This window comes from Salmo trutta, chromosome 21 (genome assembly GCF_901001165.1).
Source record: "Salmo trutta chromosome 21, fSalTru1.1, whole genome shotgun sequence".
Classification (NCBI taxonomy): Eukaryota; Metazoa; Chordata; class Actinopteri; order Salmoniformes; family Salmonidae; genus Salmo; species Salmo trutta.
Genome location: NC_042977.1, coordinates 33,230,174 through 33,374,352, shown reverse-complemented (window position 1 = coordinate 33,374,352; position 144,179 = coordinate 33,230,174). Strand labels below are relative to the sequence as shown.

The 144,179-nt window shown below is 41.1% G+C and overlaps 2 protein-coding genes and 2 long non-coding RNA genes across 8 annotated transcripts; 3 read left to right on the top strand and 1 right to left on the bottom strand.

The window, feature by feature from the left end:
• The first annotated feature begins 52,820 nt into the window (after positions 1–52,820).
• Positions 52,821–132,945, top strand: LOC115157209 (corticotropin-releasing factor receptor 2). Of its 5 annotated transcripts, none has more exons than XM_029705270.1 (13): positions 52,821–53,098; positions 56,307–56,391; positions 62,427–62,546; positions 111,146–111,231; positions 112,165–112,271; positions 112,610–112,727; positions 112,826–112,979; positions 118,503–118,563; positions 121,562–121,634; positions 121,888–121,973; positions 128,082–128,217; positions 129,066–129,107; positions 129,744–132,945. In XM_029705270.1, exons 1-13 carry the CDS (start codon positions 53,057–53,059, stop codon positions 129,882–129,884), a joined length of 1,251 nt encoding a protein of 416 aa, XP_029561130.1. In that variant the 5' UTR covers positions 52,821–53,056; the 3' UTR covers positions 129,885–132,945. The 5 variants fall into 5 exon arrangements, with proteins under 5 accessions (XP_029561130.1, XP_029561132.1, XP_029561131.1 ...); XM_029705272.1 differs by lacking the exon at positions 52,821–53,098 and adding an exon at positions 56,054–56,101; XM_029705271.1 differs by lacking the exons at positions 52,821–53,098; positions 56,307–56,391 and adding an exon at positions 61,610–62,320.
• On the top strand, positions 63,808–66,673 carry LOC115157210 (uncharacterized). The gene is made up of 2 exons (XR_003868400.1): positions 63,808–65,739; positions 65,975–66,673. It is a non-coding gene; the product is annotated as an uncharacterized LOC115157210 (long non-coding RNA).
• On the top strand, positions 69,696–72,968 carry LOC115157211 (uncharacterized). Its single transcript, XR_003868401.1, has 2 exons — positions 69,696–70,352; positions 72,789–72,968. It is a non-coding gene; the product is annotated as an uncharacterized LOC115157211 (long non-coding RNA).
• A 4,545-nt stretch (positions 132,946–137,490) lies between the features above and the next one.
• Positions 137,491–141,704, bottom strand: LOC115157208 (myosin light chain 1, cardiac muscle). The gene is made up of 6 exons (XM_029705269.1): positions 141,512–141,704; positions 139,655–139,682; positions 138,688–138,837; positions 138,232–138,405; positions 137,897–137,974; positions 137,491–137,787 (listed from the first exon to the last, which is right to left on the bottom strand). The coding sequence occupies exons 1-6, from the start codon at positions 141,611–141,613 to the stop codon at positions 137,759–137,761; spliced, it is 561 nt and encodes a 186-aa protein (XP_029561129.1). The 5' UTR covers positions 141,614–141,704; the 3' UTR covers positions 137,491–137,758.
• Between the last annotated feature and the right edge of the window lie 2,475 nt (positions 141,705–144,179).

Here is a 144,179-nt window from a genome sequence, read left to right as displayed (position 1 = left end):
CTGGTCAATGTAAAATGCACATATTTTGAAAATTGTTCATCATGGTTTGTGTGCTCCTTAATTCCTAAACTGTTTTTACTGTAGCTGGGCCTCATTGAATTCAGTGCGTTCTGGGGGAGTTTCATCCGACCAACAAATTAACCATATTCTCAGTGCAGGTTTTTCTTTACCCCTGCAGTTTCATGGACATGGTCAGACACCAGTCACTTTGGCAAGCCAGTATTGACATAAGAACCTTTCCCAGCACAAAACAAGGTTGGTTAATGGTAACAGACCCCATTCCTTTCCTGTAGTTTGTGAAAACCCCTGCCACGAATTGATCAACTTGACGCGTATTATTATTTTAACAACACAGCTTTTACAGGACTAACCTCATAACCATCCTCTGCTAGAGTCATCGGAGAGATGATAAGGATGGGACAAATTCAATGAAAAATTCAAGTATATGTGTTGTTTTAATCAAAAATCTTCCTAACAGAAACAGCATCCAGTGCCCAACGTTCCAAGTCTTTGCCAAGAACACAGCAGAAAGAGGGGGGATCACTTGTCAATTAAAGAGCCAGAGAGACTAGGAGTGTCCGATAGTTATCTGACTGACGGGATGGGAATAGCTGTGTTGTATTTCACCAACTCCAAACTACCAACTCCCAGACTCCCTCACTCCTCCCTCCTCACAAATGTGGAGCATACATAACAAACAGGAGCAATGCACGGAATGCTTCCACCTTTTTTCTTTCTCTGCTTCCCTCCTCAAGGAAACGCATAGAGCCTTGACCTTCTGAAATGGCACATTTGGGAATAAGCAGAGGGGACTTCCTTTCCAACTAGGTTACAATAGATGGTTCATCCATTTGGGTCCTGATGGACATTTATAGCATCATGGGTGGGTCGTCTAATGTGTGACCGAGGTGGGAGACGTTGGGTTAAAAAACAATGTTTAGTACCGTAAGGGATGGAGTCACATGTTTTCTCCACACAACACAGGTCATTCTGACCTTATCACACTCGTTATTAACATGCCGTTAAATCTCTTTATTCTGATGTTCTTTCACTCAGATCTGGTCAGTCATGTTACTTTTGCTCTTTGTACACTAGTATGTTGTCGTTGCATCAGTGAATTCTGATTTTGTCTGTTTAATGGTTTCTTGGATAAGAGATTGATGTAGAAACAATGATTGATCATTTTTGGTGATTGTAGAATTTTGAGAGAAACACATTTCAGGTATTTAATTAATTACATGTTACTTTCTTTGTAAATTCTACAAACAATCACCAGAAATGACCAATCATCACAATTTGATTTCTACAGGAAACAACTCATTATGTTCTTCAAAACTTACAAGAAGGCAGGGGTGCAACTTTCACTGGGGACAGGGGGGGACATGTCCCACCCACATTCTGAAATTGCACCCCCCCACACACAGTTTTATCATTGGAATGTGATACAAACCGAGACAACGGTGTGCTTTAGGACCATGCGGACGCCTCCGAGTGGTTGGGTGGGCTGTTTGGAGTGTTTATCCGACTGGATAACATTTTTAAAAATAAATAATAATAATTATGTCCCCCCCACTTCTAAAACCAAAGTTGCACCCCTGCCAGAAGTTTACCAGAAATAACAGTTACCAGAAATCACTAATTATCAGTGAATACGCCCACATATGAATACGCCCCAGTATTTTTCTCTGCTCATACAGGAGTAATAAAGACCTAGTGCACTAATTTGGTGGGGGACATTCTTTGTTGACATGGGGGGGGGGGGGGGGGGTTCTCCGCTCATAGAGGAGTAATAAAGGCCTAGTGTATCACAGGCTGCATCAGAACCGGCTGTGATTGGGAGTCCCATAGGGCGGCGCACGGCCCAGCGTCGTCCGGGTTTGGCCGGTGTAGGCCGTTATTGTAAATAAGAATTTGTTCTTAACTGACCTTCCTAGTTAAATAAATGTTAAATAAAAATGTAAAAAATTATAAATAGTGCACTAATTTGGTGGGGGGGAATTATACAAATTTTGATTCATCAGGCAACACCAAGGCAGCACCCTCAGCACCCCTATTTCCCCATGCTATGGCTTCAAAGGATACCCTTCTGCACTTGATCTATGAGTCGCTCAGCTTCCCAAACTTTACACATGTCGCTCATGCCCCCTAGTGAATGCAATGTGTAAAAAGTTATACTCAAAAATATGCTCTTCTTTGTACTGTTGTAGCATGAAGTAAGCTGTTTTATGCTTTATGAAGGAGCAGTCGATTGGAAATCAGCACCATCATTGTGAACCTCTTCTCGCCTCTTGTCCACTGGACAAAATAAGATGTTTAATTCTTATTTCCTGCTGAGATGGGACTCCTGTATAGTTTCCTTTTATTCTCAATCTAGCATGAAGTGTTAGAGATGGCCTGACAGGCTGAGTAACAGTAATTTGAATTGGAAGTGAAGTGTTCTGCATTTCTCTTACTAGTTATTCTCGACAGTGCCAGATCCAGCTGAGCTTTGAAAGGTGCTTAAAGAGAGATGATTTACCAGCACAGGAGAGACCTTGTATAATCTCGCCATGTATTATTTTTTTCTCCATGCATGCTCTGCAATTTGAGCACTTCTCTTCCCAAACTAAAAGATTCATCAAATCATTCAAACTATCTTTTGTAGTGCACCACTGCTGAATTTAATTCATTACCCTTTCCCTTCCCTTCCTTTCTGGATACACTTGGAATAATTATTGAGACTTGACATCAATGAGGATTATAATAGAGTTAACATGTATTGCTGAGTGGAAATCACTTTCTCACATTTGTTTAATCCCTTTCTGACTGCAAACCGAGAAAAACATGAGAAAAACATAGATAACTAAGACAACTACAAAGATGACCAAATTTGAGGAACAATACGGTTTGATACAGACTAAGGACTACTGATTTCCTTGAACGTTCAGACCATGGGATTATGCCCCACCCTCCTGCATTCTCTGTCTGAAAAGCTTTTAATAAAATGCCATCACACAGTCTTTTCTGTTTGCTACTTCACTTTGCAGATGAGTTGACAGAGGGGCCGGGTTCTTGGAACACAACAGCATCCCAAATCAAAAGAATTCAGAGCGTTGCAGCGACAACAAAGACTGGATCCCCAGCACATCACCAGATGCAATATGCTTAGGCTTGTATACAGTCAATGTGTTTGTTTATGTATACCTCTCTGTATTGTATTGATTTTACTTTACCATAGGATATCATACAAACTAGTTTGTAACTGTGACTGGTAGTTTCACCTGTCACTGACTTTGAAGCCCAGTCTTCAATCCATTTTATGTAACAGATTATTATTATGCTTCCACTTGCCATAGTTGACTGCATTCCAATTGTCTGTCTTATCTCCTGAAGTATGCACTTGTTTACTTCTAGAGGAAACTTTCTAGTCCAGGCTTACATCAATCTAATGCCTTTACTTGGGGAGTCAGCCCTGTTAAAATCTTCCCACCATACCGATTCTGCCCCAGCAATAGGTCATGTTATGAACAGGGCCGGATTAATTAAGGGGCTTACAAGGGCTGAAGCCCAAGAGGCAAAATAAACAAATAAAAAAGGAAATATATACAGTGTTCAGTGTTTCCCAAACTTGGTCCTCAGACTGAGTTTGGGAAACCCTGGATATTATATATACACAGAGCCCATCAGCCAGCAGAGGGCGATGATGGACTGAACGTGGCCTGGCTAATGAAAGGCCTGAGCCATCCATGACAATTTGTTATTGATAGGTTCACAGTATTAGTACACTGCCATTTAGAACATGTTACTGAGTCATTCGTGTTAATGACATACATCTTATTCTCTGGATTTAAAAACAGTAAATTACTTGGCTACATATAATTTGCTGGGAAGTCTAAAGGAAATGTAAATACAACCACAAGTCACTGTAGCATCGCAACAATAATCCATTTGCACATAAATAAGGGGATTTGTCTATGTAGAGGAAGTCTCAAGGATGTCCTTAAACCATCTCAAGTGGTGTTGATGTTGATGCGTTGGTGAACTATATTCAAAACGTTGACCTCTGTGTGAGTTCATAATGCTGTGTTGTTGCTAATACCTCTTCTACCTCCACCCTCTCCACAACCATCCAAGCTGCTTGCCTGCTTGTCTGTAGATATCAGACACCAGTCAACCCACCAGAAGTACTGCAGGATGGAGATGAAAATGATTCCAGTCTGACTAGCTGCTCAGGTGTCAGGTTTCAGCAGCTCATCAAAGCGTTAGCAGATCATAAGAAAGGAAGCAGCCGACAGACTGCCTACATTTCCCTACTTTCAAAATGCAGAAGCAGCAGCTTCCCCCAACGGGTCCGGGGATGGGAGGGAGAGAGAAAGAGAGAGAAAGAAGAAGAGAGAGAACATTGTTTAAATGCAGTTTTTCTTCAACCTCTTGAAATGCAGATGACAAAAAAATTTCACAGGTTGTGATGCTTTTTTCTGTTACATTTAATGTGGATCCGACCTCTCAATGTTGGTGTTAATGTGGGGTATTGGTGAGGCAAGGTTCTCTAATAGGGTAACCACCACAATAAGGGTGTAAAATACAAAATGCTAGAATATTATTAACATTGATTCAGCTTACTTAGAAGGAACCCCCAAGAGTCTTAAATGCTATTAGAACCATGATTAGAATATTAAATATCCTTTGGAAGGAATCTTTTTTTCTTATTTTAGCCTTGCAGCACATAAAATCTGTACTGTAACGTGTGGGGATAATAATAATGAGAGAGGAAGTTCTCTAATCGAATACTTCCTCTCGATTAGACCCAGAAACACAGAACATTTCATAAGAGAAGGCTGTTTTGTCTCCGTTCAGGAGCCACCTGACATCTTTGTTTACTCTCTAGAATCTCACCAGGGGAGACCGATAGCTCCTTGACATGCCTCTGTTCCTCTGAGGTGACAGTCCTAGCTGTCACCATACAGTATCTCATCTTCTACCCCGCATTTACAGTACATCGCCTGCCAATATGGTTGATAGTGATTTAACTTTGAATAGGTTATTCCTGATACTGAGTGAATGCCTTGGAACAGTAATTAAGGTTGTGAATAACAGGGGCCGTCAGGTTAATAATATTTGAACTTGCTTTGAAGGGGCATGGATGTTCTGACAGGCTTTATAGTGGGGTGATTCTTTTGCAAGGAGGGGTCATGATCACCAAAGCCTTTTAATTGCAGTGGTTGAATATGTTTCAGTCGAAACATTGGATAATACTTAGACCTGCATGTGTGACTCTAGGACAGTCAGAGACTGAAAAAGGTTAGCCTTGAGGCTACTGCTCAATCTCAGAGAAATATTTGTTTATCAATCTGGAAAAACAGTGGGTTAATCTAGGCTAATCAGTTAAAAATAGGATTCAGTCCCTCCAGCACTCGTAGCCCACAGCTGTGTTCCATACAGTCCCTTTAACACGCGGTTGACATGCTCACTGCTCACTGTATTGTATTGGTTACCCACGTTCATTCCTACTCATTACATTTAATGTGATTCACTAGATTGGGAACTCCTGACCTGGAACAGGCCGGACAAAGCCACAAATGGACCGTTGGTCATCCGAGGCATGTGCTTAGTTTCACAGAGGTAGCATTGACAATGCAGTATTTGCAGCTTCGATCATTTTATTTGCAGAGCTTCAAGGTTCTAGTGGGGGGACAATTCCACGCTAACAGAGTGACGCTGAGACTCACTTTTTCACTTTAAAATGTATGCCAACCAAAAACCATTGATTGCAGAGTTTGACAGTCCATACACCTATATGCAGCAGTCTACTTTTAACAATTGCCACAGAAAAAAAACACATTTACTTGAGGGACAGTGCAGATGCAAAGTTTGGTAACAGAATGACAGTGAAATCTCCCTCAGTTTTTTATGTGACTGTGGTCACATTTTGGTTATTGAACTACAGTAAGTGAATAAAGTGGATCAATACCCGGTAACAGCTGGTTAACGTGGTCTCAGAGCATTTCGTATTATTCTGTACGTAAATCCAAGACACTCCATTTTGAATGATATATTACGTTTCGTATGGTATATATTAACTTGTGGATGTCCATCATTCATTTCGTATGAATTACAATTAGGAATTTACTAGGTGGCTAGGTGGCTAACGCTAACGTTAGCTGGCTCTAGGGGTTAGGGGTTAAGGTTAGGGTTAATGTTAGGGTTAAGGTTAGGAATTAGGTTAAAGGGTTAAGGTTAGGGTTAGGGGAAGGGTTCGCTAAAATGGTTAAGGTTAGGGTTAGCAAAGTAGATAAAAAGTAGTAGTTGTTGCAAAGTTGCAAATGAGATAAAATACTAAGTTGTCCGTGATGAAATTCAAACAGTCAACCTTTGGATTGTTAGATGTTCACATTATATGACAACTCACCCACCCACACCAACCAACCAACCACCCTCCTTAAGGAACCTTATATCTTATGCAAACATACCAAATGTAACAAATCATACTAATTTGAGTGTCCTGGACTAATGTTTACTATGTTACATCTAGTCTATGAGACCAGTCTGGGTAACATGAAGGTAACAGAAAGACATCATTGGTCCTTGATCTGATCTGCTAACTCTTCCCCTAATCCTAACCCTATGTCATTCTCTTCATGGTGATGTATCCTGAATAGGTTCACAAACGTATGAAAATGTAATATCCTCCTTTGCATGTTTAGTATTATTCTACACACTGTTTTTATTCTAATGAGCTTCGCCCCCAAACAAGACCAAATTTGGTTGGTCCGAACCGGACCAAATCTGTATCAATCCTAGATGTCTATGTTTCACGTTTGAACATCACAGTACAGCACAGTAGAGCACAGTACAGTACAGTAAAGTAGAGGAGAGTTCAGTATAGTACAGTAGCGTACAATACAGTAGAGTACAGTACAGTAAAGTAAAGAAGAGCAGAGCAGAGTAGAGTACAAGTAGTGTATATTACATTATACTGTACTCTACTCATGTGTACTCTAATGTGTTTTAATGTACTGTACTGTGCTGTACTGTGTTCTACTATACTGTACTGTGCTCTACTGTGTTCTACTGTACTGTACTGTGCTCTTCTGCAACTGTGGTTTGTGACTACTGTGATTTCCCATTTCCCATTGTCATTCTGTTACTGATTGTTTGGTCACTCTGTTATCAATTTGGTAACAGAGTGACACGTTTTAATTACTTAATAATTCATAAACAAATCAGTAAAAACACTATAACTAATTGGTAGGTCTACCTTTACTTGTTACTTCTGTGAACTTCCATAATCCTCTCTCCTCATGAGGGAAAGAAATGATAAAATATCTAAAGATATGCTGGTTTTGGTAACAACAAGACACAATGCAATATTTCTTAAATGTACAGAAGGCAAATAATTTATGCAAAACTAAATATAAATGTTAATATTAGTTGGCAGGGGCCATTACTTCAACAGTATTGTGCTTCGATGGATTTTTTTTATACCTTTTAAGACTTTTTCTAGTAGGTGTTTTTTAACTTCTGTGTGACCAGAAATTCCACATTTTAAAATATCTGTTCCTTAATTTCCTAAAAATATAGACTGTAGGCTTTCATTTGACACCAATTTTGAAATGCTCCTATACACTTCACATGTTAGTGCTCATGGGTCCTTTAACATGGAAATTACCTGGGAGAACACTTACGTCGGCTAATAAGTTTCTGATATGTTTACAGCTTGAAGGCGCTTTAACATTTGTCTGGGTATGTAAATAGCCCCTCAAATACAGATACATTCATGCAACAACCTAAAGGCATCATTGAGGACAACCACAGCAGGTAGCCTAGTATTTAGAATGTTTGGCCAGTAACCAAAAGGTCACTAGTTCAAATCTCTGAGCTGACAAGGTGAAAAATCTGCCGATGTGCCCTTGAGCAAAGCACTTAACCCTAATTTCTCAAGGTTTGCCGTTAATAATGGCTGGGCGTGACAGCACTCTCCAGGGGTGTCTCAGGGGGAATTGGGATATGCAAAAACCCTATTTCCATTTCACACATGTATGAAACAGGACAGATATAAGCACCCACCTTATTATTACATGAATCATACTATGATGTACTGAGTAACTGTTCAGACTCAGATTTGTTTTATAAAAATAACAGAAAGTGGTTTGTTTCAACCATATATCAGAGTTTGACCCAAATGGGATTTATTAAGCATGTTTTCATGATGAGCTTTGATGATTAAAGAGCCACTCCGCTGTCCAGAGGAGGTAGCAGAGGCACTGTAATGATGTAGAGGTGATGATAGGCCGATTGAATGGTGCTTCAGCTTCACAGAGTGTATGGGTAGAAAAATATCCATCTGATTCATCGGATGTTGATGGCACAAGTGGTTGCTGCAGTATGGTGATGATGGGTCGTGCTATTGTAAGTAGGTGGAATATGTTTTGAAATGAGAAGGTGCTACAGTATCTGAACTTTTCTGTTGCAAAACGTTGTGCCCACTAAACATGTCTGCAGCAACCCACATGCCTCACCCAGCTGAGAATATGTATTTTTCAGCCATATATTTCCCGTGTTTTCGAGGGTGCAAAATTCACTTGTCACTTAAATCTCGCTGGACTGATTGCCTTAATTTTACTCCTCTGACTCTTTCATACTCTTGCTTGTTGTGTCTGCCGTTTTATCCGTTAACGTTACCACTGCAGACATTTTTGTAATAACCTGTCAAACACACTCTGGTAATGGCTGAAATGGGCTCAATGGGATACATGGGCTTTCCATTGAATCCATAAGAACTCTAACGCCATATGTCTACCAGATGCACATGCGCTTTGCCATATGTTGTTTTTGCCGGATGTCTAGCCTGCATTTAATTTTCGTACTTGATGCACATGTGCTTAGCAAGGCAGCAGAACGGTTTGCAGCCCGGAGAAGATCATTTTCACCCTGTTTCACCAAAGCTAATATTTAGAACAGATGAAAGTTATTCTCCTATCCACATACTGGTTTCATAGGCTGGCAGAGCTACCAACAGACTGGCGTGCACAAGGGTGCATTACAAAAATCCATCCAATTTGTTACCATTCTTCTGTCACCCATCTCTAGCTACATCAATAAATTGAACTGGCTGTTCCCAACTGGCTGTTCCCATAAATAATTTAGCATGCCATTATGCAGGGCAAGCTAATGATTTGAAGATTTGAAATCAGTACTCTTTTGGGTACTGATTTCAAATCACTAGCTTGTCTGCATGTTGGCAGTTCTGTGCGTATGAATTTTGCACGGCATACTAGCCAACAGAGCCCACTACCCAAGACTAGTAATGATGCATTGTCCCAGTGTCATTCTTACCTGAGACAAATTTCCAGTCGTTCAGCTGGTATCTTCTCATCTCTAACGACACAATAGTCATCGTAGTTTGGCCTCTGTATGGTGCCATCCTCCGCCATGGAAACTTTTATGAACTTTCGTTTGTACCACCGCATGGTAGTGCAATGCAGCTAGTTCGGCATCCAAAACATAACGTTGCGGACTGCAGTAATGCAAAGAGTTTGACGCATCTGGTGGACATGAAGATGACGCCTCGATCTTTGAAGGGATGGTCATGGCTCACAACACGATTATCCCAGAAACCCTAGACCTACTCAAATTTGCATACTGCCCCAACAGATCCCCAGATGATGCAATCTTCATTACACTCCACAGTGCCCTTTCCCACCTTTACAAAAGGAACACCTATGTGAGAATGCTATTCATTGACTACAGCTCAGCATTCAACACCATAGCGCCCTCAAAGCTCATCACTAAGCTAAGGACCCTGGGACTAAACACCTCCCTCTGCAACTGGATCCTGGACTTCCTGACGGGCCATCCCCAGGTGTTAAGGGTAGGTAACAACACATCTGCCACGCTGATCCTCAACACCGGGGCCCCTCAGGGGTGCGTGCTCAGTCCCCTCCTGTACACCCTATTCACCCATGTCTGCATGGCCAGGCACGACTCCAACACCATCATTAAGTTTGCACATAACACAACAGGGGTATGCCTGATCACCGAAAACAATTAGACAGCCTATTGGAGGAGGTCAGAGACCTGAGGTAGGATGAAGAAAATATCTTGACATCTCAGACAATCACTGAAACAGGCCTAGTACTTCTCTTAAGGCCATTAAGATTCTCCCTCCCTCGTGAATTTTATGAGGATAAACAGTTTGAGAATTTTAGCTTCCCTCTGTGGGTTCTACAACTGAAAATGACCACGATGCAAGTTAAATTGATTTGCGTGCAGCTTTATAGATCATCAAACAATTAATTGTCTATGGTATAATCACACAGTTTTTATAGAGATAATGGCAATAGAGCACCATTAAAAACATACACTAGTGGAGTTCCACTGTTAAATGTCAGGTATTGTCATCCAGTCCTTGGCCTGGTTAGTTGTATTTATTATTATTCGTAATTGTTAGTATATTTTTCATGTCATTGATCGGGAAACGTTGTTTGGGCAGGACAAACTCCACCATTCTATAATGAAAAAGCAGCTCCTACGCATCAACAGCATCCACCAATCCATACAGGGAACACCAATGAGCACAACATGACATTAATCTGGATGCACACAAATAACAACCATTGGCTTTTTGAAGCAGACTTGTGCTGATCTTTACCCTTCCTCACAAAATAACAACAACAGTATTCAAATTCCTGTAATGAATACATGATGAATCTGGATATACAAAACATCTTCTTAAAAAATGTGTAGTAGGCTGGAAATGTCCCACTGCGATAAAAATCTAGGCCTATTGGCTATGAATTTAACTTCTGTGACTTCACACCCCAGGGGCTCTTTCGTGACGATTATAAAAATACCTTATTCATACAATTTGCAGAAAGAAGAGTGCTGTGACAACAGAGTACACTCTGCTAGTGAATAATTCAACCCACTTACTCTGACTTGTTCCCCTTTGGAAGTGGGACGGCAAAGCTACACTACTAAGCTAATTATCTCAGTGTTGGAGTCAACTGAAGCTGTCTCTGTGTCTCCCTCTAGCTATGCCACTGATCGTTCTCATCAAAGGAAGAGATGTTTCAGAGTGGAAGGTAAAAAATGCATTATCTGACTGACATGGCAGCCTGGCCTCAGATCCATACAAAATATGCTTTACGCATTTCAAGCACCTCCAAGAAATACCTACTAATGGTCTAGTTACTTGAGACAGAAACGAGAGTAGGGAGGTTAGTCGGGCATAATCCGCTACAGTCTAGCAATGCAAAGGTTGCATGTTTGAGTTGCATAAGGGACAATTGTAGCATTTTAGTTAACCCTTCCCCTAATCCTTATTCTAAACTTAACCCAGTTCGACTAACCTACGTAAATTCACCTAAACTTTTGTTGTTTTAGTTTTCCTAACTTTTGTCATGAGCTCCCCTAACCATCAGTGAAAATTCTCCCTGTCATTTTATTTTGTTCTGACTGTGCAACAAGCAACCTGGTATCAGATAAAGACGTGCGATACTATACGTGCTCCAAGTAGTATGATAAGTTTGAAATTCCAATTCGTATGCTATTGTACGACCGGGTAAGATGTATGATACTATACGTCCTCTAATTTGTATGATATTGTACTACCTCTATTCCATTCATATTGTCACCAAACGTAATGTAACTTAACATACTAAATGGAGTGTCACAAATGTACATGCAGAATAATAGGAATTGCCCTGAGACCACATTGGACATGGGGAGGGTGGAGGGTGAGTTCTTTCAGAGGAGTGCATGGTGAACTGCAGGCAGTGCATCTGCCTTTGAAGAGAGTTAGAGTCACTGTACAGCAAACCACTATCTATTAGGCCTACATGACAGACAAAAGACAATTAATAGTGATAGTGAATAATTCAAGAATTCTAATAATGGAATGCATAATAATGTAGAATGTGGTTAAATCAGTGCCTTCGGAAAGTATTCAGGTCTTTTGACCAAGCTTGTAGCGCCATACCCAAAAAGACTTGAGGTGGGAATCGCTGCCAAAGGTGCTTCAACAAAGTATGGAGTAAAGGGTCTTAATACTTATGTAAATATGATATTTCAATTTGAGATTTTTTATAAATTAGCAAACATTTCCCCCAAAAAATGTTTGTTCTGTCATTATGGGGTATTGTGAGCTAAATTGATAAGGAAAGAATTCAAGGGGTCTGAATTATTTTCAAAGGCACAGTAGATGCGGTAGAGGTCAATTGAACTGGACCAAAACAATGAAATTGCCATGGAAACGTGTGGGGGAAAGGGCAGTAGGAAAAGATCCTGAATCTCCTCATTGCCCCCCATACAAAATTAGCCTACATTTACATTTTACATTTACGTTATTTAGCAGACGCTCTTATCCAGAGCGACTTACAGATTGGTGCATTCACCTTATGATATCCAGTGGAACAACCACTTTACAATAGTACATCTGTATCTTTTTTTTTTTGGGGGGGGGGGGTTGGAAGGATTACTTTATCCTGTCCCAGGTATTCCTTAAAGAGGTGGGGTTTCAGGTGTCTCCGGAAGGTGGTGATTGACTCCGCTGTCCTGGCGTCGTGAGGGAGCTTGTTCCACCATTGGGGTGCCAGAGCAGCGAACAGTTTTGACTGGGCTGAGCGGGAACTGTGCTTCCGCAGAGGTAGGGGGGCCAGTAGGCCAGAGGTGGATGAACGCAGTGCCCTTGTTTGGGTGTAGGGACTGATCAAAGGCTGAAGGTACGGAGGTGCCGTTCCCCTCACAGCTCCATAGGCAAGCACCATGGTCTTGTAGCAGATGCGAGATTCAACTGGAAGCCAGTGGAGTGTGCAGAGGAGCGGGGTGACGTGAGAGAACTTGGGAAGGTTGATCACCAGACGGGCTGCGGCATTCTGGATGAGTTGTAGGGGTTTAATGGCACAGGTAGGGAGCCCCACCAACAGCGAGTTGCAGTAATCCAGACGGGAGATGACAAGTGCCTGGATTAGGACCTGCACCGCTTCCTGTGTAAGGCAGGGTCGTACTCTGTGAATGTTGTAGAGGATGAACCTACAGGATCGGGTCACCGCCTTGATGTTAGTGGAGAATGACAGGGTGTTGTCCAGGGTCATGCCAAGGCTCTTAGCACTCTGGGAGGAGGACACGATGGAGTTGTCAACCGTGATGGCGAGATCATGGAACGGGCAGTCCTTCCCCGGGAGGAAGAGCAGCTCCATCTTGCCGAGGTTCAGCTTAAGGTGGTGATCCGTCATCCACACTGATATGTCTGCCAGACATGCAGAGATGCGATTCGCCACCTGGTTATTGGAAGGGGGAAAGGAGAAGATTACTTGTGTGTCATCTGCGTAGCAATGATAGGAGAGACCATGTGAGGATATGACAGAGCCAAGTGACTTGGTGTATAGCTAGAATAGGAGAGGGCCTAGAACTGAGCCCTGGGGGACACCAGTGGTGAGAGCACGTGGTGCGGAGATGGATTCTCGCTACGCCACCTGGTAGGAGCGACCTGTCAGTTAGGACGCAATCCAATAGTGAGCCACGCCGGAGATGCACCACTCGGAGAGGGTGGAGAGGAGGATCTGATGATTCACAGTATCAAAGGCAGCAGATAGGTCTAGAAGGATGAGAGCAGAGGAGAGAGAGTTAGCTTTAGCAGTGCGGAGAGCCTCCGTGACACAGAGAAGAGCAGTCTCAGTCGAATGACCAGTCTTGAAACCTGACTGATTTGGATCAAGAAGGTCGTTCTGAGAGAGATAGCAAGAGAGCTGGCCAAGGACGGCACGCTCAAGAGTTTTGGAGAGAAAAGAAAGAAGGGATACTGGTCTGTAGTTGTTGACATCGGAGGGATTGAGTGTAAGTTTTTTGAGAAGGGGTGCAACTCTCGCTCTCTTGAAGACGGAAGGGACATAGCCAGCGGGTCAAGGATGAGTTGATGAGCGAGGTGAGGTAAGGGAGAAGGTCTCCGGAAATGGTCTGGAGAAGAGAGGAGGGGATAAGGTCAAGCGGGCAGGTTGTTGGGCAGCCGGCCATCTCAAGTCGCAAGATTTCATCTGGAGAGAGAGGGGAGAAATTGGTCAAAGCATAGGGTAGGGCAATGTGAGCAGGACCAGCGGTGTCGTTTGACTTAACAAACGAGGATCGGATGTCATCGACCTTCTTTTCAAAATGGTTGACGAAGTCATCCGCAGAGAGGGAGGAGGGGGGGAGGGGGAGGAGGATTCAGGAGGGAGGAGAAGGTGGCAAAGAGCTTCCTAGGGTTAGAGGCAGATGCTTGGAATTTAGAGTGGTAGAAAGTGGCTTTAGCAGCAGAAACAGAGGAAGAAAATGTAGAGACAAGGGAGTGAAAAGATGCCAGGTCCGCAGGGAGGCTAGTTTTCCTCCATTTCCGCCCGGCATTTCCTCTCGGCTGCCCGGAGCCCTGAGCCTACATTTAGGCTATTGTTTATATCTGTTTTTCACACTATGTTGCGGTACAAATCTGAGTATAATGCTTTTACTGTATGGATGTCAACCCCTACACATGTCATCTTAACCAATGTCATCTTAACCAAGCAATTGCATTATGGTTAAAAGCAACTTTGACTACCACCACCGATTTCTATATGCTAGCTATGCTAACCATCTTATAAAAACAGGAGTTAACATTTAGTAGTCACTTCTTCTAAACATGAAAAGGGACAACTTTTAATTGTTATGCAGTGAAAACAGCCAAATATATAAAAATCGGACCTAAGTAACCACATTGGAGTCCTGTTACAATACGTAAATAATGACACATTTGACTAATATCTACTTTGTTAGGTCAGATTTGTTGAATGTGCACCAGTTTGGTCAATGGAACAGTCTGTACTCCATTTACCCCTTTACCGCATCTATGTTTGGGATAGTTTCAATGATGGATAGGTCTAGGGATACATGTAGTTTAAATGATATATTGGACCTAACATGGCTGAGAGGAAAGGAGCTTAGAGAGTGATGATAGCAGGTCACGGTTGGTTGATGGCCTACGGTGGCCCGTTTGGCAGGAGAGATAATTGGATCGTAAAACAGACACTTAAGGCCAAACATCTTCCTACCAGAGATGCTAATAACACTAGACAAATACAAAGAGGCGCAAATGACTCTCGACCAACCAATCTGTGACCCTTGATAAATCAACAGCTAGTGCTCGTTTCCATAGACAAAGGAATTACAAATTCAGACGATAGTTACAAATTATAAAAGTAATTACATATTTTCATTGTAGACACTATTTTATTAATATCACACCACTACACAGCAAAATATGAATACATAAATTAATATATTTATAATCTGTCATGAACCTTTCACAACTTTGCACCCCTGCCCAGTGCCCACACAGATCCGGACAATTCTATTTCCAATATCCATTAACGCACCTGGTTTGCAGTTATTGGCATCTCACTTAGGTATGTATACAGGATTGAGCATTGATATGAACAATCACTGAGAGTAAACTATAGTTGAAGTTTCTAAGATTTTGAATAGGATGTTAATTAAAACATTTTAAAATCATGTTGATATGGTTAAACTCAGCTCGTATAAAAGAGATAAGTATGACAAATGCATCCTCATACCTTGGATGTGACTTAATGCAGTTCCTTCACAGCCACCTAGGCTAGGCGGGTCTGGTGTTACCAAATCATTTGGTAAGGGTGAGAGTTTCGTTAAGATTATCGAAAAATAAATCATTAGCACGTCATTATCTAGTCTCCAGAGATAGAGGAGAGAAGGAAGATCACTAGAAAATAAAGCATAAAAGAAAGTGAGGCACAAGAGAGAACCTGGAAAGAATATTTGTACAGCAACATGGCCCACAATTCAAATGCCTCATTTACATCTGAGAAACATTCTATGTGCAAAAATGACATTTTGTAATGAGCAAACTACTGAGGATTAGAAGCACAGTATGCCTACATGTTGTTAGAAGGGAAATCCAACCGTTGTGTGCAAAAGACCTACTTATGTTTTTCAATGTGTTTTTTTCTCTCGATCATTTAAGACAGTTTGATGAAAGTTTTGTCCAAATGTCTAACCTTTCGTTTTCTATTCAACTTACAAAAATAACCCAATTGACACATGATCCCCTGGGGGCAGGAAAGCTGTTTAGTGAGTCACTAGCCATTGCTGGATGCCTCAATTATGGATTTAGCATATTTGAGGATAAGCTTTTAATTTAATTGCCTATCTGGAGCCATCGCTATGCATACCAGATGTTGTCTTGAGATTTCAAGGGCATCGATCATAAAATAATCAGTTGATGACAAAGGATCTGCGATACTATTGATTTGGTAATGCACTGCATTATTTACAGACATCAAGATTTCCTTCATCGAAATGTTCAAAGCATGGAACTCTGAACATTAACTGCTGACATAATTCAATATTATTTTATACATGTGTATTGGCACTAATTTGCCGTTATATAGTATTTACCTTTCCTCCACTCCAGATGTAAGACTACTCTGGCTTCATCAGGATTGCAGGCATCCTCTCCTCCTTCCTCCATCAGACCACTCTCTCCATCCCTCTTTACTATGCACTGTTGCTTCTATGATCTGCTGCTGACACATGGCACCGCAGGGGGAATACTATTAAGTGTGTCCAATGAGTTCATACAGGTTGGAACACTTAAAATTCTCCACACACAGTTGCTAATGCAACAGAAGCACACGTGGATATCCAACGTTTTACAAAAAAAAGACTACTAGGAAATTAAGTGCTGAGTGAATGACATCCCATCTAAGTTCGCATGAATTGGTAATGATGACCAAATCATCACATTTTTTTGATGATTTTGTAATGACAATAAAAATGTTTTTTCAACATTTATTGTCACGTACAGTGAGGGGAAAAAAGTATTTGATCCCCTGCTGTCTCGCCCTGACCTGAGAGAGCCTTTTTTATGTCTCTATTTAGGTTTGGTCAGGGTGTGATTTGGGTGGGCATTCTATGTCCTTTTTTCTATGCTTTGTATTTCTTTGTTTTGGCCTGGTATGGCTCTCAATCAGGGACAGCTGTACATTGTTGTCGCTGACTGGGAGTCATACTTAGGCAGCCTGTTTTCCTTTGGGGTTTGTGGGTAGTTATTTTCTGTTTTGTACATTTTGTGACCTGACAAAACTGTTGGCTGTCGTTCATTTTCTTGTTTGTTTTGAAGTGTTTCTTATTATTAAATCATTAATATGAACACTCACCACGCTGCGCTTTGGTCCCCTTCTTCTAGAGACGACAGCCGTTACACCTGCTGATTTTGTACGTTTGCCCACTGACAAACAAATGATCAGTCTATAATTTTAATGGTAGGTTTATTTGAACAGTGAGAGACAGAATAACAACAAATCCAGAAAAACGCATGTCAAACATGTTATAAAATGATTTGCATTTTAATGAGGGAAATAAGTATTTGACCCCCTCTCAATCAGAAAGATTTCTGGCTCCCAGGTGTCTTTTATACAGGTAACGAGCTGAGATTAGGAGCACACTCTTAAAGGGAGTGCTCCTAATCTCAGTTTGTTACCTGTATAAAAGACACCTGTCCACAGAAGCAATCAATCAATCAGATTCCAAACTCTCCACCATGGCCAAGACCAAAGAGCTCTCCAAGGATGTCAGGGACAAGATTGTAGACCTACACAAGGCTGGAATGGGCTACAAGACCATCACCATCAGCTTGGGGTGAAGGTGACAACAGTTGGTGTGATTATTCGCAAATGGAAGAAACACAAAAGAACTGTCAATCTCCCTCGGCCTGGGGCTCCATGCAAGATCTCACCTCGCGGAGTTGCAATGATCATGAGAACGGTGAGGAATCAGCCCAGAACTACACGGGAGGATCTTGTCAATGATCTCAAGGCAGCTGGGACCATAGTCACCAAGAAAACAATTGGTAACACACTACACCGTGAAAGACTGAAATCCTTCATCGCCCGCAAGGTCCCCCTGCTCAAGAAAGCACATATACATGCCCGTCTGAAGTTTGCCAATGAACATTGAATGATTCAGAGGACAACTGGGTGAAAGTGTTGTGGTCAGATGAGACCAAAATGGAGCTCTTTGGCATCAACTCAACTCGCCGTGTTTGGAGGAGGAGGAATGCTGCCAATGACCCTAAGAACACCATCCCCACCGTCAAACATGGAGGTGGAAACATTATGCTTTGGAGGTGTTTTTATGCTAAGGGGACAGGATAACTTCACCGCATCAAAGGGACGATGGACAGGGCCATGTACCGTCAAATCTTGGGTGAGAACCTCCTTCCCTCAGCCAGGGCATTGAAAATGGGTCGTGGATGGGTATTCCAGCATGACAATGACCCAAATCACACAGCCAAGGCAACAAAGGAGTGGCTCAAGAAGAAGCACATTAAGGTCCTGGAGTGGCCTAGCCAGTCTCCAGACCTTAATCCCATAGAAAATCTGTGGAGGGAGCTGAAGGTTTGAGTTGCCAAATGCCAGCCTCGAAAACTTAATGACTTGGAGAAGATCTGCAAAGAGGAGTGGGATAAAATCCCTCCTGAGATGTGTGCAAACCTGGTGGCCAACTACAAGAAACGTCTGACCTCTGTGATTGCCAACAAGGGTTTTGCCACCAAGTACTAAGTCATGTTTTGCAGAGGGGTCAAATACTTATTTCCCTCATTGAAATGCAAATCAATTTATAACATTTTTGACATGCGTTTTTCTGGATTTCTTTGTTGTTATTCTGTCTCTGACTGTTCAAATAAACCTACCATTAAAATTATAGACTGATCCTTTCTTTGTCAGTGGGCAAATGTACAAAATCAGCAGGGGATCAAATACTTTTTCCCTCACTGTAATTGGATTAATGCTATTAGCTACAGCATCTGCTATTCTATTTCTTTTCAGATCACATTTGAGGGTTGTTTTTCTTGGGGGGGGGGGGGCTGTAAACTATGGTTATTCAAGATACAGTATATCAGCAATCTCCCTGAGATACAGTAAAGTGAATGAATGTTGACAATGCTGTCTGAGTTTGGATGCAGACTGTATTTCTACTTGTATACGTGGTGTCTCAGGGAGATTTACCCTTTAATTTCCTGTCCCTCTGCTTCCTTATTCTCAGGATACAGCACAGAGCTGTTTTCCAAATCAACCCCACAGATGAACATTCCTCTTGCTTCTCCTTTGGTGGACCCAGTCACTAAGACACTTCCCATCATAGAATAAAACATATCCGACATTGTAATTGATAAACTTTTACGGAATCAGAATAGCTTTTGTCATAGTAAAGGAATGTCAATAAATAGTAATTTATGGGGACATTAGTGAACTACTGTGAATTTTTTGTTGTTGAAAAATGTCACCACTGTGTCATTATATTGTGGCTGTCACGATGACAAAACAGTTTTATGAAGGTACACTTAAAATTGGAGATACAGCAGTGTACATCTAGCACTTGGTGACAACTGCTGATGTAATAAGGGCTTTCAAAAATACATTTGATTGTAAAAAAAAAAAAAGTTTTGATATCCAAATGATACATGGTTTTGTAATATATTTCAGCTTCTATGTATATACTGTAATGTTTTTGAGATGGCTTGTTTTTTGCTGTTTCATGATGGATGCATTTTAAATCAAACCAGCAGTTTCCTGGAGCATGGAGTAAGAGGAATTAGCTCTGAAACTGTCCTACTCCTAGTGACTGTATTCGTTGTATTATGAGTATGAAAACAAATCAAATTTAAAAGCATTTTCTAATATTTCCCTTTCAAATATAATATGCATTATGTTATTTTTTCATGTCTGGACACATTGTCATTAGGTCATGTTAAAACCAGAGACAGATTACACTATTTCTAGAAAATAACAAAGGTCCAATTTGTAGATGCTTTCAAATCTGTTCCAGGGTTATGGTGAAATATTGAGATTACAGGTGGCAAGGTCAGAAAGAGTTTAACCACTGTACCATGTTAACACAGTTTATTCCCAGATAATAACCATTCCTCCTCTCTGTCAATCTTAGTTCCCTGCATCCTTGTGTTAGAGCCTGCATGGCCTTCGCTCCCTCTCTTGGCTGTATTTGCTCTGTCATTTATGGCTTTTCTCTATTCCTGCCATGCAGCATCAATGACCTGTCACTTTCATCTTCACCCACCCCTGTGTCCTTTTCATCTCCAGTGACCTAGCACTTTGCTCTGGCTCCTCTCCTACATTAACTCTATGACTTTCAACAGTCCCGGCCTGGGTCACAGGCCTGAACAGTTACTCAGTGCTGTCCCCTCTAGTACCTTTAGGCAGGCAGGCACTGGATGGGTAGAACCTTGGAATCATGGTGACTAATGCCCAACCCCAGGTGAGGCCCTGTCCCCTATAGGCAATATGATAAGCTAGATGGAACGCTTTCCCATTTTGTTTGTACTGGTCCTATCCTTTCAGATCGTCAGTGCTGAGGAGGTAGTGTAAAACGGTTGATTTGGAATTGGGAAAGTGACACATAACAGTTGGCGATGTCCCACACACCTGTATAGCTCTGAGATACAGTGTCTTCAGAAAAGTATTCATACCCCTTCACTTATTCCACATTTTGTTGTGTTACAGCCCGAATCTAAAATATTTGTTTGTCTCTCACCCATCTACACACAATGCCCCATAATGACAAAGTGAAAACATGTTTTTATAAATGTTTGCTAATTTACTGAAAATGAAATACAGAAATATCTATTTTACATAAGTTTTTACACCCCTGAGTCAGCACATTTTAGAATCACCTTTGGCAGCAATTACAGCTGTGAGTCTTTCTGGGTAAGTCTCTAAGAGCTTTGCACACCTGGATTGTACAATATTTGCACATTATTCGTAAAAAAATTCTTCAAGCTCTGTCAAGTTGGTTATTGATCATTGCTAGACAGCTATTTTCAAGTCTTGCCATGGATTTCAAGCAGATTTAAGTTAAAACTGTAACTAGACCACTCAAGAACATTCAATGTCATCTTGGTAAGCAACTCCAGTGCATATTTGACCTTGTGTTTTAGGTTATTGTCCTGCTGAAAAGTGACTTTGTCTCCCAGTGTCTGTTGGAAAGGAGACTGAACCAGGTTTTCCTCTATGATTTTGCCTGTGCTTAGCTCTATTCCGTTTATTTTTATCCTAAAAAAAACTCCCTGGTCCTTGCCGATGGCAAGCATACCCATAACATGATGCAGTCATCACCATGCTTGAAATATGAAGAGTGGTACTCAACGATGTGTTGTGTTGGATCTGACCCAAACTCTTTTTTCATCCTTGGTTTTCTCCTATCATAGCCATTCAACTCTGTAATTTTTTGAAAGTCACCATTGGAAACTGAGATAAGAAGGATGCCTGTATCTTTGTAGTGACTGGGTGTATTGATACACCATCCAAAGTGTAGTTAATATCATGCTCAAAGGGAGATTCAATGTCTGCTTTATTATTTTTTTTACCCCTCTATCAATAGGCCAGTGACACAAAATCTCAATTTAATCAATTACATTAAGGCTGTAACACAACAAAATGTGGAACAAGTCAAGATGTGTGAATACTTTCTAACGGCACGGTATAAGCAATAATTATTATAGTAGTGTTTCAACAGTTGTCCTCAAGTTGGAGAGAGAGAAAAAGGCCTGGGGGAGCAACAAACATAAATCACCTCCATTTGCACCTGCTGTTCCAGTTTGCCCAACAGTCATTTTAAATTAGATGACAATTCTTTATTTTTGCATATAAATAACACCCCTCGGGATATTAAATTCGTCATCTCCTCTTTAAAGATGAATATACTGAAACATAAGTCTGCAGTATGCGTCCATCTGGTGCATCCTGATCCTGTCTCTGCTACTCTAACATACTGTATGACCAAGCCTTTTTCTGTCCTTACCCTACGTACGTTGTTCCCATTGTTGCCAATTCAATTGCAGTCATTCTGTTAAAGATTTTTTGCTCAGTTTGGCCGTGGGACAGCTCTATGAAGAGTGTTGATGGTTCCAAGCTTCTTCCATTTAAGAATGATGAAGGCCACTGTGTTCTTGGGGACCTGCTGCATAATTCTTTGGTACCATTTCCCAGATCTGTGCCTCGACACAATCCTGTCTTCGAGCTCCACAGACAATTCCTTCGACCTCATGGCTTGGATTTTGCTCTGACATGCACTATCAACTGTGGGACCTTATATAGACAGGTGCATGCCTTTCCAAATCATGTCCTATCAATTGAATTTACTACAGGTGGACTCCAGGCAAGTATAGAAACATCTCAAGGATTATCCATGGAAACAGGACACACATGGAAATTACATCATTGAGGACAACCACAGCAGGTAACCTAACGTTTTGAGCGTTTGTCCAGTACCCAAAAGGTCACTAGCTAGAATCCCCGCGCCCACAAGGTGACAAATCTGTTGAAGTGCCTTGTGCAAGGCACTTAACCTTAATTGCTCCAGGAATGCTATTGATAATGGCTGGCTGTGACACTCTCCAACGGTGTCTCAAAGGGAATTTGGATATGCAAAAAGCACATTTCCATTTCACACATGCATATAATACATACTTGTGCATGTACTGCACATGTGTGAAACAGGACAAATATAAGCACCAGACTGATTATTATTACTGGGTTTATTATTACTGGTATATTGTTCTTATTATTGGGGTGGCAGTGTAGCCTAGTGGTTATCGTGTTGGACTAGTAACCGAAAGGTTGCAAGATCGAATCCCCGAGCTGACAAGGTACAAATCTGTTGTTCTGCCACTGTTCCTAGGTCGTCATTGAAAATAAGAATTTGTTCTTAACTGACTTGCCTAGTTAAATAAAGGTAAAATGACATGAAGTATAGTATGATGTACAGAGCATCAGTTTAACCCCCCCCTGGTTGGTTCACAAGTCAGAGCTCTCGCTCTCTCTTTTTTTCCCCTCTCGCTCCCCCCTCTCTCTTTCTCCCTCTCTCCAGTCCGGCCACCACTTGTCCTAATACCCAGTATTTATCCCCTCCCTGTAGCCATGGCAACAGATGCCTCCAAGGTGGTGACATTAATCTGGATATTCCTCTGTCTCGCCATGACATTCTACCCCCCCTTACTCCATCATCAACCCACTCCTCTCCCAAACCCTGTTTAGACGGACAATTTGTAATTCTAATTCTCTCTTGTCCTCTTTGCCAGATTGTACCGTTTCTTTCTAAATTGTTGTCTCAATTTAGTTATTTTGCAAAGCCATTTGGTGTTCCTCCCTCTGATGCACTTTGGGTTTGGCCAAGGACAGTATAAGTAATGCAGAGGATAATGACTTCTGAGTCCTGTCATTGGCTTTTTCCAGCGCCAGGGGAACTGACTGCCAAGAATCAGGCAGTTGATGTAGGAAAATCACTCTCAGAGGGTAGTGCCAGTTCAACTAATCGACTTTAAGGATTACTGAGCAACATTGAACTTGTTTACAACACCTCAATAGCAGAATGAATTTGCTTGCAACACAACAGCAAAGCACATAAGCAGAATAAAAGTGCTGTGCAGCCATAGATGTAATAACATGTATTAACAACCAAACAAAACCAGCCTCACGAGGATTCAAAACTGCAACCTGGAGTTAGGAACATTTTGCTTACGCAGAGCAAGTCTTCATGACTGAAGTGACATCTAATACGAGCTGTGTGAGACTCTGAGAAGGTTTTACGTCATTATAGTGACACATAACCAGGAGTGACATACCATATATAATATCAATAGCAACATAGTGTATAACTAATATTGACATATTCTAATGAGACCATGTTTGCAGTATTACAGAACACTTCATGTACATACCACAACAAAGGAATGAAAGAGAAGAACACTTAAAGGTTAGCTTTGTACTCTTTACAGAGGCCTCAGGCTCTCTCAGGCATCAGTGTCTGGCCTTTGACCTATATCGCATCCTCATAAGGTTAAATACGGGAATGGAAAGAGTGGAAATGTAGAAAAGAAAATAACCACTTTGTCATTTTCTTTCTCCCTTGATGGTAAAGGTGGAGTGTGGTTTATTTTAAGAGCTGCTGTTTGATGAGTCATCACCTTCTTTGACAGATGGTATTTTTATTTACAGAGTACTCAGGCCAATGCTGCTTATTTGCAGAAGTCATCTATCCTCCATTCCCCAAGTCAGTCAACCCTTCAATTCTATATAGAGGTTTTGGATTGGAGGCAATTTTCAGAGATTTTATCTTGTTCAGTTCTGATGCCACCCAGACAGACAGCACACACAAATACAGCAGCAGGTGAGTCTAGGTGAAATGATGCAGACAGAGGCATCACAGTTTCAAGTCAAGAAACGTGTGGGTGGGAATACATATTCAATCTTTTAACCTCTTAAGGATCAGCCCCTTTTGTTCAATTTCCGCCTAAAATGACATACCCAAAGCTAACTGCCTGTAGCTCAGGCATTGAAGCAAGGATATGCATATTCTTGATACCATTTGAAAAGAAACACTTTGAAGTTTGTGGAAATATGAAATGAATGTAGGAGAGTATAACACATTAGATCTGGTAAAAGAATATACAAAGAAAAAAACAACAGTTTCTTTGAAATGCAAGAGAAAAGCCACACATTCAGCTAGGAAGCTGGAGGTAATTTAGATGGTGTCCACAAGAGGGCAAAGGTGTATGTGCAAAGTTTCAGACTGATAACTTTAAGAATGAGCAAGCTACATAACATTTAGTATGAAGTCACCCAGGTGTCCTTCACGATTTGCCCAAATGTACCCAAGTGGCCGAATTGGTAAATTGATACATTTTCAAGAACATAACTATAGAAAACATACAAAAATGCTATGTTAATAAAAAAATACAAGTTTAAACACTCCCAGAAATGTCATGCATTATGGATTATTATCTTCCCTACATAACATGTACTAACAGGAGACGCGACAAGAATGCTGATCCAATGTCTCCAAACACAGAAGTGAAATATTTAAGATAAGGGCCAAGTTAGCAGCCAATACTGATCTAATGTCATAAGTGAACACACCACAAAAATGTACAGTATTTAGAACACCATCTACACAAGATTGTGCTGCTGGTCCCAAGTCCCAAGTCTCTTTCTCCTGTAAAGCACTTACCATCCTATACTTGTCGGCTGGCTGGGTATTCACACCTCTAGATGGCTGGGCGGGGGTTTGTTGTGGAGCCAGAGAGAGCAGCTGTCAGACTAAGTGGGGGATGGAAGACTTGAATGTGGTCTCTTTGAAGTCAGTCTTTACCACTATTGAAGATTTTTTTTTAAATCTTTAAGAACTCAAGTTTATTATTGTTGAATTGGAATTGAATTGAATTGGAATGCCGACTGCCGACTGCGAGCCAGGCCTAATCACTCAACATCAGTGCCCGACCTCACTAATGTGCTTGTGGCTGAATGGATGCAAGTCACCACAGCAATGTTCTTGTGGAAAGCCTTCCCATAACAAGGTGGAGACTGACACAATGAGCAACAACACAGTTTTAAATGGTAACTAAATGTGCTGCAGAGAAATGACAAATGTAGAAATTAAACATGAAAAGTTTAAAGGCCGAATGTAGCTAATTTGTTTTCTCACTATCAAATAATTTCTGGTAAACAATTAAGTACCTTACTATGATTGCTTCAATTAAAATGGTCAAGAAGAAGCAAAAATAGCTTCTGAGCAAAGAGCAATTTCTCAAGCAACAATTTAGCTAGGACTGTCTGGGAGTGGTCTGAGTGGAAGAGGGGAAAACTGAAAACTAGCTCACTAGTTATTGGCAGAGAGGTTTGGAGCTTTCTTATTGGTCTATTAACTAATTTACCGCCTGGCGATATCACTAGGCAGGCCAAAACTCCATCCCACAAAAACAGGCTGAAATTTCAGTCAGTCTTTTCAAACAGCCTTTACACTAAAAATACATTATCATAATTTTCACTATTTCACAGTATTATTCTAACCTCATGGTGTGGAAATACATTATATATACACAAAAGTATGTGGACACCCCTTCAGTGGATTCGGCTATTTCAGCCACACCCGTTGCTGACAGGTGTATAAAATCGAGCACACAGCCATGTAATCTCCATAGATAAACATTGGCAGGAGAATGGCCTTACTGAAGAGACTTTCAACGTTGCATCATCATAGGATTCCACCTTGCCAAGCAGTCAGTTCGTCAAATTTCTGCCCTGCTAGAGCTGTCCAGGTCAACTGTAAGTTCTGTTATTGTGAAGTGGAAACGTCTAGGAGCAACAACGACTTAGCCGCAAAGTGGTAGGCCACACAAGCTCACAGAACGGGACCGACGAGTGCTGACATGCGTAACACTCACTATCAAGTTCCAATCTGCCTCTGGAAGCAACGTCAGCACAATAAATCTTTGTCGGGAGCATTATGAAATGGGTTTCCATGGCTGAGCAGCCGCACACAAGCCTAAGATCACCATGTGCAATGCCAAGCGTCGGCTGGAGTGGTGAAAAGCTCGTCACCATTGGACTCTGGAGCAGTGAAAACAAGTTCTCTGGAGTGAAGCTTCACAATCTGGCAGTCCGACAGACAAATCTGGGGTTGGAGGATGCCAGGAGAACGCTACCTGCCCGAATGCATAGTGCCAACTTTAAAGTTTGGTGGAGGAGGAATAATGGTCTGGGGCTGTTTTTCATGGTTCGGGATTGTTCCAGGAAAGGGAAATCCTACCGCTACAGCATACAATTATATTCTAGAAGATTCCGTGCTTCCAACTTTGTGGCAACAGTTTAGGGAAGGTCCTTTCCTGTTCTAGCATGACAATGCCCCGGTGTACAAAGCGAGGTCCATACAGAAATGGTTAGTAGAGATCGGTATGGAAGAACTTGACTGGCCTGCACAGAGCCCTGACCTCAACCCCATCGAACACCTTTGGGATGAATTGGAATGCCGACTGCGAGCCAGGCCTAATCACTCAACATCAGTGCCCGACCTCACTAATGTGCTTGTGGCTGAATGGATGCAAGTCACCACAGCAATGTTCTTGTGGAAAGCCTTCCCAGAAGAGTGGAGGCTGTTATAGCAGCAATGGGGGACCAACTTCAAAAATGATGCAGAAAAAGGTATCCATGCTTTTGTCACTTTTGTCACTTCTGCCAGACATGCATCTCTGCATGTCTGGCAGACATATCAGTGTGGATGACGGATCACCACCTCAAGCTGAACCTCGGCAAGATGGAGCTGCTCTTCCTCCCGGGGAAGGACTGCCCGCTCCATGATCTCGCCATCACGGTTGACAACTCCCTTGTGTCCTCCTCCCAGAGTGCTAAGAACCTTGGCGTGACCCTGGACAACACCCTGTCGTTCTCCACTAACATCAAGGCGGTGACCCAATCCTGTAGGTTCATGCTCTACAACATTCGCAGAGTACGACCCTGCCTCACACAGGAAGCGGCGCAGGTCCTAGTCCAGGCACTTGTCATCTCCCGTCTGGATTACTGCAACTCGCTGTTGGCTGGGCTCCCTGCCTGTACCATTAAACCCCTACAACTCATCCAGAACGCCGCAGCCCGTCTGGTGTTCAACCTTCCCAAGTTCTCTCACGTCACCCCGCTCCTCCGCTCTCTCCACTGGCTTCCAGTTGAAGCTCGCATCCGCTACAAGTCCATGGTGCTTGCCTACGGAGCTGTGAGGGGAACGGCACCTCCGTACCTTCAGGCTCTGATCAGGCCCTACACCCAAACAAGGGCACTGCGTTCATCCACCTCTGGCCTGCTCGCCTCCCTACCTCTGCGGAAGCACAGTTCCCGCTCAGCCCAGTCAAAACTGTTCGCTGCTCTGGCACCCCAATGGTGGAACAAGCTCCCTCATGACGCCAGGACAGCGGAGTCAATCACCACCTTCCGGAGACACCTGAAACCCCACCTCTTTAAGGAATACCTGGGATAGGATAAAGTAATCCTTCTAACCCCCCCCCCCCCTAAAAGATTTAGATGCACTATTGTAAAGTGGTTGTTCCACTGGAAATCATAAGGTGAATGCACCAATTTGTAAGTCGCTCTGGATAAGAGCGTCTGCTAAATAACTTAAATGTAAATGTAAATGTAGATTAGACTACTGCAATGCTCTACTTTCCGGCTACCCGGATAAAGCAATAAATAAACTTCAGTTAGTGCTAAACACGGCTGCTAGAATCTAGAACTAGAACCAAAGAATTGTTTCATATTACTCCAGTGCTAGCCTCTCTACACTGGCTTCCTGTTAAGGCTAGGGCTGATTTCAAGGTTTTATTAATAACCTACAAAGCATTACACGGGCTTGCTCCTACCTATCTTTCCGATTTGGTCCTGCCGTACATACCTACACGTACACTACGGTCAACAGACGCAGGCCTCCTTACTCTCCCTAGAATTTCTAAGCAAACAGCTGGAGGCAGGGCTTTGTCCTATAGAGCTCCATTTTTATGGAATGGTCTGCCTATCCATGTGAGAGACACAGACTCTGTCTCGACCTTTAAGTCTTTACTGAAGACTCATCTCTTCAGTAGGTCCTATGATTGAGTGTAGTCTGGCCCAGGGGTGTGAAGGTGAGCGGAAAGGCACTGGAGCAACGAACCGCCCTTGCTGTCTCTGCCTGGCTGGTTCCCCTCCCTCCACTGGGATTCTTTGCCTCTAACCCTATTACGGGGGCTGAGTCACTGGCTTACTGATGCTCTTCCATGCCGTCCCTAGGAGGGGTGCGTCACTTGAGTGGGTTGAGTCATTGACGTGATCTTGCTGTCCAGGTTGGCGCCCCCCTCGGGTTCGTTTCGTGGGGGAGGTCTTCATTGGGCTATACTCAGCCTTGTCTCAGGGTAGTAGCTTGATGGTTGAAGATATCCCTGTAGTGGTGTGGGGGCTGTGCTTTGGCAAAGTGGGGGGGGGTTATATCCTGCCTGTTTGGCCCTGTCCGAGGGTATCGTCAGACAGGGCCGCAGTGTCTCCCGACCCTCCTGTCTCAGCCTCCAGTATTTATGCTGCAATAGTTTTTGTATCGGGGGCTAGGGTCAGTCTGTTATATCTGGAGTATTTCTCCTGTCTCATCCGGTGTCCTGTGTAAATTAAAGTATGCTCCCTCTAATGCTCTCTCTCTCTCTTTTTCTCTTTTTCTCTCTCTCTCTCTCTCCCGTTCTCTCTCTCCTTCTCTCTTTCCTTCTCTCTCTCTTCTCTTGGAGGACCTGAGCCCTAGGACCATGCCTCAGGACTACCTGGCCTGATGACTCCTTGCTGTCCCCAGTCCACCTGGTCATGCTGCTGCTCCAGTTTCAACTGTTCTGCCTGCGGCTATGGAACCCTGACCTGTTCACTGGACGTGCTACCTTGTCCCGGACCTGCTGTTTTGGACTTTCTTTCTACTGCATCTGCTGTCTCTAACGCTGAATGATCGGCTATGAAAGCCAACTGACATTTACTCCTGAGGTGCTGACCTGTTGCACCCTCTACAACCACTGTGATTATTATTATCTGACCCTGCTGGTCATCTATGAACATTTGAACATCTTGGGCATGTTCTGTTATAATTTCCACCCGGCACAGCCAGAAGAGGACTGGCCACCCCTAAGAGCCTGGTTCCTCTCTAGGTTTCTTCCTAGGTTCTGGCCTTTCTAGGGAGTTTTTCCTAGCTATCGTGCTTCTACATCTGCATTGCTTGCTGTTTGAGGTTTTAGGCTGGGTTTCTGTACAGCTCTTTGTGACATCGGCTGATGTAAAAAAGGGCTTTATAAATACATTTGATTGACTGATTGACTTGCAGGTGCATGAAATTCCACCCAAGGTGTTTTCAAGTGAAAGCAACTTTTAAGTTCATAATCACAAACTGACAGGAAAACTACAAAACCATTTAGCTTTTAAGACATGGCATCTGTTCAATTGCCAAAGTCATTGGCTTAGTTAGAAGAAAGTTGTCAAAACGGGGGGAAATCATTTGCATCTGGAAAATATTTTTTTTTAAGATTCAAATCTGAGTGGGGATATGATTCACTAAAGTCATACTACGCCACACAGCATGGTGAACTCACTCACACAGCAAAGGTACAGTTGAGTATATGCATGCGATAAACAAGTAGCAGTACTTCCATTCAATTTAAGTGTTTGCCCCACTGAAATAAGTCCAAAGAAAGCACTGAATGGCTATACTAGCTCGGAATGTTCCATCTGTATATATATTAAAAAAATACCTACAAAGGAAATGGATTACAGTGAGAATCCAATCGTGATGCAAGGACAAAAACATTCAATTGAAGGAAGTTGCAAATACAATTCATCAGGGTCTTGGAGATAGTGGGAAAGTAATTTGCTGAACTGAAAGCTGTTTGTTGTTGTTGTTATTGTTGTTGTTATTTTCAATCAAAAGACCCTCTGTTCCACTGTGTTTTTCACCAATACAGCACTTGAGTGCACATGACCAGACAAAGGTGATAAAACAATCATGTTCCTACTATGTGTCCAATTTCATCCATCTGTCTTTGCTTAAGAAAAATGGCCAAATGGGTTCAGTCGCCTTCCACTGTGACTTACAGAAGTGTTCTTCCACTGTGACTTACAGAAGTGTTCTTCCACTGTGACTTACAGAAGTGTTCTCCACTGTGACTTACAGAAGTGTTCTTCGAGCGAATCAGACGTCTTCCTTCTGATGAAGAAAGTGTCAGGGTTTTTCTTGGTAGCGGAGCCAGTGCCTGAGTTCTCCCATTCCGGGAAACACAGGGAGACAAGACACCTCATGAATAATGATGCATGGGCATGCAGGGGAAGAAAGGTGACATTTAATTGCGTCACTCAGCCCAATGGCCAATGCATCACCTTCATTACACATGACAAAGGAGAGTTCACTGAGGTCACAGACATTATTATGAGTGAAAAAGATAGATAGACCACTTGTTGCATACAGGTTTCATTAAACATTTGATGTGGTGTACTGTATTAATGATATAGGCAATATTAATTGATATATTAATATTAACTGGCTTCTGAGCTTACAGGTACGTGGACTGAAATGTAATTTAGTGATAATCAACAAAAAACTATTATCATCCATCCTCAAGAGGAAGGAAAGGAAGGATGTCCATTTCAGGATTCCTAGCAGCAAGTCAGACATTTCTGTACATCATCCATCACTGCACAAAAAAGCAATTAAATGAGTGCATCATCAGGTCTTTCTCATAGATGGCCATCATAAGTGCATTCAGCTGCATTAGTTCACTCAGCCATGTCAAGTAGATGTTTTTTCCACCAGAGACACCCCATTATAGAGTGTGACAGTCATTGCAGTCAATCACTATATACTGTACAAGTCAATCATAATGCAATAATGTACACCGCTACCACTACATATAGAATCACTGCTGAAAGAGACAGTGACACACATGATACAATGTATAGCCGAGTGCACAAGCACGACTTTCTGGTTCATTTGGACTATTCACATAATTGTAGCTCTGTCTCCCTATTGTTTTCATGTGTCTTTCAGTTTTCCAGTTATCCAAGAAAGTTGCTTTCCCACTTGTAGGTTACTTTGTTTGTCTACCTTCTGATTAAACTGTTGTCATGCATATGCAGATTGGTGTTGTTTTTCTCAATATAATTTTCAGAGGCTACGGATCTGACTTTCCCTTCCTTCCTGACAATTAAAGGTCTGAGAGGGCCTGCACATGTGCAGGATTCTATGTAGATTTTGTACGTAGCTGCTGCTCACTCTGCTGCCGCTTCCCCCTCCTTCCTTTCCGCGGCGATGATCGGACGTCTTTGCTTGGTGTAGTCTACAAACTTCGACATGTTGTACAATAGACATGATCGACATGTTGTACAACAAATTTCTTTGTCTGTTGTTGTAACAGTAGGCGATTGTCAGTACTGCATGTATTCTTGGCTATCGCGCCATGGCTGTGTCAGAGTCAATTTCTACGTTAAACTTGGGGATTCCTTTATGGGTAGTGTGATGCTGAAGACACATTTTTACTTGCAGTCATTAGCGGCCGTTAGAATCTATGTTCCTTTTTCCTTTTTCTCTTTTCTGTCGGAATAAAACAGGCTATAATGAGGACTACATTAAATGTGTCTTGCATGCAATGGACATAAACAACTGGTCTTGCGATATATATAAATTGTTTTCTCTTCATTTTTTCAAAAATGTTTGAACAATTGAATCCAATGAACTGAGCAGGTTGGGTTGACATGCTTATAGCCTTGCTAGGACTTTCTAAATATGCATTTATAAAATTGTGCTGTTATTATTTCTATTAATATGATCTATTATTGTTACTATACATTTTTTTGACTGTTTTCCATTATCTGGTTATCATGGGACTGCTCATATTTCCCTCTGGCCTTCGCCAATTGGCGCCCAAGGGTTTGTCTTAGGATGCAAAGGTGCGTCATGAGTCAGGGAGATGGTCTGATGGTCTTAGTGACAACAGACCTAGATATGGGGGAGGTTTTAAGGGGTGGAATATTATAAAATATTATAATATTTACAAATTTGCAGCTACAGTATGCTTAACAGTGCAAATATTATGGTACAGCTATATGGACACTTAATCATCATGGTGCTTTTTAATGGTAAGTTTACAAACATTGATTGGTTGTGGTAAGTATAATTGAAACTTGGGTATTATTATGGTATGTGGGGAAATAAGTATAGCCAGTTATAATTGTAATGGCTTAGCTGAACATAAAAAAGAAGATTAATTTTTACCTGGCTAAAAGAGAATGAATATAATATATATTGTTTACAGGAAACTCATTCTACAAATATAGATGAGGTTGGCTGGAAAAAGGATAGAGCGGGAGAAATATATTTTTGTCATGGGCAAAGAAACTCAAAAGGGGTGATTTAACTAATTAATACACATTTTTTATCTGATTGTGCAAACTGAGGAAACAGATCCGCAAGGAAGATGGATTATATTAAATATGCTATTGGATCAAAAACAGATCTGGCTAAATAATCTATATGGGCAAAATAATGATGATCCACTCTTCTTTGAAAATATATATAATAATCTATTGAGTTCACAAGCAACGAATGAATCTATTATTATGGTGGGAGATTATAATACGATTTTAAGTACCGCAATGGATCGTAAAATAAATCACCCTCAAGGACTTAAGGAGATCACAAAGATGATGGATACATTAGAACTATGACCTAGTGAGATATACGTGGAGGAGGCTTAATCAAGCTAGCCATCTTGATTACTTCCTAGTCTCATTCTTGATGACATCAAAAGTTTAAAAAAGTATTAATAAGGGAAAGGAAAGGGGGATACCGAGTCAGTTGTACAACTGAATGCATCTTCCACATTTAACCCAACCCCTTTGAATCAGAGAGGTGCGGGGGGCTGCCATAATCAACATCCACATCTTCAGTGCCCGGGGAATAGTGGGTTAACTGCCTTGCTCAGGGGCAGAACAACAGATTTAAACCTTGTCAGCTCAGGGATTCAATCCAGCAACCTTTCAGTTACTGGCCCAACGCTCTAACCATTAGGCTACCTGCATAGGAGACTGAATGTGATCGGACCACCATCTACTTGGCCGCCATTTAACTCTTACAGAATTTCCACATGGACGAGGATATTCAAAATTTTATCAAAGCCTATTGGATGAAAATGTGTTGTAAACTAATACAAAATAATTCATAATTTACTTTATTTTGCACAACATACAGTAGGTATAGCAGATCCCCTTATTGTATGGGACACTTTTAAATGAACTTTTAAAGGCTATTCAATAAAATACTCATCATTAAAACACAAGCAGTTTAGGTCAAAATAGTATAGACTAATAAAGGAAATAGAGGAAACTATACTATAGAGGCACAAAATAGGTTAGAGGGAAAAAAACGTAGGTACTTATTCAAGAACGATCAAATGTAATGTATTACAAAAATAAAGCGAATTGGATGGAAAACAGTGAAAAATGCACAAACATTTTCTTACATTTTCAACATAGAAATGCTACCAAAAATAATTTACAGCAACTCATTACAAATGATGGAGTCATCCTTGATTCACCAAATTATATTTTGAAAGAGGAAGCAAAATATTTTAAGCATATGTTTTCTTTTCAGTCTCCTCAATTTCCACTGAATGATGTGAACTGTAAGGATTTCTTTCCTAATAATAATAATAATAATGTAAAATTAACAAATTTACACAAATACCTGTGTGAAGGCCAACTTACAGAAGAGGAACTTTTCGAGGCAATAAAATATTTTCAGTCTGGAAAAACACCAGGTGTCACGTTCACTGTCTTCAAACTTCCTATCATAAATAAGCCAAGGCACAGCGTGCATGTAATTCCACATCCTTTAATAGACGTGAAACCTTACACAAACAAACAGGTAAACAGAATCAGAACGTGATGCAACCGTTGCGCACACAAACACTCACAGAAATAAATAATTGCCCACAAACACAGGTGGGGAAAAGGCTGCCTAAGTATGATCCCCAATCAGAGACAACGATAGACAGCTGCCTCTGATTGGGGACCATACCCGGCCAAACAAAGAAATAAGAAAACTACATTGCCCACCCAAATCACACCCTGACCTGACCAAATAGAGAAATAGAAAGGCTCTCTAAGGTCAGGGCGTGACACCAGGGCTTGATGGCATACAGTAGAGTTATATCTGACCTTTTCTGATGTACTCAAAGATTCATTATTAGCATGTTTTAATTTCTCCTATAAAAATGGTAGACTTTCAGGTACTCAACAAGAAGATCTGGTTTCATTACTACTAAAACAGGACCCAGGTGATAAGTATAAAAATCCAGTAAATTGAAAAGACTGGAAGCCTCTTACACTTCATTGTTGTGATATGTAAATTCTGGTGAAATTTAGAATAAAAAAGGTTTTACCAGATATTGTTCATCCTGATCTGACAGGTTTTTTACATGGATGATATATTGGAGATAATATATGAAAATTACTTGAAAGAATTGAACATGATGAAACATCAAAGATACCAGGCCAGGTCTTCATAGCAGATTTTGAAAAGGCCTGGATTACCTTAATTTTGGTGAATCTCTTATACTATGGGTTAAAGTTGTGTACAGCAACCCCAGATGTAAAATAGTAAATAAAGTATTGAGCTTTTAAGAGGAGTAAAACAAGGCTCTCCGTTGTCTCCATATCTATTTATTAAGGCCATTGAGTCCGCAATCTGGATCCCTGCACAGTCTTATTGAAGATATTGATCACTTTTCTAGCCTGTCTGGACTAAAACCTAATTATGAAAAGTGTACCATATTACGTATTGAATCGTTAAAAAACACAGTGTTTACACTACCTTGTAGTTTATCAATTAAAATGGGTGGATGGTGAAGTAGACATACTTGGTATTCACATCTCAAAAAATATAACTGAACTTAACTCAATCAATTTCTATAGAAAGTTAAAAATAGATAAGATTCTAAAACCATGGAGAGGTAAATACTTGTCTATTAATGGAAGAATCTCATTGGTTAACTCTTTGGTCCAATCACAGTTTACTTACGTAATAATAGCACTGCCTACACCAGATGACACGTTTTTTAAATCATATGAGCAAAACATATTTCATTTTATTTGGAATGCTAAGTCAGACAAAATTAAACGTGCCTATTTGTATAATGAATATGAGTTTGAGGGGACTAAAATGATTAAATATTAAAGCTTTAAATCTCTCACTAAAAGCTTCACTCATACATAAATTATACTCAAACCCAAAATGGTTCTCCAGTAGATTATTAAGAATGGCTCATCCTTTGTTAAAAAATTGCCTTTTTGCCTTCATACAGATTAAATCAAAACAAATTATATTAGTCACATGCACCAAATACAACAGTGAAATGCTAACTTATGAGTCTCTAACCAAAAATGCAGTTAAAAAATATTAAAATAAAATACGGATAACAATAAGAAATAAAATAAACAAGTAATTAAAGAGCAGCAATAAAATAACAATAGCGAGACTATATACAGGGTACCGGTAAAGAGTCAATGTGAGGGGGTACCAGTTAGTTGAGGTAATATGCAATTTACTTATTAAAGAAAATATATATTTCACCATTATTTAACCAGGTAGGCCAGTTGAGAACAAGTTCTCATTTACAACTGTGACCTGGCCAAGATAAAGCAAAGCAGTGCGACAAAAACAACAATACAGAGTTACACATGGGATAAACAAACGTACAGTCAATAATACAATAGAAAAATCTGTATACAGTGTGTGCAAATGAAGTAAGAAGGTAAGTCAATACATCGGCCATAGTGGAGAAATAATTACAATTTAGCAATTAACACTGGGGTGATAGATGTGCAGATGAGGATGTGCAAGTAGAAATACTGGTGTGCAAAAGAGCAGAAAAACTAAAACAAATAAGGGATGAGGTAGGTAGTTGATTGGATGGATGGGCTATTTACAGATGGGCTGTGTACAGCTGCAGCAATCGGTAAGCTGCTCTGGCAGCTGATGCTTAAAGTTAGTGAGGGAGATATAAGTCTCCAACTTCAGTGAATTTGCAATTCGTTCCAGTCATTGGCAGCAGAGAACTGGAAGGAAAGGTGGCCAAAGGGGGTGTTGGCTTTGGGGATGACCAGTGAAATATAACTGCTGGAGCGCGTGCTACGGGTGGGTGTTGCTATGGTGACCAGTGAGCTGAGATAAGGCGAATATTTACCTAGCAAAGACTTATACATGTGGGTAGAGTTATTAAAGTGACTATGCATAGATGATAAAAACAGAGAGTAGCAGCGGTGTAAAAGAGGGGGGGGGCAATGCAAATAGTCTCGGTAGCCATTTGATTAGGTGTTCAGCAGTCTTATGGCTTGGGGTAGAAGCTGTTAAGAAGCCTCTTGGACCTAGACTTGGCGCTCCGGTACCGGCTTGCCGAGCGATAGCAGAGAGAACAGTCTATGACTAGGGTGGCTGGAGACATTGAACATTTTTAGGGCCTTCCTCTGACACCTTCTGGTATAGAGGTCCTGGATGGCAGGCAGCTTAGCCCCAGTGATGTACTGGGCCGTTCGCACTACCCTCTGTAGTGCCTTGCGGTTGGAGGCCGAGATTTGCCGTACCAGGCAGTGATACAACCAGTCAGGATGCTCTAGGTGGTGCAGCTGTTCAACCTTTTGAGGATCTGAGTACCCATGCCAAATCTTTTCAGTCCCCTGAGGGGGAATAGGTTTTGTAGTGCCCTCTTCAAGACTGTCTTGGTGTGCTTGGATCATGTTAGTTTGTTGGTGATGTGGACACCAAGGAACTTGAAGCTTTCAACCTGCTCCACTGCAGTCCCGTCGAAGAGAATGGGGGCGTGCTCGGTCCTCTTTTTCATGTAGTCCACAATCATCTCCTTTGTCTTGATCACATTGAGGAAGAGGTTGTTGTCCTGGCACTACACGGCCTGGTCTCTGATCTCCTCTCTACAGGCTGTCTCGTCATTGTTGGTGATCAGGCCTGTTGTGTTTTGTCATCGGCAAACTTAATCATGGTCATGGAGTCGTCCCTGGCCGTGCAGTCATGAGTGAACAGGGAGTACAGGAGGGGACTGAGCACACACCCCTGAGGGGCCCCTGTGTTGAGGATCACCGTGGCGGATGTGTTGTTACCTACCCTTACCACATGGGGGCGGCCCGTCAGGAAGTCCAGGATCCAGTTGCAAAGGGAGGTTTTTAGTCTCAGGGCCCTTAGCTTATTGATGAGCTTTAAGGGTACTATGGTGTTGAACACTGCACTGTAGTCAATGAATAGCATTCTCACATAAGTGTTCCTTTTGTCCAGGTGGGAATGGGCAGTGTGGAGTAAAATAGAGATTGCATCATCTGTGGATCTGTTGGGGCGGTATGCACATTGGAGTGGGTCTAGGGTTTCTGGGATAATGGTGTTGATGTGAGCCATGACCAGCCTTTCAAACACTTGATGGCTACAGACGTGAGTGCTACGGGTCGGTAGTCATTTCGGCAGGTTACCTTAGTGTTCTTGGGCCCAGGCACTATGGTGGTCTGCTTAAAACATGTTGGTATTACAGACTCGGACAGGGAGAGGTTGAAAATGACAGTGAAGACACTTTCCAGTTGGTCAGCGCATGCTCACAGTACACGTTTTGGTAATCCGTCTGGCCCTGCGGCCTTGTGAATGTTGACCTGTTTAAAGGTCTTACTCACATCGGCTGCGGAGAGCGTGATCACACAGTTTTCTGGAACAGCTGGTGCTCTCATGCATGTTTCAGTGCCATTTGCCTCAAAGCGAGCATAGAAATACTTTAGCTCGTCTGGTAGGCTCGTGTCACTGGGCAGCTCTCGGCTGTGCTTCCCTTTGTAGTCTGTAATGGTTTGCAAGCCCTGCCACATCCGAAGAGCGTCAGAGCCAGTGTAGTATGATTCAATCTCAGTCCTGTATTGACGATTTGCCTGTTTGATGGTTTGTCGAAGGGCATAGTGGGATTTCTTATAAGCTTCCGGGTTAGAGTCCTGCTCCTTGAAAGCGGCAGCTCTAGCCTTTAGCTCAGTGCGGATGTTGCCTGTAATCCATGGCTTTCTGGTCAGCATCTGCTTCATCTGACCACTTTTTTATTGATCTAGTCACTGGTGTTTCCTGTTTAAATTTTTGCTTGTAAACAGGAATGAGGAGGATAGAATTATGGTCATATTTGCCAAATGGAGGGCGAGGGAGAGCTTTGTATGCATCTCGTTTTCTTGTTTGCTTATGGTGGGAATACAGCTCATTCAATGCTGTCTTCGTGCCAGCCTCTGATTGTGCTAGTATGTCAACAGCTATGAAAAATACAGATGAAAACTCTCTAGGAAGATAGTGTGGTCTATAGCTTATCATGAGGTACTCTACCGCAGGCGAGCAATAGATCGAGGCTTCCTTAGATATCATGCACCAGCTGTTATTTACAAAAATACATAGCCCACCGCCCCTTGTCTTACCAGACTCCACTGTTCTATCCTGCCAGTACAGCGTATAACCAGCCAGCTGTATGTTGATAATGTCGTTGTTCAGCCACGACTCCGTGAAACATAAGATACTACAGTTTTGAACATCCTGTGGGTAGTTTAATCTTGCGCGTAGGTCATCTATTTTATTCTCCAAAGATTGCACGTTTGCTAGCAGAATGGAAGGAAGTGGGGGTTAATTCGATCCCCTACGAATTCTCAGAAGGCAGCCCGCCCTTTGGCCCCTTTTTCTCCGCCTCCTCTTCATGCAAATCACGGGGATCTGGGCCTGTTCCCGAGAAAACAGTATATCGTTCGCTTTGGGCTCATCAGACTCGTTAAAGGAGAACAAGGATTCTGCTAGTCCATGGTGAATAATCGCAGTCCTGATGTCCAGAAGTTATTTCCGGTCATAAGAGACGGTAGCGGCAACATGATGTACAAAATAAGTAAAAAAAATAAGTTACAAAAAACCTCAATAAAGGAACAAAAAAACACAATAGTTTGGGGACACATAAAACATCTGCCTTCTCCTCCGGCTCCATTATTGCTGCTTTACAACTTCTCATTTCCGACTAATTGAAAATGAAATTTTGTTTAAAGTATCGCACTTTCTTAAACAAGCCATACAAAGCTGGTTACAATTTCGGTTTTACTCTCCGGGAGGGATACAACAAATATGATGGTTATACTATACTGATTAATAAAATAACATTCTCTATGGATTTTTTGATTTTTTTATTATTATATTTATTAATAATTTTGGGAATAGAAACGGATGAGTTTGTCACATATGCAGCTATTGAAAATATATGGGATTATCTGCTCAATCCAAATTTACAACCAACTGATTGAGGCATTACCACATAAATGGAGGAGGCAAGTTGAAAAGGGAAAAACTAGGGAACTTGTTTACCTGCCATATATTAAAGATACAAATTGGCATAAATAGAATAATATACCAGATCATTTGAGAACAAAAATGTTGAGAGCTGCACCATACAGGTTGCAAAATAAATGGGAAGAGATTTTCGATGTACCGATTCCATGGCACATGGTTTATGAACTGGTACAAAAAACAACACTTGATTCATCACTTTGAGTTTCACTTCTTGCCACCAACAGAATGTAATATACTGTGCCTTGCAAAAGTATTCACCCCCTTGGCTTTTTTCCTATTTTGTTTCATTACAACCTGTAATTTAAATGGATTTTTATTTGGATTTCATGCAATGGACATACACAAAATTGTCCAAATTGGTGAAGTGAAATGAAAAAAAATAACAAAATAAAAAAACGGAAAAGTGGTGCGTGCTTATGTATTCACCCCCTTTGCTATGAAGCCCCTAAATAAGATCTGGTGCAACTAATTTCCTTCAGAAGTCACATAATTAGTTAAATAAAATCCACCTGTGTGCAATCTAAGTGTCACATGATCTGTCACATGATCTCAGTATATATACACCTGTTTGGAAGGCACAAGAGTCTGCAACACCACTAAGCAAGAGGCATCACCAAGCAAGTGACACCATGAAGACCAAGGAACTCTCCAAACAGGTCAGGGACAAAGTTGTGGAGAAGTACAAATCAGGGTTGGGTTATAAAAAAATATCCAAAACTTTGAACATCCCATTAAATCCAATGGAAAGAATATGGCACCACAACAAACCTGCCAAGAGAGGGCCGCCCACCAAAACTCATGGACCAGGCAAGGAGGACATTAATCAGAGGAAACAAAGAGACCAAAGATAACCCTGAAGGAGCTGTAAAGCTCCACAGCAGAGATTGGAGTATCTGTCCATAGGACCACTTTAAGCCGTACACTCCACAGAGCTGGGCTTTACGGAAGAGTGGCCATTAGTTAAATAAGAAAATAAGCAAACACGTTTGGTGTTCACCAAAAGGCATGTGGGAGACTCCCCAAAAATTTGGAAAAAGGTACTCTGGTCAGATGAGGCTAAAATTGAGCGTTTTGGCCATCAAGGAAAATGCTATGTCTGGCGCAAACCCAACACCTCTCTAAATACAAGGAAATTCTTGATGGAAACCTGTTTCAGACTTCCAGAGATTTGAGACTGGGATGGAGGTTCACCTTCCAGCAGGACAATGACCCTAAGCATACTGCTAAAGCAACACTTGAGTGGTTTAAGGGGAAATATTTAAATGTCTTGGAATGACCTATTCAAAGCACAGACCTCATTACAATTGAGAATCTGTGGTATGACTTAAAGATTGCTGTACACCAGCGGAATCCATCCAACTTGAACAGTTTTGCCTTGAAGAATGGGAACAAAATCCCAGTGGCTAGATGTGCCAGGCTTATAGAGACATACCCCAAGAGACTTGCAGCTGTAATTGCTGCAAAAGGTGGCTCTACAAAGTATTGACTTTGAGGGAGTGAATAGTTATGCACGTTCAAATTTTCTGTTTTGTTGTCTTATTTCTTGTTTGTTTCACAATAAAAATATTTTGCATTTTCAAGGTGGTAGGCATGTTGTTTAAATCAAATGATACAAACACCTCAAAATATAAAACAAAAAATATATTTGTCCTTCGAAGAGGGTGGTGGATGGGCTCATAAAAATCGAATGGAAAATCAAATGAGGCTATTGCAAACATTAGCATGACACAATCAGGGAGTCTAAGTAGCTATTTAATTATTGACTAAGCACGAGGTAGACAGCCGTTCAAAGTGGAACGTGGGCATACAGCTACTCTGGCAAATTTCAATCATCTGCTGTATATCAAATTGCATGATCATTAAGAAGCTAAATAACTTAAGGTTACTTGCGTAACCCAGGTCCTCTGATATTATGAGTGAAACATCTCACTTGTGAATTCACCAGAATCTCCTAAGTAGCTCGAAGAACCAATCATACACGTCTATCGGAGTGTCTTGCTAATGTTGTCATGTGGTGTTCAGTTTTCCAATTATTCAATAAAGTTGCTTGAATGCTTGCAGGTCATTTTGCTTGTCTACCTTCTGATTAAACTGTTGTCATGCATATGCAGATAGGTGTTTCTTATACATATCATTTTTAATTACAACACCTTTCGTTTCCTTCTTCTGTAGTAAATGGTGTTATGAAGTCATGTGACCATGCCAGTGAGTCAACAGGAACGGCAAGTCTTGTGTACACTATGTTCAAACATAAATAGAATGGCACAATGCCTATCCTTCTTCAGCCTTCAGTATCTTGTGCATGACTAAACAGTATCAATGTCACAACAGTGGGCATGTGTTTGTTGCCAAAATACCAGGGATGAACTCTCATAAACCTCTTATTTATCTGCCAAAAAGAGGTTGCATGCTCACTGAAACGTTTTAGAAGATCCACATGATTAATGCAAAGATACGGAATTTGGCCATCAGTGCCCAATTTAAAAAATGTCTTGGTGCTTGACCCCACTGCCTCCAAAACAGGCTCAAATGGGCTGTGGTTGGCAGGATTTCAAAACACAAGTACCGCTATAGTTCTGGTCAACCACAGTTAAACCCTAACATGATACACAGTAACTGTCTTCCCGAGGAGATACAGTTAGGACAAGGTTGTTCAAACCGGACAGAGCCACCGTACTCAGAGGTTAACCTCAGTCCCAGAGGTGGAACTCTTATTGTGATTTGATAAGGAAAACTAGAAGTAAAATACCTCCTTGGCTAGCCCTGCAGTTGCCTCACGCTAACTAGCTCCTTCAACCATGAACTCCAGGTGTCAGATGTCTTGGGAGCAGCTGAGTTAGAGGGCTGTTGTGGTCTGGATGAATATGTTAGACGTTGGGGAATGGACTTACTCAGATAGGAGACTGAGAGCAGCAGCTGACGCCTGTCCTACTCGAAAGACTTGATGAATAACCTGCCAACTTCATGTTCCAACATAATCTTCTGTTTCATGGTCCAGCTAGCACACTGGTCCTTAACAGTATTTCTGTTTACATCTGAATGAAATTATGTGACTTATGTGTGATATGCTTCAACTGGGCGACACATTTGGAATCTTACATTGATTTTGTTGTTGTTGTAAAGCTGACTTCACATAAAGCCTTGTTCCTGGAGCTGTCATGAAGCATGTTGACAACACCAAACAGCCTAATGGATTACTTCTAAATAAATTAGCTACCCACATTCTAAGAGGTAGCCTGCAGCACACTGCCTTGAACATAGTCACTGTTACTAGCTGGCTACCACCCGGTACTCTACCCTGCACCTGAGACTGCTACCCAATGTACATAGCTATTGAACACTGGTCACTTTAATAATGGAAATTGTGTTTTTTTACCTTTTTTAAAATTAATTAAAAATGAAAAGTTGAAATGTTTTGAGTCAATAAGAATTCAACCCCTCTGTTATGGTTAGCCTAAATAAGTTCCGGAGTAAACATTTCACATAATAATAAGCAATAATAGTGTTTTATATGATTTTACCTCATCTCTGTGCCCCACACATACGAGCAGTGAATTTCAAACACAGATTCAACCACAAAGACCAGGGAGGTTTTAGGGAAAGGGGGATACCTAGTCAGGTGTACAATTTAATGCATTCAACTGAAATGTGTCTTCCATATTTAACCAAACCCTTCTGAATCAGAGAGGTGCGAAGGGCTGCCTTAATCGACATCCACACCGTTAGCGCTCAGGGTCAGAGCGACAGACTATTAGCTTGTCAGCTCAGGGGTTTCGAGGCCCAACGCTCCTACCCACCAGGCTACAATGCCTCGCAAAGAAGGGCACCCATTGGTAGATGTGTAAAAATGAAAAAGCATACATTGAATATCCCCCTGATCATTGTGAAGTTATTAATTACACTTTGGATGATGTATCAATACACCCAGTCACTACAAAGATACAGGTGTCCTTCCTAACTCAGTTGCTGGAGAGGAAGGAAACCGGTCAGGTATTTCACCATGAGACCTTTAAAACAGTTACAAAGTTTAATGGCTGTGATAAGAGAAAACTGAGGATGGCTCAACAACATTGTAGTTACTCCTGTCATGACTTCTGCCGAAGTCGATGCCCCTCCTTGTTCGAGTGGTGCTCGGCGGTCAACGTCACCAATCTTCTAGCCATCACTGATCCATTTTTCATTATCCATGGGTTTTGTCTTGTTTTCACACACACCTGGTTCCAATCCCATTCATTACCTGTTGTGTATTTAACCCTCTGTTTCCCCTCATGTCCTTGTCCGAGATTGTTTGTATGTTATTTTGTGTCGTGTATTTTGTAGTAGTGAGCTACAGGTATTGTTGCCCATGTTATTTTATGTACATTTTGGAATTTGGAGTTTGTTGTTTGTTTATTATTTTATTAAAACAACTCCAGTAATACCAGGTTGGTTTCTCCTGGGCCTGACTTCCCTGCCACCTACACACACGATGATGACAGAATCTCGGACCAAAGATATGAAGTCAGCAGGAGAGGGTACCCCGGACATAAAGGTGGAGGAGCGCATCCAGGAGAATGAGGAGAAGCTTCACCATCTATGGATCGCGTTGTCCAGAATATGGACCGCTGGGAGAGACAGGGAGTTTTCCCAGCGCCTCCACCAGCCCAACCGGGGTCTATCCTGAGCGCCCCTTCTCAACCTGATCCCGGTGGCATCCGTCTATCCTTGCCTCAGGGGTACGACGGAAGTGCTGCCACCTGCCAGGGTTTCCTACTCAGATTAGACCTTTTCCTGGCCACGGTCCACCCAGTTCCATCTGACCGTGAGAAGAGTTTCGCCCTCGTCTCGTGCCTCACCGGGAGAGCCCTGGAGTGGGCCTGCGCTGTGTGTGAAGGACGAGATGCGGCGTTGGACCATTATGAGGAGTTCACCCGCCGTTTTCGGGCAGTCTTAGACCATCCACCCGAGGGCAGAGCGGTGGGTGAGCGCCTCTACCATCTGAGGCAGGAGACGAGGAGCGTCCAGGATTTTGCCCTGGAGTTCAGGACCCTGGCAGCCGATGCGGGATGGAATCACAGGGCCCTGATCGACCATTACCGCTGCAGTCTGTGTGCGGACGTCCATCGGGAGCTGGCCTGCAGAGACACCACCCTCACTTTCGACCAGCTGGTGGATCTGTCCATCCGGCTGGACAACCTGCTGGCTGCTCGCGGACGTCCAGATCGGGGTCTGGTGGTTCCATCCTCCCACACTCCCTCTCCTATACCCAGGGAACTGGGAGAGGGGGTGGACAGGGAGACCGGAGGAGGTTCCCGCTCACGCACCATCTGTGGCCGCAGAGGTCACACTGCTGGTCGGTGTCGGGTAGGTTCCTCTGGGAATCGAGGTAACAGGCAGGGTGCTCTGGCGCCACCCCAGGTGAGTAGGCACCATTCTCATCCAGAGCCCTCTGTTGCACTTATGTTTGTGTTTGTTACTTTTATTGATTTTTCCCAGCGTTCCCAGCATAAGGCGCTAGTAGATTCAGGCGCGGCTGGGAATTTCATTGATCAAGCTTTTGCTCATAGTTTAGGGATCCCCATTGTACCCGTGGATGTGCCTTTCCCCGTTCACACCTTAGATAGTCGACCATTAGGGTCAGGGTTAATCAGGGAAGCCACAGCTCCTTTGAGTATGGTGACGCAGGGGGGTCACAAGGAAAAAATTTGTGTTTTCCTTATGGACACTGCTGCGTATCCCGTGGTGCTGGGTCTGCCTTGGTTAATTTGTCATAACCCCACTTTTTCTTGACCACAGAGGGCTGGCCGCGAGAGTGCTCAGGTAGGTGTGTAGGGGTTTCCGTTGGTGCTACTACGGTGGAAAGTCCAGACCAGGTCTCTACCGTGTGCATTCCCCCCGACTATGCCGATTTGGCTCTCGCCTTATGTAAAAAGAAGGCGACTCAATTACCACCCCATCGACAGGGGGATTGTGCGATAAATCTCATGGTAGACGCTGCACTTCCCAGGAGTCACGTGTATCCCCTGTCACAAGCGGAGACGGTGGCTATGGAGACATATGTCTCCGAATCCCTGCGTCAGGGGTACATTCGGCCCTCCATTTCACCCGTCTCCTCGAGTTTCTTTTTTGTGAAGAAGAAGGATGGAGGTCTGCGCCTGTGCATTGATTATCGAGGTCTTAATAAAATCACGGTGGGTTACAGTTACCCGCTACCTCTGATCGAGTTAATGCACGGGGCGCGCTTCTTTACTAAACTGGATTTCAGGAGTGCGTACAACCTGGTGCGTATCCGAGATGGAGACGAGTGGAAGACAGCATTTAGTACCACTTCAGGGCATTATAAGTACCTTGTCATGCCGTATGGGTTGAAGAATGCTCCAATAGTCTTCCAATCTTTTGTAGACGAGATTTTCAGGGTCCTGCACGGGCAGGGTGTAGTGGTGTATATTGATGACATTCTGATTTACTCCGCTACACACGCCGAGCATGTGTCCCTGGTACAGAATGTTTTAGGGTTTGCCAATTACTACCGGAGGTTTATCCGGGGTTTTGGTCAGGTAGCTGCTCCCATTACCTCACTGCTGAAGTTCCTGTGTTCCTGTGTTGGCTCATCCGGATCCGTCTTTGCAATTCATAGTGGAGGTGGACGCGTCTGAGGCTGGGATAGGAGCTGTGCTCTCTCAGCATTTGGGTACACCACCTAAGCTCCGCCCCTGTGCCTTCTTCTCTAAGAGGCTCAGCCCGGCGGAGCGAAACTATGATGTGGGGGACCGGGAGCTGTTAGCTATCGTCAAGGCTTTGAAGGCATGGAGGCATTGGCTTGAGGGGGCTAAACACCCTTTTTTCATCTGGACTGACCACCGCAATCTGGAGTACATCCGGGAGGCGAGGAGACTGAATCCACGCCAGGCAAGGTTGGCCATGTTTTTCACCCGTTTTGTGTTTACCCTCTCTTACAGACCAGGTTCCCAGAACGTTAAGGCAGACGCACTGTACCGGCTGTATGACACAGAGGAGCGGTCCATGGATCCCACTCCAATCATCCCAGCCTCTTGTTTGGTGGCACCGGTAGTATGGGAGCTGGACGCGGACATTGAGCGCGCGTCACGTGCAGAGCCCGTTCCCCCTCAGTGTCCAGCTGGGCGTCTGTACACTCCGTCTGCTGTCTGCGACCGATTGATCTACTGGGCTCACACGTTATCCACTTCTGGTCATCCTGGGATTGGTCGGACGATGCGCTGTCTTAGTGGGAGGTACTGGTGGCCCATCTTAGCTAAGGACGTGAGGGTTTATGTTTCCTCCTGCTCAGTGTGCGCCCAGTGCAAGGCTCCTAGACACCTACCCAGAGGTAAGTTACAACCCTTACCCGTTCCACAACGGCCGTGGTTGCACTTGACGGTGGATTTTATAACAGATCTTCCACCTTCACAAGGTAACACCACAATCCTGGTCGTTGTGGATTGCTTTTCTAAGTCCTGTCATCTCCTCCCTTTGCCCGGTCTCCCTATGGCCCTACAAACTGCGGAGGCTCTGTTTACACACGTCTTTCGGCACTACGGGGTGCCTGAGGATATAATGTCTGATCGGGGTCCCCAGTTCACGTCAAGGGTCTGGAAGGCGTTCATGGAACATCTGGGGGTCTCGATCAGCCTTACCTCGGGTTTTCACCCTAAGAGTAAAGGGGCAGGTGGAGAGAGTGAACCAGGATGTGGGTAGGTTTCTGAGGTCTTATTGCCAGGACCGGCCGGGGGAGTGGACGGCGTTCGTGCCTTGGGCAGAGATGGCTCAGAACTCGCTCCGCCACTCCTCCGCTAACCTCTCTCCCTTTCAGTGTGTGTTGGGGTATCAGCCGGTTCTGGCCCCTTGGCATCAGAGTCAGATCGAGGCTCCTAGTCTAAAGAAGGCCAGCTTTATTGTTTCTTTAATCATCACAACAGTTTTCAGCTGTGCTAACATAATTGTAAAAGTTTTTTTTGTAATGATCAATTAGCCTTTTAAAATGATAAACTTGGATTAGCTAACACAACATGCCGTTGGAACACAGGAGTGAGGGTTGCTGATAATGGGCCTCTGTACGCCTATGTAGATATTCCATAAAACATCAGCCATTTCCAGCTACAAAAGTAATTTACATCATTAACAATGTCTAAACTGTATTTCTGATCAATTCTATGTTATATTAATGGACAAAAAAGGTGCTTTTCTTTCAAAATAATGACATTTCTAAGTGACCCCAAAGTTTTGAATGGTAGTGTGTGTAAATTAGATATTTTCAATCATTTGAAAACATTTCTGAAACCCTGTTTTCACTTTCTCATTATGGGATATTCTGTGTGAATGGTTAAGATTTAAAAAATACTTAATCCATTTTGAATTCATGCCGTAAATAGGGGTGGGCAATTCCAGTCCTCAAGGTCCTGATTGGTGTCACTGTTTGGCCCCAGCGCCAGCTTACACACCTGACTCCAATAATTACCTAATCATGATCTTCAGTTTAGAATGGAATTTGATTAATCAGCTGTGTTTGCTAGGGATGTTTAAAACGCGTAACACCAATCAGGCCCTCGAGGACTGGAGTTGCTCATCCTTGCAAGTAACACAACAAAATGTTGAATAAGTTAAAGGGTATGAATACTTTCTGAAGGCGCTGTATATACTGTATTCTAGTCATGGCTCATCCTATATAACTACTGCTGTACACATATTTTCTATTCATATACTGTCCATACTGCCCATACACAACATAATATAACTAACTGATATTGCTCGTTCTATATTTCTTAATTCCTTACCTTTTATTTTGGGGATTGTGTGTATTGTTTTGTATTGTTAGGTATTACTGCACTGTTGGAGCTAGAAACATAAGCATTTTGCTGCACATGAGAGAACAACTGCAAAATATGTGTATGCGACATGACCAATAACATATTATTTTATTTGACATGCACTTAGTGCATCATTTTATGAGAATGCATAAGAACCACTACTGTATCTGATTGCATTTCACAGAAGGTTAAACTGAGGCATGTTATATATGCCATCCATCCTCTGAAGCAAAGCACAGGCTTTCAATCTAGTGACATCTGAATGTCACCCGGGACAGATCACTCTAACAAACCATAATGTGATGAAAAAGGGAGATGAGATCATCAGCCTTATTTTTCTTTGCATGAGAGAGCGTGATGTGGTCAGGTCAGTGCCTAGCCAGCTCAACGTAAGCTGCAGCAGTAGCTTGGTCTGTCAGAGCCAGATGTAAACAGAGGAGAGATGCCTGGGAGAGTTAGCATTACCATTAGACCCCCAAGAACTCCATAGTTCACACTACTGCTGCACGATCATCAACATCAGCCTCAGAGAGAGAGAGAGAGAGAGGGAGAGAGAGAGAGAGAGAGAGAGAGAGAGAGAGAGAGAGAGAGAGAGAGAGAGATCTTTGTTTCCTTAAAAGAGTTTGATAACTCTGGCTTAGTGACACAACATGAAAACATTACTCTGGATGAACAGAACGGAAACTAATTAGACGTATTACTTCACAACTCACAACCACAGATGCAGCAGAATCACATCCACAGATCCTTTGTCTGTAATAAATAGAAACAATTTAGGAATTGATGCAATAGTATCAGGCAGCAGCTCCCTGATCATTGTGTAATTAGAATACATTGTGAAGATAAGACAGAAGAGCTATTCTGCTATTCTTGTGACTTCGGATAAGAGCCTGTCAACTAACTTAATATATACAGTAGTAGAAATATACAGTAGCTCATTTTACAGTCATTTTACCTGGGTGATAAAGAAGTGTTGAACTGTCATGAACGCTCTAAATGTATGACCAAAAATGTGCCTCGGTTTATCCGGAGGGGAAGAAGAAACCACTAAAATGGAGAAGCATGACGTTTACCCCCATATTTCCTTAACTGTGGTTTCTTTGTGTCAACAGACGGCTCAGACATTAGTCTCTTCTCTTCCAGCCCTTCAGACAAAAGAGCTCAGTGAAATTGAAGTCAGCACAAAAAGTCTTATGATTTCAGTACCAAGTATGAGCACGGTCATTGATCAGTTATCTCAAATATCTCATAATCGTTGCAGTTAATATGTCACAGCCATTAGCTCGCTATCCCCTCAGGTGCTGATAATTACACACCATCACAGCTCTTCATGCATGATCATCATGCACTGTGCTGTATTTGCCCAAAGGAGCTAACAATTGTTTAACCTGGTTTGTTAGGTTAGGAAACGCAAAAGTTGAGACAGTTGATTCTTTGGTCAGGTACAAATATGGTGGAAGAAGACTGGATCCATGCAGAGTATTTACAAAAAAAATTAGAAATGGCAAAAATTACTTGATAAACGTAATAGTAACATAATAAACTTGACTAATAGCATTTGATTAGGCCTAACAATAGCAATAGACAACTGAGTGTAGTGGTTTGGCTTGGAAAGGTTTTTGTCGCCTGGTCACATACAGCCAAACCGCTACACACAGCCTACATCGTTGTCACCATATTAGCTAAAGTAATGTCATAGTCAGCATAGCTAATAGAATTAACATGTTAGTGAACCTGCTAAAATCATGCAGTAACGTTAGTGTACAGTCAGTAAGCAGTTATACCGGCAAGCCCCGGTGGCAATAAATTAGTAATACCAAAAGCTTGCCTTGACTTGGAAGAGTTCCAGTGTTGTGTTGAAAAGTCATAGCCACCTGGCTAACATAGCGTCCCTCTGTTTGAGCAGGGTGTTTCAGTAGGATAAACTAGCTAGCTGCATTTGCTAGCTAAGTAAGTCAAACTGAAAAAAATGACACACTCTCTCTCTATTTATCTCTTGCTTCTCCTTCAAACTGTTCAACTATTGTCTTTCTCTCTCTTTGAGTCAACTACTCACCACATTTTATACACTGCAGTGCTAGCTAGCTGTAGCCTATGCTTTCAATACTAGATTAATTATCTGATCCTTTGATTGGGTGGACAACATGTCAGTTCATGCTGCAAGAGCTCTGATAGGCTGGAGGACGTCCTCCGGAAGTTGTCATACTTACTGTGTAAGTCTATGGAAGGGGGTGAGAACCATGAGCCTCCTAGGTTTTGTATTGAAGTCAATGTACCCAGAGGAGGACAGAAGTTAGCTGTCCTTCGGCTCTACCATGGTGCTACCCTACAGAGTGCTGTTGAGGCTACTGTAGACCTTCTTTGCAAAATAGTGTGTTTTAATCAGTTATCTGGTGAGGTGATTATATTTCGTGCAGTTTTATCTAAAAAGTATAACTTTTTAAATGTTTAACAATTAAACATTTTATGATGTTCACTGGGGAGGATGGTCTTCCCCTTCCTCCTCTGAGGAGCCTCCACTGGTATCAATGCACCCAGCCACTACAAAGATACAGGAAATCAATCAGGGATTTCACCATGAGGCCAATAGTGACTTTAAAACAGTTACGGAGTTTAATGGCTGTAATAGGAGAAAACTGAGGATGGATCAACAACATTGCAGTAACTCCACAATATTAACCTAAATGATAGACTGAATAGAAGGAAGCTTGTATATAATACACATTTCAAAAATATGCATCCTGTTGGCAATAAGACACTTAAGCAAAACTGCAACAAATGTGGCAAAGAAATGTACTTTATGTTGGGCTCCCGAGTCGTGCAGCGGTCTAAGGCACTGCATCTCAGTGCAAGAGGCATCACTACAGTCCCTGGTTTGAATCCAGGCTGCATCACATCTGGCTGTGATTGGGGGTCCCATAGGGCGGCACACGACTGGGCCAGCGTTGTCTAGGTTTGGCTGGGGTAGGCCATCATTGTAAATAAGAATTTGTTCTTAACTGACTTGCCTAGTTAAATAAAGGTTACATTTAAAATGAAATAAAAATTATGTCCTGATTAAAAGAGTCATTTTTGGGGCAAATCCAACACAACACATCACTAAGTAGCACTCTTCATATGTTCAAGCATGGTGGTGGCTGCATCATGTTATGGGTATGCTTTTCATCAGCAAGGACTAGGGAGTTTTGTTTTTGTTGGATAAAAGGAAACACAATAGAGCTAAGCACAGGCAAAATCCTGGAGGAAAACCTGCTTCAGTCTGCTTTCCAACAGACACTGGAAGACAAATTCACCTTTCAGCAAAACAATAACCTAAAACACAAGGCCAAATACACACTGGAGTTGCATAGACGACATTAAATGTTCCTGATTGCCTAGTTACAGTTTTGACTTAAAATGGTTTGAAAATCTATGGTAAGACTTGAAAATGTCTGTCTAGCAATGATCAACAATCAACTTGACAGAGCTTGAATAATTACAAAAAGGATAATCCAGTTGTGCAAAACTCTTAGAGACTTACCCAGAAAGACTCATAGCTGTAATAGTTGCCAAAGGTGATTCTAACATGTATTGGCTCAGGGGGATGAGTACTTATCTAATCAAAATATATTTGTGTTTTACCTTACTTTTTTTATTTTTTTATTTTTACAAATGCTATAATTTTTCTTCCAGTTTGACATTTGAGAATTTTTAGTATATTGTTGACAAAAATGATCACCATGTGTTATTACTTTTCTATTATTTCTCAATGTTACTTTCTCTGCATTGTTGAAGGGCAAACCTTTCACTGTTAGTCTACACCTGTTGTTTACGAAGCATGTGACAAATACAATTCGATTTCACACACACACACACACACACACACACACACACACACACACACACACACACACACACACACACACACACACACACACACTGGAAGTTACAAAAAATAGAGGGCTGAACTTTAGAATGTAGTCTATGGCAGAAGGTCCCAAGACCAGCTGATCACTGAGTGAGAGGTGAAAGCTTGGAGAAATGGGAGATACATATTTGGCCTCACCAGTTGATCTGATGGTCTCATTACACTAGAGTTGCTTTTCCCCCCAATGATTTACTCTCTCTGCTATTGCTTTCTGCTAGCTCGGCTCTGCTCCACGTCTGACCAGACAATGTTTATTTATGTTTTTTAGAAACCAGTTAGATCAGATTCTGATTCCTGGCAGAGAATACATGGCGGCATGAGGACATTCAGTCTTTCACAGTTAATGAGGAGAAGATTTATATTGCAGTCTTTTAAGAGTTGACCTCACCCATGTTAGTGCTGGATGATTGTTATCTCTTTTCAAATGCTTTATTGGTCCGTCTCTGTCTATGTAAAATTGAGCAGAATGTTTTCTTTCATTCATAAGTATGTGATTCCGTCTTGATGACAGTTTGAGATATGGGATGTGACACAGACCGTGAAAGATCTGTCATTTTTTGGGATCTGTCTCTCCTAATATGATTTCAGCATCAACATGAACGCTGCAAATATTTTGTTACTTCTGTTACTGTTGTATGTGAGTATTTAATACTTTACCTTTCCTGAAAGTTTAGAAATATTATGTTTTTTTTAATATGTACACTTAAACTGCAATGACGTTTCTACCTTGACTGAAGGCAGAAATGCCTTAAAACTATGTCAATCTTCTTTACTGTATTATATTCCTCCTACCTTGAGAGTATACATTTCTATACACATACAGTACTTGAAACTAACCAGGCACATGTTGAGGGGCTACATGGATTGCTCTGAGTCAATTCACTACCACTTCAGTGAGATCTTCTACTTCCGAATGTGACTTTATTTTCGATGTTCTTAGTTGATCTATTCTACACTCAAGGCATGCAATTCTGTTTGAGTTTGGAGAAATATACATTTGTGAGACAGCATGCAGTCCAGATATTGTTAAACAAAACTGTACTTGATATTTGGATCAGATTGGAATTGAATATACATTATGTTATAGGCCTACGTGTGTGTGGGTTTAATGCTTAACAATTATGAATGGTTTTAAAGAATTCTTGACTAGTAACATATTGAGACCTCACCATGAGTGACCTAGACGCGGACACATGCAGATACACACACACACAAACACACGTCATGGAAAAGCAAATGTGATCCCTTAGGAACTGCGTGGAATGTTTTCTAAAATGTATTGAACAAACTGTGGACATTTCCTACATAGTTTTACAGGTAGACTAGTATCTTTTTTTTAAAGGGAACATTTTCTCGATGCAGTTATACAGTACAGGTCAATGGATACCTTGTTCATCAAATTATTTTGAGGGCTACAGCAGTGAAGTGAAATCTGTACATGGCTAACTAGTCTTTAACAGTTTGTTCCAGATCCCAGTAACCATTTCAAAATTAGGCTACCATTATGAAGCCATTATAAAACTGTTAGTGCAGATTCTGATTTGTTACATAAGTATCCACACCTCTAAGTCAATACATGTTAGAATCCCCTTAGACAGCGATTACAGCTGTGAGTCTTTCTGGGTAAGTCTTCTAGGAGCTTTGCACACCTGGATTGTACAATATTTGCTAGACAGCCATTTTCAAGTCTTACCATGGATTTTCAAGTCAATTTAAGTCAACTGTAACTAGGCCACTCAGGAACATTCAATGTCATCTTGGTTAGTAACGCCAGTGTATATTTGACCTTGTGTTTTAGGTTAATGTCCTGCAGAAAGTTGAATTTGTCTCCCAGTGTCTGTTGGAAAGCAGACTGAACCAGGTTTTCCTCTTGGATTTTGCCTCTGCTTAGCTTTATTCTGTTTATTTAGTCCCTGCCAATGACAAGCATACCTCTAACACGATGAGGCACCACCATGCCTGAAAATATGAAGGGTGGTACTCAGTGATGTGTTAGAAAACCTCCCTGGTCTTTGTGGTTGAATCTGTGTTTGAAATTCACTGCTCGATAATTACCGATAATTGTATGTGTTGGGTACAGAAATTAGGTAGTCATTCAAAAATCATGTTAAACAATATTATTGCACACAGAGTGAGTCCATGCAACTTATTATGTGACTTGTGAATTATATTTCTACTCCTGAACTTATTTTGGCTTGCCATAACAAAAGGGTTGAAAACTTATTGACTCAAGACATTTCAGCTTTTCATTTTTAATACATTTTTACACATTTCCTAAAACATAATTCCACTTTGACATTATGGGGTTTTGTGTGTAAACCAGTGAAACCAAATCTCAATTTAATACATTTTAAATTCAGGCTGAAACACAGCAAAATGCTGAAAAAGTCAGGGGTGTGATGAATACTTTCTGAAGGCACTGTATGTATAGACTAGAGGGGAGGGAGCACTGTGACAGCAGCAGCAGTCAGCTGAGCATTCTAATTAGGCTTGCTGTGCTGTTTATGCAATTCCTCAAGTCCAGAGTTATAGTTGTAAGGTTGCAAAATTCCGGGACTTTCAATAAATTCCCTGGTTTTCCAGAAATCCTGTTTGGAGGTTTATGGATTTCCTGCGTATTCCCTGCTGATTCCCGAAATCCTCCAACCCAGATTTTGGGTAAACCAGGGAATTTATTAAAAGTTCCCAGAATTCTGCAACCCTATAGTTGGGAGCATTATAATGTTGCATTTTTTAAATATCTTTACTGCTGCAGCGGTACATCATTAATGTGACAAACTCTCTTGCAGGGTGAAAGATTGCAAGTTAGTATGACTACACCACATGTGAAACAGCCCTGACCTGCCCTGTAATAGACCCTTTAGACAGTGTCCTTAGAATGACTTCGTCCCCCAGAACCCCCCAGAGGTCTCAGTCCAACCCCAGAAGAGACCTTAATGCTGCAGCTGCCATTCTACCCTCAGCTTCCAAAGGAAGCTGAGGGTAGAACACAGCTGGCCCCCCAGCTATAACATGAGGGCTTACCTTGCCCACTGTCTAATCTGACCACCAGTCAGTGCCCGTCAAAAAGTGAGGGATAGAGGAGAAGCGGATGTTGCTTTGGCCTAAACACAAACTCAGAGATCTGTAACCTCTTGTTGCCACATTTGCCACACTGTCATATCTGACCACCAGTGGAGGTAGAGGTGGTTAGAGAGCAGGGGAGGAGAGAAGAGGGGAGAGGAGGAGAGAGGAGAGGACAGGATAGGGGAGGAGAGGAGGGAACGGTAGAGAAGCGGTATGGATAAAGATGAGGCTTATATTTTAGCCCAAACCCAAACTCAGCCATGTGGGAGCTCACGTTGCTACCCTGTTATTGTGCTCTGCCATGCCTTCACATCACCCAGAGGAGCAAGTCATGGGGTCAGGCCAGCCAGTCTGTTTGGGAGGGGAGGATCACTCTGATAAGCTGCACACATGCTTCTGTAGAGCCCTCCTGCCTGCCAAATGAACTTGGGTAGGTGGGTACATTACATTAGGCAGGAGTCATTGCATTACCTGGGGACAGGAGGGACATACTGTCGACTGCCTCTTATTAGAACCACAGTTAAATTAACCTTCAGGTCTACCTACTGTCTGTTCGGTTATTCACCATAGCTAGGTAATACCACCATGACTAATATGACGTTTTTTAAATCCTTAATGCAATGCATTTGTTGCCAGATTTGAACCGTTTGTCAAAATTATTCAGATTATTAAAAAAGCCTATTTGCATCCCTAATCATAGAACAATTACAGAGTAAATTAATATGTACATTCATTCATCAAATTGCTCACATATTTTTCTTCTTCTCCTTCCTTTCCAGCCCAGTACATTGTGTGAGCAGCTCTCCCAGCTCTCCCTGCTACAGAAATACTGTGAGGCTCTCTCCACACTCTACAATGTCACAGGTAATGTAAAATATTAATGAAAGTGGGGAACACAATGAGTGTTTGTTCTTTACAGCCTGTTAATGACTTTACTTTATTTATTGACTGAAGAATTAGAGTGCTGCTCAGTCAGAGCACATACCCCAAAGTAGCTTCGTCATGCAACGAGACTGAGGTAACACTCATTGGTGTGCACAAAGTGCTGATTGAATGACAAGCACTGCTTAAGCCAAGGCAGATCATTTAACTAGAGGATGTTTATTGGCATAATTAGCTAGTATTAATAATCACATCCACCTTCAGTGTTCTCAGTCATACCAATTAATATGCTTTAGCAGCACTTATTCCAATAGTGTTGGATGTGTGAGGTTTTACACAGACTTGGTTGTTCGTTTGCGAGCGTGAAAATAACCTGGCTTCATAATATGTGAGGAATGAGACAGTGTTGCTGTAGCCAACTATTTTTGGGACATGGAAACATGTAAATACCAACAGCTCTATTGTGTCATAAACATTTTTTTCCCGGAATATCGTAAATGAGGGAATACGGGAATAGTCTGGCCTCCTAGCACAACATGTTAAATTATTTTCCAATGTATTTAGCCTGTTGGATGTGGATAAAAATTTCAGCAAGATTTGGAGATGACAAAATGAATTACACGTGTGTTATGAGAGTAAATTCTTATTTCTCTCCTCCACATGTAACTGGTGTGAAATGGCTAGCTAGCTAGTGTTGCGCGCTATCTGTGATGTCACTCACTCTGAGACCTTGAAGTAATTGTTTGCCTTGCTCTGCAAGGGCTGCGGCTTTTGTGGAGCGATAGGTAACAATGCTTCGTGGGAGGCAGTTGTTGATGTGTCAAGAGGATCCCTGGTTCGAGCCCAGGTTGGGGCGAGGAGAGGGACGGAAGTAACACTGTTACTCACAGAGATCATTAATCATCATTCCTGCCGACAGGATTATTTGAAAAAGGCATCTTCTGCTCCTGTATTCTCACTAGCATGTCAAACTAAAAGCTCCCTCTCCCTGCTTATTTTAGATCAAGTCTAAACCATAAGTTAGATGCATCATGAAAAAACAAAACTTTATTGTCAGAGAGATTCTACAATCATATATCTGTTACAATAGAGACTTTTGTATTGGACTGTATCCCCCCACCCCACTAATTCTGCCACCGCTGCAAAGAAAATCCTAGGGGAAACATTATGTAGTATCTGACATGAAGCCAACTGATACCGAACAATAGCAATAACTCTTGCAGCTGCTTCTTCCTCATTCCTGCTGTTTCCTACCTGCATGATTCCGCAATCTGTTTTTCCAGCCCCTTGTGCCCTTGCTCTGAGCAACACCTTACTGAGTGAGAATCTGCAGATTCTCTCTCTGTCCGCAGGGCCTAGAAGACTCAGTCTTTGTCAATCAGACAACTGAAGCAAATGTGTCTCTTTGAACCAGCACAAAGAACGTCAGGAACTGGGCTTGCAGATACAGTATGACAGTCAGTGTTTAAAATTAGGTCAGACAAGTTGACTCCAGAAGGAAGAATATATTATTAAATTCCTGGTTTCTTTTGTTATCCTCAAATGGCCTCACTCCTCACTGTTATGATGACATATAAAGAGTTACCAGGAAGACCTGTTATGATGATAAACTATATAAAGTTACCAGAAATTCAACACATTCAAGTCACCTGGTTTAAAATGGTCCATGGCTCCAGTAGATGGAATCTAGGTCTTCTCTCATCTGTTAATCTAACTGCACTGTCCAATTTACAGTAGCATGCAGTAGCAATTTACAGTAGCAAGAATACCATGCAATTGTTTGAGGAGAGTGCACAGTTATGAACTTGAAAAGGTATTAAAACCTCTTAAGAATCGGACCCTTTTTTTCAATTTTTTGCCTAAAATGACATACCCAAATCTAAATTCCTGTAGCAAGGATATGCATATTCTTGATACCATTTGAAAGTAAACACTTTGAAGTTTGTGGAAATGTGAAATTAATGTAGGAGAATATAACACATTAGATCTGGTGGTTTTTGTTTTGTTTTTCCATCATGTTTGAAATGCAAGAGAAAGGCTACAATGTATTATTCCAGTTTAGGCGCAATTGAGATATTGTTCACTGACTGATCCAATGAACCATTGCATTTCTGTTCAAAGTTTTGTATCAAGTCTGCCCAAGTGTGCCTAATTGGTTTATTAACAAGAATTTAAGCTTACTGCCCATATCAGATATGTCTACGTCCTGGGAAATGTTCTTGTTACTTACAACCTCATGCTAATCACATTAGTGCACATTAGCACAACTGTCCCAGGAGGAAACAGAATAAATTCATCATATACTGGTTCAAGATCAGTCTGATGGAAGACTGGTCTACTATATTTGCAAGTATTTTGATCCAACTTGCAACCCTGATGTAATGTCTCTCATCTTCACTTCAAGACTGCTGAAGCAGAAAACCCAGAAGGGTTTACCTTTACCTTTCCTCAGTAGATGAGAGAATGCATATTTTATTGGACATGCACAGACTACACTAAGATGCAAAGAGTTGATGACTGCAGGTCTAGCCTATTGTCCCAAAGTGTACAGACCACCACAGGCTATTTGTTTAAAATCCTTTTTAGGCAAAAGATATTCAAAACAAATAATTGTTCCTTCAACATGCTCTTGGAAAAGCAATCAAATGCATTGCTATTAGTTTAATTCAAACTGAAATATAATTGTCTTATGCCACAGCCACTTTATTTTCTATAAAGCCATATCAGTCAATATTCATAAAGCCTTCTTAATTTATGGTTCTGCATTCAGGGAATAACGCTGACAAACTCTAATTAATGATCACTTGGCAGTTTCGTTTAAATCAGTTAAATTACAATCAAGGAAATGTCTAGAAAATAAAGGCACAAGTGCCAGTGCTGTCCGTTAGCATGCCATTATAATGCCATTATCACACAAGTCTCACTAGATTTTTATTATATGTGATGTCCCTATTGCACAAACAATTGAGAGAGGAGCTTACAGAACATTAAGCCAAAGTTCAGAATCTTAAAGACTTACTTTCAACCAGTCTGAACATTTCACAGCAGAACCACAGGCGATATAGTATGACAGCTAATATGTGAATACTGTGCCTTAGGCCTATAAATTGGATGTGTAGGGACGACAATCAATGTTATTTACAGACTTGTTTACTTATCTGCTTCCCCCATTAGCCTAATGGAATATGGAGCATAACAAGTAAATTAATAATGATCATCATCATGATGGTGATAATGATAGCTAGTCTAATTCCATAGCTGGTAGCCTGCTCTGGGGGAATACATTAACATTTAGGTGGTGCTATTAATAGACATGGGCAATTAAAACTTACTCCACTAGGCTACTCTGTGCTGAAGTTGACACTCACAGAGCTGGGCTGGGGGACGGATGGACGTGTATGTTTCAGATCTCCTAATACGTGTCTAGACTGCATATTACAGCAAATGAGATGGAACAGTAATTGTATGTGCGAGTCCAGTGCAAAACTGAGAGAACTCTCTCGTTTAGATAAAGGTCATGAGTCTAATTATAACAAATAAACAGATAGATCATCAGTCTGTGATGATGTAATGGTGATACATGTGTAATACAGAAAGCATTGGAGAAAGTGTTCCTACAGGACATTTATCATAAGCTTCATCAAAAGCTACATAAAAAGCTGTATCAACATTTATTTCTAACGTGACATCTTCAAAAGTTTGTTTGACACATTTTTTCATGCAATTTCACAACCGTTTAGTGTTCATTCCTTTATCAACCTAACAGCTTTTTTCACCCACACAAAATAGATAGGCCGACTTCAAAATACATTGAAAAAAACACTTTTCCCTGCAGTCAGAACTTTCGATGGATAAAAACAAATTATATTAGGGAATTCTGAATCTCACAACGATGCTTGGCATAACTCAGGGGTATGGAAAACCTAATCTGATAGTAATCTGACTAACTGTTACAAAAATGATCTTATTTGTAAAATAATAAGAGATTAGTGAGCAAGCGTCCCTTTGAGGGGATTCTGAGAGGAAAACAGACTGTAGTTAGTTTAAAACCATTTTCTTGAATTGCCATTACTAAAAATGTTAAATGATCTGTGTTTTGGATTTAAACATATAAATAGAATATAGATATTTATATATTCTCTAGGCTACATGCCACTGAAAACTATTTAAGGTAACATTTATGTCACCCACATCATGTCTGGGATGTATCCATAACCTGTTTTGATGCCCCCTTTTTCCCTCCCTCCTGCTCCTTCCTTCTCTCTTTTTCCCTCCCTCCTGCTCCTTCCTTCTCTCTTTCTCCCTCCCTCCTGCTCCTTCCTTCTCTCTTTTTCCCTCCCTCCTGCTCCTCCCTTCTCTCTTTTTCCCTCCCTCCTGCTCCTTCCTTCTCTCTTTTTCTCCCTCCCTCCTGCTCCTCCCTTCTCTCTTTTTCCCTCCCTCCTGCTCCTTCCTTCTCTCTTTTTCTCCCTCCCTCCTGCTCCTCCCTTCTCTCTTTTCCCCTCCCTCCTGCTCCTTCCTTCTCTCTTTTTCTCCCTCCCTCCTGCTCCTTCCTTCTCTCTTTTTCTCCCTCCCTCCTGCTCCTTCCTTCTCTCTTTTTCCCTCCCTCCTGCTCCTTCCTTCTCTCTTTTTCCCTCCCTCCTGCTCCTTCCTTCTCTCTTTTTCTCCCTCCTGCACTTCCTTCTCTCTTTTTCTCCCTCCCTCCTGCTCCTTCCTTCTCTCTTTTCCCCTCCCTCCTGCTCCTTCCTTCTCTCTTTTTCCCTCCCTCCTGCTCCTTCCTTCTCTCTTTCTCCCTCCCTCCTGCTCCTTCCTTCTCTCTTTTTCTCCCTCCTGCTCCTTCCTTCTCTCTTTTCCCCTCCCTCCTGCTCCTTCCTTCTCTCTTTTTCTCCCTCCCTCCTGCTCCTTCCTTCTCTCTTTTTTTCCCTCCCTCCTGCTCCTCCCTTCTTTCTTTTCCCCTCCCTCCTGCACCTTCCTTCTCTCTTTTTCTCCCTCCCTCCTGCTCCTTCCTTCTCTCTTTTTCCCTCCCTCCTGCTCCTCCCTTCTCTCTTTTTCTCCCTCCCTCCTGCTCCTTCCTTCTCTCTTTTCCCCTCCCTCCTGCTCCTTCCTCTCTTTTTCTCCCTCCCTCCTGCTCCTTCCTTCTCTCTTTTTCCCTCCCTCCTGCTCCTCCCTTCTCTCTTTTTCTCCCTCCCTCCTGCTCCTTCCTTCTCTCTTTTCCCCTCCCTCCTGCTCCTTCCTTCTCTCTTTTTCTCCCTCCCTCCTGCTCCTTCCTTCTCTCTTTTTCTCCCTCCCTCCTATTTACATAAAGAAAATACCTTTCATCTTTTTACTACAAGGTTTATGAAAAAAAACTAGAAAATATCGTTTCCAACAGTGTTTTCGTCAGTACATTGGATCAGCCACTGCTACCAGATTGTTATTTTCAAAGTTGCACGCATTTGTCTCAATAGCTCACTGACACCGGCTGTCATGAGACAAACAGATGGGCAGTGTGTAAAAGACATCGTCTTTCTGTAGGAATTTAACTGACTTTTATCATTTGTGCAAAATTCCACAGAAAGATTATGAATTTGTGCTAATAGGCTGAAGCTCACTGCGTCGATGTGATTGTACAGGGAGAGGAGGAGAGAGAATTCTGAGAGCGTCAATTGGACGAGCAGTTTTCCACGGGTTTGAAACGGGCGCACTATTTCTTGGCATTCTATTTTGGATGAAACACATGCACGTAGTAGGCAACGTGTTAGCAGCCTTTCGGACTTCAAGCCTTGCTCTTTGATTTAACGTATCAATTGAACCATGGATGCTACGATTTACCAAATCATCTTTGGGGAGTTTGGGGACCCAAACTGTAGTTTAATGGATGCCTTTCAAGACACTTTCTACGAAAACGCATCGTTCTCTTTGATGGATTTTGACGGTACGATTTGGGGGGATTTTGACACTGTCATCAATGGTTAATGCTTTCCCTTGACGTCTTGGCCAATTAATAATCATTATTTAAACGTCTTTTTGTTTATTTAAAGGTTTGTATTGCAATGCCACAACTGATGAGATTGGAACATGTTGGCCAAGGAGCAACACCGGACGGATGATGGAGAGACCCTGTCCAGAGTACATCAACGGAGTAAAGTACAACACCACAAGTAAGATATTAAACCATGCCATTCTTTTTTTATTTTATTTTTTTAACGTTTTTCACTGTGTATCTTTACACTGTTAACATTGGCTACATAGGGGGGATTGTCGCTGTCCATGCGTAATTGGGTGGCAATACTTATTTAGCTGTAATGTACCGATCATAAATGAAGGGGAAACCGTAAACTGTGCAATCGGAGCCAATCTTCTAATATTGGATACAGTAATAATATCATATTCAGTTTGCGGGTGGGTTGCTGGAATGGAGCCAAATACTCAAGTGCCATTTTTAAACTCGAATAAAGGATTAATTAATGCAGTGTTTGCAGCCACTTGCTCTCAAATATTAGCTGAAATGTGTTTCTTCTACCAAGATGTGTGACCATACAATACATTTTTATTTGAGTGAGAACCACTGTATAGCAATTAATCGTTTTTAATTATAATGTAAGATAGTTATTCACGGACATCTGAATCAATCCAGTGTGATTTGATCCAGAACATTTTCGAATATTGAACACTGTTTGTAAGCAATGTATCCAGTTATGTCTGCAAGGGCCATTCTGTTATGACACATGATCATCAATGTCAAAATAAGCCACACTATCTCTCCTGTCTGTTTTTGGCCTTGTGTCCTTCCCTGTGCTGTTGGTGGACTCACTCACTCTTCATCACCATACCTAGCCTGCCAACATTCGTTCATCCATCTCCAGATGAATTAGACCACATCGGTGAGCAGCAACACCCTGCTGATTGATAATATGGAGAAACACCTGTGTCACCCAATGCATCATTGTCGGCATCCAGGAAAGTAGTTGATGAGATTATACAATAACAACCTCTGATTAATAAATACTAACAGGTGTCAATATGAAAACAATAGATCACAGATGATGGTTGACCAGTCAACTCTTTTGAGAAATTTTGACATACAATTAATTGTCCAGGAGATCTTGTGCTAGCTCAGCAATCTAATGCCTAAGCTTTAGCCCGGCAGGTTCACACAGGAGACAGAGGTTTGAATCCAGTCGGCCATTTAGCATAAAGCAAAATACAGGGTATTAAACTGATCCAAAGTGAAATGTTTAGCTTTTTGTTAGTAATTGGCACTGATATGGAAGTTCAATATGTTGGCTATGATAGGGGGATATGATAGATATGATAGGGGGATATGATAGGGGGATATGATAGGGGGATATGATAGATATGATAGGGGGATATGATAGGGGGATATGATGGGGGATATGATAGGGGGATATGATAGATATGATAGGGGGATATGATAGGGGGATAGGTTGACTGATTTGATCATTCCAGGATGAACACAGACACTGAGTTTGCCTCTCACATTCACATGTGATTTAACAGAAGCCCTATGTCCACACTACCACTTTGTAACCGTGTTATGGGTTCAAACAATGTTGTGTGAACGTTCAAACCCTGTTTGTGTTCAATTATAAAGTGCTTATTATCTGTATATAAATCAAATCAAATGTATTTATATAGCCCTTCTTACATCAGCTGATACCTCAAAGTGTTGTACAGAAACCCAGCCTAAAACCCCAAACAGCAAGCAATGCAGGTGTAGAAGCATGGTGGCTAGGAAATACTCCCTAGAACGGCCAAAACCTAGGAAGAAACACTCGTTTTAGAACACTGTTTTCAACCATAGGTTTTTCCAGACAATATAATCATCCCAATCCTTCTCTGGGTAAACTATGAACACAACCTTCCCATGCACTCTCATGTACTGTATCTTGTACCCCTGGATGTCAAAGCCAGCTCTATAATGTTAGCCCAAGTTAAAGGGACAAGACACTGGTTAGCAATGAGACAATTGCTAAAGCAGCTAAATGAAACAACAAAGAAACAAGAGATCAGCTAAAATGACAAATCGATGGTCAGAAACGTCTCAAGTCTGTGGAATAAACTGTCTGTTATTGTTGTAAGTTTGTGCAGTGTTGCTTGCATCATTTGCATTATATCTGCTCAGTGCCAACTGAGTTTCAATATGGCACAACACTGAACATAAAAGCAGCACATTATTCACTCCCATAGCATTCACATATAGGGTACTTTAGATAAGCATAATAGGGACATTGCGTTTGTTGAAAAGCTTGGTTTCACATGAATGGTTTAAAAAGTAGCAGTTAGGTAGGACAACACATTCATCTGCTGTAAATGGTTTGGAATAATTGTGCTACAAACTGTGTCATAAATATTAAAAAAGTTGTACTTTTATGCTTTGAAAAACAGGCAGTATAATGTAATTCACTCATTTACACCATGTAATGACCTGAACATTTCAGTAAGGAAAGTCAACAGATCTTTTGCTCGTCACTGAGATATTATGAGTTATGTTTAGTTATGAGGAATATATGTGTGGAATCCCAGTGGTCCGGATAAGAAGTGTTTCTTCCACAGTTCTTCAGGGCATATTTAAAAATGTTATGTTCTAAAAAGCCGCAAACTCTGCAAAATTTTACATGAAATCTCTGGTAATATTGAGAGAGTTCATGTCTTAACATTTGTTAGGCTGTTAAACGCTTCTGGGCAGGGAGAGACGCTGTGTGTAATGATTTTAATAAAATGAAAAAACAGCCAGTGAAGGACATAGGGATATATGAAATGTACTCCTCAGCCTGAAGTGTCCCCACTTTTCGCGTGGTGTCGACTGATAAAACGCTTCAGGAGGGTGGTCACGTGTGCTAGCAAGACAGAGGTCCTGGATTTGTGACTTGGTGTCAATTGAACCAGGAGGAAGTGCTACTGGCTACGCAAGCAACGTGACATCCTTTACACCAGCATCACAGCCTTTAAAGCTGCTATATGTAACTTTTTGGGCGACCCAACCAAATTCACATAGAAATGGACGTATAGATCTGTCAGTCTCATTGAAAGCAAGTCTAAGAAGTGGTAGATCTGTTCAATGTGTGCACTATTTCTATGCTTTCCAGTCTTAACCTATTTAATCCCATCAGTCACAATAGTGACCGTACAAAACGTTTTCAGATATAAGGCCCAATTTATTTTACTGAATGATGTATCAATACGTTTCCAGCAAATATTTAATTAATAAAGGGTTTCAATGAAAACGTGCAGTGTCACATGTTTAGTGTAAATTGTCACATGACCAGAGCTGTTTACTTCCTGGTTGCACCATGAGAAGAGGATGGCTGCATCAAAGCTCCCAAACAAAAGGTTAGTAAAGTATGTTAACATAAAGATAGGACAAATATTTTTGGTACACATCATATTTAAGATGCCTAGTATTGATATATGCATTTGAAATTACTCAACTTTGTTCAGTGTGGTCATAAAATGAGTAAACATGTTGACGTCAACAATAGTGACCAGCGGGATAACACAGTGCATCTAGGTATACACATACATAGTTCTTGTTCTACCTAACTTTCTACTCTGTTCTTTCTTTTAGTTTCACTTTGAGTCAAGTTCTGGATATGTTGGATCTAGGCAACCGCCCAGACAAGGCATGCAACATTGCAGTTATCCCTCAAAATGAGAAACATGCTGTCCTCAGTGATTATGATAGCAATGGGTCAGACATGGACTATGAGGGGGAGACAGGCCATTAGCCAGCCAGACTGTTGAGTGCATATGCTGAACCTATGCAAACAGATCATTGTTGATAATGAAGAGCCAAGGTCCTCTACCCGCCAGAGGGTCCAGTCAGAAGAGCCAAGGGCAAAGCTGCAGGTGGTCAAAAATAAAGATCAAGTGTTCAAACAATCGAAGTGGCCTGACAACATTGTGATTCCAAAACACATAGTATACAGCCCAAATATACAAAAGTTTGTCACGAAACCACTGCGCCACGGAAGGAGATCTCTAATGGCTGCTACTGTTGAAGATCAGGCAAGATATGACAAAGCTTCTCACTGGCCAATCAACACAATGCAACGGTTCCAGAGATGTCATCATTGTGACAAACACACTACCTATGCATGTGAGAAATGCACTGCACATTAAGTGCTTCAAGATATACCATGGACAGTAGAAAAGGAGATAAGAGTGAATGAAAAAGGACTGAAAAAGCCAATAAAAGAAAAATAGAAAAGTTAATAAAGGGTAAGGAGAAGCAGTACAGACTCTAGGAAGAAAAGTAAACGAAAAAGGGAAAAAGACAATCAAAATGGCTGAAATGTTTTTTGAAAAGAAGGTCAATTGATTCAAGACCATAGGTCTGACTGATCACAGTTGAAAATAGTGATGAACAAACTAATCGTGCACTTAGTTCTGAAGCCTACCTCTATGATAAAAAGAAATAAATAAATATATATATATATATATATATATGTGTGTGTATGTATGTATGCATGTACTGTATGTGTATATATATATATACTGCTCAAAAAAATAAAGGGAACACTTAAACAACACAATGTAACTCCAAGTCAATCCCACTTCTGTGAAATCAAACTGTCCACTTAGGAAGCAACACTGATTGACAATAAATTTCACATGCTGTTGTGCAAATGGAATATAGACAACAGGTGGAAATTATAGGCAATTAGCAACACATCCCCAATAAAGGAGTGGTTCAGCAGGTGGGGACAACAGACCACTTCTCAGTTCCTATGCTTCCTGGCTGATGTTTTGGTCACTTTTGAATGCTGGCGGTGCTTTCACTCTAGTGGTAGCATGAGACGGTCTACAACCCACACAAGTGGCTCAGGTAGTGCAGCTCATCCAGGATGGCACATCAATGCGAGCTGTGGCAAGAAGGTTTGCTGTGTCTGTCAGCGTAGTGTCCAGAGCATGGAGGCGCTACCAGGAGACAGGCCAGGACATCAGGAGACGTGGAGGAGGCCAACAACCCAGCAGCAGGACCGCTACCTCCGCCTTTGTGCAAGGAGGAGCAGGAGAAGCACTGCCAGAGCCATGCAAAATGACCTCCAGCAGGCCACAAATGTGCATGTGTCTGCTCAAACGGTCAGAAACAGACTCCATGAGGGTGGTATGAGGGCCCGACGTCCACAGGTGGGGGTTGTGCTTACAGCCCAACACCGTGGAAGACGTTTGGCATTTGCCAGAGAACACCAAGATTGGCAAATTCGCCACCGGCGCCCTGTGCTCTTCACTGAGCACGTGACAGACGTGACAGAGTCTGGAGACGCCGTGGAAAACGTTCTGCTGCCTGCAACATCCTCCAGCATGACCGGTTTGGCGGTGGGTCAGTCATGGTGTGGGGTGGCATTTATTTGGGGGGCCGCACAGCCCTCCATGTGCTCGCCAGAGGTAGCCTGACCGAGATGAGATGCTCAGACCCCTTGTGAGACCATATGCTGGTGTGGTTGGCCCTGGGTTCCACCTAATGCAAGACAATGCTAGACCTCATGTGGCTGGAGTGTGTCAGCAGTTCCTGCAAGAGGAAGGCATTGATGCTATGGACCGGCCCGCCCGTTCCCCAGACCTGAATCCAATTGAGCACATCTGGGACATCATGTCTCGCTCCATCCACCAACGCGACGTTGCACCACAGACTGTCCAGGAGTTGGCGGATGCTTTAGTCCAGGTCTGGGAGGAGATCCCTCAGGACTCCACCCGCCACCTCATCAGGAGCATGCCCAGGCGTTGTAGGGAGGTCATACAGGCACGTGGAGGCCACACACACTACTGAGCCTCATTTTGACTTGTTTTAAGGACATTACATCAAAGTTGGATCAGCCTGTAGTGTGGTTTTCCACTTTAATTTTGAGTGTGACTCCAATTCCAGACCTCCATGGGTTGATAAATTGGATTTCCATTGATTATTTTTGTGTGATTTTGTTGTCAGCACATTCAACTATGTAAAGAAAAAAGTATTTAATAAGATTATTTCTTTCATTCAGATCTAGGATGTGTTGTTTAAGTGTTCCCTTTATTTTTTTGAGCAGTGTATATATTTTATTATATCTTTTTTTTTCACTGCAGGCCTCTACTTGAATGCATATTCAAAAGTAAAAAAAAAAAAAGTAACACAATAAAATAACAATAGCGAGGCTATATACAGGGGGTACCGGTACTGAGTCAATGTGCGGGGGTACAGGTTAGTCGAGGTAATTAGGGGTAGGTAAGGGTAAAGTGACAATGCATTTTGCAATGAAATGTTCAGGGAGCAGGTGTCCACTTACTTTTGGTCATGTAATGTATCTTGAGAGTCCTAGCAATACAGACATTCAAGCTGAGACGATGGGGAACAAAATCAGTATGTGTGGATCAATGTATTTCACAGATTCATGTTAAGCGTGCTAGACAGGCCGTTATACTAAGTGAACCAAGCAGGATGTTACAGCACGAGGTCATATGGGCCCTGAGACAACTGAGCTGCCATAATGTGGTTATCCTGACCACATGGTGTCATACAATTATGTCATACAGGTGTCATACCTCTTTCCAGTATCCACAACCACTTACTTCTCTGGAATACACCCTAGAGACTTACACCAGAAGTGTAGCGGAGGGCAAACGCAAATCCACCTTTTACAGAATAATGTATTAGAAATGTATATAGGGAACGTTACTTTACTCAACACGAACGGTGATCAACATTTACCCACCTTTTTTTTTTTTACTATTACATCACCGCTTACAACAGTACTTCTAATATGGCACAACATTGAACATAAATACCTCTATGTATAATCCATGATAGAGACTTACAATATAGTTATTTTGATATGCCTTACCTATAGACTTGGGATCTGTACATTTCCACTTTAACATAACTTTTGTGACTGCTAATTTATGCTTCAGTATTTCTGTTATTTCAGGTGAATTTGTCATGCAGATCAAGAACAACTTCCAACACTCTTATCTGAATTTACCTTATTAACACACTTCTAAAGCTGTACAACCTTAGGTCAAGATTATGTGAAAATGGTATTTTAAGTAAAAGAAACATATTCTGTGACAGGTGACTCTCGACACAAATCTCGCCTATAGATGTAGGATCTTAATTAGATCATCCTGTTGCAGGAGAGCTTTCTTGCAATGTAGGATATTTAAAACGTGTATTGTTTTTGATGTTTAAAAATGCTTCTGAAGATTGTAATTTCCACTGACTTGATTTTCCCTTACAAAAAATCTAATCAACCTCTACAAAAATGTCCATTAATTATAATCCACTTAATAATTCACTTTTCTTGTTGCTACAGGATCATTTTCCTGCTGTAGCAAACTGGCTCCAATTAATATCCTACATCTGTATGAAAGTCATAATGATTTCTATTCACTGAATGATTGTCTCCTTGGGATTACAGTACAATTAACAATATTGGACATGCAGTTGTAGGCCTGCATATTAGAATAAGGGTTCAAAATCAGGCCACTGAATTGTTACTGGAAGGGTTGAAGATACTGTATGCCTGGACTCATAGACTCAGTATTTTGACTTTGTGGTTCTCTAGATACTGTGACTGTCAAGTCTCTCAAGTTTCACCTTGGTGGCCAACAGTGCACAAAAATGAACAGTTTAGTGGGCCTCATGCCAGGGTTACATTAGTTGGTTTTGGAAACAATTGAACAGAAATCAGAGGTTTCACCCTGCAGTAGACCCTCTCAGATAGGGTGCCGTACAGTAAATTGATTATTTCCTTTCCTTTCAAAACGTCTAAATATTAATGTCAACGGAGTGACTCTTTAAGAGGTTTATACATTTTTAAACCTCCTCTGTGTGCCTTTTTTGTGTGAGTGTTCATCTAATTCCATGGTTTATTTAAAACATGCTTTACCAGGCTGTTTGGAAAGAGGTCCATCATTGTCTGTCCCTTCCCTGTCATAGCCGTGTCATTCAATAACTGGCCAGCCTCTAGGTCAGGGGTGTCAAACTCATTTTAGCTCAGGGGCCACATGGAGGAAAATCTATTCCCAAGTGGGCCGGACCGGTAAAATCATGGTATATATAACTTAAAAACAACAACTTCAGATTGTTTTCTTTGTTTTAATACGATCAACATAAAACATAAAGCTGGAGCCTGAGGACAGTGTGTCCACAATAGTACAAGCACAACATCACTATTAATCATAAAACACCTCAAGTTTATTTGAAAATTCTAAAGAAAAATAACACACAAACACACAATGCCTCAGTGATTCACAGAAGTATATCACAGATCACAGAACTATATCAGGGTGTCTCATGCAGCACTTTAAGTGGGGTTGCATAGTTTATTTGACTCCTGATACCTGGCATCTTTTAGCTTTCACCAGCGCATCAATATCAGGCGTCACATCCTGAGTGGCAGCCAACTTCAGGATGTGATTCAAGTGCTTGTGCGTGAGCCTTGAGCGCAGCTTTGTTTTATTTATGCTCATTACAGAGAAAACTTGCTCACAAAGATATGTGGTTCCAAACATGCACAACAGTTTTGCAGCGAGGGCTGTCAAGTTGGGGTAACCTGGCAAGAGCTTCTGATAAAATGTGTCCAAGCCAGCTGCGGCAAATTTGCCCTTCATATCCGAGTCACACTGCAAGTCTATTATTTCAAGTTGGATGCTGACGGGCAGATCAGAGGGATTCACGGTGAATGGCGAGCAAAAAACGTTGAAGTCTTTCTCCAGTTCACCAAAAATCTGAAAGCGTTGCTCAAACTCCCGTAACAGTGCCGTTATTTTATCTTTGAACCGCTTCATGTCTGCCACATGTTGGGTCGCGCACACATTTTTCAGACAGGAGAAGTGAGCTGCATCACCACCGGCGAGTTGCGTCTCCCACAATGACAGCTTCAACTTGAAAGAACGTATGCTGTCATAATACTGCGTGACGACTTTGTTGCGCCATTGCAGCTGTTTGTTCAAGTTATTCAGGTGCTCTGTAACATCCACCATAAATGCAAGGTCCTGCATCCATTCTGCGGAATGAAATTCTAACACTGGTTTGCCCTTTTCTTCCATGAACTGTTCAATTTCTTCTCGTAAATCAAAGAAACGCCTAAGCACAGCACCTTGGCTTAACCATCTTACCTCAGTGTGGTATGGCAGGCCATAGATGTGGTCTTTCTCTCTGAGAAGGCTGTCAAACTGACGGTGATTCAGGCTTCTGGATCGGATGAAATTAACAGTTTGGATGACCACCTTCATGACGTTATCCATCTTTAATGACTTGCAACACAAAGCCTCCTGCAGATTGCACTTTCTCTCTGAACTTTGTCACAACGCCTGCTTTTTCCCCGATCATTGAGGGCGCACCATCTGTAGCCAGGCTGACAGCGCGGGACCACTCCACTCCGACCCTGTCCAGCGCGCCGACGAGTGCGGTGAAAATATCAGCTGCTGTCGTTGTATCTGTCATCGGCACCAACTCCACGAACTCCTCGGTGACGGTCAATGTGTCATCAACTCCGCGGATGAAAATGGCCAGTTGTGCAACATCTGTAATGTCCGTGCTTTCATCGATTGCAACTGAAAACCCAATAAATGACTTTACTTTTTGCTTCAACTGGCTGTCCAAATCCACTGAAAGATCGGAAATCCTGTCTGCAACTGTGTTTCTTGTCAGGCTGATATTTGCAAAAGCCTGGCGCTTTTCAGGGCACACAATCTCCGCTGCCTTCATCATGCATGTTTTTACAAATTCACCCTCACTAAATGGTTTTGAAGCCACTGCGATTTCATTAGCAATGAGGTAGCTAGCTTTCACTGCAGCGTCACTGATGTCTCGGCTGTGAGTAAACACAGACTGCTGTTTCTTCAGACCCGCCAACAGTTCATTCACCTTCTCTCTTCTCTGCTGTCCTTGAAAGTTGTCATATTTGTCGGCATGAAGACTCACATAGTGGCGACGAAGGTTATACTCTTTCAGCACTGCAACATGCTGTGAACACACCAAACATACAGCTTTCCCATTCAATTCCGTGAATAAATAGGAGGATGACCATTTTTCTTGGAACACTCTGCACTCTTCGTCCACTTTTCTCTTTTTTGACAGAGACATTATTGGGGCAATGATGGTGCCAAAGCACAAAATGTTAAAAGTAGAAGCCGTAATAAATATCGCAAGCAAAACGAAGTAGCTCATCTGGACTGGCTGCACTTGCTTGACCTACTTGCTCTGCTCCGTTATAAACGGTTTGCTTGCTTAACACAATTGCTATTGCGCCATCCAGTGGACGCAATTGGAACAGAAGTTTATTTTATTGAAAAATTGCAGCTAATTTTTATACTTTACAAAATCATCTCGCGGGCCGGATTAAACCCCTTTGCGGGCCTGATCCGGCCCGCGGGCCGGACGTTTGACACCCCTGCTCTAGGTCACTGGATCTTCCCAAGACCTCCAGAGAGACAAATACTGTATATTAACACTTTGGTGTCACAATTGTGTGACCTCCCTCAGGAGCCTCATCTAATTTCAAGCCACTTCTCTGTTGCCTCAAGTGCTCGTCCAATTCAATTAAATCAAAATTGGAGTGTGTAACTCTGATTAGTCAGACTGAATAATTTTTCCTTTCCACTGTCAACCAATCGTTCTGCATGACCCTGTGTCCAGTAAAGCAACGCGTCTGGCTTATAGGGTTTATAGTTGTATAGCTTCTTAAAGAGCAAATCCAATATCACACCAATCAAGTGCTACTGATTGCTTCAACTGCTGGCAATTAAGAGTCAGCTGGAACAAAGCGCTGACACCTGCCTGCCCCGCAGGTCTAGAGAGAACAACACATTTTTTGCAGTATTGTGGGAATAGCACTTGTCACTTCCACTAAATCAGTGAGAAATAAAACAGAGTCCCACCACAGGGATTAGCCGTGGCTTGACGATCCAACGGAAAGCAAGCTGGAGCAGCGGAAAGCAAGCTGGTCTTTAACATACTAAATAGTTGGTGATATTACAATAATAGAATGTCAAAATGCAAGCTTTTTCACGTAATGTGTTGGAAAGAGTTGACTACATACAGTATGATAGGATAATGTGGATCACTACCAATATCAGTTAATATCAAGGGAATTGCCAGGGACCTCACAATATGATATTATCACAAACCGTAGGTGACGATTCGATACTGCAATTTCATTCCGTTTTGATGGTCCAAACAATTTTGCTCAGTCATGAAAATAAAAGTTTTGAAAACATGTTTCCTCGCCATTTGAAAAGAAAAAGGAGAACAGCGTTTTGGTGCAGGTACAGATAACTTGCTCTACCTAACTTATAACTACCTACAAAAAAAACGTTTTTGGGTCTGAAGGGCTCTACATAGTCTACGCAAACGGAGCCGACGGAGGTCCATTTGCATCAGGTAAAAAACAAATCACCCTCACAAATGTACGTAGAACTACATAGAGAGCGACACAAACGGACCTCTGTCGGCTCTGTTTGCGTATACAGTGTGGAAACCTTTAGAATCGATACCTGCTGTCAACATATAGATATAAAAATCGGCTACAATAATATTCCAATACTCTGCTGTAATTATGTCTTTTTTATTTTTAATAATATCCTTGTATGCCAAATATTCAAGTCAATTACGATAATAATTTGTATAATATGGTAGATCACCAATGTGATGGATACTTGTGTCCTCATGAAACTGATTGGAACTTGGAAAGTGCATTCGGAAAGTATTCAGACCCCTTGACTTTTTTCACATTTTGTTGTTAAAACCTTATTTTAAAATCTATAAAATATATTTTTTTCCTCATCAATCTACACACAATAGCCCACAATGACAAAGCAAAAACTGTTTTTTAGAAATCTTTGCAAATTTTTGCAAATGTAAAAAAAATGGAAATATCACATTTACATAGGTATTCAGACCCTTCACTCAGTACTTTGTTGAAACACCTTGTCAGCGATACAGCCTAGAATCTTCTTGGGTATGATGCTACAAGCTTGGCACACCTGTATTTGGGGAGTTTCTCCTATTCTTCTCTGCAGATCCTCTCAAGCTCTGTCAGGTTGGATGGGGAGCATCGCTGCATAGCTATTTACATGTTTCTCCAGAGATGTTCGATCGGGTTCAAGGTCCGGGCTCTGGCTGGGCCACTCAAGGACATTCAGAGACTTATCCCAAAGCCACACCTGCATTGTCTTGGCTGTGTGCTTAGTGTTGTTGTCCTGTTAGAAAGTGAACCTTCGCCCCTGTCTGAGGTCCTAAAGCGTTCTGGAGCAGGTTTTCACCAAGGATCTCTCTGTACTTTGCTCCGTACTTTGCTTAATTCACTGTACTTTGCTCAACAATGCTCCTTATAGGACACATCACCGCACTCTATACTCCTCTGTAAACTGGTCATCTCTGTATACCCGTCTCAAGACCAACTGGTTGATGCTTATTTATAAAACCCTCTTAGTCCTCACTCCCCTCTATCTGAGACACCTACTGCAGCCCTCATCCACCACATACAACACCTGCTCTGCCAGTCACATTCTGTTAAAGGTCCCCAAAGCACACACATCCCTGGGTCGCTCCTCTTTTCAGTTCGCTGCAGCTAGCGACTGGAATGAGCTGCAAAAAAACACTCCAACTGGACAGGTTTATCTCCATCTCTTCATTCAAATACTCAATCATGGACACTCTTACTGACAGTTGTGGCTGCTTCACGTGATGTATTGTTGTATCTATCTTCTTGCCCTTTGTGCTGTTGTCTGTGCCCAATAATGTTTGGACCATGATTTGTGCTGCTACCATGTTATGCCACTGCCATGTTGTGTTGCTACCATGTTGTTGTCATGTTGTGTTGCTACCATGCTGTGTTGTCATGTGTTGCTGCCATGCTATGTTGTTGTCTTAGGTCTCTCTTTACGTAGCGTTGTGGTGTCTCTTGTCGTGATGTGTGTTTTGTCATATATATATATATATATATATATATATATATATATATATATATATATATATATATTTATCCCAGCCCCCGACCCCGCAGGAGGCCTTTTGCCTTTTGGTAGGCCGTCATTGTAAATAAGAATTTATTCTTAACTGACTTGCTTAGTTAAATTACATTAAAAACAGTATGCACCTGAGCTCAATTACGAATCTCATAGTAAAGGGTCTGAATATTTAAATAATGAATCCGGTTTTTATTTTTAATAAATGTACTAAATTTCTGCAAACCTGTTTTCACTTTTCACTTTGTCATTATGGGGTGTTGTGTGTAGATTGATGAGCATTTGGCTGTAATGTAACAAAATGTGGAAAAAGTCAATACTTTCCGAATGCACTGTATATAGTCTGCCATGCATTACATTTGAATGGATGTGAATTCATGTAAACCCAATGCTGTGACATTGAACCATTATACCTCTTAGGTACCAAAAAGGCATTTCTCACTTGGGTGGCTGAGTAATCTTTTGCCACTTGAGCAAATTAGTTACTTTAATTTGACACTTAAAGTGACAGCACTTAAATGAACATTACTCCCAACTCTCTCTCTCTCTCTCTTTCTCTCTCTCTCTCTCTCTCTCTCCAGCTCTCCCTCTCGTGCGCTCTCTCTCTCTCTCTCTCTCTCTCTCTCTCTCTAGCTCTCTCTAGCTCTCTCTAGTTCTCTCTCTCTCTCTCTCTCTCTCTCTCTCTCTCTCTCTCTCTAGCTCTCTCTCTCTCTCTCTACTTGTCAGTGAATAAATCCTGGTCAGGATGTTTTGTGAACACTTCACTGGCTTCATTGGACACACACTCGACCTTAAGGGATAGGCTGTCTAATCTGCACCAGTCTTCCCATGCTGAACACTGAATACTGAACACTGCCACAGTTTCACTGTACACTGCCAGTCACCATCCACCTTAACACTGGACACTGACATGGTGAGTGCTGACTATTCTCCATATAGAATCAGGACTCCAGAGGCTCATGAGATTTACATCCTCCTTCAGTTCTCAGCAAACATGAAGATCTCCCAAATAATATTATTACTCCTGGAGGAAGGAACTGTCATATTACACAGTACCAGTCAAAAGTTTGGACACACCTACTCATTCAAGGGTTTTTCTTCATGTTTACTATTGTCTACATTGTTTTTGGAGGATGTGGGGATAATGTTGATCATGCCGGCTATTGGTGTCTTTAAAAAAAATCTGTTGTCTGCTTGTTTCCTTGAATTAGAGGTTGCAACAAAATCAACTATTGTTTAGTTTAGGTAGAATTCAGTAAAATATGTAGGCCCTATCCAGAAAAAGAATTCCTAATCCCTAGAGACCCTAGGCAGTTTCAGATATCTGAGAGGATTTGATAGGTTTGAGCAATAAGCTAACAGCTCCACCTTGCCCTCTGATAGGCTATAGGGGCCGTTTTTGCACAGGGCCCTCAGTGTTTTCAGTACACATGGCAGAAAGAGACTACCCTACTGTCCTCATAACAATTGGTGTCACTTATTTTATTCTCTAAATCTACTGGTGAGTAAAGTAATGCCAACATAATTATTGTTTAAAGGGACATGTGCCATCTCCATTCTCCAAATCGATCTGCTAGTTTAAGAAGTCGGACAGGGTTTATCTTGATAAGTTCAACCGTACAGTACATTCAGGACAATTAAATTCAGTTTAGTATGAGGATTTGGCCTCCTTTTCTGCATTGTTCTCAAAGGGCATTTTATTTAATTCAATTAAATAATATACTGTCAGTTAATGTTTTCAAACAATTGTGTTTCACATTATTGAATTTTGACCTTCTGTGTCTTCCAGCTTTCCATGTCTTTGACTACTGTCTTAGATGTATGTGAAAGTGTGGAGGCTTCTCTGAGACTGCTGCTCTCTGACTCTGAGGCTTCAATGGATCCTGGTGTTACTTTGAGGACACGATTTATTCAGGTCTATAACAAGTTGTTCATAATAAAGTAATCCACCACTGATTCAAATTGCTCTCGGAGTATAAATGAAAGAATTCCGACAAAGAGACTACACAAATAATAAGTAAATTATTTACAAAGAGAATCGGGGGGGGGGGGGGGGCAAGCAGGTATTTCTCAAGTGAATGCACTGATGAATAGATGGCACAGAATCTTAGCAACTATAGGTGCAAAAGTGAGAAAATGATTTGAAGATAATTGAATTTAGAAGTTATGGTAGAAGCTATTTGTTTCTGTTGTAACTGTTGTTAACTTGAAACATCTCAAGTTTTGAATGGTAGCTTGAGTTCTGGTGAACCTTCTAAAAAGTCTGGCCCAGATACGGACATAATCTCAGCTGTAGCCAACCCTTGTTTGCTTCCCCGAGGTGGAAGCTTTAGACAACGCAGATGATGACGTTTGAATCCTTGTCCAAGTGTACTAATCTTTCTTAATATGCTTTGGGAGCATGAAGGGGAAGCTTCAATGACACAGCTGTGAATTAAGAAAAGCGTTTTCCCCAACACCCTTCGCCAGGCTCTCACGGTTTGTCCCTTTTAGTGGCCGTCGCACAAAACAGGCCTTTTTTAAGGGCACAAATAGTAATCATAATCAATAATTTTGCTCTTTATTTAACCATCTTACATATAAAACCTTATTTGTTCATTGAAAATTGTGAATAACTCACCACAGGTTAATGAGAAGGGTGTGCTTGAAAGGATGCACATAAATAACTCTGCAATGTTGGGTTCCATTGTAGAGAGGCTCAGTCTTAAATCATTTTCCACACACAGTCTGTGCCTGTATTTCGTTTTCATGCTAGTGAGGGCCGAGAATCCACTCTCACATACGTACTGTAGGTATGTGGTTGCAAAGGGCATCAGTGTCTTAACAGCATGATTTGCCAAGGCAGGATACTCTGAGCGCAGCCCAATCCAGAAATCTGGCAGTGGCTTCTGATTAAATTAGATTTTCACAGAACCGCTTGTTGCAATTTCGACGAGGCTCTCTTGTTCAGATATCGGTAAGTGAACTGGAGGCAGGGCATGAAAGGGATAACGAATCCAGTTGTTTGTGTCATCTGTTTCGGGAAAGTACCTGCGTAATTGCGCACCCAACTCACTCACGTGCTTCGCTATATCACATTTGACATTGTCTGTAAGTTCATTTGCATACAAAAAATCATACAGTCTTAGAAAGACCTGTGTGTTGTCCTTGTTAATGCAGACAGAGAGGAGCTCCAACTTCTTAATCATAGCCTCAATTTTGTCCCACCCATTGAATATAGTTGCGGAAAGTCCCTGTAATCCTAGATTCAGATCATTCAGGCGAGAAAAAACATCACACAGATAGGCCAGTCGTGTGAGAAACTCATGCAAGCAGTCAGACAAGTGAAAATTATGGTCAGTAAAGAAAACTTTAAGCTCGTCTCTCAATAAAGAAAAACGTGTCAATACTTTGCCCCTTGATAACCAGCGCACTTCTGTATGTTGTAGAAGCGTTACATGTTCGCTGCCCATATCATTGCATAGTGCAGAAAATACACGAGAGTTCAGGGGCCTTGCTTAAACGAAGTTAACCATTTTCACTGTAGTGTCCAAAACGTCTTTCAAGCTGTCAGGCATTCCTTTGGCAATAAGAGCCTCTCGGTGGATGCTGCAGTGTACCCAAGTGGTGTCAGGAGCAACTCCTTGCACGTGCGTTACCACTCCACTATGTCTCCCTGTCATGACTTTTGCGCCATCAGTAACAATGTAAACAATATACATTGTAATAAAGAATAAATAATAGTAATAATAATAATAACAAAATGTTAACATTCAATAGTAAGAATATAATAAATATAAAATGCTAAACATGGAAAATAAAATTATAACTAACTTATAACTGTCATCCTCATCATTACATCAGTACTACAACTACAATCGTCATTACTACTACTACTACCACCACCATCATTAAACTGCTATCATTACCATCACCCCTACTACCTGTACCACTACTATTTGGAATAATAATCACAACAACAATAATAATAATAGTAATAACTACAATAGTAATAACAATAATACCACTAATAGTAATAACAATAATACTACTAATAACTAAATGACTGTTTACTATGCAGATGTTATTATTCAGTGTTCCTCAGGCTATGACAGGCAAATACATATTTGGCTGCAAGAGGAGCCATTAGTCCTTCACCCATGTCACGTCCTGACCAGTAAAGGGGTTATTTGTTATTGTAGTTTGGTCAGGTGTTTGTTTTATGTGGTTCGGGGTTTGTTGGGCTATGTACTTAGGTAAGAGGGGTGTTTGTTTTATGTGTTCCGGGGTTTTTTGGTTTATGTTCTATGTTAGTATATTTCTATGTTCTAGTCTAGTCTTTTTAGTTCAATGTTTAGGGTTTTGATTGACCTTCAATTGGAGGCAGCTGTTCCTCATTGCCTCTGATTGAAGGTCCTATGTATAGGGGGGGTTTTGTATTGGGATTTGTGGGTAGTTGTCTCCTGTTTTGTGTCTGTGCACCTAACAGGACTGTTTAGTGCCGTTCGTTGTTTTTTGTATACGTGTTTCTTTTGTTTTTTCCTTCTTTTTATTTAATAAAGAAGATGTGTATACACGTTCCCGCTGCACCTTGATCCAATCCTTACGACAACCGTGACAGCCCATTAGTATTTTTTGTTTGTCCTCTGGGTTTAATAAGTTAAAATTTGGAATAAATGTATTAATTTCTGTGAATAATGAATCTCTTGTGAGGAATATGTATCACAGTAAAGGAGAAAGTGCATCTCTGTTTCTACCTCCCATTGTCACAACTGTCGTCTGAAGAAGTGGACCAAGGTGCAGCGGAGTTAGTGTTCATTATTAGAATTTAATATAAACAACGTGAACACTATACAAAACAAGAAAAGAGTAAACCGACAGCAAACAGTCCTGTCTGGTACAAAACACTGACAGAAACAATTACCCACAAACCCACAAGGCAAAGTAGGCAACTTATGTGTGACTCCCAATCAGCCACAACCTTCTACAGCTGTGCCTGATTGGAAGTCACACGGCCAAAATAAATGAAACAATAAACACCCCGACTCTTCTGCCACGTCCTGACCCAACTACACCCCCTACTGGTCAGGACGTGACAGTACCCCCCCTTAAAGGTGCTAACCCCGGAAGCACCTTTAAAACAAAAACCCAAAAAGAAAAACAACCCCAACCAACAAAACAAAAATTCCCCTCTACTAAAGGGAGCGAAGGGAGGGTGGCTGCCGTCAACGACGGCACTGTGCTACACCCCCCCCTCCCCAACCCACCTATATCAGGAGGTGGCTCCGGTTCAGGCCTTTCCCGGCAGTCGGGCCACTCTGGCAGTTCGGGGCACTCGGGGCAGTCTGGCAACTCGGGACAGTCTGGGCAGTCTGGCAACTCGGGACAGTCTGGGCAGTCTGGCAACTCGGGACAGTCTGGGCAGTCTGGCCACTCCGGCAGTTCAGGGCAGTCTGGCCACTCCGGCAGTTCAGGGCAGTCTGGCCACTCCGGCAGTTCAGGGCAGTCTGGCCACTCCGGCAGTTCAGGGCAGTCTGACCACTCCGGCAGTTCAGGGCAGTCTGGCCACTCCGGCAGTTCAGGGCAGTCTGGCCATTCCGGCAGTTCAGGGCAGTCTGGCCACTCCGGCAGTTCAGGGCAGTCTGGCCACTCCGGCAGTTCAGCGCAGTCTGGCCACTCCGGCAGTTCAGCGCAGTTTGGCCACTCCGGCAGTTCAGCGCAGTCTGGCCACTCCGGCAGTTCAGCGCAGTCTGGCCACTCCGGCAGTTCAGCGCAGTCTGGCCACTCCGGCAGTTCAGCGCAGTCTGGCCACTCCGGCAGTTCAGCGCAGTCTGACCACTCCGGCGACTGTTGACTGGCGGGCAGCTCCGACGACTGTTGACTGACGGGCAGCTCCGACGACTGTTGACTGACGGGCAGCTCCGACGACTGTTGACTGGCGAGGCTGGGTTTACGCACTTGCCGTTTAGTGCGGGGAGCGGGAACAGGACGAGTCGGACTGGGTGGACGCACTTCCGGGTCCGCACGAGAGACAGGAGCTGGAAACCCAGGGCTATGGAGGCTCACAGCCGGTCTAGATCTTACCTCCTGCACAACCCGCCTTGGCTGGATGGAACTAGTAGCCCTGTACGAGCGGAGTGCTCGTACAGGGCAGACTGGGCTGTGCAGGGGCCTGATGGTAGCCGTGCGTAGAGCGGGAGTTGGGTAGCCCGGTCCTCGGAGGCGTACCGGCGACCAGATGCGCTGCGCAGGCATCCTCCTACCAGGCTGGATGCCCGCTCTAGCACGGCACCTGCGAGGGGCTGGAATAACTCGCACCGGACTGTGCGTGCGTATGGGTGAGATAGTGCGCTTCTCAGCAACACATGGCGCTCCCCACCTCATACGCTCCTCCATATAACCACGGGTAGCTGGTTTCCGGCTCTTCCTTCGCCTAGCCAAACTACCCGTGTGCCCCCCCCAAAAAAATTCTTGGGGGTGCCTCTCGTGCTTCAACGCCAGTCTTGTCCCTCGGAAACGTTCCCGGTCCATACCAGCCTTACTCCTATCCTCTCTCTCGCGTACCACCTGTTTCCAAGGAAGGCGATCTTTCCCTGCTTGGATCTCCTCCCAAGTGTAGGAGCCTTCTCCCTCCAAGATCTCCTCCCAAGTCCATCTCTCTCGTTTGTCCTCTTCGAAAATCCTCCGCTCCTTCCTCTGCTGCTTGGTCCTTGAGTGGTGGGTAATTCTGTCACAACTGTCGTCTGAAGAAGTGGACCAAGGTGCAGCGGAGTTAGTGTTCATTATTAGAATTTAATATAAACAACGTGAACACTATACAAAACAAGAAAAGAGTAAACCGACAGCAAACAGTCCTGTCTGGTACAAAACACTGACAGAAACAATTACCCACAAACCCACAAGGCAAAGTAGGCAACTTATGTGTGACTCCCAATCAGCCACAACCTTCTACAGCTGTGCCTGATTGGAAGTCACACGGCCAAAATAAATGAAACAATAAACACCCCGACTCTTCTGCCACGTCCTGACCCAACTACACCCCCTACTGGTCAGGACGTGACACCCATGTTGTGCAGTGACCACATACACGCTCCTCTTTGGGTAGCCATGTCTTTTTATGTCTGACGATTTCTGTTGCCAATTAGAGGTCACTCAGCCTGTTCTTGGTAAGGATCTGCTTCGTATCTCTGACAGAGTAGAGATAATCAGCCAATTCACATTCTCTGTTTTGGGCCAGATAGCAATTTAGTTGGCTTTGGGATTTTGTTTAGTTTTTCCCACGTTGTAAATATGAGTACTTTGATTGGTTCATGATTTTTTAAATGTTAATGATTTATTTTGAAGCCGTGCTGGTGCAGCTTGGTTGGTTAGGTCCAACACAAGCTGACTGAGAGGGCTCGTTTCTGGGCTCAGTTTATTGAGTGGCCCCCAAACCTAACTTCCGGAAAGAGCTATTGGTAGGATTACTCTGTCAAATATTTTGGTCCAAATTCTAATTGGGATGTTGATTTTGAATAATTTCATTGTTATTGCACAGAATGCTCTGCAAGCTTCTTTGAGTGCATTCACTGCCATATTAACGTTTCCCGATGCAGATATGGTCAGAACAAGGTATGAGTAATTTTTAGGGTGTTCAGTTATGTTTTTTGTTCAGGGTGAATTTAGATTTGTGTTTCTGACATCTGGGGGTTTTTCTGGAAAATGATTATTTTCGTTTTTTTATAATGTACTGCCAGGGCCCAATTATGGCAATATTGCTCTAGAATGTTAATGTTCTGTTGAAGACCTTATTTGGTTGGTGATAGAAGAACCAAACCATCAGCATGTAGCAGGTATTTTACCTCTGTGCAGAATAGTGTGAGTCCTGGGGCTGCAGAATGGCCCTGCTAATTAATTTATATTAATGTTGAAAAGGTTTGGACTCAAACTGCAGCCTTGTCTCACACCTCGACTTTGCGAAAATAATTATGATCTTTGGTTTTAGATTTTTATTGCACACTTGTTTTCTGTGTACATACATTTTATTAAGTCATACACCTTATCACCAAGCCCACTTAGAATAGAATAGCCCTTTGTGCCAAATAGAATCAAATTATTTTTAAAGTCAATAAAGCAGTCAGTCAATGAACTAGTGTGTGTAAGGTGTATATATGGTTAATAGTGCGATGGTTGGGTAGAAAGCCAATTTTACATTTACTTATTACATTTTTTTTCTTGAAGAAAGGTTTGAATTCTTGAATTCAAAATGCAACAGGAAACCTTTCCCAAATTCCTGTTTACACAAATTCCCCTGTAATTATTGGGGTCTGATTTGTCTCCACTTTTGTGGGTAGGGGAAATGAGTCACTGGTTCCATACATAAGGAAAGCAGTCAGAAGTTAGTACCATGTTGAACAATTTAAGCACAGCATTTGATGATGATCACAACAACAGGGTCAAAGATGAAGAATGTGGTAAACATTTGGCTGTTTGATAGGGGACCATATAAACACGGCCTAATATTTGTTTTTAGGTATAAATGTGTTAATGTCACTGGACATTTTACAGTGCCTTTGACTTTGTCCTTTAGGAACTATCTCTAAACGAGTTGAGGGGAGTTTGGTAATTGAACGCCATTGATATAATGAATCAACGCCTGCTCTTCCTCAAACATAAATACATATTTCTGTCATGGGTATAGGCTTGGAGCAAAACAAGTCTGACTCACGCAAAAAAAAGTATTTCATTGTTTGAAAATCTTCACACCAAAGAAAGGCTTTTTGTTGTGAGTCTGGGTACTGGAAATATAGTTGAATGCACATGATCTCTGTTTTTTTTGGGCATCACTTGGACATTCTGAAGTTTTTCAAACAGTGCTTTCATGTTACACTGAGAGTAGTGCCTTGGGGAATTTTAAGTGGAGCGTTCATACTGAATACGCACATCTGTGTGTTTTGATGACAAGACATTCTCCAGAGACCAGTTTGAAGGGTCAATGGACACAAGACAGAAAGAACTTCCAAAAAATTAATTTCTTTATCTCTCAGTTTTAGGGATATGTGATTGCATCTTATTTCATCACCAAGTCAGGCCAATACGCATTTTGTGAGGGTATACTGTTGGTCCCTTATGCCGATTTCAAAATAACTGGGAACTGGGAAATCTCTGACTTCCGATTTCAGTGCATTCAAGACAACTGGAAACTTTGGAAAAATCGGTGTGAATGGTCATCCAACTCAGAATTCCAATTCCGAAACTAGGGCATCTTTCTAGAGCTCCGACTTTTCGACCTGAAGATCACTCACGTCATGATTTTTCAGAGTTCCCAGTTGTCTTGAAAGCACCATTACTATATCAGATTTGTCTTCTTCTTTCAAATAAATTCAAAGTTAAACATATAGGACATTTGAGGGTGGGGGTTCACAAAATAGTGTTCATGACAGGCAGGTTCAAATATCAAAACCAAATATGAACCAACTATATTAATTTGGGGACAGGTCGAAACACACATGAAACATTCATGGACATTTAGCTAACTTGCTGTTGCTAGCTAATTTGTCATGGGAGATAAACATTGGGCTGTTTTTTTTTACCTGAAATGCATATGGTCCTTTCTTTTGCTGGATCTTTGTAGCAAGCATTTTAGATGAAATTATTGAATAATATGTATAGTACCAGTCAAAAGTTTGGACACACCTACTCATTCAAGAGTTTTTCTTTATTTTTACTGTATTCTACATTGTAGAATAATAGTGAAGACATAAAAACTATGAAATAACACAAAAAAGTGTTAAACAAATCAAAATATACTTTATATTTGAGATTGTTCAAAGTAGCCATGTGTACATTTATTTTAAGGCACTAGTCAGCATGTAAGCCTAGGTGTTAAATACAGTATCTTCCTGCTGTGATTGGCTGTGTTGTCCATGCTGTGAGCCCATTGTTGTTACAATTGTATGAAGAGCAGCATGTTGTCTGTGCATACACTGTCATGTGAAAAAGTAAGTACACCCCCTGGAAAGTGGTAGTTTTTTATTTTCTTAGATTTGTTTTACATATTTGGACACATGGATATTTGAGATAAATTCCAACCACATTCATTGATAATGATAACCCAATTTTAAAAAACACCCCAACATTCTTTTACTTTGAAAATGTTATGCGATTAAAATGAACAAAAATGCAATTTCCTTATGAAGAAACAGTTAGTACACCCTTACCTTTACCATCACATAAAATGGATAAAATTAGAATCAGGTGTACCAAAACAAGTTCAAATTATTAGAAAAGTATTAGAGAGTAACTTGGGAGGGTTCAGCCTTCCATAAAGATTAGAAACTTGGTCTGGTTTGGTCTTAACCATATGGCTCTCAAAAAAAATATATGAAGACATGACTAACGTTTGCTGGACAACTCCTGGGTAAAGAACAAAACTCATGGAACAACGTGCTCTGGACAGATGAATCAAAGGTGGAGTTGTTTGGCTGCAATGCTAGGCTCCATGTTTGGCAAAAATAAAACACTGCCTTTGAACAGAAGAACCTCACACCAACTGTAAAGCATAGAGGCAGTGACATTGTGGTTTGGGGCTGCTTTGCTGCCTTGGGTCCGGGCCAACTTGACATCATTGAGTCAACCATGAATTCCGTATTGTACAAGAGAATTCTTGAGGAGAATATCAGACCATCTGTCTAAAAACTGAAGCTGAGGCCTCCCGAGTGGCGCGGTGGTCTAAGGTACTGCATAGCAGTTGCTAGCTGTGCTACTAGAGATCCTGGTTTGAGTCCAGGTTCTGTTGCAGCCTGCCTCGACCGGGAGACTCATGGGGCGGCGCACAATTGGCCCAGCGTCGTCCGGGTTAGGGGTTGGCCGGCAGGGATGTCCTTGTCCCATTGCGCTCTAGCGACTCCTGTGACAGGCCAGGCGCATGCACACTGACACAGTCGCCAGGTGTACGGTGTTTCCTCCGACACATTGGTGTGGCTGGCTTCCGGGTTAAGCGGGCATTGTGTCAAGAAGCAGAGCGGCTTAGTTGGGTCGTCGACCTTCGCCTCTCCCGAGTCCATATGGGAGTTGCAGCGATGAGACAAGACCGTAACTACCAATTGGATACCACAAAATTGGGGAGAAAATGGGGTAAAAGTTAAAAATAAAAAAATGGAAATGAATATGTATCTTACAACAGGACAATGATCCAAAACACACAAGCAAAGCTACAACGGATGGCTCAAAAGGAAGAAATGCAGGGTTATGGAATGGCCGAGTCAAAGCCCAGATGTCAGTTCTGTCGAAATGCTGTGGGGGGACTTGAAGCGGGTCGTGCATGCAAGAAAGCCCTCGAACATGGCACAGTTAAAGCAGTACTGTAAAGAAGAGTTGGCAAAAATTCCTCCCAGTCGATGTAAGAGACTGATAGACAGGTACAAAAAACTACTACATGAAGTTATTTCAGCAAAAGGAGGCAACATCAGCTATTGAAGCTACAGTAGGGGTGTAATTGTTTTTTCTGCATTATGGAATTGCATTTCTGTTGATTTCAAAGTATAATCTTTCAGTGTCATTTGTTAAATTAGGTTACCTTAATCTGTCAATAGTGTTGAAGGGAAGATTACATATCCATCTGTACAAATATGTAAAAAAAAATTACAATTTAATTCCAGGGGGTGTGCTTGCTTTTTTACATGACTGTTTTTGACTTACGCATGTTGACCTCAAAAATAGAAGGAGTACTCTTGTGTGCTACACTACACATAACGTCACTGTTTGCTGTGTTAACTGAGTGATAGCATGCTGTTTAGCTATCCTGACTGATCTGTCAGTTATTGATGGTCTGAGAAGTACAAAAATGTTATTCATGTATTTTATTGTGCCCACCTGTAGAGTGTGAATGAATTTGCTGTAGAAAGTGCATTTTCATCCCCATAGTGAAATCTTCAGTCCCTGTCCTCTTTTGTTTAACCAAAGAGAGAATTGGTATTTTGTCAGCAAAAAAATAATCTCGCTCCACACCAGTTTGTAAACTCTCAAATTCCTTCTTGTCGACTTCCACATGAAGGGATTAGCATTTTTATGACACCCCTAGGAGCCTTACACTGTTCACAAGAGAAAAGTAGGTCAAAAAAAGAGGTGTACTCCACTGGTTTAAATGCTACAGTTCATGTAGATTGAACCTGACAACATAGAGAAACAATGTCTCCAAATGCCATATTCATCCAACCAACTGTTCCTGGAATCTAAATGACTAGGGATTTAGGCTATTTATTTGTGATAGTCTTCAACCCATAGTAATGAATAAATGTATTCTTACTAGACATATACTGCTCAAAAAAATAAAGGGAACACTTAAACAACACAATGTAACTCCAAGTCAATCACACTTCTGTGAAATCAAACTGTCCACTGAGGAAGCAACACTGATTGACAATAAATGTCACATGCTGTTGTGCAAATGGAATAGACAACAGGTGGAAATTATAGGCAAATAGCAAGACACCCCCAATAAAGGAGTGATTCTGCAGGTGGTAACCACAGACCACTTCTCAGTTTCTATGCTTCCTGGCTGATGTTTTGGTCACTTTTGAATGCTGGCGGTGCTTTCACTCTAGTGGTAGCATGAGACGGAGTCTACAACCCACACAAGTGGCTCAGGTAGTGGAGCTCATCCAGGATGGCACATCAATGTGAGCTGTGGCAAGGAGGTTTGCTGTGTCTGTCAGCGTAGTGTCCAGAGCATGGAGGCGCTGCCAGGAGACAGGCCAGTACATCAGGAGACGTGGAGGAGGCCGTAGGAGGGCAACAACCCAGCAGCAGGACCGCTACCTCCGCCTTTGTGCAAGGAGGAGCAGGAGGAGCACTGCCAGAGCCCTGCAAAATGACCTCCAGCAGGCCACAAATGTGCATGTGTCTGCTCAAACGGTCAGAAACAGACTCCATGAGGGTGGTATGAGGGCCCAATGTTCACAGGTGGGGGTTGTGCTTACAGCCCAACACCGTGCAGGACGTTTGGCATTTGCCAGAGAACACCAAGATTGGCAAATTCGCCACTGGCGCCCTGTGCTCTTCACAGATGAAAGCAGGTTCACACTGAGCACATGTGACAGACGTGACAGTCTGGAGACGCCGTGGAGAACGTTCTGCTGCCTGCAACATCCTCCAGCATGACCGGTTTGGCGGTTGGTCAGTCATGGTGTGGGGTGGCATTTCTATGGGGGGCCGCACAGCCCTCCATGTGCTCGCCAGAGGTAGCCTGACTGCCATTAGGTACCGAGATGAGATCCTCAGACCCCTTGTGAGACCATATGCTGGTGAGGTTGGCCCTGGGTTCCTCCTAATGCAAGACAATGCTAGACCTCATGTGGCTGGAGTGTGTCAGCAGTTCCTGCAAGAGGAAGGCATTGATGCTATGGACTGGCCCGCCCGTTCCCCAGACCTGAATCCAATTGAGCACATCTGGGACATCATGTCTCGCTCCATCCACCAATGCCACGTTGCACCACAGACTGTCCAGGAGTTGGCGGATGCTTTAGTCCAGGTCTGGGAGGAGATCCCTCAGGAGACCATCCACCACCTCATCAGGAGCATGCCCAGGCGTTGTAGGGAGGTCATACAGGCACGTGGAGGCCACACACACTACTGAGCCTCATTTTGACTTGTTTTAAGGACATTACATCAAAGTTGGATCAGCCTGTAGTGTGGTTTTCCACTTTAACTTTGAGTGTGACCTCCATGGGTTGATAAATTGGATTTCCATTGATTATTTCTGTGTGATTTTGTTGTCAGCACATTCAACTATATAAAGAAAAAAGTATTTAATAAGATTATTTCATTCATTCAGATCTAGAATGTGTTATTTTAGTGTTCCCTTTATTTTTTTGAGCAGTGTATAATGATTCACCAACATGCATCAGTCTCCGGTTCAAATGTTTAAAATATGAGTTCATCGGTCCACGTGATCCCAAACCAATCCAAATGTAGCATGCAACGTTCAGGAAAAGCCATTTAAATGCTACGAAACGCCGGGTCACACATTTATTTATCTCAAATAAATATATTTCTACCTTCCAAAAAACTGCAGCCTCTCCTTCAGTGTGGAACTAAACATGTCATTGTGTTGACAGTCATTGATCTACAAGTAATTTTGCATGCCGAACAACAATAGGCAATATCAGGGGGCAAAAAGCAAACAATGCCCCACCTAACTGATAATGGGGTGGGAGATGTTTCTCTTATGGCTCAGCTCAGGTGCCTACATACACTATACATCATTTACACACACAGGTCAACTCAGACAGATCCAGCTCGGAGGCCCAGCTCCATCAGCAGCAGATTTAGAATGGAAAATGTATATTTTTATGCAGTAAATGTTAGTGCATTGAACCAAATCGCATTGGTTTGTTTCTCTAATCAAACCGAATCACTTCAAACTAAAATGTATCGTTCCTGTATCGTATCGGAGCCAATGAATCTAGATATGGATCGAATCGTCTTGAGAGGGAAAGATGCACAGCCCTAATGCTTACAGATGAGTTCCTTGTCCTCTGCAATATAATCTGTAAAAATGACAGTGTTGACTCAGGGATCTTACCTTAGCCCCAAGTTCAATTGCAATTCACATTTCCATCTGGGAGAGGTTTTTCTGCTTTCAAAACATGACCCTCATCCCATCCACAAAGTTACAAACCATCAGAGATGATATATTGAAGGGATGTGCAATGTGCGTTTATATATATATTTTTTTTTATTCCATGTTATTTCCCTCTATGTCCTCACATAAATCTACAGGGGGTCAGCCACCCAGCCAGCCTAGCCTGAGTGATTGTTGGATTGTCCCCCAGCCGTCTCTCTACAGGAGGTAGACTGTACTTAGCACCTCAAATCAACCTCTCTAATTTATCACGATATGTTCATTAATTATAAATCAATTACTGCAAGATGAGAATGAAAATAACCTGATTTATATGCCGTAGTCGGTAGTTCAAGTAATTTCCATAGATCTTTATGTCGGTGTTGCATGTGGATCAACATGCAGTGACTCCAAGTGTTTGGCCTGAGCCTCAGAGGTATGTGTGGAAGTAGAATCCATCTGTCGTCTTATAGTTGGAGACAGATGTTAAGCATGCCGCTCAGCTCTCCTCCAATTAATTATACTGTCAATTTAATGGTGTTAATGTGTATATTAGATGTAAAGTCCCCTGTTTTTACAGGACCTGCGTGGTTCTGGTACCGGTTTCGACTGACATTGTTTATAAATTGATCTGTGGACACTGAAATGACTTGCATTGAGCAATAGCCCTGGTTCCTACGGCCACTGTAGTCTTTTTTTCTGAGCCTGTGTGACGTAGGATGTGAAATCTGAAACCACTGGAAGCTGGGATGTCCTCCCTACCATTTCATTTTCTCTTCTGACTGTCTGAACTCCTGGCTGAACCCTACGTCACAGCCACGGACAAGCACGTGCCTGCAATCATTACATCGTTGCGCAGCAGGAGAGAGTGGTTTCATTACGGTAGCACATTCAGAGATCCATTTATAGCCATTCATCGAAATTCATACATTTTAAACAAAAACACTGTCATAGATGGACAACGTTACAGTTTTTCCTAATTGTTAATACACGTTTGCTGAAACTGGCACTCTGGTGCGCAAAACTCTAAGCACAAAACAGTTAGCCGATTTCCCCAAACCCTACAGACATCTTTCAAAATGAAACACAGCAATCAAAATCATGTACTCCCTGCTCAAAATGAAACTGCATACAAACACCCATCAAATTAATCTAACTTAGTGACAACTGACATATTCAAAACACTACTATAAAAACCTATTTCAGTGTAAAGACTAAGATTTTGTTGTTATACTGTATAGCAAGATGGCGCTGGAGAAGAAGGCTGACGTTTTACGTGTTCCTAACCAATTGTGTTTTTTTGTTTGTTTCTTTGCGTTGTTTGTAACTTATTTTTTTTACTTATTTTGTACATAATGTTGCTGCTGCTGTCTCTTATGACCGAAAATAACTTATGGACATCAGAACTGTGATTACTCACCACGAACTGGCAGAATCCTTTTTTTCCTTTAACGAGTCTGACGATCCCGTCGTGGATGACATAAGCAAATTACCTTAGATTCCTGTATCCTAAGTGAAAAAAATGATATTTGTGATGCTTTTAATAAGCATTTCATCTCTGCTGGTTTTTTATTTGAAAGGAAAAGTAGCCATTGTGGCACTGGCCAGTTAGTTGATTTTTCGTCTTGCTTTTCAACCGTTACTCTGAAAAATGGTAACCCTGTTTTTAGTTTCCAGAAAATAACCGAAGCAGAGGTTCTAGCTGCCCTGTGTGCCATTGATACTAAGAAATCCTTAGGCGCTGACAATTTAGACCCGTTCTTACTTAAGTGTGCTGCACCTATCATTGCTGGTTCAGTGACACACATTTTTAATCTAACATTAAGCACAGGAATTATCCCTAAGGTGTGGAAAGCAGCTTTTGTTCTGCCATTACATAAGGGAGGTGACGGTAGTGATTTGGATAACTATCGACCCATCTCTAGGCTCCCTTGTCTGGCAAAGATCCTAGAATCTATAGTCAACAAACAGTTACAGTCTTTTCTTTCTGCTAACAGTATTCTTAGCACCAATCAATCTGGTTTTAGATCTAAACACAGTACCACATCGGCCACTATGCTTGTTGTAAATGATATTGCAAATGCCTTAGATGATAGAAAGCACTGTGCTGCGTTGTTTGTAGATTTGTCAAAAGCTTTTGACACTGTAGACCATGCTATCCTTTTGAGTAAGCTGTCATCTATAGGAGTGGGCACGGATGCCTGCCGATGGTTTTATGACTATCTTAAAGATAGAACTCAGGCCGTCATGGTCGACGGGGTCAAGTCTGACTCCTTACAGTTACTTAAAGGGGTCCCTCAGGGTTCAATAATTGGCCCACTATTGTTCTCACTTTATATAAACAACATTGGTGATGATGTCAGATATTGTAAATTCCATTTATATGCAGATGACACAGTGATGTACTCTATTGCTCCAACAGCGGACCAAGCTTTAATGCAGTTGGAGTCTGATTTTAGGATACTACAGGGGTCTCTTTTACAGCTTAAACTTCTTTTAAATGCTAAGAAAACAAATGTCATGTTTTTTTCTAGGTCTAAACTCTCAGTTAGAAACACTTTTGTAATCACTAGCTTGGATGGTACTCAAATCAAACAGGTCTCTGCATATAAATATTTAGGGGTATGGTTAGATGATAGGCTTTCTTTTAAAAAACATGTTACTGAATTGGGAAAAAAGCTCAAATTCAAGATAGGGTTCCTTTATAGAAACAGGGCTTGTCTGTCCTTTGTAAATAGAAAACAAATTGTCCAGGCTACTTTTATGTCCGTTTTAGATTATGGTGATATTATCTATATGCATGCATCGGCAAACACATTAAAACCACTGGATACTATTTACCATTGTGCACTCAGGTTTATCACGGGTGATAGTTACAAAACTCATCACTGTATCCTTTATCAACATGTGGGTTGGGCCTCTCTATCTGTGAGGCGAGAGCAACATGCTCTCTTGTTTATTTATAAAGCGCTTCTTTTAAAACTACCTCCATATATATCATCATTAATTTCCACTAGATATACAAATTTTAAAACCAGATCACAGATGTGGATTACATTAGAGACTCCTGCGGTCTCCACAGAGTTGGGTAGGACTGCCTTTAGTTCCTTTGCGCCTTATTTATGGAACAAACTGCAGATCCAACTTAAGTTAGACACTCTGGTGTCCCTTGCCCATTTTAAAAATGTTATGGAGGATCAATATGATGTTATCTGTGATTGTTTCTGTTGAATTGTGTCTTTGTTTTGTATGTTTGAAATGTTCTTGTCTGTATGCCTAAAACTGTACATGTCAACATGTTTACACAGGGCACAGCCGTAAAAGAAATCCAGGTCTCAGTCTGTTTTCCCTGTTAAAATAAAGATTTTTTTTAAATACTGTACTGCTTTCCCGGGAACAGGCCCAGATCCCCGTCATTTGCGTGAATAGAAGGCAGAGAAAAAGGGGCCGGAGGATGGGCTGCCTTCTGAGAATTTGTAGGTGATCGAATAAACCCCAACTGCCTTCCATTCTGCTAGCAAACGTGCAATCTTTGGAAAATAAAACCGATGACCTACGTGGAAGATGAAACTACCAACGGGACATTCAAAACTGTAATATCTTATGCTTCACGGAGTTGTGGCTGAATGGCGACATTATCAACATACAGCTGGCTGGTTATTCGCTGTATCGGCAGGATAGAACAGTGGCGTCTGGTAAGACAAGGGGTGGCGGACTATGTATTTTGTAAATAACAGCTTGTGTACGATATCTAAGGAAGTCTCAAGGTTTTGCTTGCCTGAGGTAGAGTATCTCACTATAAGCTGTAGACCACACTATCCACCTAGAGAGTTTTCATCTGTATTTTTCGTAGCTGTCTACATACCACCACAGACTGATGCTGGCACTAAGACCGCACTCAATGAGCTGTATTCCGCCATAAGCAAACAGGAAAACGCTCACCCAGAGACGGCGCTCCTAGTGGCCGGGGACCTTAAAGCAAGGAAACTTAAATCCGTCTTACCAAATTTCTATCAGCATGTTAAATGTGCAACCAGAGGGAAAAAAACTCTGGACCACCTTTACTCCACACACAGAGACGCATACAAAGCTCTCCCTCGCCCTCCATTTGGCAAATCTGACCATAATTCTATCCTGCTGATTGCTGGTTACAAGCAAAAGTGTAAGCAGGAAGCACCAGTGTGGTCAAATGAAGCAGATGCTAAGCTACAGAGCTGTTTTACTAGCACAGACTGGAATATGTTCTGGGATTCCTCCGATGGCATTGAGGAGTACACCACATCAGTCATTGGCTTCATCAATAAGTGTATCGATGACATTTTCCCCAAAGTAACCGTACATACATACCCCAACCAGAAGCCATGGATTACAGGCAACATACGAACTGCGATAAAGGCTAGACTCTAACCCGGAAGCTTATAAGAAATCCCGCTATGCCCTCCGATGAAACATCAAACAGGCAAAGCATCAATACAGGACTAAGAACGAATCGTACTACACCGGCTCTGACGCTCGTCGGATGTGTCAGGGCTTGCAAACCATTACAGACTACAAAGGGAAGCACAGCCGAGAGCTGCCCAGTGACACGAGACTACCAGATGAGCTAAACTACTTCTATGCTCGCTTCGAGGCAAGTAACACTGAAACATGCATGAGAGCACCAGCTGTTCCGGAAGACTGTGTGATCACGCTCTCCACAGCCGATGTGAGTAAGACTGTTAAACAGATCAACATTCACAAGGCCGGAGGGCCAGACGGATTACCAGGACGTGTACTGCGAGCATGCGCTGACCAACTGGCAAGTGTATTCACTGACATTTTCAACCTCTCCCTGTCCGAGTCTGTAATACCAACAAGTTTTAAGAATGTTGGTATTACAACATGCTTAAAAGAACACTGAGGTAACCTGCCTAAATGACTACCGACCCGTAGCACTCACGTCTGTAGCCATGAAGTGCTTTGAAAGGCTGGTCATGGCTCACACCAACACCAACACCATTATCCCAGAATCCCTAGACCCACTCCAATTGACATACTGCCCTAACAGATCCACAGATGATGCAATCTCTATTGCACTCCACACTGCCCTTTCCCACCTAGACAAAAGGAACACCTATATGAGAATGCTATTCATTGACTACAGCTCAGCGTTCAACACCATAGTGCCCTCAAAGCTCATCACTACGCTAAGGACCCTGCGACTAAACACCTCCCTCTGCAACTGGATCCTGGACTTCCTGACGGGCCGCCCCCAGGTGGTATTGAGGACGCTGTAGTGGAGCAGGTTGAGAGCCTCAAGTTCCTTGGTGTCTCCATCACCAACAAACTAACATGGTCCAAGCACATCAAGACAGTCGTGAAGAGGACACAACAAAACCTATTCCCCCTCAGGAGACTGAAAATATTTGGCATGGGTCCTCAGATCCTCAAAAGATTCTACAGCTGCACCATCGAGAGCATCCTGACTGGTCGCGTCACTGCCTGGTATGGCAACTGCTCGGCCTCCGGCCACAAGGCACTACAGAGGGTAGTGCGTACCGCCCAGTACATCACTGGGGCCAAGCTTCCTGTCATCCAGGACCTCTATACCAGGCGTTGTCAGAGGAAGGCCCTAAAAATTGTCAAAGACTCCAGCCACCCTAGTCATAGACTGTTCTCTCTGCTACCGCACAGCAAGCGGTACAGGAGCGCCAAGTCTAGGTCCAAGAGGCTTCTAAACAGCTTCTACCCCTATGCCATAAGACTCCTGAACATCTAATCAAATGGCTGCCCAGACTATTTGCATTGCACCCCCCCCTTTTTTACACCGCTGCTCCTCTCTGTTGTTATTATCTATGCATAGCCACTTTAATAACTCTACCTACATGTACATATTACCTCAATTACCCCGACTATCCGGTGCCCCCACACATTGACTCTTTACCAATACCCCGCTGTATATAGTCTCGGTGTTGTTATTTTACTGCTGCTCTTAAATTACTTGTTACTTTTATTTTTTATTCTCATTCATATATTTTTAACTGCATTGTTGGTTTGGGGCTCATAAGTAAGCATTTCACTGTAAGATATACAGTTGAAGTCGGACGTTTACGTACACCTTAGCCAAATACATTTAAACTCAGTTTTTCACAATTCCTGACGTTTAATCCTACTAAAAATTCAAAGGGTCTTAGGTCAGTTAGGATCACCACTTTATTTTAAGAATGTGAAATGTCAGAATAATAGTAGAGAGAATGATTTATTTCAGCTTTTATTCTTTCATCATATTCCCAGTGGGTCAGAAGTTTACATACACTCAATTAGTATTTGGTAGCATTGCCTTTAAATTGTTTAACTTGGGTCAAACGTTTCTGGTAGCCTTCCACAAGCTACCCACAAGAAGTTGGGTGAATTTTGGCCCATTCCTCCTGACAGAGCTGGTGTAACTGAGTCAGGTTTGTAGGCCTCCTTGTTCGCACACATTTTCTATTGGATTGAGGTCAGGGCTTTGTGATGGCCATTCCAAAACCTTGACTTTGTTGTCCTTAAGCCATTTTGCCACAAATTTGGAAGTATGCTTGAGGTCATTGTCCATTTGGAAGACCCATTTGCGACCAAGCTTTAACTTCCTGACTGATGTCTTGAGATGTTGCTTCAATATATCCACATAATTGTCCTTCTTCACGATGCCATCTATTTTCTGAAGTGCCCCAGTCCCTCCTGCAGCAAAGCACCCCCACAACATGATGCTGCCACCCCCGTGCTTCACGGTTGGGATGGTGTTCTTCGACTTGCAAGCCTCCCTCTTTTTCCTCGAAACATAATGATGGTCATTATGGCCAAACAGTTCTATTTTTGTTTCATCAGACCAGAGGACATTTCTCCAAAAAGTACGATCTTTGTCCCCATGAGTAGTTGCAAACCGTAGCCTGGCTTTTTTATGGCGGTTTTGGAGCAGTGGCTTCTTCCTTGCTGAGTGGCCTTTCAGGTTATTTCGATATAGGACTCATTTTACTGTGGATATAGATACTTTTGTACCTGTTTCCTCCAGCATCTTCACAAGGTCCTTTGCTGTTATTCTGGGATTGAATTGCACTTTTCGCACCAAAGTACGTTCATCTCTAGGAGACAGAACGCGTCTCCTTCCTGAGCGGTATGACGTCTGCGTGGTCCCATGGGGTTTATACTTGCGTACTATTGTTTGTACAGATGAACGTGGTACCTTCAGGCGTTTGGAAATTGCTCCCAGGGATGAACCAGGTCTACCATTTTCTTTCTGAGATCTTGGCTGATTTCTTTTCATTAACCCATGATGTCAAGCAAAGAGACACTGAGTTTGAAGGTAGGCCTTGAAATACATCCACAGGTACACCTCCAATTGACTCAAATGGTGTCAATTAGCCTATCAGAAGCTTCTAAAGCCATGACATCCTTTTCTGGAATTTTCCAAGCTGTTTAAAGGCACAGTCAACTTAGTGTATGTAAACTTCTGACCCACTGGAATTGTGATACAGTGAATTCTAAGTGAAATAATCTGTCTCTAAACAATTGTTGGAAAAATTACTTGTGTCATGCACAAAGTAGATGTCCTAACCGACATGCCAAAACTATAGTTTGTTAACAATAAATTTGTGGAGTGGTTGAAAAATGAGTTTTAATGACTCCAACCTAAATGTATGTTAACTTCCGACTTCAAATGTACACCTGTTGTATTCAGCGCATTTGACCAATACAATTTGATTTTATTTATTGTTTGTGTGTACTCAAACAAGAAAGGAACACAAATTCAACATGACACAAATTTCAACAAGACTCAATACATGTCAAACAGCATTCTGTAAGCACACATACAGTACATTTTTTCCATATGCAAAGGAAGAAAAATTGGCCTATTTGTACTACTGTACTGTATGTTAAATATAAGGAAACTCTCAAAAATCAGTAAAATCTAAATCATAAGTCAAGAAACAAATACTCCATCGTGAAAACAGAATCATTAATGTCTGTTGTAGTGGTCCAGCCACAGATTTTCATCAACATCACAGGCGATATTCTCCTTGGCCAGACAGCAGGGGAAATATCTTCTGTCATGACGCAACCACCCCTGACAGGACTCTGCTAGAATGTCACCACATGCCTCCTCCATTGCCTGGAGAAGGGCCATATGTTCATGGGGTTTGCGATTATGCACCTTCCACCGCCATGCTGAAAACAACTCCTCAATGGGGTTGAGAAATTGGGATTATGGTGGGAGATAGAGAATTGTAAACCTGGGATTGTCATTGAACCAGATGCGGACCTGAGCGGCCCGATGGAAACTCACATTGTCCCAAATTAGAACATACATTTGCTGCACAGGATCACCTGGCCTTCTCTGCTCTGGCTGAAAAAGAGTGTCATGTAAGGTGTTCAAGAAATTAAGGAGATGGGCAGTGTTGTATGGTCCAAGGGTAGCATGACGGTGGAGGACCCCATTCTGGCTCATAGCTGTGCATATGGTGACATTTCACCCGCGCTGGCCAGGTACCTCAATGATGGCGTGTTTACCAATGTTCCCTCCTCTCCTCGTTTTTGCTAAATTAAATCCAGCCTAATCTATGAATATGAGTTGCTGGGGGATGGGACTTGCAACCAACTCCATGATTCTCTGAAATGACAGTAAATCACTGGCAACATAAATTAGTCTCTAATGTTTCAAGAGTGTAAAACTAGTACAGTCGTGGCCAAAAGTTTTGAGAATGACACAAATATAAATTTTCACAAAGCCTGTTGCCTCAGTTTGTATGATGGCAATTTGCATATACTCCAGAATGTCATGAAGAGTGATCAGATGAATTGCAATTAATTGCAAAGTCCCTCTTTGCCATGCAAATGAACTGAATCCCCAAAAAACATTTCCACTGCATTTCAGCCCTGCCACAAAAGGACCAGCCGACATCATGTCAATGATTCTCTCATTAACACAGGTGTGAGTATTGACGAGGACAAGGCTGGAGATCACTCTGTCATGCTGATTGAGTTCGAATAACAGACTGGAAGCTTCAAAAGGAGGGTGGTGCTTGGAATCATTGTTCTTCCTCTGTCAAACATGGTTACCTGCAAGGAAACACGTGCCGTCACCATTGCTTTGCACAAAAAGGGCTTCACAGGCAAGGATATTGCTGCTGTAAGATTGCACCTCAATCAACCATGTATTGGATCATCAAGAACTTCAAGGAGAGCGGTTCAATTGTTGTGAAGAAGGCTTTAGGGCACCCAAGAAAGTCAAGCAAGCGCCAGGACGTCTCCTAAAGTTGATTCAGATGCGGGATCGGGGCACCACCAGTACAGAGCTTGCTCAGGAATGGCAGCAGGCATGTGTGAGTGCATCTGCACGCACAGTGAGGTGAAGACTTTTGGAGGATGGCCTGATGTCAAGAAGGGCAGCAAAGAAGCCACTTCTCTCCAGGAAAAACATCAGGGACAGACTGATATTCTGCAAAATGTACATGGATTGGACTGCTGAGGACTGGGGTAAAGTCCTTTTCTCTGATGAATCCCCTTTCTGATTCTTTGGGGCATCCAAAAAAAAGCTTGTCCGGAGAAAACAAGGTGAGTGCTACCATCAGTCCTGTGTCATGCCAACAATAAAGCATCCTGAGACCATTCATGTGTGGGGTTACTTCTCAGCCAAGGGAGTGGGCTCACTCACAATTTTGCCTAAGAACACATCCATGAATAAAGAATTGTACCAGCACAACTTCTCCCAACCATCCAGGAACAATATGGTGAATAGCAAGGCCTTTTCCAGCATGATGGAGCACCTTGCCATAAGGCAAAAGTGATAACTAAGTGGCTCGGGGAACAAAACATCGATATTTTGGGTCCATGGTCAGGAAACTCCCCAGACCTTAATCCCATTGAGAACTTGTGATCAATCCTCAAGAGGCGGGTGGACAAACAAAAACCCACAAATTCTGACAAACTCCAACCATTGATTATGCAAGAATGGGCTGCCATCAGTCAGGATGTGGCCCAGAAGTTAATTGACAGCATGCCAGGGTGGATTGCAGAGGTCTTGAAAAAGAAGGGTCAACACTGCAAATATTGTCAATAAAAGCCTTTGACACTTATGAAATGCTTGTAATTATACTTCAGTATTCCATAGTAACATCTGACAAAAATATCTAAAGACACTGAAGCAGCAAACTTTGTGGAAATTAATATTTATGTCATTCTCAAAACTTTTGGCCACGACTGTACATTACTTACTTGCACATATTCATATTTATCCTTCACTCTGGGAATTCCTTTGAAATGGAACTCTGTAGATTTGCTTCATCCGGAGATGGTGTTTCTTAAGGGATGCTGTCTATGGTTGATAAGCTCACTCTGATGTTATGGAAGATGGCAGGGTTTTCAACAATCTGTTGTTGGATTTCCCGCAATCTTATGCCCTTATTTTCAACATCCATTTGCACAATGCCAGCCTCCTGTTTGTCTATAAATATCCACATTCTACCACCACGTACGTGGTGGTCGTCTTTCAGTTCTACAAAAACAAAATAGCTTATAGTTAATTTAACACTACAGTAGTACAGTATACAAGATAAACATGTTACAAAGTAGTATAGCTCCCAATTTCATACATAACAGTAATACATTAAACATTTACTTTGTTTCTCCTTACAGTATGTATTGGAATCTACAGTCTTTACTGTGCTTTATGTTGTACTAATGTCAAGTAGTAAAAGTAGTAGATCGGTACAGTATGTACTGCAGACATCGGACCTATTCTCATTTTGGAACGTCCGGATGATGATTGCAACAGTGAAGAAGCTCAGATTGGGCTGCACTCTCTGCCCAGCCTCTCTCAAGGTCAAACCATGGTTGACCACATGGTCCACCACCGTCGCCCAAATTTCATCAGAAATGACTCTCCCTGTTCTTCCACCACCTCCACATCTACCCCGACCCCCACCTCTTCCATTGTTCTCCAAACACAGGAGTACTCACCTGTGGCCTTTTTTATTGCAAAGTGAACATTTGCGCAATTAGTGTTTGCGCAATTTGTGTTTGCACATGTGAAGAGTGAAAGTGATCAGTTGGTAATTGAGTTTAGCTTGTTGAACAGGGTTGCTTTTCATTTGCACACAATATATTTTAGTTGTGAAAGTTGTGCCAGAGGTAGAGAATTGTGTATTGTGTTTTGCCAAATTTTTGTTATAGAATTGCAATCTGAGTGTAATGCAAAATGTGGGAGTAGTATTGCAGATTTGGTGTATGGTTCTGCTAAATGAGTTACAGGTCTGGGTCACTGTGCCTCATGGGCCAGTTTTAGTTTGTAAACAATTGGGAAAAACTGTAATATGAGATGAAAGGCGAGTTCCTAACGAGTTCAGAAAGACAAGCTAGAGCTCTGTGATTTGTCCACAACGATGTGGGCAGACGTTTTCATCAAGAGAAACCTTAAGAAAATATGCACATTTTCTCTTAACGCTCAACATATTTTACAGTTATAAGAAAGGTGAAATCTTATAGTTCGTCATTTTATAATTTAATTATGCTATATTTAGAACACATATAGCCTACATCATAAAATATTTCATATTTTCATATTTGTACTTGTGCTTGTGTCCTCAAAAGTGACTACATCTCAATAATGTCGAACTATTCTTACCAGAAAGGTGAGATTTTAGCCTTTCTTGGAGTATGCAGCAATACTAGTTATTGATAAATAAGAATTTTTGGGGATTACTTAGATTACATTTTCGATTACATGTAGTTACATTTAACTGTTTACGCTGTATATATTAGCATGTCTGGCGTCATTGTACAGTAGGGTTCACATGCCTTTAATACCTCCAAGATCTCTCTTAAAAAATATATGTTTTACTTCCTGGCACAGTCTGGAATAGTAGATGTTTCTTAATGCCCACAGTGCTTTTATCTTTCCTGTATGCATGTATGTATACAGGCTTTCCTTACTTCTTTATTCTCATATAAATGTAAATATTCTTAAATAATTCCACTCCATAATATCTGTTTATTGTATCATATCCTATGATATTTTACCCTCATAGGTTTTACTCTACTAAATGAGAGCATTGCTTGATCACTGCTAGTCAAGAACCGCTGCTAGGCAGGCACAGTGAATGTGACTGTCTGTACTGTTTTCCATTGATGCATATGTAATTCCTGCCTTATTAATGCATGCCTCAGATATTAGCACAACACGGTTAGGGATGAGTCAGTGTTATTAAATGTTCTGTCTCATTTACAAAGATTTTGAGGTACCTTAATATTAGGATTTAGCATTTTGACTAGCCAGTATACGAGGTTGATTTCTATACTTCTTTCTCAGGGCCAGAAACTGCTCATTGTACTGTATGTATAGCAATAGTAAAAGCATGAGCACATTAGGCTCATGGTAGTATAGTGGTTAGAAAGGTTGCTGTTAAGGGGGTAGGGCTAGCCAGTAGCCTATTTGAGGTTGATATCCACACCACTTGTAAAGCAGTAGTAAAGGCATGACAGCATTAGGCTCATGGTAGTATGAAGGTTAGAAAGGCTGCAGGCAAGGGGTTTGGGTTTCACCCCTAATGTCGAACTGATTGGGTCAGTGGCAAGGTGACTTGGGGCTGTTGCTTTAGTGGGCTAGGGTTGTGGATCAGGGAGTGCTTTCATTGATCAGTGCCAGCCTCTGAGGGAGTGCTTTCACTTGTTCAGCCCCGTCCATATCTGATCTCTGACCAAGCTATGGCCTGAGGAGGAGCAGCCTGCCAGATATGGTGGTGGAAAGGGACTACAATGACAGTATAGAACGGCAGTGTGTGTATCTTCTCAGTAAGTTGTTTGAGGGAACCTTTGTGGTAGATATGGTGCTGTAATTTAATGACAACATTACTAGCCTTTGAAATAAATAACTCATTCTACTCCACTACTCTGTTTAGAATGCACTGATCCATTTGCAAATTATATACAATTATCTATCCGAATAAAAGTGCTATATTTCTCCAGAATTTGACAGCTACCCCTTTAAGAATCTCATTCATCATGTCATCACATTGAGTCTGGGTCAGAGGATGAAGTAGTCAATTCAATTTGGTCACCAAAGGCTCTCATTCTGGGGACCTTTCCAAAGAGACAAATGCTGTTTGTGTGTTGCTCAGTGACCTTAGATAAAAAGGCATATCATATTATATTGTGGCCTGAAAGATACTCTCTTAGTCTGTCTATGAGCCTGGGGTGTTGTAGTGGAATGGTTAGCCAGAATTGCTTGTTTTTTGGGGGTGATTTTCTTTACATACAGTATGCTGAAATCAGTAGATGTCTACAGTAATGAATCTACAAGAACATATAATGTTGAGAAAAATACGACATGGAAAAAAACCTTTCATATCCAGCCCTAGGTCTAATTTTGTCCTTAGGCTGTTCCTTTTTTAGAACCCATGAGTCAATGTCAGAGATACTACTGCATTAGAGCAGGGTTCACAAACTCGGTCCTGGGGCCTCTCCTGGGTGAACGTTTTGGTTTTTGCCCTAGCACTACACAGCTGATTCAAATAATCAAAGCGTGATGATGAGTTGGGGGGGGGGGGGGGGGGGATAATGTAATGCTTTGTGATCTGAAACAGAGATTTGCCATACAGGGTCAGATTTCTCAGGGATAAGATTTAAAGTGGGCTGCCAGACAGGGATTCAAGACATCACACTATCAACACACTATCAAGCTGTTGTTTTACACACCATTTTAAAATAATATAAATTGCATTCAGCCGAGCTGTCTAAACACCATTCGACGTCATTTCCTCTTTTCGTTGTTGAGTACTCAATATATTCAAGTGTACACTATCTATCTGGAAACACTTTAACAATGGACAAAATGTATGATATTAGTAAACATTCCCTCTCGAAAATAATCAATTTACCCATTACAGCAGGGGTACTCAGCTCTTACTCTACGAGGTCCAGAGTCTGCTGGTTTTCTGATCTACCTGATAATAAATTGCACCCACCTGGTGTCCCAGGTCTAAATCAGACCCTAATTAGAGGGGAACAATGAAAATACACAGTGGAACTGACTTTGAGGTCCAGAGTTGATTTTGAGGGATTTAGAGCAGCAAAATAAATATGAATAAATATTTTTTTGTAGACATGAAACTCAAAACTTTTTTTTCATTTTTCCACTGGTAAGTGAATTAAAAAGCCTTTCCCTTGATGTTGTGTTTTTTTGTTTTACATTTAAGAATTTCATCCTTGCCGTGTTAAAATGGATAGGCTGTCACTCTAATGCTCGAAAAGGAACATCAAAGAAGCCATTGACATATTTAATTTGTGTCATTGTGTTTTGAAGCAGTGCTGTTTTTCTTTTATCTGAGAATACTTTTTGACCCTCTTGACTTCTTGACTTTTTAAATTCAGGCAAACTACGCCCTAGCCTTACTCCATATCTGATGTCTGTGTAGAAAACACCATCATAGTGACAGATATGCCTCGGTTTGTTCTGTCTTAAAGAGACATTTCTAACTCTCTTAAGCTGGGAGGTGAATCGACTGTGCTTTGACATGCCTCAGGTCATACAATTTAATTTGAAATGTCTGGTAAGCGTGACTGGCGTAACTGGCTTAGGTGGGTGACATGCATGGAATATAGAGTCAGTAATACATCCCTTTATAGGAGTTGTTTCATATGTAGAAGCCTGGAAACTCATCTAAATTTAGGAGAACATACAGTATATTAATATATCAAAAACCTAGGAATTATACCTTTTTATTAGATTTGATTGTGTTTTTGATTAGTTTTTATCACCAGCATTAAAAAGTGGGTATGGAATTCTACAATCTGCTCAACCTGTACAACCAGCTGGATTCTCTTCAACCCTTGGGAAACCTCCTTTAATATTATAAACAACACACTGTACACTGAGTGTACAAAACATTAGGAACACCTTCCTAATATTGAGTTTCACCCCTTTTGCCCTCAGAATAGCCTCAATTCATCAGGGCATGGACTACAAGGTGTCAAAAGCATTCCACAGGGATGCTGGTCCATGTTGACTCCAATGCTTTCCACAGTTGTGTCACGTTGGCTGGATGTCCTTTAGGTGGTGGACAATTCTTGATTCACACGGGAAACTGTTGAGTGTGAAAACCCCAGCAGCGTTGCAGTTCTTTACACACTCAAACCATTGTACCTGGCACCTACTATCATACCCCGTTCAAAGGCACTTAAATCTTTTGTCTTGCCCATTCACCCTCTGAATGGCACACATACACAATCCATGTCTCAATTGCCTCAAGGCTTAATTTTTATTTGTTTTACCTGTCTCTTCCCCTTCATCTACACTAATTTAAGTGGATTTAACAGGTGACATCAATAAGGGCTCTTAGCTTTCACCTGGATTCACCTGGTCAGTCTATGTCATGGAAAGATGATTTATTTGTACACTCAGTGTATACTGTACACAGAAACCTCAGTTTCTCCTTATCCAAGTCCAAAGTAAGCGTTGAAACTGACTCTAGAGTGCCATAGTTATGGAAAGAGAAACAAATATATGAATAAAGTGGCTTCATCATGCGTTATGTACAAATGGTTAGTCAGAAACCTGTACTCCTCTCAACCTGCTCCCCAGACCTAAATTCTTGACTGAAAGAGTGTTCTTCACAAAGAAAGGATGATATTAACACAGAGAAAAATTAAGTATCTGGGAAAATCCTCCTCGTCTTAGAAGTGTAGAACTGGGGGTGTTTGAGCTACCGTACAAGACTTTGCCTGCAGACAGGCACTATTGGTGTGAAAGTATCTGAGTATTCCCAGAATGCCACCCAATTACTTTGGATTTACTTTGTCAACTCTGGAGTCTCTGAGTACAGAGGAGGATGAATCTTTAGGGAGTCAGAGGTACAATCCAGTTCTCTCAATACCCTAAAAATACACTCAAAATGTATTTAGTACATCTCTCATCTGTGAAACAAGGCGTTTGTCGTCCAGTTCAGCACTGCCCCCGGCATTGGATCAATGCACATGTCCAGTTAGTTTTGTTGAACAGGGTCAAATGAACAGACTCAATGTATTTGGTTGGGTAATGTCATTGATTGTTTTCCCTTGTCTCATGGGACTCATGCTGCCTGTTTGTTCCAAATGATTTAACTGAAGGTGTACGCTGCATCCAATTCAACTGTATAGATTCTTCATGGTTAAATATCCATCCAGTGCAAATTAAAAACATTGATTATGAGCGGAGATCTTACTGTTGATTAGGAAATACCATTGAACTCAAAACAATAAGATTTGACTCACGCTTAACTGATAGCGTGATACCTCATTATGCATACATGTTAGCTTTATTCATAATCAGGTGTTGTCCTTTGTCTTGTGTCTCAGTAAATCCTCATGTGTTGAAAGGTAATAAACCAGATTGGATGGCCAGATCTGATCGTCTTTATTCATCCTCACTGCCACCCCTTCCACTAACTCAGCACATCCTGCTCCTCCAATCAATCATCAAGCCAATATTTAGCTAAAAAAGGTCAGTGAACATGCCCCAATGTTAATTGTATACATCATGATTTTGTATATCTCATTATACAAAAGAGAGACAGTCATACAGTATCAAAATGTTGAAAAGAAAATAGTGTGAGGCGTTGAAAAGGACTGATTCGTTTGAAATGATCTGATTCTCTTTTATGAAATGGACATAACATAATGCACAACATTAAGAGGATTAAAAAGAAGTTTGAAGTGGTCTTCAAGAAGGAGATAAAAAAGTGTACTGAAATGTAGAAAATGGGGATATTAAAAATAAAAAAAATCTGTTCAAAGTTGATTACAATAAGAGGTTTTAAAAGATATGCAAATATATTAACTGGAGGACAAAGAGGCTTTGCAAATCCCCTTTCATAAATTAACATTTATATTCCTAAAGTGTCTAGAGTGGCAGAAAAAAGATTAAACCGGTAAACTTTGAACCGAGGGGAAAAGTAAGACTCGTCTCGACTTACAGGAGAGAGCTAAGTGAAAGACTGTTGTGTCGCTACTATGGACTTAATAACTGCTACTGCAAGTTAAAGACTGTTGTGTCGCTACTATGGACTTAATAACTGCTACTGCAAGTTAAAGACTGTTGTGTCGCTGCTATGGACTTAATAACTGCTACTGCAAGTTAAAGACTGTTGTGTCGCTGCTATGGACTTAATAACTGCTACTGCAAGTTAAAGACTGTTGTGTCACTACTATGGACTTAATAACTGCTACTGCAAGTTAAAGACTGTTGTGTCGCTGCTATGGACTTAATAACTGCTACTGCAAGTTAAAGACTGTTGTGTCACTGCTATGGACTTAATAACTGCTACTGCAAGTTAAAGACTGTTGTGTCACTACTATGGACTTAATAACTGCTACTGCAAGTTAAAGACTGTTGTGTCGCTGCTATGGACTTAATAACTGCTACTGCAAGTTAAAGACTGTTGTGTCGCTGCTATGGACTTAATAACTGCTACTGCAAGTTAAAGACTGTTGTGTCGCTGCTATGGACTTAATAACTGCTACTGCAAGTTAAAGACTGTTGTGTCGCTACTATGGACTTAATAACTGCTACTGCAAGTTAAAGACTGTTGTGTCGCTGCTATGGACTTAATAACTGCTACTGCAAGTTAAAGACTGTTGTGTCGCTACTATGGACTTAATAACTGCTACTGCAAGTTAAAGACTGTTGTGTCGCTGCTATGGACTTAATAACTGCTACTGCAAGTTAAAGACTGTTGTGTCGCTGCTATGGACTTAATAACTGCTACTGCAAGTTAAAGACTGTTGTGTCGCTACTATGGACTTAATAACTGCTACTGCAAGTTAAAGACTGTTGTGTCACTACTATGGACTTAATAACTGCTACTGCAAGTTAAAGACTGTTGTGTCGCTGCTATGGACTTAATAACTGCTACTGCAAGTTAAAGACTGTTGTGTCACTACTATGGACTTAATAACTGCTACTGCAAGTTAAAGACTGTTGTGTCGCTACTATGGACTTAATAACTGCTACTGCAAGTTAAAGACTGTTGTGTCGCTGCTATGGACTTAATAACTGCTACTGCAAGTTAAAGACTGTTGTGTCGCTGCTATGGACTTAATAACTGCTACTGCAAGTTAAAGACTGTTGTGTCACTACTATGGACTTAATAACTGCTACTGCAAGTTAAAGACTGTTGTGTCGCTACTATGGACTTAATAACTGCTACTGCAAGTTAAAGAGTGTTGTGTCGCTGCTATGGACTTAATAACTGCTACTGCAAGTTAAAGAGTGTTGTGTCGCTGCTATGGACTTAATTACTGCTACTGCAAGTTAAAGATTGAAAGTGTTACTGATTGTTGTGTAACTATTATTGACTTAATCCTACACATGAATGATTCTGTAACTATTATCAATTTATTAACTACTAGGCCTACTACAAGTGAATGATTGAAAGTGCTGCTAATATTTCTGTTACTATTATCGACTTAATCTTACACATGAAGGATTGTGTAACTATTATTGACTTAGTACTATAAGTGGCGTAATGCTATGTAATGATTATCAACAAAATAAAGTAAGGATTATTTAAGCAATAAGGCCCTTGAATCCAGGGATTATTGTGTGATAACTCCCGACTAAGGGCTGTTCTTAGGCCCGAGGTGAAGCCGATTCTAATTCAATGATGATGAGAGATAAGAACTTCAATAAATAATTATTTCATGAATATCCAATTTTTGCATTCTGAAGTTGCTATGCTAGCGGGCTGGTCCTTGGTTATTTTCTCATGTTTTGACCCAGTCGTTAATGGTAATCATTCTATTCATTCAACGTTGCTACGCTAAACAAATCATTGGCATGTAGCTAGCTAGCAGAGATTCAATGATGAGGAGAGACAATAACTTCAACAAATAATGATTTAAGAAATATCCAATAGGCCTACATACAGAGAGCTCGCATTTGTAAAATTATACGTTGTTGCACAGGTCGTAGAGGCAGACAGGTATGTTTATACAACCCCCAACTATTTCAAACCAAATGGTAGCATGGTGTAACGTGTGAGCAGGGAGTCGGGAAGCAAGTTCAGGGAGTGAATACATTTAATGACTGAACGAAACACAACACAACACAACACAACACAATACAATACAATACAATACAATACAAGAAACACGAACAACGCACAGACATGAAACAGAAACAATAAAGCCTGGGGAAGGAACCAAAGGGAGTGACATAAATAGGGCAGGGAATCAAGGAGGTAATGGAATCCAGGTGAGTGACATTATGCGCTGATGCGTGTAACGAGGGTGACAGGTGTGCGCCATAACGAGCAGCCTGGTGACCTAGAGGCCGGAGAGGGATCACACGTGACAGGACCCCCTCCCCGATATGCGGCTCCAGCCGCAGGACGCAGACCAAAATGATGATCCCGGGGATCAAAAGCGGACCGGTCACCTCTGCTGAGGCACAGGAACCTGTCAATCCGGCTAAAGCGCGGGAGCATGGCGACCTAGAGCGCCGGAGAGAGAGCATACCTGACACATGGAAAAATAATGTGTAGATGCTTTTTCCCCGAAGGAGATGAAGTTTATGAATTTCCTGCCTAGGCTGTGGGGCAGTGGAATTATGACATTAATACGTCATGGTATTTTGTAGGAGTTGTTGTCCCACAACTCCTGCATATCAACCAATAAGCATCCAGGATCCAAACAATCTGTTTTATAATGTTGTTTAACTATCATCGACTTAATTCTACACATGAATGATTGTGTAACTATTATTGAGTTAACTATACTGAACAAATCTATAAAACGCAACATTCAAGAATTTCAAAGATTTTACTGAGTGAGTTACAGTTCATCCAAGGAAATCAGTCAGTTGAATTGAATTCATTAGGCTCTATGGATTTCACATAGCTCGGAATACAGATATGCATCTGTTGGTCACGTATAATGTTTTCTGATGTCAACATTGTGAACAGAGTGCCCCATGGTGGCGGTGGGGTTATGGTATGAGCAGGAATAAGCTACGGACGACGAACACAATTGCATTTTATCGATGGCAATTTCAATGAACAGAGATACCATGACAAGATCCTGAGGCCCATTGTCGTGTCATTCAACCGCCTCCATCACCTCATGTTTCAGCATGATAATGCACGGCCCCATGTCGCAAGGATCTGTACACAGTTCCTGATAGCTGAAAATGGCTCAGATCTTCCATGTCCTGCATACTCACCAGACATGTCACCCATTGAGGAAGTTTGGGATGCCCCGGATCGACATGTATGACAGCAATATCCAGAAACTTCGCACAGCCATTGAACAGGAGTGGGACAACATTCCACAGGCCACAATCAACAGCCTGATCAACTCTATGAGAACGAGATGTGTGAGGCATGTGACCAACAGATGCATATCTGTATTCCCAGTCATGTGAAATTCATAGAATAGGGCCTAATCCAAAAAAAATGGTTTAGTTTATTAATTCGACCATTTAAAAAAACAAGCACACATAAAACTTGAAAAATCCATACATGCACATGAATATAATAATTGAGGATAACACACAGTAAAGTTTGGGACTTATTTCCATTATGGTCCTCTTAATTTATTTCAATTGACTGATTTCTTTATATGAACTGTTTAATCTTTGAAATTGTTACATGTTGCATTTATATATTTGTTCAGTATATTATCGACTTACTTCATAACTGTTACTACAAATTAATGATCGTTGTTTTACTCTTATCTACTTGTTATCTACTTAAATACAGCACATTAATATGTATTGTGTAATATTGAACTCAACACAGATGGCAAGACAAAATTCATACATTTGAAATTTGGCCAATAGGAGCAACCAGCTATGAGTACACATCTTAATTTGAACACTCTTTTGTTACTGACAATTTTCCTGCATCACAGGATATGCAGATGAGCTTTGTGATTTACATAAATTCACTGAAAATCCACACTAACACACAGTTATATTAACAGTATTGCACTTTTCATGTAGACTACTTTTAGCCAGCTAATAGCCTAACCACTGATCAAGCAATATTATGGACTAAACGTTCAAATCCTGTTGCTGAAGGATTATTTTGCTGTGACAGTATAGTTCAAATTAAGATCCTACATCTGTATATTTCTGTTTACTCTATTGAATGTACTTGTACTTGAATTGTAGCCCATAAGTAATGTGACCATACATTTACAATCCTCTCACTCCTCTTTCCTCAGGGAGTGCTTACAGAGAATGCATGGATAATGGAACGTGGGCTCTGAAGAGCAACTACTCCAGTTGTGAACCCATTTTGGAGGAAAAGGTTGGTATAACTATTGGTTATACAGATCAAACTCTATGCCTTGTCCTTTATTATGCTCATTGCAAGTAACCTGTTAGAGACAACGTTAACAACCAGAACCACACACAGTACATAACCAAAAGTATGTGGACACCTGCTTGGCGAGCTTTACGCCACTCCAGCTGATGCTTGGCATTGAGCATGGTGATCTCAGGCTTGTGTGTGGCTGTTTAGCCATGGAAACCCATTTCATGAAGCTCCCGACTAACAGTTCTTGTGCTGACGTCTCTTCCAGAAGTTGCTCCAGCAGGGCAGAAATTTGATGAACTGACTTGTTGGAAAAGTGCCATCCTATGACGGTGCCACATTCAAAGTCGCTGAGCTCTTCAGTAAAGCCATTCTACTGCCAATGTTTGTCTATGGACAATGCATGGCTGTGTGCTCGATTTTATACACCTGTCAACAACTGGTGTGGCTGAAATAACCAAATCCACTAATTTGAAGGGGTGTCCACATATTTTTGTGTATATATAGTGTAATCAGATTAACCTGTTAGACATGATGATGTACAATATGTACCAAATAACAACAATTAAAATGAAATCTTTGGAATGATTGTGTAACATGATTAGCGGATAATTTTCATGCATACTTTAGGACATTCAAAATTATGATATTTATGTTTGCTGCTTTACTGATGTCACAAATACGGAAAGATTTTCACACATAGTGCAGAATTAGTTGTGGCATAATTACCTTACTTGTCTGATTAGGGCATATTTATGGCACATTTACTATATAATAACAGTTTATTTATTCTTACTAATCCAGTCAGCTAAAGTATGTAATTTATCATCAAAATGTTTCACATTTCCATTTGTATGTGTTATCGATATCTTTTGAAGGTGAATCTATCGAGATTTTGAAGTAGATCTTGTGATATTCTCCCCACAGAGGAAATATCCAATGCACTATAAGATTGCTCTGATCATCAACTACCTAGGCCACTGTATTTCTGTTGGAGCTCTTGTCATAGCCTTCATTCTCTTCTTATGCTTAAGGCAAGTACAGAAATAGTACCCTTCTAAATGTATCTGCAGTACATGTGACCTCTTACAAAATAATGAGTGAAATGTATGTGAACTGCAGGACTGCCCTCCTATTAGGCTAACTTGCTTAATGTCTTTTAAGTGTCTATGTAAAGTATACACTATGTTTTGATGCTTGTTAATATAACATTTTTTTTTTTAAATGTATCTTTGATCAAGTAAATTGCACCCAAGAATAAAATGTGGTCAAATGTATACTTGTCGCCTACTATAGGAATATGTTTTTGACTGGAATATTGTAACTTTAGGTATGTAGACTAAAACAATGTTTTCTTTATTTCCGTCTCTAGGAGCATAAGATGCCTTCGAAACATAATCCACTGGAACTTGATAACAACCTTCATTTTGAGGAATGTTATGTGGTTCCTACTTCAGTTGATTGATCACAACATACATGAGAGCAATGAGGTAACTGTCGTTACATATTATTATTTACAATTCACATGACTGTTAAGCTTTTTATTGCACTAATAACTAACTATGTTTGTTTTCCTATCTTTCTACAGCCTTGGTGTCGTCTTATAACGACTATATATAACTATTTTGTAGTGACCAATTTTTTCTGGATGTTTGTTGAAGGATGCTACCTTCACACAGCCATTGTGATGACTTATTCAACGGACAAGCTAAAGAAATGGGTCTTCTTGTTCATTGGCTGGTGTAAGTGCATTCTAATTAATAATGTTCAGCATCAGCAAGTGTTTGAGTACCAATTTACTATGTCAGACTATGACAAGTGACTGACGTCTATCATAAAACTGCATAAGGCAGAATACAATTTTTTACATTTTAGTAGACGCTCTTATCCAGAGCGACTTACAGTAGTGAATGCATGCTTTTCATACATTATTTTTCCATACTGGTTCCCCGTGGGAATCAAACCCACAACCCTGGCATTGCAAACACCATGCTCTACCAACTGAGCCACACAGGACTGCCTAAACATGAAACATGAAATGGCAGTTATTATGTTTACCCTCTTTTCAAAACTGTCAATCATATTATCACCTCCATGAGCCATTGTGACAGTCTGGTTAAAAAAACTGTTTCTAGAAATAGGAATATAATTTTACTGTAGCTGAAAGAGGTAAATCCCCACATATTACATAGAACAGACCAGTGATTTTATTCATTCACCTCCATCACAAAGGGTGAATGCTACAGAATGCTTGAGTATACTTATGTAGACAATGTAGCTAAATATCGCTGATTAGCAAAACAAAACTCCATTCCATTTCCCTCAAAGCACCTTGTGAGATGAAACCAAAAGCATGTATTTTCAAGAAAAGACCATATGCTATTGGATTGTGGGAAAATCAGAGGTGGTTGTGCATCATTTCAGGCCTGTGATTGAGCGAGTGCTTGACGGGATGGGCAGCAGATGCCTCCAGTCATCACCACATAAATGACCCACGCTCACCTAGAGCTGAAGTGTTAGTGAAAGCACATTGCAGTCAGGAGAGACTAACACTTATGTTAGAAGCTGACTCACACCATGGAGAGGCACCTGAAATGACACGAGAAGGCTTGAGTCATTCGGCTGAGCTCAGCTCACTGCTGAGCCATCTTGCCGTTTTCTTTATGTAACATGTACAGTAGTGTAGGACTTTATATGCACTGGAATAAAAACATTGATCTGAATGGATATGTTTATAGCTCACATTTCAGTGAATCATCCCAAAGAGCTCTTTGTACTTATTGTAGGCTAGGGTAAAGACCAGGGTATAGTAAATACATCCAGTATAGTTATTAGAAATTTCATCTTGGCCCCAAAATGTAATTAACTAAAGGTTGTTCACTCAATTCAGCTACGTGTAGTGGAGGTGTTGTGGAGTTGTTTCATTCCATTGGTTTCAGCAGTGGGATGTGTTGGTGTCAGAAGTGGGATGACGGTCAGAATGAATTGTATACATTTACATTTAACAAAATGTCTACCTATCCTTGCACAATTCCCAGTTTGAGTTTAAATTGATCTAGCAGTCTGTCTGAACAGTTATGTCTTTGCTATGCACATTTATTGTGTAAGAAGTGAAAACCTTGCACAGTAGTGGATAATTTGTCTATATATGTTATAAGTTAAGATTGTAATCAGGTTTTATGTTGGTTTTATTGAGCAAACCCTTCAGTAATTTACTCAGTCTGCCACAGTTCCACTGATGATCAAGTGGTTTTCATGCGCAGGTCTCAGCTGTGAAGTGGAATCTTACAGTATTTGCAACATTGAATTATGATCTCTAATTTCAGACATTACCGTGACAAGACTTGGTTCTTACTCTTGTGAATCAGAATTTCTAATCAGTATGTCTGGCATGTGGGTTAATTTAAAATATACTTTCTTCTCTTTTTCTAGATTAGAACAACTATGCGTTGTCTAGGTTTTATAAGGGCACTGGGCGAGACCCAGATGCAGTGTAAGGTTTGTCGTCAGGAATGGACCAAGGCGCAGCGGGAATGTGGATACTCATAGTTTTTTAATAAACATAAGTAAAGCATTCACAGGGAAAAACAATAAACAATAGTCACGACGACAGGAACAGTTTTGCAGGCACACAAAACGCAGTGCAAAAGCAACTACCCACAACCCCCAAAGAAAAACACACACTTGTTTATGACTCCCAATCAAAGGCAACTCAACACACCTGCCTTCAATTGGGAGTCCAACAACCCACTCATATGTAACACAAACATCCCTGCCACGTCCTGACCAAAACTAATACAATTTCTCCCTCTGCTGGTCAGGACGTGACATGCAGACACGGGAGGCAGATGGTTCAAGTCTCTGATATTTATTATAATCCAAGGAGCAGGCAAGAGAATGGCCGTGGACAGGCAAAAGATCATAAACAAGGTCAGGAGGACTAGCAAAAGAGCGATAAGAAAAAGCAGGAGCACGGCAAAACACGCTGGTTGACTTGACAAGACAAGACGAACTGGCAACAGACAAACAGGGAACACTGCAATAAATACTCAGGGGAAAACGGGTGACACCTGGAGGTGGGTGGAGACAATCACAAAGACAGGTGAAACAGATCAGGGCATGACAGGTATTTGTATTTATTGTGGCTCCCCATTAGCTACTCTTCCTGGGGTCCAGACACGTTAAGGCACATGACAAAATAAACAGGGATTAATTAGGGAGTGGGAGGGCCAGAGGTGGCAGAACGGAGTACTCGGGTTGGGGTGTAGGGTTTGAGCATAGTCTGAAGGTAGAAAGGAGCAGTTCCTCTTGCTGCTTCGTAGGCAAGTACCATGGTCTTGTAGTGGAAGTGAGATTTGACTGGAAGCCAGTGGAGTATGTGGAGGAACAGGTGAAATGGGAGAATTTATTACGGACAGACTTCTCCCCATCTTAGCTACCATTGCCTCAAAATGTTTTGACTATGACAGTTTACAATCATGGGTTATAAATCTCAACTTGCTCAATTTCCACATTATTCATTACAAGATGTTGTTTAGGTATAGGGCTTAGTGAATGGTTTATTCCAAATGCAATGCTTTTAGTAAAATAAAATGGCACTAGCTTATTACTTGCCACACATTCTAAAACTGACTGCAGCACTTTGTTAAGTGTTGCAGTGATTTACTTACTGTGATAGTTGATGTGTATACATCCTGGCTTTACACACTGGCTACTCAGTGCCAGTGGCAGGTCATTAGTGAAGATTGAAAAAGTAAGGGGCCTAGACAACTGCCCTGGGGAATACCTGACTCTACCTGGATTCTGTTGGAGGCTTCCTTAAAGAACACCTGTTAGACAGGTAACTTTCAATCCACAATATAACAGGGGATGTAAAGTCATAACACATCAATTTTTCCAGCAGCAGATTATTATTGATAATGTCAAAAGCTGCACTGCAGTCTAACAAAACAGCTCCCACAAGCTTCTTATTATCATTTCTTTCAACCAATCATCTGTCATTTGTGGAAGTGATGTACATGTTTAGTGCCCCTCCTTATAAGCATGCTGAAAGTTAGTTGTTAATTAATTTACTGTGAAATAGTATCGTATCTGGTCAAACACAATGTTTTCCAAAAGTTTACTAAGGGTTGGTAGCAGGCTGATTGGTCGGCTGTCTGAGCCAGTAAAGGGTGCTTTGCTATTCTTGGATAGCGGAATTACTTTTGCTTCCCTCCAAGCCTGAGGGCACACACTTTACTGTAGGCTTAGATTGAAGAGATGGCAAATAGGAGTGCCAATATAGTCTGCTATCATCCTCAGTAATTTTCCATTCAAGTTGTCAGACCCAGGTGGCTTGTCATTGTTGATAGAAAATAATTTGTTCACCTCTTCCACACTCACTTTGGGGAATTCAAAATGACATTGCTTGGATTGACAGAGGCATTCAGTGGAGTTAGAGGAATATAAATTAGGTTACTTAAATTATGACTTCCAACACCCTTGGAACAATATTTGAAGGGCAGCAGGTAGCCTAGCGACTAAGAGCGTTGGGCCAGTAGCGCTGGTTTGAATCCCTGAGACGACTAGGTGAAACGTCTGTTGATGTGCCCTTGAGCAAGGCACTTAACCCTAATTGCTCCTGTAAATTGCTCTGCATGAGTGTGTCTGGTAATTGTAAGATGACATAGCCTAACATAGACAGAAGCATGTCTGTTCTATTAAATATATTCTCAAATACTTGGAACTGACATGCATTATTGTTGCTGACACTGATGTTCAGATGAAGGGAATTAAGTAGTCTAAAATGCGTACCATCGCAGTGCTCAACTCAAACAGCTGTGTAGCCTACTATAGCTGCTGGCAACCTAATTCAAAGCCTATACTTTATCACTCAAGTAACTTTCCAGTGCTACTATTTTTGTCATGTAATGTTGTTATTAAAACTGAATCAGACAACCCCATAGTAGAATAGTTGACCTATTTACCTAGTCGTCTTGTTGTTGTGTGTTCTATGCAAGAGTAATATTCCTCTCGAGGTGCATTCAAGTTGGGAAAGCCATAGGAGGAAAACATGTATTCTGACAAGCAGTCAACGCACAACAATTCTTAATGGAATTACGGGAAAACACTTTTGAAAGCAGTTTTGGCAAACGTATTTTGCTAAGCAGTTTTGGCCTTTGTTAAAAGAGAATGGGATCCCAGTTCTCCATCACTACCACGTTTATTTCTCTACTCCTTCAATTGTGCATGTGAAATCATTTTACAAATGCAGTTTTACAACTGAATTTCAAACATGGTTCAGGCCCAGCTGCACAATAGAGCTCTTAAAGGGGCAATGGCGTCTTAAAGGGGCAATGACATACTTTGTAATAGAAACCAAAAAATGCAAATTTTTGTGTGAATAATTATTAAGAAGTATTTATATATACATATTTATATAAAAATAATAAGCATTAATAATAACAATCAGGATGTTGTGTCCAATGGGGTAAATGCAGATTGACAAACCCCATGCTTCAGCCTGTGTATATTTTATAACCCTATGCTGCAGCAGTTTGGCTACAGGACATAAAGCTTATTGCTAATAACACATCTGATAATATAGACTATGCATAGGCTACAAATCATTTTTACATACATTTTACAAATATGTTATTGGGCCCATTTCTGGAGGTGGAAATTATATTTTAGATGGTCAGCATACCTTTTAAAATCATGAATTTAGAGTAGAACGTCCTTTTAAAAAGTCACCAGAACTGAGCTTCTCAGTCCTACATATAAATTATCCTAGGGAAGACCCCGGACCCCCTAAGCAATGGGTCTGGAATTGGTCAAACTCACAGTTTAATACATAAACAAAATAATCCTCAATCCCTAAAAGCATGATGGCCATGACTTTCTTACATGAAAGGGGAGGTTAATTTGGCCCCAGTCAATCGATCTGAGATCAACTTAAGTTTCATTTCTGGGATCTTTTTTATTTTTCTTTAACCCCTGAATGTAAAAAGTGGAATAGCTTTAACTTTATCTGTCCAACACTAAAGACCAAGAAGATAAGAAGTTCTTAAACCAGATCAAAGTAGAACTGGACGGATCCAACTGGCCTCAATGGATTCCCTTAATTTAATCTCTGTGATAGCTGCTAAACACAGCAGCCTGATTCTAATTTAGAGCATGTCCCTACTCCCTAATGATATTAACACTATCACTCAGATGTAGTCTTCAATACTTTTAGATGTGATGTTTATTGGCAAATAAGTTTTTTTTTAAATTCTTTCTTTCAGGCATTCCATGTCCTATAATTGTTGCTTGGGCTATTGGGAAGCTTTACAATGAAAATGAACAGTAAGTGCACATTTCTAATTAACAACAACAGTGGAATCTCAAGCATTTTATAGTAAGTAGTTTGTGTTGTAGACATTTTGTTGTATCTGATAACCTTTGATGGAGTGCATAGAAACCTATACGTATCACGTTTCAGGTAAGACACAAATGCAGACTGTGTTGAAGTAACAATGTTTATTACAGCAACAGGGGCAGTCAAACGACAGGTCAAGGCAGGCAGGGGTCAATAATCCAGAGTAGTGGAGCAAAGGTACAGGACGGCAGGCAGGCTCAGGGTCAGGTCAGGCAGAGGTCGGTAATCCAGAGTAGGGGCAAAGGTACAGGACGGCAGGCAGGCTCAGGGTCAGCGGCAGGCAGAGTGGTCAGGCAGGCGGGCTCAGAGTAAGGACAGGCAAGGGTCAAAACCAGGAGGGTGAGAAAAAGTTAGAATGGGGAAAAGCAGGAGCTGAGACAAAACGCTGGTTGAATTGACAAACAAGACGAACTGGCAACAGACAAACAGAGAACACACGTATAAGTACCCAGGGGATAATGGGGAAGATGGACGACACCTGGGGGGGTGGAGACAAGCACAAGGACAGGTGAAACAGATCAGGGCGTAACAATACGTGTATGTCCTGGTAAATGTGTTAGTCATAGATAAACCTTGAATGATGTCTTATATCCTTTGTGGTACAGTGTAGTACTAACCTTTCTGGCGCAGGTGTTCCGCTAGCGACCCACCTCGACAACATCCGGTGAAATTGCAGAGAGCCAAATTCAAAGTGCAATAAACACAATATTAAACATTCATGATAATACAAGTGTCATACATGATTCTTTAGCTTAGAATCTTGGCAATCTAACCGCATCGTCGGATTTCAAAAAGGCTTTATGGCGAAAGCACAGCATTCGATTATCTGAGGTCAGCGCCCCACAACAGCATATTATCCAAACAAGCACAGGCGTCACAAAATCCCAAATAGCGACAAAATAAGTCACTTGCCTTTGAAGATCTTCCTCTGATTGCAATCACAAGAGTCCCAGGAACACAATGAATGGTTGTTTTGTTCGATAAATTCCTTCTTTATATCCCAAATAGTCCGTTTACTAGGCGTCATTGAGTTCAGTAATCCACCCGTTCAGAATGCAGACATAGGAGTTCCAAAAATTACCAGTAAAGTTTGTCCAAACAAATCAAACAATGTTTCTAATTCATTATTAGGTACTCTAATATCTAAATAAACAATAATATTTAATACGGAGCGAACTATTTTCAATAGGAAAGGAAAAGAACGCAGCGCACTCCCTCAGTCACACACGCAATGAGACTAGTTTTGCCATTGGACTTCCTGAGGATAAACAACTATTCCTCGTTGGTTTTGTCAGAATACAAGCCTGAAACCATGTATAAAGACTGTTGACATCTAGTGGAAGCCATAGGAACTGCAATTTGGGAGGTGGAAGTCTTTGTTTTCAATAGCTTAACCTTTGAATTGGCTGGCAGGTCAACAGAAAAGAAATGTGTCCTCGGGTTTCCGCCTGCCAAATCAGTTCTGTTATACTCACAGACAAAATTTGCATATGCATATCCTAGCTTCTGGGCCTGAGTAGCAGGTAGTTTACTTTGGGCACCTCAGTCATCCAAACTTCAGAATACTGCTTTAAATCCTTTTAGTATCGTGGAGTAACTACCAATATTGACTCAAGGTGATTCAGCAATTTACTGTATTGTAGGTGTCACAGAGGCATTCGCTGTAGCATTTACAAGAGGATAATTCATGTTATCTAAAGTTATTTGATAGATAAGTGTATTTGAAAATGTTATTTCTGTCCTTTTTAATACAAAAAAGTCAGACGTCAGTTCATTAGTTAGAGGTCATGTTTTATAGTTTTGACTTTGAGGTCTATGCTGCTATTATAAAGGTACTTCTCGGAAAATGAAGAGTCCACATTCACCCTCCAATTCATTCAGATCAAATTTAATTTCATTCATAGTAGCATTTTCTGACTTGGGTACTCTGGAACAGAGGCGTCATGGCCATAGGGGGCACAGGGGCACGTCATTTTTATCCAAGCCAAACTTGGTGCAAAACCATGCCCACGAGTAACCTAGCAACATTCAAAGCCGCGCTGATTGGTCAGAGTTCAGATGTTCCATGTGACAAAGTAAATGTGCATGAGAGAGAGGAAGAATGCTTTTTTATAAAAAATATATAAAATAATGTTTCTGTAATACTACAAGCCACCTAGCAATTTTATGAAGTTGTCTTTAGCTAGCCTAGATAGGTTCCCAATCTCCCAACCTCATAACTAGCTACCAAGAAGCCGGTTCAGGTTATCAATCAAGTTAGATAGCTAGCTTGTCTAACTATCGTAGCCGTCATGCCTGCTGGCAAGGTTAGTAGACTTTAGAAAAGCAAGCAATTACTATATGTACTGAATAAGACTCACATTTCCTTTCAATCTTTTACCCAGATTTTAGCACCAGTCAGGATGATACAGACAGCTCAAGAGTTATGCTTAGATATGCAGAATTAAGCATAATGATCATGGCTCTACATTGTGTAGATGAAGGGGAGGAGACAGGTTAAATAAGGATATTTAAGCCTTGAGACAATTGAGACATGGATTGTGTATGTGTGCCATTCAGAGGGTGAATGGACAAGACAAAAGATCTAAGTGTCTTTGAACGGGGTATTGTAGTAGGTGCCAGGCGCACCGGTTTGAGTGTCTCAAGAACTTCAACGCTGCTAGGTTTTTCACTGTCAACAGTTTCCCGTGTGTATCAAGAATGGTCCACCACCCAAAAGACATCTAGCCAATTTGACACAACTGTGGGAAGCATTGGAGTCAACATGGACCAGCAGCCTTGTGCACCTTGTAGAGTCAATGCCTCAACGAATTGGGGCTATTCTGAGAGCAAAGGGGGGGTGCAACTCAATATTGTTTTGTCCACTCAGGATAGATTGATACAAATGGGGATACAAATGGCCATTCATTTAATGTTTGTCAACAGATGCTGGTTTGGGAAAGAACCTGGAAAGTATATTGACTACATTTATCAAGGACCGGTCATCCTTGTTCTTTTGGTAAGTAACAAGATGGTCATCTCTCATTGTTTACTCCCAAGTGGCGCAGTGGTCTAAGGCACTGCATCTCAATGCAAGAGGTGTCACTGGCTGTGATTGGGAGTCCCATAGGGCGGTGCACAATTTGGCCGGGATAGGCCATCATTGTAAATATGAATTTGTTCTTAACTCAGTTGTTGTTTTTCATTGCTAAAACATCATGTTCTACATAATGAACTCTTAATTAAAGTTTTCCATCTGTATTCTCTGCTAGATAAACTTCGTTTTCCTCTTCAACATAGTAAGAATTCTCATGACCAAGCTGAGAGCTTCTACCACATCAGAAACCATACAGTACAGGTGAGTCGCTTCTCCTGTGGGGTTGTTATTTGGAATATTGCATGCCATATTATGCCACCTTTACTTGACCCCCATTTCATAATTATGATAAAAGATTTAGATGAGATTCTGCATACTTAAGTAAAAGTAAAGATACCTTAATGGAAAATGACTCAATTAAAAGTGAAAGTCACCCAGTAAAATACTACTTGAGTAAAAGTCTAAAAGTATTTGGTAATTGCAAAAACATACTTAAACCTCTCTTGGGCATGTGGGACGCTACCGTCCCACCCACGGTTCACACTATTCAACAGCCAGTGAAAAATCAGAGCACCAAATTCAAAACAACAAAATGTCATCATTCAAAGTTCTCAAACATACGACTATTTTACACCATTTTAAAGATACACTTCTCCTTAATGTAACCACATTGTCCGATTTCAAAAAGGCTTTACGGTGAAAGCATAAAGTTAGATTATGTTAGGACAGGGACAACACAAGAAAAACCACACAGCCATTTTCCAAGCAGGAGAGAGGTCACAAAAACCAGAAATTCAGCTAAAATTAAGCACTAACCATTGACGATCTTCATCAGATGACACTCCTAGGACTCAATGTTAGACAATACATGTATGTTTTGTTCGATAAAGTTCATATTTATATCCAAAAACAGCATTTTACATTGGCGCGTGATGTTCAGAAAATATTTTGCCTCCAACAATTTACAAAAATACTCATCATAAACGTTGATAAAATATTAAACTGTTATTCAAAAATTATAGATAAACATCTCCTTTATGCAACCGCTGTGACAGATTTCAAAAAAGCTTCACGGGAAAAGCACACTTTACAATAATCTGAGTACGGCGCTCAGAAAAATACACCAGGCAATACAGATACCCGTCATTTTGGAGTCATCTAAAATCATAAATAGCATTATAAATATTCACTTACCTTTGATGATCTTCATCAGAAGGCACTTCCAGGAATCCCAGGTCCACAATAAATGTTGTTTTGTTCGATAAAGTCCATAATTTATGTCCAAATACCTCCTTGTTGTTAGCGCGTTCAGTAAGCTACTCCAAATGTAGGAAGCGCGCCCAAAATTTCACGACGAAAAGTCAACAAAATGTTATATTTACGTTCGTTGAAACATGTCAAACGTTGTATAGCATCAATCTTTAGGGCCTTTTTAACATAAAACTTCAATAATATTCCAACTGGACGATTCCAATGTCTCGAAAAACGTTATGGAACACAGCTACCTCTCATGTGAACGCGCGCCACAAAACTCATGTCATTTTCTGAGTCACCAACTTCCCGGCCTTCTTGTTCGCTCTCTGTTCACTGCAAAAGCCTGAAACAAGGTTCTAAAGACTGTTGACATCTAGTGGAAGCCTTAGGAAGTGCAAAATGAACCCTAAGTCACTATGTGTTAGATAGGCAATGACTTGAAAAGACTACAAGCATCAGATTTCCCACTTCCTGGTTGGATTTTTCTCATTTTTCTCTCTGTTATACTCACAGACATCATTCAAACAGTTTTAGAAACTTCAGAGTGTTTTCTATCCAAATCTACTAATAATATGCATATTCTAGTTACTGGGCCCGAGTAGTAGGCAGTTTAATTTGGGTACGTTTTTCATCTGGCCGTGAAAATACTGCCCCCTACCCAAGAGAGGTATCAAAAGTAAAAGTTTAAATTATTTCAAATTGCTTATATTTATCAAACCAGACTGCACCATTTTTTTTAATTCACGGATAGGCAGGGCTACACAACAACACGCAAACATAGTTTACATTCGTTTATGTTTAGTGAGTCCGCCAGTTCAGAGGCAGTAGGGATGTAAATGGGACGAACTGAAAGCACGTATATCTTACCAACGGGACATTAAAAACTGTAATATCTTATGTTTCACCGAGTCATGGCTGAACAACGATATTAAGAACATACAGCTGTCGGGTTATACACTCTATCGGCAGGATAGAACAGCAGCCTCTGGTAAGACATGGGACAGAAGCCTATGCATATATGTAAACAACAGCTGGTTCACGATATCTAAGTCTCGAGGTTTTGCTCCATGAACTTATCATGAGTAACCTAGAGTTTTCATCTGCAATTTTCGTAGCTGTCTACAAACTACCACAGACCGATGCTGGCACTTAAACCACACTCAATGAGCTGTATACCAGCATAAGCAAACAGGAAAACGTTCATCCAGAGGCGGCGCTCCTAGTGGCCGGGGACTTTAATGCAGGGAAACTTAAATCAGTTTTACCTCATTTCTATCAGCATGTTAAATGTGCAACCAGAGGGGGGAAAATCTACACCACCTTTACTCCACACACAGAGACTCATACAAAGCTCTCCCTCGCCCTCCATTTGGCAAATCTGAACATGATTCTATGCTCCTGATTCCTGCTTACATGCAAAAATTAAAGCAGGAAGCGCCAGTGACTCGGTCTATAAAAAAGTGGTCAGATGAAGCAGATGCTAAACTACAGGACTGTTTTGCTAGCACAGACTGGAATATGTTCCGAGATTCTTCTGATGGCATTGAGGAGTACACCACATAAGTCACTGGGTGCATCGGGGACGTCGTCCCCATAGTGACTGTACGTACATACCCAAACCAGAAGCCATGGATTACAGGCAACATTAGCACTGAGCTAAAGGGTAGAGCTGCCGCTTTCAAGGAGCGAGACTCTAACCCGCAAGCTTATAAGAAATCCCGCTATGCTCTCTGACGAACCATCAAACAGGCAAAGCGTCAATACAGGACTAAAATCGAATCGTACTACACTACGAAGCTTTCTTGCTATTCTTATCTCTTACTTATTTTCTAAAAACTGCATTGTTGATTAAGGGCTTGTAAGTAAGCATTTCACTGTAAGGTCTACACTTGTTGTATTTGGTGCATTTGACAAATCAAATTAGATTTTCTTTGATTTGATGATCAGGGATGTTCTCTTGATGAGTGCGTGAATTGGACCATTTTCCTGTCCTGCTAAGCATTCAAAATGTAATGAGTACTTTTGGGTGTCAGGGAATATGTATGGAGTAAAAAGTACATTATTTTCTTTAGGAATGTAGTGAAGTGAAAGTAAAAGCTGGCAAAGAATATAAATAGTAAAGTAATGTACAGATACCCCAAAAAACTACTTAAGTAGTACTTAAGCAATTTACACCACTGCGAATTTCAAGCCATCCAGAAGTGAAATTTTGCTAAAAGGAACAGTAATTTCCTATAATTTTGACAGACATGATATGTGACTGAATGGTAGAGAGTGGACTGGTCTTTCCAATAATGTTATCACCACAGAACCTACTTGTCTAGGTTCCATTTTGTTATTCCCTCTGATGCTGGTGCATTGAAGACCGCCTGGGGGGGATAAAAACACAACCTAATCCAATCACTTACAGGAAGTACACTACATGACCAAAAGTCTGCTCGTCAAACATCTCATTCCAAAATCATGGGCATTAATATGGTGTTGGTCCCCCCTTTGATGCTACAACAGCCTCCACTCTTCTGGGAAGGCTTTCCGCTATATGTTGGAACGTTGCTGCGGGGACTTGCTTCCATTCAGCCATAAGAGCATTAGTGAGGTCAGGCACTGATGTTGGACGATTAGGCCTGGCTCGTAGTCGGCGGTCCAATTCATCCCAAAGGTGTTCGATGGGGCTGAGGTCAGGGCTCGGTGCAGGCCAGTCAAGTTCTTCCACACCGATTTCGACAAACCATTTCTGTATGGACCTCGCTTTGTGCACAGGGGCATTGTCATGCTGAAACAGGAAAGGGCCTTCCCTAAACTGTTGCTACAAAGTTGGAACCACAGAATCGTCTAGAATGTCATTGTATGCTGTAGCGTTAAGATTTCCCTTCACTTGAAATAAGGGTCCTAGCCCGAACCATGAAAAACAGCCCTAGACCATTATTCTTCCTCCACCAAACTTGGCACTATGCATTCGGGCAGGTAGAATTCTCCTGGCATCCGCCAAACCCAGATTCGTCTGCCAGCTGCCAGTTGGTGAAGCGTGATTCGGCACTCCAGAGAATGCATTTCCACTGCTCCAGAGTCCAATGGTGACGAGCTTTACACCACTCCAGCCGACGTTTGGCATTGTGCATTGGTGATCTTAGGCTTGTGTGCAGCTGCTCGGTCATGGAAACCCGTTTCATGAAGATTCCGACGAACAGTTCTTGTGCTGACATTGCTTCTAGAGGCAGTTTTGAACTCAGTTGTCACTGTAAGGTCTACACCTGTTGTGTTCGGCGTACATGACAAATAAACTGATTTGATTTGATTTAGTGAGTGTTTCAACCGTGGACAGACAACTTTTATGCACTACACTCGGCGGTCTCGTTCTGTGAGCTTGTGTGGCCTACCACTTCGTGGCTCCTAGATGTTTCCACTTCACAATAACAGCACTTACAGTTGACTGGGCCAGGTCTAGCAGGGCAGAAATGTGACGAACTGACTTGTTGGAAGGTGGCATCCTATGACGGTGCCACATTGAAAGTTACTGAGCTCTTCAGTAAGTCCATTCTACTGTCAGTGTTTGTCTATGGAGATTGCATGGCTGTGTGCTCAATTTTACACACCTATCAGCAACGGATTTAGCTGAAATAGCCAAATCCACAAATTTGAAGTGGTGTCCACATACTTTTGTATATATAGTGTACCAATGGCTACTCTAATTCATAGTTAACATTGGAATGTCCACTCACTGTTTGTTTGCTCTATAGGTGGTCTGTAAAAAAAAGCTTTTAATAAAGGTGACACAATAACATTTAGACCGACATGGTCTTTATCCTAACGTGGTCTTCCTCCTTACTCGTAATACTTTGTATATATTGTGATGCGAGACTACCAACCCAATTTATTGCAGTCATTACAACCTCCCCTCAACATTCACAGTTTATGGAAAAGCTGATGGAGCATTTAAATCTGTTTAACAACTCCCTTCTACTCAACAAAGTGATGAAACGGTCATCTGCTTTATTATGGATGAATCCCTTCAATATGTACTTAACTTGCATGCACCATTACATAACATTCCTATGAATATATGGCCACACACACACTTACGCATTTACGCACACACACACACACACACACACACACACACACACACACACACACACACACACACACACACCATTTTCCATGACGATCATTTCTGTTTGAAACACTCTTTTTCAATAGAAATGAAGTGCTGATGTTGCACAGTGTCTAATAACCTTGCATATCATATTCATAGAACAACTTGCATCGTCCTCAAATTCACATTTAAGATCTTTTTCATGGTGGATTATTTGAGAGCGCAAAGGGGGAAATCTCAAATCCCAGCAACGTCTGCAGACCTCTGTCCAATAGAAAAGGGTATGGCTTCTTTTACTCCTATGCTGACATTGCTGACATTGGGTTCCCAGTGGATTTATATCCTTAGATACGATATGTAATGTGCTATTTGAGGTGTAACCTGGGCCATCAGCTGCTTCACTGCTTAGGTAGATTAGCTGAAATCCCCTCATATTTCGATAAAATGAAGAATGCCATTTGCAACCAGATACTCAAATGGGCCGCTTATAATGTCCGACTTTTGTTCTGTTATCAAGTTGTTGATACCACGGATTTTCACTTTTAAATGTATTTCTTCTCAATGTGGTTATTTCATCTAGAATGGTAGAACAATCCTTGCATAATTTAATTCAGCTTTATTTTGAGAAGTGCTTTTTGTTATGTAATATCTACCGCAAAACCCTAAGGAATAAGCTCCATTCCCTCCTCAACCTGCTGGAGGCAAGCCTTGGGCGACATTGTCAACAATAACAAAAACTCCCTCTTATTTGAGTTAGTAGTCTTGTGGGATGGGGTTCTAATAATACTTACTCAGAATGTGTATCTCTGACATTCATTATTTGGATTTGGGGTCTTTTGGCAACAGATTGTGGTAATGATTAAAAGCAAGCAATCTACAAAAATAGAAAGAAACTTTTTGGGTCTTTCAATGCTTTTTTGTATTGATGTACATTGAAACAAGCAACCACTTTCCCCAGTTACTTTTGTAACTACTGTACAGTAAATGGGAGTACTGATGTTTTTCTGTTATTTCCTTCACAGAAAAGCGGTCAAAGCGACATTAGTGTTACTGCCTCTGCTGGGGATCACCTACATGCTATTTTTTGTTAATCCCGGAGAGGACGACATCTCGCAAATAGTTTTTATTTATTTCAATTCATTTCTACAATCATTTCAGGTAAGATCATGGAGTATGTTCTTTACCAAGTTGTGCCCCTCTTTTCCCAAGAACACAAAAACCCTGAACCTTTATAAATCTGTGTCATTATCTTTGTAGCTTTAATATACTGTTAATTGAAGGTGTTCTAGGTTTTATAGCCTGTGGAAGAAGAACTATTTGTAGGCTACTATTGTAAGGCTTTGTAAACCTGGCCCTGGCTGCTTTATTGTCAAGTGTTCTGAGCTGTCAGGAGAATGTTTGTGGAGACATGTATGTGGGCGTGAGTTGTGCACAGTGGGTATTCTCAGTGTAAATCTTCCCTCCACAATGCAAGGCTGAGGGGGTGGGGAGAAGGTACTGTGTTAATGATGCTGAGTGAAGGGATGTGTCGAGGATTGGATGAGGGTCCATTTTATAACAGTTGTAGACTATTCTTATACAAATGTTATGAGAGGTTGTTCCATCCTGATTTAATACTCCTATAATTGCTCTGTATACTGTATAATTGAAATGGGAAATGTAAACAAGTTTGTGAATCATTCAATTGCTTTGTTGTTATTTCTATGCACTTTGTAAAATTAACTCAATTGGGAAGAAAATGTAATCTTCCACTTCTCAGAAAGCGGCATTTTGTTTACATTAATCACATTTTAATTCTGAAACAAATGCCTATTGCTAGCATACCTTGAGTGGAAGTCGGATTATCTGGACTCAGATTAAACACTATAAAATATCTGACCAATAGCTGATATTGTCCAATACTGTGCATCCCTATTTTAGTTAATTGATAAAGATAGCTCAATGAAAACAGATTGTACATACATTCTGTACTATACATTCTAACAGTGTTCTGTCTTCCTTTCCAGGGGTTCTTTGTTTCAGTATTCTACTGCTTTCTAAATGGCGAAGTGAGTCAACATTGATCTTTTCATGTGTGGGCATTGCCGTGTGTCAGATTGCTATGTAAAGGTCTGAGAGGCAGTAGACTTCTAGTCCTGAGACCCTTATTTCACCTCTATCATGGAACGCCATCCTTACCCTGCAGGCTATTTTTGAACAAACATTACTGTAGATGCTCTTTATTTTTCTAGACCTATTTCCCCCATCTTTCCCCCTTACTTTACTGAAGCATCATTGTTGAAAGTCATTAAGTGCCATGAAAAGGGTCATGAGTCATTCTGTAATATGGAAAAATGTGACTCCCTCCTGCTGCTGCTGCTACTGTTGTTCTCCACTTCCTTTAAAGAAGCTGTTATTGGTATACACACAAAACAAATACAAATTGTTTGAAGTCTACTGTGGCTACCTTGGAAACTATTTGATGTGAATCCTCATGTATCTGAAATGTATTGTTCTGTACTGTTTTGTAAAGATTTTTTTCTTGACGGTTATTCAAATGTCAATTTAAGTTAAAGGGATTTCCTGTGTCCTACATATTGTGCGTCCTAGATGCTTTGTGTGGGGATAGATGTAGTATACTGTAGGAGGGACAAAGAAACACTGGCTGCCCACCACTAATACAGTATTTCATTGTAATCTTTCAGGTGCGCTCAGCCACTAGGAAAAGATGGCATCGTTGGCAGGACAACCATGCCCTGAGAGTGCATGTGGCACGTGCCATGTCCATCCCAACCTCACCCACCAGGATCAGCTTCCACAGTATAAAACAGACCACAGCTGTTTGACCTGGATCGCCAAGTTCAAAGGTCACCTTTGGAAACGTCCCTTTTCTAGGGAAGACACTTGTCTTAAGGCATCTCTCCATAAATGTTGTCCATTTGCTTTATTTATTTTCCCCTCTGCATGAAGACAGAGACAGAGCACTTTGAGAAAGAGACCATTAGGATTTCCAGATTATAATACCATAACATGACGTCCTAGGACGTCACACAGAAGTCAGGACCATTCAAAACAGATGGGCAAGGTTGCCTCTCCAAATGAACATTGTGAAGTAATTGCAGAGTCTAAGTTGTACTGCCATTACATCAAGAGCTGTTGTCATACTATAGTATACCAGGTTATATTTTAATAGGTCAGGAAGGTTGACCTTTCAAGGCCCCGTGCTGAATGCTGATGAGGCAAAACAAAAGCAGTGTTAGTGTCAAAAGAGACCCTAATCACTGCCAGTACTGTACTGTACTAGTGGTATTTATATCCATAACCCTTCATTATTTCATATCTATGAGAGGGCAGAGATAATTTAAGCAGGATTGTGCTTTAACAGTGCGGGCACGAGATGCAATTGCATTCTGTGTCTGTTGCACACCAAGTTTGAGATGAGGTTAGAGGGATGTAATTATACTGTTAAATAAGGAAGTGATACCATTTGGTTTGTCATCAGCACCACTTTTATGAGCTGTCAAAATGTCACCCTAAGAGCTTTTCATTTGTATAAATGTTTTCAGGCTAATTCATTTTCAGATTGTTCCCTGCCAATCACTCTCAAACACTTTTGAACAGCATAACGTCAATGATGTGTTTTTCTCACTTCTGTATAAAAACCCTTAAGGCTACTCTAAATAAATCAAAGCGATCTTTCACTGGGTTCGAGTTCAGATTATATCCATTATCTAATGCAAATAATGGAGATGGGACTGTGATTCAGATACATTTATATGACACTTATTTCAAAAACTAAACACAGACTATTTTAGTGTCGCAGACCCTTATTTCAGTCCGCATAATGCCACAGCTGTCCCAAGTCAAGATACACTTTAATGTATAGTACATTAAATCCTTTCAATGTATTAAAATTATTTTATTATTTTCTCTATTTCAAATCCCAATGTGCTGCACTTAATCATTGTCAATGCTAAGCTGTTGTGTCCAGGAGCCAGAGAGAGATAGAGCCTGATGAGTTAGAGTTCCATTTGGCTTCCTTAATGCTTTGCCCAGCTCAGGTCAACATGCCAAGCCCTGCCCTGGTAGTGACTGACCGACCATCTGACCTGCATCCTCCTCTCTCTCCAGGCCCATTGCAGTGTCATACAAGTTCCAGGCACTTAGGCAAGCCTGGTTATTCAAGCTTCAGTAAGCAGTTCTGGGAAATAGAACAGTGGAACCCATGCACCCATGGAATTAACTTGGGATTTGGAATTGTAGAAATTGTGTAAATAGATGGCATGTTGGGGACAAACTCACTAATCTAGTGTGGAGGTATTTCTCTGATTTGGGTTGAAAAGCAAACTTCTTTGGTATCAATGATACATGCTTGTTACCTGACTAGTTGCCATGGAGATAATGATTATGGCAACAATCTTTCTCATTATTTTTGTTACTTTTGGAGTAGTAAGGAATACCGCTCCAATAAAACAATATCACATCTGTTGAGGTTTGCTGTTGTGAAAAGGGCTTAGAAATGGCTCAGTGACTACATCAGAAGTAATTATTGCTTTACACATTCTCCTGAAATTGAAATTGTACCCTAACCAGATTTATGTTGTACAAAAGTGAATAAAAATTACTTGACAAATGGTCTACAATTGCTTGTAGGGGAAGGTATCGTTTGATAGTTGCTGTGAACATTATTGATCTGTCATGACCATTAGAGTTTACATCCCTTGATTTCTCTATGTCTAATTTTCTGGAACAGTTGTCTATGTAGCAGTTCTCTGTGATATTTTCATACAAAATGTATATTTTCAGAATTGTGACTGAGTCCATATGCACAATAAATCTCTTGAATCAAAGTTTTCAAGCAAACAGTCCCAAGATATAAAACAGTCCCTATATAAATAGTCAATGTACTACGTAAATAACGGTCAGTATTTTGCTATTTTCTGGTCCTAAACCACTAAACACTGTTGGTTGAACATCATTTTGTTATTTATGTTTTGGAGGTGCCTCCAAGGTGAATGTTTATTTTGGAGAAGTTTTACTCAGATTTAGGGGTTCTAGTTTGAGAAGGTCTAAAAAGAAGAATATATCTTCAAAGAGTGCGATAAAACATGTATAAGCAAAATTTGTCGTTGTAATGTACATAAACTCTTTTAAAGTTTGTAATTAGTATTTGTACAAATGTTATGACGTAAATATGTTTTCTTCTATTATACTGTTGGAGTGAAAGTGATTCATTAAGAACATTCAGAGCATTCAGGTTACATGAATACCTAGGACCATCCAAAGCAATCATAGAAAGGCATGAATAACATTTTACTTCATCATCTCACAATCTCTTCATGTGCAGCTTAAATTGTACTTTCCATTATGTTTTTAGTCTATTAAATTCATTACAATTCTGCACATACAGTACATACTACAGTACTCCTATGAAAGTTAAAACACACCAAGCGAAATCCCCCCAACATTTTTCTTTGATTGAAACATGAAAATGGAGATTTAGTTGTTGCAATTTTTATATTATTTTATGAATATATAATGAATAGTTCATTCAAAATGACAAATTCACCAAAGATAACAGACACGTTATATGTTACCTTATATGTTTACTTGTTATCAGTGCACTTTCTCTGACCAAATCATTTATTTTTCATATTTTATACAGCTTCACCATTCTCTGATGTATTCTCGATTGAATAACTTATTAATGTACAGGAACGCATTTTGGCTGTATGTTGAAACACCAACGTTGCCTTTTAGAAAAATAAAAAAGTGTGTTTTTGTGGAAAGAAGAAAAACTGTGTTTCTACAGTAAATGTTGTACTGTGTATGATCGATATGCATTTATAAAAGTACATGTGGTAAAATCAACCTTCAGATTTGAAATAAATATTCTATTCAACTCTCTCAGGTTTGTAATGTCTGCTACCTGCAATCTTGTCCAGAATTTCCAGACATATTCATACTTATTCAATAAACAGTATTCACTGAGGAGACAATGAGGAGAAGGGATTGCATGTTGTGCATTTTATTCATTCTATTTCCTTATACCAATCCTTGATTTGGATTAGGATATTTTGGATCCAATAAAGGTTTGATAAAGGCTTGCCATCTCTAACTGCAGACTGCCATTAAAATGACTGAATAGAATACATATTTGAATGATGAAGGATGCTGGCTTCACCGCCAGTGTGGCAGGCTAGCCTTACATGCAGATGTTAGACCCATTGGGATTATCTCAAAATGGCCTAAGGAAGTGGTAGGTTATATAATATGATTGTGGATTGGATTTTATATTATTCTGACTTTGGTTGAACTGAGTGAAGTGGAGCAGAATAGGCTGCCTGTGCCCAGACCCCTCAGCACTCTACTTTGTGAGTTATACATTCCTAACAATTAGCTGTATCTCTTATTCAAGCCAATAAAGACTTGTTTTGAAAATGACTGCTCCTGTTGCAAGACAGGCGTATCAAAGGTGGATTGTGGATCTGATGTGCCCCCCAGGCTATAGCTCCAGATGCTACTGGGTCCTCCTCCATCAACTTGTAATGTTTCCCTCAAGTGCACTGTGACCATTTTCAGTCGCATTTCACCAGTCGTAAATTTAGCTAATGATAAATGTCGTAACTGCATGTAGAGTAGCTAGGTATCTTTTTTTATTAAATATATACTTTACTTAGTCATCATCATCTGATATAACTCTCACAAACTGCACTACATGAATATGACCTGTGTCCTTGACTTCCTTGAATCAGTGGAGCAAAGGGGCCTCAACTACGTGTCTCCATCAAAAATGAACATGATAATTCCGTCTACAATGTATAAATGTATAAATATATGTACAGTACCAGTCAAAAGTTTGGACACACCTACTCATTCAAGGGTTTTTCTTTATTTTTACTATTTTCTACATTGTAGAATGATAGTGAAGACATCAAAACGATGAAATAACGCATATGGAGTCATGTAGTACCCAAAATAAAAATATAATTTACATTTGAGATTCTTCAAAGTAGCCACCCTTTGTCTTGATGACAGCTTTGCACACTCTTGGCATTCCTCAACCAGCTTCACCTGGAATGCTTTTCCACCAGTCTTGAAGGACTTCCCACATATGCTGAGCACTTGTTGGCTGCTTTTCCTTCACTCTGCATTCCAACTCATCCCAAACCATCTCAATTGGGTTGAGGTTGGGTGTTAGTGGAGGCCAGGTCATCTGATGCAGCACTCCATCACTATCCTTGGTCAAATAGCCCTTACACAGCCTGGATGTGTGTTTTGGGTCATTGTCCTGTTGAAAAACAAATTATAGTCCCACTGAGCGCAAACCAGATGGGATGGCTACCGCATGGCAAGCGGTCCCGGAGCGCGAATTCTAGGTCCCAGAGGCTTCTAAACAGCTTCTACCCCCAAGCCATTAGACTACTGAACACCAAATCAAATGGCTACCAAGACTATTTGTTTTGCCACCCCCATCTTTTACACCTCTGTTACTCTCTGTTGTTATCATCTATGCATAGTCACTTTAATAACTCTACCCACATGTACATATGACCTCAACTAACCGGTGGTCCCACACATTGACTCTGTACCGGTACCCCCCTGTATATAGTCTCGCTATTGTTATTTTACTGCTGCCATTTAATTACTTGTTACTTTTATTTGTTATTCTTATACGGATTTAAAAAAAAATAAACTGCATTGTTGGTTAGGGGCTCATAAGTAAGCATTTTACTGTAAGGTAAAGTGAAACACCTGTTGTATTCGGCGCATGTGACTAATAAAATTTGATTTGATGGCATACTCATCAGACCAAAGGACAGATTTCCACTAGTTTAATATCCATTGCTTGTGTTTCTTGGCCCAAGCAAGTCTCTTCTTATTATTGGTGTCCTTTAGTAATGGTTTCTTTGCAGCAATTTGACCATGAAGGCCTGATTCACACAGTCTCAGAACAGTTGATGTTGAGATGAGTCTGTTATTTGAACTCTGTGAAGCATTTACTTGGGCTGCAATTTCTGATGTGCAGTTAACTCTAATGAACTTGTCCTCTGCAGCAGAGGTAACTCTGGGTCTTCCTTTCCTGTGGCGGTCCTCATGAGAGCCAGTTTCATCATAGCGCTTGACTGTTTTTGTGACTGCACTTGAAGAAACTTTAATTTCTGTATTTACTGACCTTCATATCTTAATGAAGTTCATTTCTCTTTACTTATTTGAGCTGTTCTTGCCGTAATATGGCCTTGGTCTTTTACCAAATAGGGCTATCTTCTGTATACCACCCATACCTTGTCACAACACAACTGATTGGCTCAACCACATTAAGAAGGAAGAAATTCCACAAATTAACTTTTAACAAGGCACACCTAACAAGGCACACCACACCTGTTAATTGAAATGCATTCCATGTATAAAATTGTAAAAATAAAGAAAAACCCTTGAAAGAGTAGGTGTGTCAAAACCTTTGACTGGTACTGTACATATCAAACAACTAATTACCAATGAAAATTAAGTTAACCTCCCTGCGATTTCATAGATCAATTTAAAGGGATGTCATGATTGCACATGGATTTTCTGCTCCAAATAACATCCACATAAATGTGACCACTCAGACCCCATTCATCCAAACGTTGTAGACACGCACAGCCACATACATGCATTAACATACACAAACATGCCTTCAATCTATAGTAGTTTATGATCATTGTTCTGTGGTAGTGGAAGGAGATTTTATAGTGGCAATTGTAAGAGGTTGTGATGATGATAGTATTTTAGCAGTACTATTGTAGTTATAGCTGTAAAAGTACAGTAGTACACTATACCTGCTATAGCGGTGTTTGTCATAGAACATTTCTTACAGAGGATGCATTCCAAAGTGCTTAAATAAAATTAAGAGACAAAATTAAGAAACAAATTAAGATAGTAAAACAGTAAAATAACAATGCACATGAGAGACATGCTATATTGCAGTATTTGTCTCAGTGTGCCTCCAGAGAACGACTGACGGGAACAGGTTTGTTTATCAAGTCATTCAGGCTTATTGACCCTCAGTGTCAGTTAGTCCCTCAAGCAGCATGTAGGGGTCTCCATGGGGTTGAGCCACAGGGTCTGGGGCTAAAACAACATGATTTGCTTACTGCTACAGCACATTAGGACAATGAGACCACTGTTCACTCTATTCTTCATAGAAGTCAGATATTCAACTTGGCAAACAATATGATCCACATGAAAGGTAAATAAGTTGCAGTCACGATGAAGCCGATATACTGAAATGGAAATATTTAAAAAGAAAAAAGGACAACATGTGGACACTGGTGACTGATGTATACTTACTGATCTGTAAATATCGAATCATCTTAAATCAGATTTGTAATACCATGTGATTATTGGATATTATCCTGCTGAAAACAATGAATCAAACAAACCAAACAGCCACTAAATGGTCTCTGGTTTTCAGACCACTGGCTTCATCTATTGGTTGGAGGTGAGAGGCCAATGAACCTACTGCAAACTGTAGGCTTATACACTACCCACTACAGTAATGTGTGGGATCTTTAAAAACGAAACAAAATTCTTCTTATAAAATGGCATGATTTTTTTGTTTAAAAATAATAGTAAATTCCGTTTTTGTATTCAATGATTGATTAGGTCTGCAACATGTTTTTCAGACAGTTATTTATCATTACCTGATGCAGGTCTGCCCTCTTGTGTCTGCAATCAGGCAAATCAAGTGCCATCATTCAGGTGCCACAATAGGTCGTGTGGTTTGATAAACCACAGAAAAGAAAAATGAAGACATAAAAAGGGGACCTTGTTCTACAGTATGTGGACACTGACAATAATCACCTCAGACATTTGTGATAACTTTAAGCAGAGTTATTCCTTTCAAGTGAAATTGTCTTAAGTAAAGCAAAGACAGACGAGACAGTAGAAGAACAGATACTTTGTGACCACATCCTTCATTACACATAGTGTGTGCCTGGACTGAGAATGTATGTGATAGAAATACTACAATGGCTACTGACCATGTGTGAATGACATATAGTACCTTACAGAACACACATGTCAAAAAAGGAGTCCACTCCTTTCTCCGTAAAAAACATAATTTGTATATGTCTTCAGCTCATGCAAAAGATTGTTCATAAACTTACCTTGATGCAGTAAGAAGAATTGTCATTTTTGATATATAAAGATGAAGGACCTCAGTATGGAGTTTGCCTGTTCCATTTAAGTTATATTTTTGGCAGTTTCTTTGAACGTATCACTGTGAGGTGTTTGTTTGGTACAGTATGTTAGTTAGACCAATAGCACCCTCTTTTGGTTGTAGGCTACATGAGGAAGCATTGACCATAGACCCCAATACAGGACATGTCACATGGCAAGAGAAATATGACAGGAAAATCAGTTACAATAGGTCAAATGAAAATTAGGAAGTAAAGTTGCACAATACCATAATAATGAATCATTCTGTTTAATTACAAGTTTTGATCCACAAATGAACAGTGGGGATATACAATAACATTTGTTATTTGAGTCAACATGAAGGGGAACGATAAAAAACAATGAACAGTTAGCTGAACGGTCCTGTCACGTGATGGAATAGCAATCCAACTTGGCACATAGGGATGAACACATGAGATGAGAGACATGGTGTGGACTTTACATAAACATATGAACAATCATCTGTCTTCAACTATCAGGTGTCTCGGCGGTGGCAACCTTTTTAAGATGCCATGACGTGTTTTACAAAAGCTGTGAAGAAAAATAGACAAGGGAATAGGTACGGAAATATTGATTGATTTAAAAGGTATGTTTTGGAATGTTTGGTCAAAGAGAGCAAGAAGAGGGTATCATTTCTTACCTTCGTAGTTTACACAGCCGTTGGCGTCCTCCTGGTTTGTCATGAGCTGCTCAACCTCATCCTCCTTCATCTTTTCACCTATAACCAATCAAACATACTGTTCAATTCTCTTTTTAGTTAAATAACATTTAAATTGAGTCTGCCCTAAAATCTTTATAGTCTACATTAGCTGTGTTCCATCCCGTATGTCATGTAGCTAACTCTTCTACCGTTGTCAATGGTCTGACAATAAAGAGTTGGCTACTTCCCATATAGGATGGGACCAGGCAAGGTCATACTATTTTAGACTGTATTATTGTATGCTATGTTAAAGATGTCTAAGGCCTTGGACTCACCCAGTGATGCCAGGACGTGCCTGAGCTCAGCGCCCATGACTGTGCCATCGCCCAGTTTGTCGAACACCCTCAGACCCTCAACAAAGTCCTCATATGTGCCGCGGTCCTTGGCTTTGCAAATGTGTTGGTGGATTGGCAGGAAGCTGTCGAAGTCCAGCATCTTTGTCGCCATTTCTGTGTATGAAACAACAAAATCAAATGTCATTGAAACCATCCACACTACCACCAATACAGGAGCTAGAGATGTAGAACATTAACTTAGATTGTATTAAAATAATACATATTCCATATATGATTAACCAAATTAGATTTCAAATATAAAAAGTTAATAATAGGTACATTTTAAAAGCTTATTGATAAAACATCATGGAAAGTCAACTGATCAACATATTTTATTTTATTGGTTTTAGAATCTCCCCAAAATAAAACTGATCATGGAATGTTGCATGGACTTACCCTCAGGCTTGGGCTTTCCAAGGACGTACATGATTTCTGCGTTGGTGGGGTTCTGCCCCAGTGCCCTGATCACATCACCACACTGTCCGTACGTGATCTTCATCTCATTGAGTGGTGTCCTGTCGAACAGCTGGAAAGCATCCTTGAAATCTGTGGAGAGAGCAACACAAAAGTGGCGTTGTGTTTCTAGATTATTTTCCGCTTGTCTGTCAGGGCCCTAAAAGCAGGCTGGTCTCACAGCATGCAAATCTCAATTTGAGTAGAGGAGGACATTTTCAAAAGACAATGATTTACTGTTGCTTTCTCTCAACACATCTCTTTCACTTTCATGTACTTCTGTCACATTCAGTGGTGGAAAAAGTACCCAACTGTCATACTTCAATAAAAGTAAAGATACCTTAATAGAAAACGACTCAAGTAAAAGTAAAAGTCACCCAGTAAAATTATACTTGAGTAAAAGTTTAAAAGTATTTGGTTTAAAATATACTTAAGTATCAAAAGTAAAAGTATAAATAATTTCAAATTCCTTATATTAAGCAAAACAGATGGCACCATGTGTTTGGTGAGTCCGCCAGATCAGAGGCAGTAGGGATGACCAGGGATGTTCGGTTGATAACTGTGTGAATTGGACTCTTTTCCTGTCCTGCTAAGCATTCAAAATGTAACAAGTACTTTTGGGTGTCAAGGAAATTGTATGGAGTAAAAAGTACAATATAGTGAAGTAAAAGTAAAAGTAGTCAAAAATATAAATAGTAAAGTACAGATACCCCCAAAAATGTACTTAAGTAGTACTTAAAGTATTTATACTTAAGTACTTTACACCACTGGTCACATTCATGTACTTCTGTCACATTACACTTTCATGTACTTCAGTCACACTACATGCTCATGTTCCAGACTAGATATACAAGTACTCATTGTGAAAATACAGTCAAACAAACTGTAACAACAATAATCTCAATCTTACCTTCAATTTGCTCAGGGGTGAATTCAAGCTGAAAGGAAAAGCAAAATCATTAAACACTATTTGGTGCAGGATGTGAATGTGAAGGGAAGTTTTAAAATGACCAACAATATAGACGTCAAAGTGAACTGCATGTTGTGAGCAACAGTGAAAATGACTTTGAAAAACTGAGGTCAAACACATAAAGTCTTGATAGTAGTTGTATCACCCTACTCTCCGTTATGACGCCCCCACTGTAGGTGTCCAGACAATATAGAGATTCCTCAGGCTCCAATTACACTCCACTTATTCTAGTTATTTAAAGCCAGGGCTTGGTCAGTGTCAATTTATGGCTGACCTTCAGACAGACACAGCCTCCTCACACATGCCTCCTGCTGACTGTTTTGATTGTGCACATGCCTTTGACCGACTGCTTTTCCTGTCTACGTTTTACACTTAACACGTTTTACACTTTTACACTTAACGCAAGATGATGTGTAAGACGGAGGTTACAAGTGTCATGCAAATGATTAAGTGACACTTCACCAGCATAGAGACAAAGTGCCCTATTAAAAGGGTAAGCATTTCACAGCTGATGAAGGAGGTCAGGGTTGAGTCACTTGAGTCCCTCTGGATGAACCTGAACGTAAAGTGAATGTGAAATGGAGGAGAAAAGGAGGAGAAGGACACTAAAATGGAATTGTGCTTCTCCCACATTTCTGGTTATCTGAATAACTTCAAAGGTCTAACCTAAAGCTGTATTAAAATCCAATTTATTTTAATTTGATATCCTTCATGTAAAGAGGATCACACCCTTCTTGGCGATTTTCCTATTGTGTGTGTTGGATTTGTTTCAGATATTCATAAATTAGTGTCAGATCTGTGGATATTTAGAGATCCCAGCCAACAGTGGAGCTATGCGAAAATATTTGAAAAACATATTTTTGCATGTTTTTAAATAAATGGCCTTGGTAAGATATATATGTATTTATCTTTGCACTTTTTTCCCCTTTCTTTTTTGCACAAAGCCAGCCAGCCTTTCGATTTGGGTGGTCTGCTGTGCATGGACATAAATTAAAATCACATTGTGTGGCTTTAACCTCACTACATTGTAATACAGCTGCTCCCTCAACCATGGAACATTTTTACCCACATAGAAGAGGCAGGAATAGCAAGAAACAAAGGTTGTCTCGTGTAAGCTAATATATACCAACTCAAACCTCCATCAAGTTCAAGCTACTTTGGCTTATGTACAAAACAATGTGACTTACAATGGTAAATAATAGTACAAAGATAGCTCAAGGCCTGTATTTGCATATCATTTAATTATCATTGTTGCTCTTCAATCTGTCATGCTACTGGTGTTGTCTTAACAATGTGGAAACGGCTGAACAGTAGGATTCCTATTTGAATGCACTGCACTGTTCACGTCACATGGTGTCTTTGATGTTCTTGAAAAACACAGATGACTATCGATGGAAGACCAAACTCTTGGTGCCATCTCCTTGAAAGGTCAGTTTTGCCCTCAAGTGGATATATGGCTTGATGTTGAGATTAAGGGTATTACATTTTTCTTATCAATTTTATGAATATGAAAAGAATGAAACCTCACCCATATGATAGTACAATTATGTCCTGTGTGATAGCCCAGTATCGATTGTAGCATCTAATAAACATATGATAAACAGCCTTTTTCAATCTTGAATAAATCCCTAATCATTTTAAACACATTTGAAGATAATGAATAATTGAAAACCATGTTTATGTTAATGTTTCCCATACAATCTAGACCACCATCCAACACTCACATCCAAAGCTCATCACATTTTCCCTATTCCCATCGTCACGCAAACCAAAGTGAAAATATGAGTTTTTCTGTACCACAACTTCTGCAGGGTTAAACTCCGGGATCTTGACGGGCTCAGGCTCTGGGGCCTTGGGTTTGGGTGCTTCTTTGGGCTCTTCCTTCTTCTTCGGCGCCATTGTGAGAACAGAGATGCACAACTAAGCACAGGAGCCACAGGAGGAACAACACTGCAGAGGATAACACTTTGGGTAGGGTCTGGGGCCCTTTATTCTGTCAGTCCAGGTGTCATCCTCACCCCCTCCCTGGCCCGCAGAGCTGCCAACAATAGTGAGTGTACTATAAAAGGCCATGCTTTGTGCTTCTATTTAAGACAGACTACAGGCTGCGGATGCACATCATCAAGATGCCTACTAATTTGGATCGAATTCCCCCGCCTGGGTGCTCATCCTTGAATCCAGCTATTTCTATCTAGTACTTCCCTGTGGCTCAGTTGGTAGAGCATGGTCTGTGCAACACCAGAGTTGTGGGTTCAATTCCCATGGGCCAGTACAAAAAAATAAATGTGTGAAATGAAATTCTCTGGATAAGAGTGTCTGCTAAATGACTAAAAGTGTAAAAAAATGTAAAATGTAGTCTGTTCAAGTGTGAATGCTAACTGTTCTTGTAGATGGTAGTTAGCATTGGCTTGCAAAACGACCTTTAACTTCCTTCATACTAAACACAAATAAATAAGAATGGTACAAGTTCACAAGTTTATCTGACTCTGGGGAAGTAGATAAAGGGCTTTATTGCCAAAACCCAGAACTTTCCCTTTAAGGGAAAATGATAGTGTTGTAACTGAAACTCTTTGTTCTACCAGTTACTGAGCTAAGGTGTTGAGGGGGGCATGTGATCATCTGAGAAGCAGACGGTGAATGCGACTCACATTATCCTGCCATAATAATATTGATAATACTCTGCAATTACTTTCCACTCAGATTGAATATTGCATAATGACTAATAAATTAGTGTTATCTGCCACGGATAGGACCGGAGGACATGTGTGTGGGCAAGCATGGTGGGTCTGTGAGATTATTATTTATTTATGGGACAGATGTTCCTATCTGCAGGGATTTGCAGAGCATTAGTGACAGTGTGGAGAGAGATTTGAATAGTGTCTCTGCTGGCAGTAGACCCAAAGGCATATTAATTGGTCTTGGGCTGGACTTTTCAGATGCTAGCTTATGGACCTGCTAATAAAAAATGGCTTGCTTGATCCATGACAAGACACTGTTGTCTCTTTCTGAACAGCTTGCCCCAGAGAAATCCACAGCACCGTGTATTTTCCCCTTCAGTTAACATGCAGGATCAATCTGATGGAATTATTGGTTAGTTTCACACTGACTGCTCAGCTTGCCTTGCACAAAAAGACAAGGAAGGAAACTGTTTCATTATAAGAGGATATTGAAATTCTGTGTTTCGTGATGCATACTGCTGACTATGGATAGAAAAATGGAGAGAAGAATATGGAAATAAGATCAGTGTCAGAGAAACAAAGCATAAACACAGCACACAATCCTCCAAATAATGACTGTGTCTAATATAATCAATGAACTACCAAGAACCTGCCAAGTAATGGTATCTTTATTTAATCCGAAGAAAGTGGTCTCCCATCCAATGTCTATATTAGTCCACATTGAATTGTTTGTTTCTGACAATGCTTGTGTCCTCTTGTCTGTATGCTACTGTACAAGGACTCCTACCTGGCAGCTGCTTTGTGGTTGTATTTCAAGACCCTGCAACTGATACAGTACTGTATGCCCATGTCCTGTGAAAAGTTGACAAATTGTTTGATTCATTAAATAAAGTTTATGGTGTGACCGATATAACCTAAATGAACTGGTCTTCCTTATGTACTTTTGTTTCCTAGAATATCACACAGGCATGTGACCAAGTTTGGATTGGTTCAACACCATCTCCTGAGCTTCCCAGTTTGCCACTTTTAACTTCCGATTGCTTCCTACTTCCAGATTGTCTTTGAATTGTTCCAACATTTGGCAAGTAAATACTGAATGAGCCTAGAGATTTCCTGTTTGTAATGATGAGTGCTCAAAGAGGGAATATAAATACTAAATGAGATGAGAGATTTCCTTTTCCTCCACTAAATGGTCACACAGGCAGCTAACAGCTTTACTCTGACAACAGGGTTATATGATCATTGAGAGTTTGGGACTATAAGGTTCTATCGGCATTTTAGTCAAAATTGAGTTATTGACATAGCCTTGTTCTGTTGAATGTTCTCTACCGATATAGTGCTCTAAATACCCCAATTCGTGTTGTTAAGTTCAAAAGAATACAATATAAAAATTGCTGACAACATTCCAACCAATGAGTATTCAGAACTTTAAAGCCAATCATCTCAGAATCATCTTTTTGCAGATAAAACTTTATAGTCCCAAACTCTCAATGTGTCAATCTGGGCTGAATGAAGTTAATCCATACAGGGGTTATTCAAGGCTACATCTCACTCTACCTGGAGAGCCTACCAATTAAAGGCAAAATAAAAGCTTATCAGGTAATAACTCTACAGATCCCTGTGTGAAAGAGGCAGGGTAGGCTTAAGGCCAGCAGTGCAGATTTCATTATCACAGTGTCACGATCGTCATAGGAAGGAGACCAAAGCGCAGCGTGGGTATCGTTCCACATCTTTTATTTTAATGTGAAACTTAGCAAAACAAACCATAAACTACAAACAAAACACAA

Coding starts and splice junctions, on each gene's coding strand:
- LOC115157209 (XM_029705270.1), top strand. CDS start 53,057: ATGAACGCTGCAAATATTTTGTTACTTCTGTTACTGTTGTAT. Junction 53,099..56,306: donor TACTTCTGTTACTGTTGTAT/GTGAGTATTTAA, acceptor CTTCCTTTCCAG/CCCAGTACATTGTGTGAGCA. Junction 62,547..111,145: donor AGTAAAGTACAACACCACAA/GTAAGATATTAA, acceptor CTCTTTCCTCAG/GGAGTGCTTACAGAGAATGC.
- LOC115157208 (XM_029705269.1), bottom strand. CDS start 141,613: ATGGCGCCGAAGAAGAAGGAAGAGCCCAAAGAAGCACCCAAACCCAAG. Junction 138,838..139,654: donor CACCCCTGAGCAAATTGAAG/GTAAGATTGAGA, acceptor CTCTCTCCACAG/ATTTCAAGGATGCTTTCCAG. Junction 137,788..137,896: donor CGGCTGTGTAAACTACGAAG/GTAAGAAATGAT, acceptor TTTTCTTCACAG/CTTTTGTAAAACACGTCATG.